Source organism: Ovis aries, chromosome 21 (assembly GCF_016772045.2).
Source record: "Ovis aries strain OAR_USU_Benz2616 breed Rambouillet chromosome 21, ARS-UI_Ramb_v3.0, whole genome shotgun sequence".
Taxonomy (NCBI): Eukaryota; Metazoa; Chordata; class Mammalia; order Artiodactyla; family Bovidae; genus Ovis; species Ovis aries.
The window spans coordinates 36214798-36336693 of record NC_056074.1 but is presented as its reverse complement, the minus strand read 5'-3'; the positions used below and the strand labels follow the sequence as shown (position 1 = coordinate 36336693).

At 46.4% G+C, this 121896-nt stretch overlaps 3 protein-coding genes, 1 long non-coding RNA gene and 1 pseudogene across 4 annotated transcripts; 1 reads left to right on the top strand and 4 right to left on the bottom strand.

Annotated features, from left to right (window-relative positions):
• Nucleotides 1-2878: 2878 nt before the first annotated feature.
• Nucleotides 2879-13529, bottom strand: LOC101105864 (pepsin A). The gene is made up of 9 exons (XM_004019580.5): nucleotides 13425-13529; nucleotides 12859-13015; nucleotides 10334-10451; nucleotides 9184-9302; nucleotides 8249-8448; nucleotides 6138-6254; nucleotides 4634-4778; nucleotides 4442-4540; nucleotides 2879-3197 (listed from the first exon to the last, which is right to left on the bottom strand). The coding sequence occupies exons 1-9, from the start codon at nucleotides 13478-13480 to the stop codon at nucleotides 3048-3050; spliced, it is 1161 nt and encodes a 386-aa protein (XP_004019629.2). The 5' UTR covers nucleotides 13481-13529; the 3' UTR covers nucleotides 2879-3047.
• A 12533-nt stretch (nucleotides 13530-26062) lies between these two features.
• Nucleotides 26063-43746, top strand: LOC121817507 (uncharacterized). Its single transcript, XR_006057456.2, has 4 exons — nucleotides 26063-26353; nucleotides 30602-30679; nucleotides 36212-36466; nucleotides 41861-43746. It is a non-coding gene; the product is annotated as an uncharacterized LOC121817507 (long non-coding RNA).
• On the bottom strand, nucleotides 37219-46915 carry LOC101105611 (pregnancy-associated glycoprotein 2-like). The gene is made up of 9 exons (XM_004019579.5): nucleotides 46522-46915; nucleotides 45283-45433; nucleotides 44329-44446; nucleotides 44120-44238; nucleotides 42669-42868; nucleotides 41645-41761; nucleotides 40028-40172; nucleotides 39842-39940; nucleotides 37219-37522 (listed from the first exon to the last, which is right to left on the bottom strand). Exons 1-9 carry the CDS (start codon nucleotides 46572-46574, stop codon nucleotides 37364-37366), a joined length of 1161 nt encoding a protein of 386 aa, XP_004019628.3. The 5' UTR covers nucleotides 46575-46915; the 3' UTR covers nucleotides 37219-37363.
• A 23573-nt stretch (nucleotides 46916-70488) lies between these two features.
• LOC101108872 (pepsin A-like) lies at nucleotides 70489-79806 on the bottom strand. The gene is given in 9 exon segments (XM_042237961.2): nucleotides 70489-72096; nucleotides 73992-74090; nucleotides 74176-74320; nucleotides 75777-75893; nucleotides 76824-77023; nucleotides 78447-78519; nucleotides 78521-78566; nucleotides 78654-78771; nucleotides 79798-79806. Coding segments are annotated over 9 exon segments (960 nt in total). The 3' UTR covers nucleotides 70489-71943.
• A 21816-nt stretch (nucleotides 79807-101622) lies between these two features.
• On the bottom strand, nucleotides 101623-111073 carry LOC101105369 (pregnancy-associated glycoprotein 2-like; annotated as a pseudogene).
• Nucleotides 111074-121896: the final 10823 nt, after the last annotated feature.

Genomic DNA, 121896 nt, shown 5'->3' with positions numbered 1-121896 from the left:
AAACATTATCTCAAATTCATCGCTCAGTCAATAAATATTTATTGAGCACGTCCAGTGTGCCTGGCCCTGCTCTGGCTGCTGGTGCTTCAACGGTTAAATATTTGATCACAGTCTCTGCCTTGGTAGATCTGAAACAAGTACTCCTACCAAGATATCATCACCAGCTGCGCCCAGTGCCATGAAGTAAAGGAGGGCCACCTTGTGAGAGGGTGGCCAGGGAGGGCTTTGCCGAGAAGTGGTGTGTAAGCTGATACCTGCAGGATGCTAGGAGGGAACAGTGTATCTGTATAAAGGCCTGAAGTGGGGAGATCTTGTGCAGGTGGTGGGCAAAGGCTAGGGCAGTGGGAGCTAATGGTATGAGGGATCAAAGTGAGACAGGGTAAGTCCAGGGGCACCAGAGCCTGCAGGGCTTGGAAACCACGCCAGAGATTTATTGTCTTATTCCAAAAACAATTGCAGAGCATTGATGAAAGAGTTGAAGCAAGGGAGGAATGTGATCAAATTTATGTTTTAAAAATATTGGGACATCCCTGGTGGTCCAGTGGCTAAGACTCTGCCCTTCCAATGCAAGGGGTCTGGGTTCGATCCCTGGTCAGGGAGCTAGATCCCACATGCCTCAACTGAAAGGTCCTGCATTCCATAAATAAAGACCCTGCAACAAAGATCGAAGATCCTGGTGCTGTAACTGAGACCTGGCACTGCTAAAGGAAAAAAAGAATAGGTTTCATGAAAGGCTTGTATAAAATTAAAAAAAAAAAAGATCGTGCAGCTCTGGAAAATAGTCTAGAATGGGTATAAATGACGCTGGGGAGACCTGGGACATTGCCTGGGAGAGTTCACCCCACCCCTTTGTTGATTCCAATATCTTACATTTATGTGATAAATTACAAATTGGGGAATGATATGACAAGAGCGCCCAAAGCCATTTTGTTCTGAGCACCCCAAAGTCAGTCCCCCTCAGCAGAGAGGCTGGGCTCAAGCCCTCAGGCCGGTGTCTCCAGCAGACCGCCTTCAGCACAGCAGAAGCAGGCGCTGTGTGCAAGGAGAGACTGTGATAAGTTCACCAGCAGGAGAGGAACTGGGATCAAGCTGGGCTGAGTCCAAGTGAAACAGATCACTTTGCAGTAGGAGTTCTCAGAGGCTTTGATTGGGGTCTGTGCCCCGTGAGCCTCGAAGAAGGGCCTAGAATCTAGCCCATCCCATACTTAATTTGACACTTTAAAAAAATAATTTTATTTGTTTATCGTTGGCTGCGCTGGGTCTTCATCGCCACACAGGCTTTTTTCTAGCTGTGGCGAGCAGGGACTGCTCTCCAGTTGTGGTGTGGGCTTCTTGCTGAGGTGGCTTCCCCTGTTGCGGAGCACAGGCTCTAGGGTGCACGGGCTTCAGTAGTTGTGGCCCTTGGGCTCATTAGTTGTGGCTCCTGGGCTCTAGAGCACAGGCTCAATAGTTGTGGTGGACCAGCTTAGTGGAATTTTTTGTTTATTAGATAAACAGGCTTGCGGACAAGCCACAGCAGGGCTTCCTTGATAGCTCAGTTGGTAAAGAATCCACCTGCAATGCAGGAGACCCTGGTTTGATTCCTGGGTTGGGAAGATCCCCTGGAGAAGGGATAGGCTACCCGCTCCAGTATTCTTGGGCTTCCCTTGTGGCTCAGCTGGTAAAGTCTGCCAGTGATGTGGGAGACCTAGGTTGGATCCCTGCATTGGGAAGATCCCTTGGAGGAGGGCATGGCAACTCACTCCAGTGTTCTTGCCTGGAGAATAGTGAGGTGTTTCCCCTAACCGCATCTCCCCTCATCCCACGCCACCCCTTTTGTGGTATCTGGTTCTTGGGGACCCTTTTTCTGTTTATGTATGTGCAAGCAAATCTTATTCTCTTTATAATCCAAAGATAGAATTGTCTAGGCTCCATTATCACGTGTTGTTCCTCTCCTTGGGGAATGGAAAACCACCCTCTTTCAATCACCAATGGGGAAACGGATCAGCTCGTTGTCTTGCACCCAGAGTGTTGAGAAGCTCCCGAGGGTTAGTCTGCATCAACCAGCTCATCACAGAACAGCCTGGTAGATTTGGGGATGTCAGCTTCTCTTACCATTCTGGCCCATGTCTCAAGGTCATTTCTGCCTTGCCTGGCATACTTAGGGGTGTCACCATCAGTGGGAACCTCTCCTTATTTCTTTTCCTTTTCTCATCATCTCTTCTTGGCTTTGGGAAAAATAAGTTACTCCCTCAATCAAGAATTCAGGTGCTGGGACTTCCCTGGTGGTCCAGGGGCTAAGACTCTGCATTCCCAATGCAGGGGTCCCGGGTTCCATCCCTGGTTGCGGAACTAGATCCCACATGCCGCAACTAAGTTGAGTTCAATTGCAAGCCACAGCTAAAGATCCTGAGTGCTGAAACTAAGACCCAGCACAGCCAAATCAATCAATAAATATAAAAAAAGAGAGAGAGAGAGAATTCAGGTGCTCTGTTCTATAAGAACTTCGATCCCTGGGTCAGGAAGATCCCCTGGAGGAGGGCATAGCCACCCACTCCAGTATTCTTACCTGAAGAATCCCCATGGACAGAGGAGACTGGTGGGCTACAGTGCATAGGGTCGCAAAGAGGCGGATACGACTGAAGTGACTGAGCAGGTGCGTGCGAATTCTGCGAGAATGCAGCAGCCCTGGCATTTCTGGTCCCCAGGTCTTTATATGACGCTCCCAGCTGGTGCAGCAGAGGCCCGTTCATCTTCCGAGCTCTATTACAAAGCATGTGCTGCCACTGTGTTTGGCGCTGTCCAAATGGCAGTGGTCCATTCTGTCCCCCTGCCCCGGTATTCCGACCCCAGTGATGCAAAGGGGAACTCCGACAAACAGAAGCAACCACACAAGGCATTTTCCAGGAGGTTATGATTTATTCTACATTATTGATGTGACAGGGAACAGGGCCAAGTTTCCACCTCCAGGATCCCAGAGGGGGGACAACCAGGAGAATTATCTATATCAAAGATCAGGGGCAGAATCAGGGAGGGATCTTCCTGGAAGTGGCTGGAAACACACGGGCTCAGGCCACGGGAGCCAGGCCGATCTGGTTGTTGGCCCTATCGAAGACGGTGAAATACTGGCGGATGAAGACATCACCCAGGATCCAGAGGTCCCCGGAGGAGGTGGGGATGTCCATGCCCTCGAACCCGCTGGAGCAGACGTCGTCGCTCTGGAGGAAAGGAGAATAAAACCCTAGCTGGGATGCAGACCCTTTGGGGACAGGCGCTGGGGCCTGAGCATCCAGGACCACGGTGCGCTGCCAGCCACGCGCAAGGAGGAGCTTCCTGGCTCATGCCTGGGGACTTGGCTCTTCCTGGCCTGGGGTCTGCCTCTGTAAGCAACTCGCTGCTGTCTTGGTTTCCAGGGATTACCAGACATTATCCAGTGTTTCTGGCAGATGTACACACCCTGACGTCAGCATCGGAGCTAAGGGGTTTAGGGAGAACTCAGCTGCCGGGAAGGATTCTGGAAGCACTGGTGACACAGCCTTTTCTCATTATTCTGATCCCCACCAGTGGCAAACTGGATCAGCTGCTAGTCCTTTTCATTCACTAAGTCTCTGACTTTGTGACTTTGGCTGCATATTACAATCCTCTCTGGAACTTCAAGCCCTCTGCACCCCATCCCCGACCATGGCTAAGGCTCCACCCCCTCCTAATTAGCATTGCTGGGGGAGGGGCCTAGTTAGTTCTTGCTGAATGACATCCACCCACTGGGCAAAACTAGTTTCCCATCCAGCATTGTACTAGAAGGCAGGGTTTTCCTGGGTGCATCGGCACGACTGAGCGACTTCACTTTAACTTTTCACTTTCATGCATTGGAGAAGGAAATGGCAACCCACTCCAGTATTCTTGCCTGGAGAATCCCAGGGACAGAGGAGCCTAGTGGGCTGCCGTCTATGGGGTCGCACAGAGTCGGACACGACTGAAGCAACTTAGCAGCAGCAGCAGCAGCAGCGAAACCATAGGAGTGTCATAAGCCCTGACCCTATGGGAGGTGTGGTTTCCATTTGCCCAACATTTTGTAACTTTGATGTGGGCAATCCCGTGTGATTACGATAACTGCACCCTGGTGTGGGGAAAGGTCTAGGTTTTAGATAAAGGAGGGATCCAGGGGCTAGTACCTTGCTGAAGAACCTGGGGCTAATCCTTGAGACCCAGAGCTTGGACTCCAGGACCCAACTAGAAATCCTCCTTTCACACCACCAACCTTTGCCTTGCTTTTCCTCCCTGGGGGTGCTGCCTCTCAATTCTCATTCACACACTTATCTGTGATGTATTCTTTTTCTCCGGAGGCTGTCCAGAGCAGATGGCAGCTCCAGCTTGTGGAAGTGCCCTTGCCCTTGTGCTGAGGGGCAGTCTGTGGCCACATTCTGGGTGGGCACATCTAGTGGAAGGCCCAGAGCCCCCTTACCTGCAGGATGTAGGCACTGGGAGGCACAGGGTACTGGACACCGTTGATGGTGAAGACAATGTCAGGCAGGCTATCGATGGAAGAGCAGCTGATCACCTCCTGGAAGGAGCGAGGGTTAGCAGGGCTTTCATTGCTCGTGCGTGGCAGATCCACCACTTGGGTCTAGAACAGGGCAGTCAGGGCTGAACTTACTTCGCCAGAGGAATCCTCGCTGGCTCCAATGTAGCTCTGAATGTTGGAAATGGCAGTGGTTGGGCCGGCCAGCAGAGAGGTACCGGTGTCAACAATGGCCTGGCAGCCATCGCTGCAAGCGATGGACTCTCCATTCATGGTGATGCTGAAGAAAAGAGGCAAGTCAGGGTCCCCTGAGCCCCTAGGCGGTACATCTCTCAAGGAAGAACCAGGTGACCCTGGTTCCTTCCCCATCCATTGGCCAGTGCATAACATTTCAGCTTCTCTTGTTCACACGCTCATTCTCTGAACTCATGTAGTCTACCAGGAATTACTGAGTGACTGCTCTGTGTTAGGCAGAGGACATGCAAAGCCAAACAAGACGGTGCACGGTTTCTGGCCGCTGGGAGCTCCTACTCTAGCTGGAAAGATAAATTATGATTGAGGAGGAGCAGGATGAGTAGGGGAACAGAACCCAAGCCAGGGTGAGGGTGCTGGTGTGGACCATGCCAGGGAAGGCTTCTCAGGGAGGTGGACACCCAGAGGTTGTTGGGAAGAAGAAGAGCTAGAGGAGGACATCACAGGTAGAGGGGACGGGGGTGGCAATGGTGCTGGACTGATGGCCAAGTAAGTCCAGCCCTGACTGCCCCATTCACCCGAGGGGCAGGAGTTCGAGGAACTGATGGGGTTTTGGCATGGCTGGGGCAGACATAGGGAGATCAGTGTGTCCCAGTTTCCCCGGAACTGTCTTGGTTTAACTACTGAAAGGCTGGCATCCCAGGAAACTGCTCACTCCTGGGCAAACCTGGGCTATGGGTCACCCAAGCAGGCCAACTGCGGGCAGAACAGCTGGAGGTTAAGGCTACCTGGGGGCAGACAGTCTTTGAAGTGGAAAGTGGAGGGAAGTGTGTTTGTGTGTGTGTGTGTGTTTTAGTCTCTCAGTCTGTCTGACTCTCTGTGACCCCATGGACTGTAGCCTGCCAGGCTCCTCTGTCCATGGGATTCTCCAGGCAAGAATACTGGAGTTGTTTGCCATTCCCTTCTTTGGGGGATCTTCCTGACCCTGGGACTGAACCTGTGTCTTCCATACTGAAGGTAGATTCTTTGCCGTCTGAGCCACCAGGGAAACCAATGGGAGGAAATGTTTTGAAACTTCTCCAGCATTTTGTCCTGACCTTAGACCAAAAGTGACAAGCCCCCTAGAAGCCAAGATATATGGACAGGGGACCCCTCACTCTTCATAGAGATTCTGGTAGACTGTCCTGTCTCTTTGGTCAGAAGGGAATTGGCTGTCTCATTCTTGCTGAGTCTCTGGGGCAGGGGTCCCAGACACTGCTTATCCTCCAGTGATGTGCCCTTCCCTGGGTCTCTCTGATTCAGCCAACTTTTACCTTCTCCTTCTGGAGCACATTTCCCTGTGCTGGCTGTTCCAGGGGGATGTTGGAATTCTTAGTTAATTATGAGTGTGTAAAGAAATGGAGTCTGGGGCCCATGCCAGGATATAGCCCATCCACGATGACCTCACCTGTCCACAGTGATCTGCCAATAGCCCTCAACAGAAACAGGCACCCAGTTCAGACTTCCCGAGTAGTAAGAAGAATCGATGCCACCAAACATCACCACGCTGCCGCTTTCTTCGTTGCTATGGACAGTGGAGGGGAAACAGGAATTCATTCATACATTCACAGTTCCAACTGAACATATAAACTCTGTGCATTCTAAGAGTTAGTTTAAAAAAACAAACTTTTTGTTTTGTATTGGAGTATAGCTGATTAACAATGTTGTGATAGTTTCAGATGTACAGCACAGGGACTCAGCTGTACATAAGCATGTATCCATTCTCCCTCAAACTCCCCTCCCAGCCAGGGTGCCACATAACACTGAGCAGAGTTCCATGTGCTATACAGGAGGTCCTTGTTGGTTACCCATTTTAAATATAGCAGTGTGTACATGTCCATCCCAAACTCCCTAACTATCCCTTTCTCCCATCCTTTCCCCAGCAACCGTAAACCAAGAGCTGCTCTTAATTGGGATCTTGCCAGCGTCAAGAGCTGAGCAGTGTGGGTGGTCCATAGGGTTTCTTATAATCCTGACACCAAGACCCATGCCGTGATCACTCTTATTTCTGTTTTACAGCTGAAGTAACTGAGGCTCAGAGAGGTGGTGCAGTGTGCCCAAGGTCACACAGCCCGGGAGCCACAGATCCTGGGTCTTTTTGGTTCCAAAGTATGCGTGGTTTCCACCACATGCTCTCTTTGCTGTGGGGACCTCAAGAGAAATAAATGAACAACAGTGTCTGCCCTTAAAGCCTTGATAATGTAGTTCATGGTTTGCTGGGCTGCTGTCTGTGGGGTCGCACGGAGTCGGACATGACTGCAGTGACTTAGCAGCAGGCGTTTTTCATTGCCACGACTAGGTGGGGGTCAGAGGAGCCGCTGGCCTCTGGTAGGTGGAGGCCAGGGAGGCTGCCAGACATCCCAAAGCAGCCCCCAACAGCAAGGAATCATCTGGTCCAAAAATGTCAATAGTGCTGGGATTGCGAAACTTCAATCTAGTTGGCCCATGTGAATTACCTAACTGCCCATAAAAACAGATTATGTTTAAGAGAGCTGAAACTTGAATATTAAGTGGTCAAGAGAAACAAAGGCTAAAAAGACCCTCCTATTGTACATTGCTGGAGTCCTGATTACTGGAATATTCATTGTCTAAATCTCTGAAGTTTCAGTTTAGACAGGAAAGCAAATGTAGATGACACTAAGAAATTATTCAGCAAACAACTGGTCACAGACAGACCAGTCACAGACAGATGATTCCACTCCCCTAACCCCACACCACCTTCCTTGTAAACATCTGATAGTACCAGTGAGATTATAGGACAGTCAATATCTTAAAAAAAAAAAAAAAAAACCATCAATGATGACAAACTGCTTCAAAAGAAAAGGATGTGAGTGTCAGAGGAAGGTTGAGTGTCTCAAGAAAGTTGATGACACAACCTCAGATATTCTGGCACAAACCTCTACTCAGCCAAAACCAAAGCTTGGTTATTCTTTATTCTTAGAATTAGCTCATAGCCACACCTGGAACCTAAATTTTGTTAACTAATAAAAGAAACTTGCTTTCATCATTTAAAAGTTTCTCTGTTCAAGGTCTAAATCCCAATCAAAGCTTCTTTTCATTTATTGCTGTGAACTTTGGCTCCAATTTTAAGTGGATTCACTCTTTAAATTTTTTTTTTTTTTTAATTTGGCTGCACCGAGTCTTAGTTGGAGCATGTGGGATCTAGCTCCTGACCAAGGATTGAACCCTGGGCCCCTACACTGGGAGTGCAGAATCCTAACCACTGGACCATGAGGGAAGTCCCTAAGTGGACTCATGTTAAATGGTGGTCTTCTGGAGAGCAAATAGCTAATGATATTTGACTTGCATAAAGCAAGGTGACAGAGAATCTTGCTAGTAAAATAAGATGATGAAGACTGTTCATCAGAGAGGAATTTGGTACCATTCTCTCCAAAGATACACCTCTCAAGTCTAATACACTGACCTTGCCAATCCCCCTGCTTGCCGAGATTCCAGCCCATCCAGCCTTTGACAGCCACCTGCTGGACCTGGTGACCGTGACCTCCTTGCTTCACTTACCTGCTCAGGTAGACGGAGAAGAGGTCTTGGGAAACCAGACCCTGGTCCCATATGTTGTCAAAGACAGGGGTGGCCCCGGAGGAAGAGATGCTGGGGTAGGCGAGACCCAGGATGCCGTCGAAGGGAGCGTAGTACAGGAAGGAGCCGGGCTCTGTCTCACTCAGGCCAAAGATCTGGTTGGTGTCGCTGATTCCTCCGACCTGCGTGGGGGAACCAAGACGTTTCTCATTGGCTTGTGCTGAGCACCGCGGGGTGCCCACCCTGGGCTCAGAGCATCCCCTGGTTCATTGCATGTAGGACTTGGCTTCTGGGGCATCAGGGTGGAAGGAGGGGAGAGGGATTAGCCCTGGAATTTCTTGTTATTCTGCTGGAAAGAACAACTGAGGCTGATCCCCAGATGGGCACCGTCTGCGGCTTGGTGTGAGAATGTGCTGCAGGACAGATGGTCACCGTGTGTGTGTGTTTTTGAAGATCAGATGCAAAGCAGACGCTGGGCAAATCAGAACGCTGGACCCCTGGTGCGCCCCGGAAAGGCGGGGGATGCTTGTGGCGGAGCTTTTGTGACTCAGGGGCTGTGGGCTCGGGGAGGAGGAAGAAGAGGAGGTGCTAAAAGAGAACTGAGCCTTTTCCTACCTTCTTCCTACCCCTTCATAGCATTCAGCTTGGGTGCTGACATTGGCTTCTGGCTTCTGGCATTCCCCTCCCTTATTACTTCTGTCCCCCACCCCGCCGCCACCAGCCCCTCCAAAATATCTGTGGTATCTCTGCCACTTTCTGCATGCCCCAGTTAGGTTGCTTTTGTGATACCAAGACTCATATTGAATGAGCTGCCACAGAGGGTGAGGAGGGGATGGGGAGAGGTCTGTGCTGTGGTCTCCAAGGTCCCTGAAGTTGGAAGCTGTGCAGGATGAGGCGGCCGGCCAGAGTGTGCTCACCTCGACGGTGTCGTATCCAAGGATGCCCGTCATGCTGCCGGTTCCGTAGGTGATGGACAGTGTCTCACTGGTGGCCTCATAGGTGGAGGAGTCTTGAGGGTTGAAGCGGTTGTGGTTAGCTGTGAGGACAAGAGGAGACATGGTCAAACTCCAAAAGCTGAGCCAGAGTCATGGGCTGAGGGTGCCTTCATTTTGGGTTGGATTTTGGAAGAGAAAGTTAACTTTTTTCTTTAGACTTTGGTGCCCTAGTGTTCCCAGGTTCCATTCCTGTCTGGTTGGACCAACTGGGATCATCTCACTGTGGATGGAAACTGTGGCTATGAAATGAAAAGACACTTGCTCCTTGGAAGGAAAGCTATGACAAACCTAGACAGCATATTAAAAAGCAGAGACATCACTTTGCTGACAAAGGTCCCTATAGTCAAAGCTATGGTTTTTCCAATAGTCATGTAGAAATGTGAGAGTTGGACCATTAAGCTGGCTGAGTACTGAAGATTTGATGCTTTCTAACTGTGGTGTTGGAGAATACTCTTGAGAGTCCCTTGAACTGCAAGGAGATCAAACCAGTCAATCCTAAAGGAAATCAACCTTGAATATTCATTAGAGAGACTGATGCTGAAGCTGAAGCTCTTAATACTTTGACCACCTGGTGCGAAGAGCTGACTGATTGGAAAAGACTCTGATGCTGGGAAAGATTGAAGGCAGAAGAAGAAGGGGGTGAACAGAGGATGAAATGACTGGATGGCATCACTGACATGATGGACATGAGTTTGAGCAAACTCTGGGAGATGGTGAAGGGCAGGGAAGCCTGGCGTGCTGCAGTTCATGGGGTCGCAAAGGGTTGGACACGACTGAGCGCCTGAACAGCAACAACGCTGATGGAAGGTCCTGCCAGGCTCGTGCTGACTGGAGCAGGCCCACAGCTGCCCATGGTAATGCGCAGCTGCACACTCTGCCCCTGGACTGAACTTCCTGAGGGCTGGGACCTTCATCCTCCAGGGCACCTGAGCCTGGCCCATAATAGGTGCTCAGTGAATGCTTTTGGAGTGGATTCTGGCTTTAGCGGGCTTGAAATCAGACCTATGTGAGGCCCCTGAGCATTCGGGGCTCCCAGGTGACTCAGTGTCAGGAACCTTGGGGGGGCACTCACTGCAGGCTTCGCTGGAGCAGTAGATGGAGGGCACCCACAGGTTGGAGGAGCCGGTGTCAAAGATGACAGTGAAGTCCTGAGCGGGGGTCCCGATGCCAATGGTGCCGAAGTACTCCGTCTGCCAGGGGGACACACAGCTCAGCAAATGGGGACTCCCCAGCCTGGCCTCCCCAGGGACTGTCGCTGGGTCCTCTTGGCCACATCCAGTCTCCCCCTTCACTGGCCCTCTTTCCTTCGTCTCTTGATCCTTCAAGGCCCAGCCAGGTCTCCCTTCCTCCTTGACGTCTTCCCTGATGGCTCTCCTGTCAGCCTCTGGCTATTCTCTTCTAAGCCTCATGAACAATCAACAATAACCTGCTGTCCCCTCTTGCCTTGAATGTCTTAGTCTTGTTATCCTAGAGAATGCACACTCTTGGACAGGGTAGAAACTTATCCAGCAGAGTAAATCTGTTCTTAGCCGCTCAGTCGTGTCCAACCATCTGCAGCCTGATGGACTGTAGCCTGCCAGGCTCCTCTGTCCATGGGGTTTCCGAGGCAAGAATACTGGAGTGGCTTGCCATTTCCTACTCCAGGGGATCTTCCCAACCCAGGGATCGAACCCAGGTCTCTTGTGTCTCCTGCACTGGCAGGCAGATTCTTTACCTCTAGCACCACCTGGGAAGCCCCAGCAGAGTAAATGCTTAAACATTTTTTCTTTAAATTGTTGATGGGGAGATAAATAAGTCACCTAGAAGTGAAGATCCCTTGAGATATCTTATTCCTAAGTCTAGATGACTGCAATGGGTTTAAGAAAGGGTATCCTTGGGACTTTCCTCGCAGTCTAGTGGCTAAGACTGCATGGTACCAATGCAGGGGGCCTGGGTTCCATCCCTGGTCAGGGAATTAGATGCCCTCATGCCACAACTAGGAGTTTGCATGCCACCACTAAGACCAGGTGCAGCCAAATAAATAAATAAAAAAAGAAAGTATCTTCACGAATTTTCTTCTTAGTGGCAGCAGTTTTTCCCTGGCTAGCCCTGCTCCAACCACACTGCTATGGTTCTTTCATGACCAGCTTATTCCCATCCCAGGGCCTTTGCACATGGTATTTCTTGTGCTAAGAAAATGTTTATTCTAGATCTTTCCTTGGCCGACTCCTTCTTATCCATCCTTCAGTGCTGTAGTCAAATATCAGCTCCATCAAGAGGCCCTCCCTGACTACTTTATCTAAATTTACCCCTGCCCCATTCTTTTTCTCCTTACTCTAACTAATTGGCTTTTTTCTCTGTGGCACTTGTGATTACCTGGAATTATCTTACATTCCTATTTATTTGTCTCTTATTTGTCTTTCCATCTAGAATATAAGCTCCAGGATCTTTGCTTAGTCACCGTTGTTTCCCCAGCTCCTCGCATAGTCTCTGATAGAGAGTAGGTGTTTTATAAATATTTGTAAAGTGAACAAATGGGCTAACTTTACAAAGCTTTTCCCAGGCTCTAACCAAAGTCCAGCCCCCATCTAAGCACTCAAAAAAACCCAACAAAACCCCAAATGAAACAACTTCCCCCAAATCAACTCTCCCCTACTACGTTACTGCTTGAATTACTCAAAACAACCCTCTGGTGGTGGATAGTAATAGTTCTGTCTTACAGACAAGGAAGCTGAGTCTCACTCAGACTTGTCCAAGGTCCCATGACTTGGAAACATGACTTCCCTAGGTCTGGCAAATGTCATAGGCCGAGCTCTTAATGACAGGCAAGATTGCTTCACGACCTTGGCTTTCACCCAGGGGACGTATAGTATCCACGGAAGGGCAAGCCCATTGGATCCGAGATGGAAGAGTCAGAATGATCTTCCTGAAACTCCAATCTGATCTTGTCAATCCCCGCCCCTAGTTAAGGTGATCTGGTGGCAATTAATATGCCAGTCTTTATCCCCCCGACCCACTCTGGTCTGGCTCCACCCACCAGCCCCCGTGGACACAGACCTCGCTTTGAAAATGGACTCTGGCTTCCATTCCTCAAATGCACTCTGCTCCCCGCTGTCACAGGGTCTGGTGCAAGTCTTCCCACTCTCTGGGACACTCTCCTGTCCTCTCGGAACTCCCCTCTCTCTTCCTTGCCCCAGGGAGGTGTCCCTGCCCGACATCTGTCTTGCAGTCCGTGTGTCAGGTTCACTGGGTGGCCTTGGCCTGGTTGTGCTTGTCGTGCTTTGTGAGGCTCCCTGATTATCATCTGTCTCTCCTACTAGATTGTGGGACCCTCACATTCGTCCACTGCTGCTTCTCTGGGCCCAGCACAGAGCCTGACACATAGGAGGTGCTCCACCTAGGTAAGCATTGGATGAACGAATGAATAAATGAATTGAGAGCAACATCTCTGACTGTGAGTTTTTCTACTCTCCCTGTGTCTCTGAGATCCAGGGAGCCGACCCTGGGTTACACTTGCCTAGGGGTGTACACTGGCCTGTCTTCCCAGACCCTGGGATCCCCCCTCTCTCCTCTAGGCTGAGTCCTTGGAGCTGGCCCGCTGCCTGCCCACATACTCACATCCAGGTAGTTCTGAAGGGGCTGGTCAGACACCAAGGTGGCGGCCTCCCGGATGTACTTGCTGCCCAGGTTGTATTTGTGTGTCTTCATGAATTCCTTCAGCTTGCCATTCTCGATCAGATTCTGTCTCAAGGACTTCTTTTTGACGAGTGGGATCCTGTGGCGGAGCATTTGCACACAGTTGGTTTGGAGGAAGAAGGGTGATTAGACAAAGGACCTGCTAATGAGGTGCTGTGGAAGACCCAGAAGGAAAAGGAAGCTTGCCCAAGAGCACAAGAAGGAAGTTGAGAAGGCAGATGCTCCCGTCTTTGGGCAGAGTAAGGCAGACAGGAGAAGTGGTTGCCGGAAGTGGCCCGGCCCAGAGCTGGTGTAGAGAACCCTACCCAGCCCGGCCTGGAGGGTCTGTGCTATTAACCACGTCTGCTGTGCTGCGTCCCCCAACGAGCAGAGAAAAGAGGCTCCGGACGGATGCTGAGAGAGGAGTTGTGGGAGGGAAGAGGGAAGGACAGCAAAAGGAAATAACCCCAGGAAAACACCTCTTGGTGCAGAGCGTTCCCCAGACTCACTTGAAGACGCTGCACTCAGAGAGCACCACCAAAGCAAGCAGGAGCAGCCACTTCATGGTTCTTCCTGGCTCCCAAGTCTCCGGAGAAGGGAAGACGGGAAAGTGTACAGTAGCAGGCAGGAGCCGCTCCTTATATACAGCCCGAGTCCTCGGGCATGGCCTTATCAGCCACCAACGTCACCCATTACTCTCACCCCAAGCAGAAAGTTTCCTGATAAGATTGTGCCTGCCCTATGCCATGTTCAGAGTTTCCAGTTGAGTAGCTTTCCATTTGTTATCCAGACCTCAGGCTGGAATGACCCCGCAGAGAGCAAGTGGCCAAGTGGCGGCTTATTTCTTAAATGAAAGAAGGCGTCGAAACTCGATAAGCGGAATATTTTGACAAAATTGATCCAAAGTACACAGAATGTTGGACAGATGTCAGAGGAGCTCCAGGTACCTGAATGGTCCTTGTGGGACAGATGGTGGGACAGAGCGGCTGTCCTTGCAGTGATGGGCCATGTCCCCAGAGCGTCAGTCCTCAAGCACATCCTTGGGCGGGTGGTTTGGGACTCAGGAAACATTTCCCCATGAAAGGATCGTTATATGGGGTTGCTGGGTGTCTAGCTAGCACATGGGCCTTATTTTTCTCTTGCTGCTCATGGCTCTTGGGCCGCGTCTTGGGAAAGTGGTGTGTATAGTACAGGGCAAGGGGATGGAGTGGGTGGAAGAATGCTTCCGACCCTGGAGGAAGCAAACTTGAAACAGGCTGGGTTTGTCTGTGGAATCTGTGTCCCTCATTTTCTGACACCCTTTTCTTCATACTGCTCCTCTCCCACCCTCTTGGTTACTCAAAGCCTTTGAGACCCCATCTGGGTCTGACTCCCAAGCGCTCCATGCTTAAAACTTGACTGAATCAGCTGCAGTGGACCAAAGCAATCCAGGCAAACTCATACTAGGGTGTGAATGACTGAGAAAAGTCCTCTCTCTTCCTCTCTCTCTCTTTTTGGCTATGCCTCGTAACATACTAGGTCTTCGTTCCCTCACCAGGGATCAAACCCATGCCCCCTGCAGTGGAAGCACAGAGTGAAAAGCTCTCTTCTTAATAAGGATGCTTTCTAGCTCAGTGGATTCTGCTTCCCTTTGTGAGGTTTATTCAGTGGACCAAGTGGAGTGAGAAGCTTGATGTAGAAATTTTGGTGAGGGGGTGGGAGGCGGGGAGGTCACAAGTTGGTAGCAAGACGTGTCTGTGGGTCTTATTCTGATAACAGATTCCCTGGGCCACACCTGGTTTTTCCAACAGTGGGAAACACAGATACTATAAAACTCCAATTTCCCTAGGGCCTCTGGATGAGCATGGAGGGGTGGGCAGTGTGAATCAAGTTCTGGGCCAGTGGTGGTGAGCCTAACTACAAAGCACATTTGCATTCAAAACATACCCAGTAAGACACCTCTGTGCCCCAATCATGGATCCTTGATCTGTATTTTGCATTTTCTCATCTTTCAGTGCCTGCTTCCTTTCTGCTCTCTTTTCCTCCCCTTTGAGCATTTCTTCTTTGAGCTATGCCGTCTCCTTTGGGCACATCTCAGTGCTTCTAGGAGGAGCTGGTGGTCCTGAAGATGCCTGCCTAGGTCCTGGGAACAGCAGATGGAAACCCTAGCTCAAGACTCCCCCTGGGGCGGGTGGGGGGAGGGGCATGTTCTGGGGGCTGGCCGGGGTCTTCAGAGGCACTTGGTGTCTCACGCTGGGCAGTGGGTATGTGGGTGTTCATCATGATTTTTCACACTTTATGTGTAGGTTATGCAAATATGAAACTGTTTACGATACTTTCAAAAAATAAAAGGAGGCTCTGCATACTTTTCAGCTTAGAAATGGAGGCAACTGAGGTTGGGTGGAGCAGGGTGAGTCAGGGAACCCTCAGGGTTGAGATGTGGGCAATGAACCATGAAGAACATTACGTGTGTTTTATTCATCTTTCATCTCCCTCTGTGAATTATATGGTGCATCAAGTGTTCAACACTTTAATTAATCCCATGTAAGCTCGGCTTAGTTAAGAGCAGCTTGGGAGTGTACTCAGCAGGATCATGATTTCACAGTTAGCGGTTTCTGCCGTTTGCCAGCCATTGCAGTAACTGACACAAGAAGGGCTTCATTCACGTGTTTCTCTTCCTTGACAGTGAGGGGAGATGCGGGAGTTTAGATTCACTAATCTTAGCTCATTGTGGTAAGCGATATTATTATTCCCATTTTACAGATGAAGAAACTGAGGTCCAGAGAGGCTGTGCCACTTGCCTGAGGTGACACAGGTGAGAAGTGACTGAGCAAGGGCTTGAATCTGGGTCCCTGTCTCTCCCCATGCTTTCTCCCTTATGTACCCACTAACTGGGGTTTACTGGAGGAGCTGTGGAAGAATCTCAGGAAGAGCCCTGGCTTCAAGATCTGGGTTTGAATCCCAGCCCTACCTCTGAATAACTTCCAGACCCGGAGCTACTGATCCAGTCTCTGAGACTGAGTTTTTCCATCTGTAAAAGGGGGATAATAGTATCACCAATTCCATGGGATTTTTGTGAGGATTAAGTACAGAGTCCTCACCAGCCATACACATACCATGGCTGAAATAGAAAGTTCTGATCAGGATGCTGGGTAAGCAGAATGTTCCTCTGTTGCAGGCGGGGAACTTGAGATGTTATGGCCACTTTGGAGAACAGTTTAGTAGTTTCTTATCAAGTCAACACGTACCTACCATTTAGCCCAGAAACCACCCTCCTAGGTATTTACTGAAAAGAAATGAAAAAACATATGTCCCTACAAAGACCTGTTCCCACAAAGACCACTCAAATGTTTATAACAGCTGTTTTCATAATAGCCCCAAACTGGAAACAACTCAGTTAGCAGATCCTTGGGTAAGTGAAGAGTGTACAGCCAACTATGGAAGACCATCAGTGATAGAAAGAGAAGAACTGAATCTCACGGGCGTTATGCAGAGTGAGAGTCCAGATGCAAAGGCTACATTTGTAGGATTCTATTTATATGACATCCTGGAAAAGGCTAAATAATGGGAACAGAAAATGGGCCCATGGTTTCTAGGGGCTGGGGTCAGATAGAAGACTGACTGCAAGGGGCCATGGGGGAGCTATGCGGGGTGATGAAAATAGTCTAGATTCACCTGAAAAGGTGGATTTCACTCAGTGACAATAGACCAGACACCCCCGACTTTACAGCAGGTGGAGTGCTAAGCCAGAGAGTGAAAGAGGTGTAGGAGTGAAGGCAGAACTGGGCACCAGGCACTGCCCAGGGCCATGGAGGCCTTGGCTGGGACACACTGGGTTCATTTCACATAAAATGATGCAATCCCACAAAAGAAAAGGACAACCGATCATCATCTCTGCTTCTATTTTGGTCCTTTGAATCATGAGTAAAATATGTCCATACTCCATGTCTGTGGCAGGGGTGACAAGGTTGGCAGGTGGCGGCAAAACTCCAAGGAGCTGGGTGGGGACTGTGAACGTTTCTCAGGCTCCTGGGCGCTGGGCTGTCCAGATGGCCTCTTCCATGTCACCCTGGGGGTAAGTGTGGGATGGCCCGAGTCCATTTAGGAGGGATGCTCCTCTGAGCATCCTGGAGCTGACATATGGTGCTTGGAGCCCAAGATTAGGCATCGGTCTGGGGGAATAGCTTGTCTGTGGGACCCACATAGGAATTTTGGACAGAAGAGAAACCTGTTTGGGAAGCAGGAGGGAGACTCCTCAGGCAGTAACCTGCAGGATCCACGTGCACAGTCATTCAACATGTTTTTATTTTGTACCTACTCTGTGCTGGGTAGGCTGTCCTAGTTGCTGGGCAACATCCATGAAGAAGATGGAGCCAGGGTGTATGCTGAGGAGTTCGTGGTCAGGTCAGGAGAGGGCAGGGGAAGGTCCCTTTCCTTCCCACCCGGAGACGCCTTTGGATCACACGGGAAACCCTTGGATTGGTGAAGAATCTGAAGTCTGGGGAAACCTTCACGGGGGCTGGTGCTGACCTGCTTGGTGGCACCAATTCCCAGTATATGGCAGACTCTATGATGGCCTCCAATTATCCTCACCTCCTGGTGTTCATGCCTCTTGTGGTCCCCTCCCCTCGAATGTATACAGGACCTAGGACTTGCTTCTAACCAATAGCATATGGCAAAGCAGATGGGGAGTCACTTTTGTGATTAGATTATGTGACATTGTCACTTTGGTCTTGCCAGCAGGCTTTTTGTATAGATTTTTCTCCCTGGATGGCTCTGAAGAGGCAAGATGCCCCATGAGGAGGCCCACATGGCAAGGAACGGAGGGTGGCCTCCAGCCCCCAAGGAACTGAGGCCCCTTGTCTGATAACCCACAAGAAACTGAATCCAGGGATTTCCCTGGTAGTCTGTGGCTAAGACTCCATGCTCCCGATGCAGGGGGCCCGAGTTTGACCCCCTGGTCATGAAACCAGATCCCACATGCCACAACTAAAGATCCCACATGCCACAACTAAGACCTGGCACAGCCAAATTAAAAAAAAAAAGAAAGAAACTGGATCCTTCCAGCAACCCTGTGAGCTTGGAGGATGACCTCTATTGGAGCATCAGGTAAGATCACATCCCTGGCTGACACTTTGTCAGAGGCCCTGAAACAGAGAACCCAGCCTAGACTAGGCCTGGATTCCTGACTCACAGAAACACTGAGATAATAAATGTGAGTTGTTTTAAGTTGTTAAATTTGTGTTAATTTGTCACAGTGATGGAAAACTAATACAGGGCTAGACACCTCCTAGAAAACTCCACAAAGATGCACCTGGCTGCCTCCTGCTCTTCGCTATTTGGGGGCCATTTCAGTGTTCTGCGAGGCGGTTTTCTGCTCAGGCAATATGAATGATCTGGGAAGGAGGGGGCTGACATCATTGGTTTGCTTATCTGTAAATCCCCGTCAATATGACAAGGACTGTTTCTGTGGCTCTTCAATGCTTTTACGAGTGCTTTGAGATACATGACCTATTGAAAAAGTATTATTCCTGCATCATCCCCATTGACACAATTCAGAAGAGTTGAGTGATCAGTGCAGGTTCACATAACTCTGTAGTGATGTGGGCAGGAGTAGACCCCTGGGCCTTAGAAGGCTCTGGTCTTGGGAGGCTTTTGTCCTGGGCCAGGCTCTGTGCCCACATACATCCACCTGGTTTCCGTCCATTGGTTAGAGTGTACAGTAAACATTCCGTGAAGTCTGATGTCAGCCAGGACTGATCCATGACTGCCTTCAGGGAAGCCATGTAATCTCATTGTGCCAGACTGGCGTGGCAGAAAGATTAGACAACAATGTTTACTTTGCCATTAGCCTTACTTGGCACTTGGCTTCTGGAGGTTTTCGGAACTGCTTTGCTAATGCATGGCATTTCCTGCCAAGGGCACAGGTGTTCAGAAATGTTCTGCGAACATATCAAATCAAGCAATGGAAGGAAATCTGAAGAACTGAATCATGGCAAGACTGGAATGGAGCACGTTAAGCATGATCAGTGTTATTGAGCTGTTCTGATAGGCCTTGGGGTGGCTGGTCCCCTGGGAGCTTTCAGTCAGGGTCTCATCCCAGGCATGTGGTCATCCAACAACACAGAGAACATATCTCCGCTTCTCAGTCTTGAATCTGTGGAGTTTCTCCAGAGACAGACATAGGTTTTAAAAATTAAAATTATAAGAACATTTTTGGGACCCAATTATTGCAAATAATTTATGTTCATTGTGGCCTTCCCTGGTGGCTCAGTAGTAGAGAATCTTTCTGCAATGCAGGAGACATGGGTTTGATCCCTGGGTCTAGATCCCCTGGAGGAGGGCACAGCAACCCACCCAGTATTCTTCCCTGGAGAATCCCATGGACAGAGGAGCCTGGCAGGCTATGGTCCATAGGGTCGTAAAGAGTTGGACATGACTGAAGTGACTGAGCATGCGCACACACATGTTCATTGTAGATATTTATAGATTTATAAACATTTTTAAATAACTCAACTCCACTACCCAGAACTATCCACCCTTAATGTTATAAATGAATATATTTACTTACAAAAGTGAGGTCATTCAATACAGTATATTTATTTGATATTCAAGTTTTATTGAGACTACAGCACTGTTTTGAAATGATGACCACAATAAGTTTAGTGAACATCCATCTATTCATACAGATTCAAAAATTGAAGAAACAGAAAAATTTTTTTCTTGTGATGAGAACTCTTTGGATTTACTCTCTCCCTTTTAAATTTTGGCTGTGCTGGGTCTTCATTCTGGTGTGCAGGCTTTCTCTAGGTGCGGTGCACGGACTTCTCTCTTGTGGAACACAGACTATGCGAACTCAGTAGTTGCAGTGGGTGGGCTTAGGTGCCCCTCGGCATGTGGGATCTTAGTTCCCTGACCAGGGATTGAACCTGTGTCCACTGCATTGGAAGGTGGACTCTTAACCACTAGACCACTGGGAAAATCCCTGGATTTACTCTAACAGCTTTCATAGATTTTATATATAGCAATGATAATTAATTTATCATGTTGTACATTACATCCTTAGTACTTATTTATCTTATATCTGAAAGTTTGTACCTTTTGACAGCCTTCATTCAATTTTCCCTTCCCCTAATCCCACGTCAGTTCAGTTCAGTTCAGTTCAGTCACTCAGTCATGTCCGACTCTTTGCGACCCCATGAATCACAGCACGCCAGGCCTCCCTGTCCATCACCAACTCCTAGAGTTTACCCAAACTCATGTCCATTGAGTCAGTGATGCCATCCAGCCATCTCATCCTCTGTCGTCCCCTTCTCCTCCTGCCCCCAATTCCTCCCAGCATCAGGGTCTTTTCCAATGAGTCAACTCTTCGCATGAGGTGGCCAAAGTATTGGAGTTTCAGCTTCAGCATCAGTTCTTCCAGTGAACACCCAGGACTGATCTCCTTTAGGATGGACTGGTTGGATCTCCTTGCAGTCCAAGGGACTCTCAAGAGTCTTCTCCAGCACCACAGTTCAAAAGCATCAATTCTTTGGTGCTCAGCTTTCTTACAGTCCAACTCTCACATCCATACATGACCACTGGAAAAACCATAGTCTTGACTAGACGGGCCTTTGTTGGCAAAGGTCATAACTTTCCTTCCAAGGAGTAAGCGTCTTTCAATTTTATGGCTGCAATCACCATCTGCAGTGATTTTGGAGGCCCCCAAATTAAAGTCTGACACTGTTTCCACTGTTTCCCTGTCTATTTCCCATGAAGTGATGGGACCAGATGCCATGATCTTAGTTATAATAGGTCTGATAGGTCACCATAAAAAGATATATAATATTTGACTGTGTTCCCCACACTGTATGTTTCACACCTATGATTCATTTATTTTGTAACTGGAAGTTTGTGCCTTTTAATCCCTCTCACCTATATCTTTCCTTCTCCTACCCTGCTCCTGTTTGTTCTCTGTATCTATGAGTCTATTTCTGCTTTGTTATGTTTGTTCATTTGTTTAATTTTTTTAGATTCCACATATAAATGAAATCATACAGTATTTTTCTTTGTTTCATTTATTTCACTAACATAACACCCTCTAGTTTTGCTCATGTTGTTGCAAATGGCAAGTTTTTACTCATTTTTATAATGGAGTAATATTCCATTGTGTGTGTATACATATACACACACTATATATATATATTCACACACTATATATATATATATATATATATATATATATATATTTATCCATTCATTTATTGATGGGCACTTAAGTTGTCTCCATATATTGGTTATTATAAATAATGCTGATGTGAATGTAAGGGTGCATGTATGCTAATTTCTTAAGTTCAAACGCATTTTAACATTATATTTCCCACCACATGTCTGTGGTTTTTGACATCATATTTTGCATCTTTTTGTTTTGTGTATCCCTTACTTGCTTATTGCAGATACAGATGATTTTGTCACTTTTGTCTTTTCGTCTTCTTCTTGGCTGTGCTGGGTCTTTGTTGCTGTCTGTGGGCTTTCTCTAGTTGCATCGAGTGGGAGTTACTCGTGCTGCAGGGTAAGGGTTTTTCCCCTGCAGTGGTTTCTCGTGTCACAGAGCACAAGCTCTAGGCACGTGGGCTTAGTTGCTCCATGGCAAGTGGGATCTTCCTGGACCGAGGATTGAACCTCATCCCCTGCCTCGGCAGGTGGATTCTTAACCATTGGACCACCAGAGAAGTCCACCTTCATACTAGGTTTAAATGTGGCTGATTTGCTACCTTCCCCGTCAGACGTCCTGTGTGTTGCCCTTACCAGTGAGATTTTCCCTTGTGTAATTTCATGTTTCTAGCTGTGACCTTTTCTTTTTCACTTAGAGGAAGTCCCTGGAACATTTCTCATAAAGCTGGTTTGCTGATGCTAAACTCTCTTAGCTTGTCTGTAAAACTTTTGATCTCTCTATCAAATCTGAATGAAAGCCTTGCCAGCTGGAGTATTCTTGTGGCAGGGCTTCCCCTTTCACCCATTTAAATATACCATGCCACTCCCTTCTGCCTGCAGAGTTTCTGCTGAAATGTTAGCTGATAGCCTTATGGGAGTTCCCTTGTATGTAAGTTGTTGCTTTTCCTTTGCTGCTTTTAATATTAGCTCCTTATCTTCCATCATTGCCATTTTAATTACAGTGTGTATTGGCGTGGTCCTCTTTGGGTTGATTCTGTTTGGGACTCTATGGGCTTCCTGGACTTGGATGACTGTTTCTTTTGCCAGGTAGGGAAATTTTCAGCTATTATATATCTTCAAATATGTTTTCTGCCCCTTTCTCTCTCTCTTCTTCTGGGACCCTTATAACGGGAATATTCATGTGCTTGATGTTGTCCCTTGAACTGTCCTAATTTCTTTCCATTCTTTTTTCTGCTCAGCTTCAGTGATTGCTATACTCTGTCTTCTACCTCGCTGATCTGTTCCTCGGCCCCGTTTACCCTACTGTTGATTCCTTATAGTGTATTTTTCACTTCAGCTATTGTATTCTTCATCTCTGTTTGGTTCTTTATATTCTCTAAGTCTTTGTGATGAAGGTCTAAGTTAGTCTGTTCATCCAATCTTCCCTCAGTTTCTTTGATCATTACTTTGACCTCTTTATTGGGTAGCTTGCCTGTCTCTTCACTTAGTTCTTCTTCTGGGGCTTTATCTTGTTCCTTCGGGACATATTTCTCTGTTTCTTCATTTTGCCTAATTTGTTATTTTTACTTCTATGTGCTTGGTAGGTTGGTTACACTTCCTGACTCTGGAGAAGTGGCCTTTTGTAGGAGGCGTCCTGTGTGTCCCATCAGTGCACTTCCCTGTAGTCACCAGAGCCATATGCTCTGGTGCACGCATTCTCAGTTGCACGGTTGTGTCCAGCTCTGTGACCCCATGGACTGTAAGCCTGCAAGCTCCTCTGTCCATGGAATTTTCCAGGCAAGAGTACTGGAACAGTTGCCATTTCCTTCTCCAGGGAATCTTCCCCACCCCAGGACTGAACCCACATCTCTTGTATCTCATAAACTGGCAGAAGGCTTCTTAACCACTGTGCCACATGCTCTAGGGGTGCCCTCTGTTTGGTCTGCATGGGGCCTCTGTTGTGGTGAGCTGATTACTGTAGGTGGTCTAGTATGCATGGATGGTCCTTAGTCTGGTTGGTTGCCTGGCCTTGCCTTATGCAGAGACTGCTGGCCACCGGTAGGTGGGGCAGCGGCTGGCAGCAGGGCCCTTGGGATCCTAGGACTAGTGCTAGCCTACTAGTAGCCAGGTTTCTTGGTCTCTAGTAGCAGGGACCTGGGAGTCCCAGAGCTGATATCAACCTGCTGGTCCATAGGGCTGGATTTTGGGGCAGCTGGCTGAGGGATGCAAGGTGTCCTAGAGCTATTGTTGGCCTTCTGGTGGATAGGTCATGGCCTAGAGGATCCCAGGGCTGATACTCACCCACTGGTAGGTGAGGCTGGGTCCTGGGGTTAAGGCCAGGCCAGTGGTGGGCCAGTGTCTGGCTGTAGGGTCAGGGGGTTCCAGGGCTGGTGTCAGCCTGCTGGTGGGTGGAGCTGAGGTCCACAGGGTCTAGGGGCTAGTGCTGGCCCACTGGTAGGCAAAGCTGTGTCCTGGGGTCTCTGGCTACAGGGCCCTGGGGATCTCCTGGGACTAGTGCTAGCATACTGGTGAGCAGGGACAGGTTCTGGACCCTCTGATGGGCAGGGCTGTGTCCCTGGGTGGCCATAGGCTCAGGGGGTCTCAAGGCAGCAGGCCTGTTGGTGGGTGGGGCTGTGTCTCCAACCAGCTTGTACAACTTGATTTTTAAAAAAAAAATGTTTTTTTCAAGTGATTTCTTAAAAGTTTACATCATTGCTTTTTACAGTATAATATGTACACAAAACCGTGCAAGTCATAGGGAATAGCTTGACGAATTTTCACAAATATACCCATATAACCTCTATGCAGATCAAGAAACAGAACACTACAAGTAGCCCCTCGCCCTCCCCCAAGCTCTCCCAGGCTTCCTTCCTTCACACCCAGCCTCTAGAACCAAGCGTAATCAGAGCTCTAACTTCAAACAACAAAGATTACTTTGGCCTATTTTTGTAGTTTAGATAAAGGGCACTGTATAACAAGCATGCTTCTGTATCTAGCTTCTTTGCTGAAAATCATGTCAGTGGGATTCACAGCAGTGTAGTATACAGCTGCAAATAGGTTATTTTCATTGCTGTGCATATTTTTCCATTGTGTTTATTTATCTCGTTTCTGGTCAGTGGGCATCTGGGTAGCTTTCAGTGTAGGGTTCTTAGGAAAAGAGCTGCCATGAACATTTTAGTACATACCCTATTGTGAGCATATGCTTGCATTTCAGTAAGACCCAGGAGTGGAACGGCTGGAGCACAAGGTAGCCAGATGTTTTAGCTTCAGCAGAAACTGCTAAACAGTTTTCCAAAGTGGTTCTATCATTTTGCATTCCCGCCAGCAGCATGTGAGTTCCTTTGGGGATCAAAGGAACACAGGAAGAGAGAATGCTTTCCTCAGTACAGTCCATATCCCTGGGGTGGGTGGTACAACACCCCTTCCACCTAGATAAGTCACCAGGACAAGGAGGCAGCTGAGAGCCAGTGGCAGTAAGGCACAGGTACCCATGAGCATGACAATGGCTAACATGGATAAAGCCACATGTGTTATACAATGAAGAGGTCTCATTTTGACAACCTTATCCAGTAGGTACTCCTATTCTACTGATGGGGTGCAGAGATGTTCCTAAGTTGTTGAAGGGTTGCACAGTTTACAGAAGGCAAAGGTGGGTTTCAAACCCAGGCTGTCTGGTTCCTGAGTCCACACCTGTAAGCATTCACTGCCTTTTAGAATGTGGTGAAAACTCAGGGCTCCCTTCCCAGGAAGACACACACACAGACATAGTTTCAGAGCTAGTTTCAGAGCTCTAGCTCTAACTCTGAAACTCAGCATCCAAAGCTTCAGAGCTCCCAAAGCCCTTCCCTGGGGTCCAGCCTTGAGCAAATTGAGTTATTTACCGTGGATAAGGTAACCTACAGGTAATGAGCTCTGCTCCATGGGAAGTATGTAAGAAGAAGCTGAGATGCCATCTGGCAGTTGATGCAGAAAAGATATTCCATACAGATTAAGTTACCTACCTGATGGCTCAGATGGTAAAGGAAAGTGCAGTCAGGAAGATCCCCTGGAGAAGGGAATGGCTACCCTCTCCAGTTTTCTTGCCTAGAGAATCCCATGGACAGAGGAGCCTGGTGGGCTACAGTCCATGGGGTTGCAAAGAGCTGGATTCGACTGAGCAACTAACAATTTCACTTTCACAGATTAAGTGAATGAATGAATGAATGACTTTTCCCTTGACGATAGGGGCAAGGGGAGTGAGAAACTTGGCCCCTGATAGCCCCCCTGGTGTGGTCCTTTGAACAGGAAGGGCGTGGGCACTGTAGTCCAAGCTCCCGAGGACACTTGGAAAGCACTGATTAGGCAGTGGTTCCTGGGGGCAGAAATGTAGCCATGTAGAGTCCCGGGAAGGGACAGGCGAAGCTAGGAACCTCAACCCTAGCCTCCCGCGACCAGTCTGGCCAGCTTTCGGAAAGCGTTCTGATACTTGCTTTTGGGTAAAATGTGAGAGAAGGGCTTGGGGGAGGCAGAAATTCAAAACTGGGCCAAGCAAGAGTTAACTGGAAGCAGAAAAGGAAATGTTTGGAACCTGGGAGGGGGCTGGCGGGGGATGGAGATATTAACCAGGGTATGGAAAATTCCTGAGAACTGGAGCATAACAAGGAATTGGCTTGAAGTCCCACAGCAGGGACAAAGGGGCTCTCAGAAAGCCCCCACTGCCCTTGCAGCCCCCGCTCCTCCTCATGGTGCCTCCTCTGAGTCGGTCCTTCCCTGGGCTGCAGAGCAAACCTACTGGAGATGGTGGCCTGGGTGAACCCCACTTGAGGACAGAGGTCAAGGGTCCTTCTGCTGATAATGGGTCCCACCCTGGCGGCCCCCATCTCCTTTGTTCTCCTTATCTCTAACTCCACATCCCTCTGGTGAGCACAGCTCTGGACCCAATCCTCTATGCCTTTTCTGATCCAATCTCATTCGATGTAGGTAGGCCCTGTTCTTTGTTTCAGTGACCTGGGTCCTGGCTTCTGACTGGTGTCTTTATCATGTTTGGTTACAGTGGAGGGAGCTGGGATGTGACTGGAGGGTATTTATTACCCTCCTGCTCCAGATGGACAAATCCATTCTTAAGGCAGCCAGGCCCTCCTGGCCTAAAAAGCCTGCGGCAGCAGCAGCTTCAGGCAACTTCGTGCCTTGGCGGAGGTGAGGAATGAGGCTGCAGTCTACATGGAAGGCTTTACCATCTTCTTACGCCCTGCTGCCTGCCTCGCACCACTCACCGTGGCTGTGTTCCCGAGCACCCATCACTTCATTTGCCTTATTCATCTCGTCATCCATTCATTCTACATTCCAGGTAGTAAGCTCAACAGAGATGAACTGGCTGTGAATTTTTCTCTTAACAGGTTCACATCTGAATGGGAGGGATACGACCCAATTTAAAATCCCTATAAGACAGAAAGGGCTTCCCTGGTGGCTCAGATGGTAAAGAATCCGCCTGCAATGCAGGAGACCCGGGTTCAATCCCTGGGTCAGGAAGATCCCCTGGAGAAGGAAATAGCAACCCACTCCAGTATTCTTTGAGAATAACTATGGACAGAGGAGCCTGGTGGGCTACGGTCCATGGGGTCACAAAGAGTCGGACACAATTGAGCAACTAACACACACGTGCATAAGACAGAAATGACAGTGCTAGTTAACGAGCGCAGGATACTGAGAAGAGATGCCATGGGTCATTTAGAAAAAGGAGCTCACTTCCAGAGTGCCTCTAGGAGGTTGCCATGGGCGAGGAGGCATTCAAGCTGTCTTAATAATATTCGGATTGGAAGTTAAAACCCCTCGGGGGAAATCACATTTTCATAGGGATCTGCACTTGGCACCCATTGGACTAAGTGTTGAGCGGTAGACACCCGAGCTGACCCTGTGGAATGAGCTTTGGATGGCTGAGTTAGGGAGAGGAGGGTTCTAAGGCCAGCTGGAGGCACTGAAATCACGCTGCTGGTATACAGGCAACACCAGCCACTCACGTTATCATTCTCAGCAGGAGGCGGGCCTGGTGTTATGGGGAGTGGAGCCCTAGGCCTGCCTTCTCTGGCTTCTCTGCCCCAGGTTGCAGACCCCATGGATGGCCCAGGGAAGGCTGCAGGCAGACCCCTAGAGATGGGTCATATGGGCGGCCACAGTGAATGGAGGGAAGGAGGTGTACAGTTTTCAGTCCAAGGCTGAGAGCTGGGACTTGGGCTGAAACAGCTTGCCTTCCAATCTTCCGGCAGGTCAGCCGGGGCTGTCTGAGTTCTCCCAGTGGGCCAGCCTTCTCTGCCTCTGGGACTTGGCACATGCTATTCCCTTTGAATGTGCTTCTTTCTCCTCACCGGGTGTAGGGGTCAGAGTCCTTGCAGAAAACAGGTGACCAGCCAGAGGTTTCACCAAAGAGACTCAGGGAGGGGCTGTGTACAGAGGAGTGGGCAGGGTGACCCTAAAGAGGGATGTGGAGGGGCACAGGAGCCAAAGGTGGTGGTGGGGGGCAGGGAGGGGGCAGCAACCAAAACCTGGGGCTCTGAAGGCAGAGGGATGCAGCGGCCAGGAGCACAGGGAGTATCGGCCCCCTCCCTGCCTTCCGATCTCCACTAGGGCTTCTAGGACCACCCTAGGGACCTGTGGGCAGCTTCCTGGGCTCTGAGCAGGGCAGATCCCCGAGAAAGAATTTGGAGATGGAGGGAAAAAAGGGCCCCTGCGCCATCCCCTCTGTTGTCCTGTGACTCTCTCGTCCCTCTGGCATCAAGCTCATGGGGCCTGACCACCAGCAGTGGACTGTGAGCCTAGGATGGGAGCAGGGTCATCCCAGGCTTTCACCACAGCGCCTGCCTCCGCCTGGCCGAGAGCCTGGAGTACACAGTATGCAAAGACGGAGCCTATGAACACACGTCAGACCCTGCTTCTGCCCCTGCCTCCATGTTAGTGACCTTGAGTGACCTTTCTGTGAGCCTCCCTGCCCTCATTTATAAAAAGGGGCGTTAACATCCAATCTGTTGGGTCACAGATAGAGTGAAATAGGTCCACAGTTGGCAGCAGACAAATGGAGAGCTCTTCTCTTCTCACTTCTGCTGTGGGAAGGAGAGACATGTGATCGTGTTTGTGGCCAAAGTTCCAGAACAATGTTGTTGTTGTTAGTCACCAAGTCACGTCCAAGTCCTTTTCGACCACCAGGGAAGGTCTGGAACAACAGTAAGAGAGATGAAATCACTCATAACTTCCTTTTCCTAAAAAAGACAATTCTTTTCTTTGTTTTTAAATTTCTTATTGAAGAATAGTTGGTTTCAGTTCAGTCGCTCAGTCGTGCGACTCTCTGTGACCCCGTGGACTGCAGCACGCCGGGCCTCCCTGTCCATCACCAACTCCTGGAGCATGCTCAGACTCATGTCCACTGAGTCAGTGATGCCATCCAACCGTCTCATCCTCTGTCATCCCCTTCTCCTCCTGCCTTCAATCTTTCCCAGCATCAGGGTCTTTTCCAGTGAGTCAGTTCTTCATATCAGGTGGCCAAAGTATTGGAGCTTTAGTTTCAGCATCAGTCCTTCCAATGAATATTCAGGACTGATTTCCTTTAGTTGGTTTACAATGCAACTAACTGCATTAATTTCTGCTGTAATTGTAGTAAAGTGATTGAGTTATGCACAGATATATTTTCTTTCTTCATAATGGTTTATCACAGGATACTGAATACAGCTTCTGTGCCATACAGTCCATGCATGCTCAGTCTCCCAGTCATGTCCGACTCTTTGCAAACCCCTGGACTATAGCCAGGGGGTCTCCCCGACCCAGGGGTTGAACCTGCGTCTTCTGCATTGGCAGGCGGATTCTTCGCCACTGAGACACCTGGGAAGCCCCATGCTATACAGTAGGATCTTGTTTATCCATCCTCGTTATAATAGCTTGAATCTGCTAATCCCAAACTCCCAATCCATCCACCCCCCACTTCCCGAACCCCTGGCAACCACAAATCCGTTCTCTATGCTTGTGCTTCTGTTTCTGCTTGCTAGATAGGGTTTGTTTCTATCATAGTTTAGATTCCACATATAAGTGATAGCATATGTTATTTGTCTTTCTATTTCTGCTAAGGTAAACCTTTTCTTTTGAAAGATATTCCCCCTCCCTTTTCTATTGGTTCAGTTCAGTTCAGTTCAGTCGCTCAGTCGTGTCCAACTCTTTGCGACCCCATGAACCGCAGCACGCCAGGCCTCCCTGTCCATCGCCAACTCCCGGAGTTCACCCAGACCCATGTCTATCGAGTCAGCGGTGCCATCCAATGATCTCATCCTCTGTCGTCCCCTTCTCCTCCTGCCCCCAATTCCTCCCAGCATCAGGGTCTTTTCAAATGAGTCGGCTCTTTGCATCAGGTGGCCAAAGTATTGGAGTTTCAGCTTCAACATCAGTCCTTTCAATGAACACCCAGGACTGATCTCCTTCAGAATGGACTGGTTGGATCTCCTTGCAGTCCAAGGGACTCTCAAGAGTCTTGTACAACACCACAGTTCAAAAGCATCAATTCTTTGGTGCTCAGCTTTCTTTATAGTCCAATTCTCACATTCGTACATGAACATTTAAAATTTTAAAAGACTACTTTTAATTTTTTTAGTTCGTTGACTATGCCATGTGGCATGCAGGATCCTGATGCCCTGACCAATAATGGAACCCGTGCTCCCTTGCCGTGTGAGCTCAGAGTTTTAGCCACTGGACCACCAAGGAAGACCCTAAAAAACTTTTTATTTTGAAAAATTTCAAATCTACAGAAAAATTACAACTACAGGGCCACAAACTCCCATATATACTTTACCCAGATTCACCTACTATTGATGTTTTACCATATTTATTGTTTCTATACACACACACACACACACACACACACACACACACTGTTATTTATTATCATTTTGCTGTGATAATTTGAATCAATTGCAGGCACTGTGATCTTTACTCCTAAATCTTTATTGATATTCTCCAAAGAACAAAGATATTTACTTATAGAACCATAGCGCAAAAATGAACAGATTCAGAAAATGTAACATTGATGCAATACTATTATCAAATTGTTGTTGTTTAGTCACTAAGCTTTGTCCAACTCTTTGCAACCCCGCAGACTGTAACCCTCCAATCTCCTCTGTCAATGGGATTCTCCAGGCAAGAATACTCGAGTGGGTTGCCATTCCTTTTCCCACCCTTCTTGACCCAGGGATTGAGCCTGCATCTTCTATGTTGCAGGCAAATTCTTTACCACTGAGCTACCGGGGATGCCCTATTGTCTAATACATGGCACACATTCAGTTTTCATCAGTTGTCCTAAAACTGTCCCTTTTAGTGATTTTTCTTCTGCAGGATTTCATCCAGGGTCATATATTGTTTTGGGTTGCCTGGTCACTTCACTCCCCTTCAGTCTGAATGGCTCTTCAGCCTGCCTTTGTTGCTCCTGATGATAACAGTTTCGAAAAGTGTAGGCCACTTTTGCAGAACGTTGTTCAGTTTGGGTTTGTTTGATGTTTTCTTACGGTTCAGTTCAGATTATGTTTCTATTTTTTTTGTCCACGCTGCATGGTGTGTGGGATCTCAGTTCCCTGGCCAGGGATGGGACGTGTCCCCTGCATTGGAAAGTGGAGTCTTCACCCCTGGACCATCAGGGAAGTCCCAGGTAACTTGTTTTTTAGCAGGAATATTATAGAAGCAATGCTGTGTCCTTCTCAGGGCATCATATTGGGAGGTACATAATTGCTGATTCGTCCCTTTATTGGTGACATTAACCTTGATTATTTAGTGAAGGTGGTGTCTCCCACCAAGCTTCTCCACTGTAGTTACTGGGTTGTGATCATGGAGGTATTTGGCAGGGAGATACTTTGCAACTGTGTAAGTAACCTGTGGTCCATCCACTCTTCACCCAAAGTTTAAGCAACCATTGAGGATTTCTGCCTGAATCAGTGACTGAAATGATGGTTATAGAGTTGTAATTTTTAAACTCTGTTGTTTCTTCTACATTTTAAGAATTATTGGACTTCCTGGTGGTACAGAGGATAAGAATCCACTTGCCAATGCAGGGGACACGGGTTCAATCCCTGGTCCGGGAAGATTTCACATGCTGCAAAGTAGGCCATTGCGCCTTAACTACTGAGCCCACGCTTTAGGGACGTGAGCCACAACTGCTGAAGCCTGGGCTTGCAGAGCCTGTGCTCCAAGATAAGAGAAGCCGCCACAGTTAGAAGCCTCTGCACCGCAAGGAAAAGTAACCCGCTTGCCACAACCAGAGAAAAGCCCTTGAGCAGCAACAAAGGCCCAGTGCAGCTGTAAATAAATACTGAAGAAATAGATGTTCTTCAGTAAGGAAGAGATTTCCTTGTTTGTTTATACTTGTATTTATTGATCAGTGTGAGCTCATAGTTTCTGACTTCAGTCAGTCAGTGATAATCCATTATTATCATAATTTTCATGCTGAAATTGTCCCACGTTTGGCCCACTGGAGTTCTTTATGCTGACTCCTGTATTTTTTTGACATGTCTCAAGGTTGTTTTTGTGTTTATGGTGTTATGGGCTGAATTGTGTGTCCCTACCCACCCCCCACTTCCCCCCTGAAAATCTGTATATTGAAGTCCTACCCCCAGTACTTCCGAATGACTGTATTTGGAAGTAGAGATGATTAAGATTAAATGAGGTCACCAGGGTGGGCCCTAATCTAATCTGACGTGTAAGAAGAGGAGATTAGGATATAGACGTGCTCAGAGGAAACACCCCGTGAAAACACAGAGAGATGGCCATCTATACATCGAGGAGAAGAAGCAGCCTTGCAGATACCCTACTCTCAGGCTGCCAGCCTCCAGAATCGTGAGAAAGTAAATGCCTGTTGTGTAAGGTGCCCAGTCTGTGGCATCTGCTATTGGCCTGAACAGACTGGTACAGTTGGCAATGTTCATGTATGTGCTTGGCGCTCAGTCATGTCTGACTCTTGTGACTACATGGACTGTAGCCCATCAGCCTCCTGTGTCCATGGAATTCTCCAGGCAAGAATACTAAAGCGCGTAGCCATTCCCTTCTCCAGGGGATTTTCCCAACCCAGGTATTGAACCCGAGTCTCCGGCACTGCACGCAGATTCTTTACTGTTTGAGCCACCAGGGAAGCAGCAACATTCATGCCTCTCAATTTCACAGAGTTGTACGCAGCATGTACCTATGACACGGTGTTCTCTTAGCCTTGATTGCACTAATACTCATAACCAAGATATTTATTGAGCATCTATGATGTCCTAGATTCTAGCGGAAGCACTGGAGATTCATCAAGGATCGAGACAAACCCAAATCACTGCCCTTGTGTCTCCAGGGAAGGAGACAGATAATTAAAGATAGAGAAAGGATATAGTGTGTGAAGTGGTGCTGCTGGAGGAAAGTGAAAGCAAGGGAGAGGGCAGGGAGGGTTAAGCATTTTAAGTAGAGGAGGGGTCATTTCTCTATTGATTTGAAGGAGGAGAAGAAGGGAGAGTGAGTGTGTTTGTGACCTGAGATTCAGGCTGTAAATTTCTTTATTCGGGCATAGTCCCCTAGAGAGCTAGGAGCTGATTCCTTCCTGGTGATAATTTCCTTGATGTTAGACTCTAAGGTGGTTTCTAACTTTTTACTGCTGCTGCTAAGTCGCTTCAGTTGTGTCCAACTCTGTGCGACCCCGTAGACGGCAGCCTACCAGGCTCCCCCGTCCCTTGGATTCTCCAGGCAAGAACACTGGAGTGGGTTTCCATTTCCTTCTCCAATGCATGAAAGTGAAAAGTGAGAGTGAAGTCGCTCAGTCGTGTCCAACTCTTCACGACCCCATGGACTGCAGCCTACCAGGCTCCTCCATCCATGGGATTTTCCAGGCAAGAGTACTGGAGTGGGGTGCCATCGCGTTCTCCGAACTTTTTACTAGTATATATCAAATCTTTGGGACAATATTTATAGTTAATAAATCATTTATAGATAAATATATATACTTGGAATCCATTTGTCAAAGTGTGATTATCAGGTCTAAAAGTGGGAGAGCTGATGGGAATGGCTTCATATTGCTAAACAGCCTTCCAAGTAGATGAAATCAACTGGCAGGTTCCCCAGCAGAGAGGTCACAGCGGGTGAAATGTGCCTGCAATATCCACTGTGGCCACTAGATGTCAGTCCTTCACCATCTGATGCAGGATGGCTTTTTCTATGGGACTCAATATCGTCTATGGGGTGGCACAGAGTCAGACACGACTGAGGCGGCCTAGCAGCAGCAGCAGCAGCAGCAGCAGCAGCAGCAGCAGCAGCAGCAGCAGCAGCAGCAGCAGCAATATGCTCCAGCAGCCAACTCCACCAAAGAAACGGTCCCTTCTTTGTCGGAAGGCTCTGTATTTTATAGAATAATGCTTAACTTTCTTCTGATCATACATGCCATTCCTGAAAGAACTAAGAAAAGCATAAGGGGAAATATTTTCCAAATTGCTACCACCTTGATAGAAACCATTGTTATACACGTTCGGTCTTCGGCTGGTGTAACAGTGAAATATAGTAACAGCTCATGCTGCTGTGTTTCAGGCGCTGTCCTAAAGGCTTTCCGTAGATTAATTAACTTCATCCTCACTATCGCTCTAGAAGTTTGGGGATTATTCTTTCCTGTTTGTATATATATATGTGAGTATATTATATATGTATGCATATAACTATCTGATTGAGATGCATTTCAAATGTCATAACTTCTATCATTTACAGTGTACAGCTTAGTGATTTTTCATATATTCATGGAGTTATGTAGCCATCATCATGGCTTAAATTTAGAACATTTTCAACACCCCAGAAAGAAGTAATGTACAAATTAGCAGTCAGCCTCTGCTCCCTTCCCTCCAATTAGAAAGGACTACTCATTTTTACTTGGTTTAATTGGAGTATCATTGCTTTACAATGTCGTGTTAGTTTCTGCTGTACAACAACGTGCGTCAGCCTGTATGTATACATAAGACTTTTCATTTTTAAAAAGGTATTTGTTTCTTTATTTATTGTAGCAGTAGGAGAAGAAAGGGGCTACCGAGAATGAAATGATTGGATGGCATCACTGAATCAATGGACATGAGTTTGAGTAAACTCCGGGAGGTAGTGAAGGACAGGGAAGCCTGGCGTGCTGCAGTCCATGGGGTCACAGAGTTGGACACGACTTAATGACTTAACAACAATAACAAACTTTTGACACGAGACCCTTTGCCTTAACAGAAAGTTAAGTGCACAATACAGTATTGTTAATGATAGGCATTAGGCTGTATATCAGATCTCTAGAACTTACTTATCTTGTGTAGCTGAAACTTCATACCATTTGAATAGCAGCTCCTCGTTTTCTCTTCTCCTTAACCCCTGACAACCACCATTTTACTCTCTGCTGCTGTGAATTTGACTATTTTAGAAAACTTTTATGGGTGGAATCATACTGTGTTCATCCTTCTGTGACTGGCTTCTCTCACTTCCCATAACATCCTCCAGGTTCATTCAAATTGTTGAAAATGGCAGGATTTCCTCCTTTTAAAAAGGCTGAATAATATCCATTGTTTGTCTCTACCACGTTTTCTTTATTCATCCAACTGTTGATGGATCCAAGCTGTTTCTGCATCTCGGCTATTGTGGGAAACACTGCCGTGTACATGGCAGGACAAATGTCCCTTTGAGATCATGATTATAATTTTTTTTTTTTTTGGAATAAATACCCAAGCATGGCATTGCTGGACCAAATAGTGATTTTTTAAAAGACTTCTTTTTGGAAAAACCTCAATTCTGTTTGGCAGCAGTTGCACCATTTCACACACCCACCATTGGTGCACAGGGTCCCACATCCTCATTGTACTTGCTACCTTTCGAGTTTTGATAATGACCATCCTCATAGATGTGAGATAGTACTTTATGGTCATTTGACTTGGGTTTTCCTGATGATTAGTGAGGAAGGAACAATCCCTACCCCCAAATATACAGAATAGGAAACTGATTTCCAGGGATGAATTTATTAAGGTCACAACTGGTAGATCTCAGAGGTGGGATCTGAGCCCAGGCAGAACAGCCCCAGGATGCACATGCCTCTGACGATGCTGCACTGTCTTCCACGTGCTCTGCAAGCCTGGGATCATGCTGCTTTGTATTCTGTTCTTTTCTCGCAGTGTCCTACTGGAAGAATTTCTCTTAACATTGATGCTATTTTCAGGCAGTTGGTTGCATGATGGCCTGTCTATGCTATGGATACTATGTTGAATGGACCTTGGAATGTCCCAGTGTTTCCCTTTCGTAAGAGACTCTGAGGAATTCTTTCTTGCTTCCTTATGTTTGTGGGTGCTTCTGATCATAGAAGTGAAAGTCGCTCAGTTGTGTCTGACTCTTGCAATCCCATGGACTATACCGTCCATCTAATCCTCCAGGCCAGAGTACTGGAGCTGCTTTTCTCTTCTCCAGGGGATCTTCCAGCCCAGGGATCAAACTCACGTCTCCCACATAGAAGGCGGATTCTTTATCAGCTGAGCCACAAGGGAAGCCCAATAGCTTCACATAAATATTAGAAGCAAAATTTCATGGACATAAGGCCACAGGTATATTTAGGACAAATCATCTCCAAAAAGATTGAACAAATTTACACTCTTAGAAGAAGTGTTCATGACCTACCTTTTTCTTGTTTTTTTTTTTTTTTTTTTGACCTTTTCTCTCACCAAAGTCTAATAATCTATGGTCTACAATTTGTAAAGGATAAAAGTGGAGGTTGGGGGAAGATAGTTGCTTTGAAGATCAGAATTCATCCTCAAGCTGGTGGCGCAGGCTGCAAATACAGAACCTCAGGACCAGGGGGCTCATTAACAGACTCCAGCTCCAGCCCTGGTCTTAGGCTGCTCTAGGGGAGCAAAGCCTGACCTTCTCCAGTTGATACTATGCAGTAGCCGTGCTGAGACCACGTATGTGTTCTGACATGGATGAAGCAATGTGTCCCTGAGAAGTATCTACTAATTCACCCATTCATTTACTCAATGTGCGTTACTTGAGGGCCTGCTATGTGCCTCACCAGTGCTGGAGCCAGAAGACTGAAGAAGGCTTCTTTCCATCGGTACAATGGGGGTTATGCCTTGCCAGGACTCCTTGGGGGTCAGTAAGATTTAGCGTCTGTAATTAACCTGAGTTATCATTCTAACTTTTGTTGGTGGTTTCTCATCGACAGAATTGTTGCTTATGGTTCCATGAAGACTACCTGGAAAATGAGTTGGAGAGACTGTTCACTCGAGTCTTCATTTAGCTCACTTCACAGTATTTACTGTTAAAACAAAGAACCACCAGTTCCACGCTCACCTCTTCCCCATTTATCAGCTTTGCACCCAGTCTGCTCTCACTCCCTCAAACCAGTCATAATCCAGCATCACCTCAGAGGAGCCAGACACAAGTACCGGTGGATGTATGGCCGATCTGCACACAGATGGTACCTGCAGGGTTTACGGGTGTGTTTCAGGGTTGGGGGGACAAGCCAGAAGGCAGTGCCCCTCCCCTTGTCCCATGCCAGCCATTTCCTGTCTCCCTGAAGAGGAAGTTCTTTATTCCTGCGGTCTCCCGCCTACACCTCTGTTGTTTCTCCATCTGTGAGATGGTCTAGAACATCCCCCTGTCACTTCTTTGGGCTGCCTTTCCCCAGTTTCAACCACGTGCTTCTGCAGAAATCTGTCAATCATGTTTGCTGTGGGGGCAGGGCCACATGATCAACTGAGCCAGGCACAGGGCCCCATGCCCCTGCCAGGATGGTTGGTCCGGTGCTGGACACATGCTCTGATGTGGCCTATTCAGAGCCCTCCCTGGAACCCTGATGTCTTCTGGGCTTCTTTCTTTACTGATTAGTTGTCTTAGAGAGATAAAATCCTGGGGCAGGCAGCTTCAGACTCCCTCACTAGGTGTAGAGGCCTGAGAGAAGAAAGCTGTCAGGTAAGAGAATCAATGATGAGAGAAGAGAAACAGCCAGGGAGAGAAAGAGTGAGCTGACGACTTTGGATTTCTTGGGTCCAGTCTCTGAGATCTTTACATCTCTGGTTCCTGCATCCCAGACCCTCAATGTCCTTCCAATAAGTCTCCCCTTTTCTTGAAGCCTGTTGGAGCTGGGCTCCTCTCACTTGATTCTAGATCCTGCCGGGTTATGATGCATATCCCAGACCCAAAGAGAGGCATCCATTCATATCAGCACCATTGAGATGAATCTTTTATTCTTTACTGAGAATAGGGCTTTGCAGAGCATCAAGCATGGTTCACCAGCATCCCTGGGTGGGATGGCCCTGCATATGAGTGAGTGTGTGTTTGTCTGGCCCTGATTGATTCCTGTAGTAGCCCAATTTCACGCTGCAGGAGCCAGGCCAATCCTGTTATTTCCTCGGTCATAAACTGAAAAATACAGCCTCAGGAAGACATCACCCAGGATCCAGTTCTCCGAGGTTCCGAAATGGTTCGTCTCTGTGCCCCCTTGAAAGCTGAGAAAGCAGATCTCCTGAGAAAGCTGGGAAAGACAGAAATACACACCAGTCAGCCTGAGCCCTTACCTGTCACCCCCCTCAATATCCAGAGCAGACAGGTTTTCCATTTTCCTTTGGGAGGAATCAAGCGTTTCTCTCAGCAACTGCAGAAGTGGGGGTACAGGAACAAGAAGGGCCGAAACACGTGGCTGTCAGGACAGGGGGGTGGGGAGGGGAGGATTGGGAGTTTTGGATTATCAGATGCTAACTAATATATGTGTGCTTAGTCGCTCAATTGTGTCCAACTCTTGTGACCCCATAGAGTGTAGCCCGCCAGACTCCTCTGTCCATGGGATTCTCCAGGCAAGAATCCTGGAGTGGGTTGCCATTTCCTTCTTCAGGGGATCTTCCTGACCCAGGAATCAAACCCAGGTCTCCTGCACTGCAGGTAGACGCTTTATTGATTGAACTACGAGGGAGGCCCACAGTTAAACAACAAAGTCCTACTGTATGACACAGGAAACTGTATTCAGTAACCTGTGATAAACTGTAACAGAAAAGAATATGAAGAAGAGTATGGATATACTTGTATATATAAAACTGAGCGACTTTGATGTATAGCAGAAATTAACACAACGTCGTAAACCAGCTGTATTTCAATGCATGTGTGTTAGTTGCGCAGCTGTGTATGACTCTGCGACCCCACAGACTGTAGCCCTCCAGGCTCCTCTGTCCTTGTGATTCTCCAGGCAAGGATACTGCAGTGGGTAGCCATTCCCTTCTCCAGGGGATCTTCCCGACCCAGGGATCAAACCTGGGTCTCCTGCATTGCAAACAGCTTCCTTACTATCTGAGCCACCAGGGAAGCCCAATATTTCAATAAGTTTTATTTAAAAGCTACAAGAATGGCCTGTAGTTCCCCTCACACTCTAAGTTTCCTTCATTATGACCCCAATCGCTGTTTTCTCTGCGGAGAATGGCTGTTCTTCTCTCCATTCCCCACAACCCATTCTTTTTCTAAAAATTTTAAAATTTTGAATTGGAGTATAGGTAATTAACACTATTGTGATAGTTGCAGATGGACTGCAAAGGGACTCAGCCATACACATACATATATCCATTCTCCTCCAAACTCCCCTCCCATCCAGGCTGCCACATAGTACCCAGCAGAGTTCCCTGTGCTACACAGTAAGTTGTTTTTGGTTATCCATTTTAAATATAGCAGTGCCCACAACTGGCTATACTGCGCTAAGACCTTCTAGGGCTTCCCTGGTGGCTCAGCGGTAAAGAATCAGCTTGCAATGCCAGAGACTTAAGAGACATTGGTTCGATCTCTGGGTTGCAAAGATCTCCTGGAGGAGATCATGGCAACCTATTCCAGTATTCTTGCCTGGAGAATCCCCATGGACAGAGGAGCCTGCCGGGCTATGGTCTATAGAGTGGCAGAGTTGGACACAATTGAAGCGACATAGCATGCACACAGACCCTCTAGGGAGCCTTCCTGACCCACTCTCCTGCTCCTGGGATGCTCCAGGCTGGCTTCGGTGACTTACCCTGGTGCTCCTCTGTCTGCAGCTGCCCTTAGCACAGCCCCCGGGGTTCCATTTGCACAGAATCCAGTGTAGATTCTACTTGACCAAGCAGACCTCCTCATGCCTCTGTGAGGCTGGGGGTTTAGAATCACTGCAATTCCCTGTCTTCCTCAAAGCCTTCTTTGAGCCCATCAGCTTGCTCTGAACTCCCATAGGGAGCTGACATAAAGTCTTAACCCTGTGCTGGGGCTGTGCAGTCACTGTGCTTCCTTTATGCACCTTAGCATCCAGCCTTCCCCACAGAGGGGTCTGGTGCCCCAACTCACTGTGAGGGCAAGGCGAAGCTGCAGCCAAGGACAAGGGTGACCTTGTAATTTATCATCCCAACCCGCACACTTTCGAGAAGGGAAGAGAGACTGTTAGTCACTATACGGGGACAGGACATGGGGACTGTTTCCAGCCAAACCTTCCCTTGTCACTTGGCTTATTTCAGGGATTACTAGAATTGACTTTCCGTGTTCGTGCATCTGAGGGCTCTGGTTGAACTGAGGCTTTGTGAGGCAGAGGCCCTTAGTGTTCCCCTCTCCTTGTGCCAGGCATGATGCCAGGAAGGGGTGTTGTCTCCACGTTTATTTCAGGAGGATGAATGTCCCAGACTGCCCTTTACTCTCACGTGGTTGGTTTTGTGGGAGGCACTGGCCCAGCCACAGGGGCTCAGTAGCATCTGCAATGGCGTGACCTGGCCTGCAGAGGGCGCCCTCCTCCTAGCAGCAGCCCAAGGGTTCCTGCAAGTCCCAGTTTGAGAGCCAGCCCCCAGCGTTGCCCTCTCACCCTCTGGACGTAGTAGTCAGGGGGCACAGGGTAGACGATGCCGTTGATGGTGAGGAGGAGCGTAGGCAGACTATTGACGACATCACATGAAAGCACTTGCTGTAAGACAGAGAGGAAGACAGGTGGGCCCCGGTGATCCTAGGTGTGGAGAGAGCCCAGGAGGGAGGCTGTGGCGTGACCCTTCACCTGGTCATCCAGAATAGGCTTGGGGTTGATGAGCTTCAAGATGTCAGTGACCAGGTGAGTTGGCCCAACCAGCAACGAGGTCCCAGTATCCACAATGGCCTGACATCCGTGGGAACAACCAACCACTTTCCCATTTATGGTCATGCTGAGAGAAAGTGGGACAAAGCAGGCACCAGGTCACTCCGAAGTCTCCCCCACGACTGCCCCTCCCTGACTGTCCCTGAACAGCCCTTCAGCTCTTGCCCGGACTCTGCTGTCCTTTGTTCTGGTCACATCCCCCTTTTGACTTCCTTTCAGTTCTTGAATGTACCAGGTTCTTTCATGTCTCAGGGCCTGGGAACATGCTGGTCACCTTCTTAGACAATCCCCTCTGTCTAGCGAATTTCTGTTCATCTTCCAGGTTCCAGTTTAATTGTCACTTTGTCAGGGAGGCCTTCCCCCCAGACTAGATCGGGCTCCTGTCTTGGCTGCTCTCTGTAGACACTTCTTCGTGTCTAGCATGTACCAAAGTAGTAATTCGTTACGTGTGTGAGTTGTTTCACGTCCAGCTGCCTTATTAGGTGCATAGGCAAGCTGTATCCTTAGTGCCTCCCTAGATGCCCAGCATATGGCAGATGCGTAACGTGTGTTTGTGGGATGAATGAATGAAAAAATGAAAGAGGAGCACCCAGAGACCCGTGTCTGTCATGTGACCAATAGTAGGTCAACCCACACAGTGAGGTGGGAGGCTCCCCGGGGCAGCAGGTGCTTACAGTGGGGATGGGGGAGATGCAGGCTGCCCTGGGAGAGGGTGTGTCCCATCACCGCCCCCTGCCCCGGCTCAGACATTGAGGCCCAGGTCAGAAGAGCATAGCCAATCCAGGGGGCCTCCGAAGGACAGTAAAGCTTTTGTCTGAGGATATCATAGAGAATCCCATTAATTATTGCCCCTTGTTCTCAGCTTCCTGATTTGGTCACAGCCCCTGCCCAACTGTGCCCCCAGTTTGGGCAGTAAGTAGCACTGTTCACGTGGGGTGTCTCTTTCTATAAGTTGCTCTCAGGTCTCAAGATTTCAGCCACCCTCTCTCCACCGCTGGGAAACTTTTCCCTGAGGAGACCAGATTTTCCGGGTTGTCCTGGACTTTTTCTCTATTTCAGCTGACAATTCTGTATACTGAGGACCCCCTTGTTCCTGGGTGGCCCTGCTCAGTAGGTCATCTTAATACAATCCTGTTCAGGTTGGTGAAATTCCCCCGATCCTCTTTTCACCACACTCTAGGGTCCTCTAACCAGGCTCCCCACCTCACAGCACAGGGGTGCAGCCCTCCCCCTGCTGCCCAGGCCTCTCTGGACCCTTTTAGGACCCTGGTGAGAGGGCTGGTCAGGAGCCCTGGGGCACCTGTGAACCCATAGGTGATGTTTGTATCTGTGTTTGTGTGTCTGTGTGTGTGCTTGTGTGTGTCTGTGTGCCCGTGTGTGTTTATACGTGTCTCTGTATGTGTTTTTATGTGTGTCTTTGTGGGTGGAGTGTATGTCTCTGAGGGACAGTATCTGTGCGTGCATTTGTGTGTGTCTGCTAGTGTTCCTGTTCACGTGTGGGAGCATCACTTGGGGTGACTCTTGGAGGGGGAGACTTACCTGCTCATGGCTACCTGCCAGAAGCTGGCTTGGGTCACTGGTACCCACTGGAGTTTTCCCTTGTGGTAGGTGTGGTCCACACCACCAAACATCACCGTGCTGATGTTTCCTGGCCGGCTGAGGAGAGAAGGATGAGGGGGGCTCATTGGAGGAGAGAAACGCCAGGCACTGTCTTCTGCATCCATCAGAGGCACTATTATGGCCCCCATTTTACAGATGCAAAGACTGAGGCTCGGAGGGACTGAGTACCCGACCAAGGTCAGTCACCATCTGATGAGTGTCAGAGAAGAGGTTTGAAGCTGGGCAACCTGGACTGCATCCGACCACCCATCCTTCTGAAGAGGACCTGGTCCCCTCCAGCTACCTGAGTGCCCAGATATACCATCAGAGGACTTCATGCTGGAAGGGTCTGGCTTCCTTATTTCTAGCCTTTCAGTTTTCATAAAAGTCAAGGCTTGAGGGTGTTATGGCATAGGTTCAGGGTCACCCAGGGTTGGTTTCACTGGCCTGTCCCCTGTGCCATCCATGGGACTCCAGATTCAGCAGGCCCCCCCACCTCTTCTCTCCCTGTCTTAAAATTCCTAGTATATTTTGAACACAGGGCCCCATGTTTTCATTTTGCACTGGCTCCTGCAAACTGTGTAGCTGGTCCTGTGTTCCCAGTAAATTGTTAGTCAGGAAGGAGCATTCCTGCTATCTCTCTCCTTCCTTCCATATAAAATTTGTCAGCAAATCCTGTTGCTTCTTCCTTCAATCCATTTCCTGACATCTTCCATTGCTCTCCCTCTTATCTCCACTGCCTTAGACCAAGCCACTGCTCTTGAGCCCAAGAGCACGGTTATGTTCCAGCGAAACTTAATTTAGAAAAACCAGTGATGGGGCCAGATGTGACCCTGAGGCTGTAGTTCTCCTGAGTTAGACTATCTATCATGAAATTTCTGGATCAGGTAGTCTATAATTTTTCATGCAGCTGCAAGCATTGTACAGCTAATTTGAAGAGAGATCTGGTCTACCTCAGACTTACGAGCTCAAGTAGAAGGCAAAGACTGGCTCAGAAATGATTTTGTGGTTCTTCAGGTTGTCGAAGACTGGGGTGGTGCCTCGGACGGCGAGGTTGGGGTAGGCCAAGCCCAGGATGCCATCATAAGGTACTTGTTCCAGGACCCCACTTGACTGATTCTGGCTCAAGCCAAAAATCTGGTTCGTGATGACAAGGTCCCCGATCTGTGGGAGAGGAGAGTGTTCCAATATAATGTTTTGGGAAATGGGGCTGGTATTGGGCTGGGGAGGACATAGCATTGCAGAGAAGTGAGACCTGGCTATGCCCTGGGTTAATATCAGATGGTTAGATCAAGCTGGGACAGGAACTTGGTTTCCATTGGTGTGGGGCTGTGTATTTTAATTACATCTACTTCTCAGAACTGCAAACACCATCTGAGTCAAATTGCTTCATGCCTTCTGTACAGGTGGGGCAACAGGACAGGACTGAATGGTGCCCCCTTGTGGACAAAGCGAGTAGGGAGCCGAGTAGCCTTCCCTTTGGCATCACTATGATCTAATGACAGAAATGGGCTGAATTCATTGTAATGTACTGTGGATTATGCATCTGCCCAGAAAGACAGAAGCCCCTTACACAATATCGCTGGCAGGGCTCTTATGAAAGCTCTGCCTGGAAAACAGGCTTTTTTGTGAGCACTTGTGTGTGAGTGCCTGTGTGTGTGAGAGACAGAGAGAGAGAGCCAAGGGCGAGCACACTCAGGCACTTGGGGGAGGTGAGAGGTAGTTTCTATTAGACTCTCAAAGGCCCCCTAGAGTGAGAATCCATTTATCAGGCCCCTCCCACATCTGTGACTTCTGCTTTACCTGCCTGGATACCTGAAATCCTGGGCTGCCCCCAGGGACCCCAGATCAGTTTTAACCTCTTCCCAAATGCCCATGCCTGCTTGAGTCCTGACTGGCCAGCCCAGCTCCACCGTTTACCACATGTGTGACCTTGGCCATGCCCTTGCTCTCTGCACCTCAGGTCCCTCACCTGTATCACGAGCTGATCATAGTACCTGCTGCATGGGTCGCTACCCGATTAAACAAGTTATTACTGTGAACGTGCCTGGTAGAGTTTCTGAGAATATAAAAGTCAATGGTTTATCCCCCCCCCCCCCCCCCCACCACCTCCCTACTCCCAGCAAAATGAACCTTGGGCTGCTCACAGGCAAAGGGGCTGCAAATCCACCCCCCAAGCCACTGTCTGGGTTAGCCACTGTGGGATCTTGTGTGTCTGCAGGGATGCTGTCTCCCCAGGCAAAGGTCCTACACAGCAGGTGACCAGCCACTAGGGGACTTTGGGAAGTGGTCGTGTTTGATGGGGCCACAAGAGAAAACTCCAGTGGGTACCTTCCCAGCTGGTCCTGCATCTGTTTTGTAAGCAGTGGTGACTCCCAGGGCCAGCTCTGACTCAGCCCCTGGTTTCCACGTTACCTGAATGGTGTCACGGCCAAGAACCCCTTTCATGCTCCCAGAGCCGTAGATGAGTTCGATTTTCTGGTCCAAACGCTGGAAGGTGGTGGACTTCTGAGGGTTGAATCTCTTATGTGTAGCTGCCGACACAAGAGATGGGTATCTGTCAGGTGCCAAGATGGAGAAGGGGGGAGGGGGAGGACAGGATGGGTGGGGGGCTGGGCACTCACAGCAGGAGGGACTTCGGCAGTCTACAGAGGGCACCCACAAGTCAGAAGAACCGGTGTCAAAGTTGACCTGGAACTCTTGAGGAGGTGTTCCAATGGTGATATTACCAAAGTAGACAATCTACAGGGGCCGGGGAGAGGAGTTAAGGGCAGACCTGGCTGCCTGGATACCCCCCGATTCCTGGAGTACTGCCTCCCTCTGGGCATCCCAGGTCTCCAGAAATCACTTTCCAACTGCCCCCACCCCCAGCCTCTGCTCAGACCAGTCCCTTCATTTGAGGAGCTCTGCAGCTCTCCTCTTTAAGGCCCAGTCTTGGTGCCTCCTCCTCCAGGTGGCCTTCCTAGGTCACCCCAGGCCACTCCCTCTAAACTCAGACCATGTACTGTCAACAGCACACAGGTGGCCCTTTCGTTTGACATGTATTTAATCTTTGCCTCTCTCTCAGCCTAGCCTGTGCATTGTTGAAGAAGATAAAGCTCTTTTTTTTTTTCTTTTAATCACTGTAGTGTTAATTTTTTATGATCTCACATGCCGTAGGGGCTCAGTAACTTTTTACTGGCGTCATTCCCGGATCTTTAGAGGGTGAACTTTCTCTGCCTGGGTTTCACATTTGATGCAGTTGGCTTTACATTTTGATCAGTCATGGCTCACGCTTCATCTGTAACTGAGTGGCTCGCTTTGTTCAGAAAGAACAGTTTCTCTCAAATTACTGCCACATCTTTAACACAGAAATGGATGTTTACCTGCCCCCTGGTCATGCTGGACCCAGTCACCACAGACCAAGAGCTGAAGGTGAGAGTGACTTCTCCTCTGGGAACGGGGTCCCTTTCCCCCCGTGTTTCCGCCTCTTGCAGAAGCCCCACCCCAATCTCCCACCTCACCCCTCCAGATGAACCCCAGTGCTAGGCCAGACCAGCAGGAGGCGCTGTGGAACACCATCCTCCCAACACACTCACATTCTGGAAATTCCTCAGTCGGTGAGAAGAGAATTTTTTGTCAGGATCAGAATTCTGGGACACGCTGTGAGACTGTTCATCCAAGAATTTTCCCAGCAATTGTTTTTCCCTGATAGCTCCTTGCGTGGTCTTTATCTTCGTTAGAGGGATTCTTTCACCGCGCGTGGGGAAAAGGAAGCAAGAAAGGGGAAGTCAGCTGTCCCTGTTATAGTATGACTGTCATGCTTGACATTGTCATGGCACTTTGTAATTTTTAAGCCTTTTTATGTGTCATCTTTATTATTAGAATGCTATGCAGAGACTACGGCAAAGACCTAGGTCTGACTACCAGCTCTGTCGTGCAATCTTGGGTGAGCTGTATGACCATTTGGAGTCTCAATTTCTCTATTGGTAAAAAGGTGAAATGTAATAATCCTCACCCCCACCCCCCATACCCAATGTTTTAGGTATTAAGTGAGATGATGGATATAATGTTTCTAATATACAGGAAGTCTCAACAGTGACAGCCATTGCTGTTGCCATCCCACTGTATCTTTTTTCAAAGAATCCCAGGGAGTGACGTAGAAGGGGATCATCATCCTGTTTTTACAGGGGAAGAAAGGAAGTGCAGGGAGTTTGTGACTTGTTTGTGGTCATACAGCTTTGTTAGAGATAAAACAGTATAGAATTAGCCCTCCTTGTCTTCCTCCAGGGCTCTAGCAGAAAAGATGGATGAGAGAAAATGTCAGGGGATGGAGAATAAATTAGAGAAATTAAGAGTCTAGAGAAGTAAGGAAGAATCAAAATAGAAAAAAAACAGAGACTTCCGCATGCACAGAGATATCAAGAGATGGTGAGAAAAAAAAGAGAGATACACAAATGAAGACACTGACACATACACTCAGAAATGGAGAGAGAGCAGAGAGAAGACCTAGAAGCAAATGCAAGAGAAATGCTGTTTCAGAGGACCACACATACAATTGCACAGGTTGTGCACTGAACAATTCCAAGAAGTGCCATTTTTACATAGGTCATGAGGTGATTGGCATCCGCAGAGTTGTGCAACCCTGGAGGTGTACCCCAAGACGCCTGGGCCCCACAGTGCCCATGACAAGAGTCTCATCAATACGTGAGAATTGATCTTTAAGGCTGCCAGAGAATAACTACTTTCTCTTCTTACCCTGGTGGGTGGAAGAATAAGAGGATGACAAGAGAAATCCCAAAAAGAGAGATGATGCCACTAATAGTCCCTGTACTTACTTGACTATGCACTCTGAGAGGGCCACCAGCCCGAGAATCACAAGCCACTTCATGCTTCTTTCCTGATTTCAAGTACTCAGGGAATATCGAGTTCTGAGCTTGCAGTGGTGAACAGGAGCTCCTAGTTATATATACTCTGACCTGCCCTAATTGTCCCCTTTAGGCTAATGGTAGATCTGATAAGAAACATGAACCTTTCCATAAAATCTTTACTTCTATCAGTCTCTGTGTGTATTCGACTTGGAAAATTCTCAAAATACAGAGAGACTTCTGTAATTTCTTCCTTGAGGCTTGGATGGAAGATTAAAGTAAGCTAAGAGTGGCAAAACTCTTGCCAATTGGGACACAAAACACTGCGAATAATGTGATAAAAGTAAATGCTGGCGGCCATGCTAGACATTCGTGATCTCATGTGGTCTCTCTCGACACTTCACGAGATGTGCATGGCTGTGCTCAGTTGGGGAGGAGATTGCTGGGAGGAAAAAAAGGTCAAATGGCAAAGTGAAGACTTTAGGGGCAGCCCAGTGACATTTGAGTGACTAGGTAGAGGAACATTGGCACAGATCAGGGGCACCTTTGATGCCAGTCTGTGTCAAAGATCTCGACTAGAGCAGTATTACAACTACACGGTTTCAGTATTGGAAGAAATGTGATGCAGGCATCCACAAGATACTATATCATCCAGTAAACATACAAGGAGAGCCCTGTGTGCTGGGGTCTGGCTAGGATGCTGAAGCGTCAGTCATATAAGACACAGGTGGTCCGTATCCTCAGGGGCTAGCAGTCTAGGGCAGTTCTCACAAACTCGTGGCCCAGGAGGCAAGATAAAGGATGGAAGGGTGGGTGGGCATCCTGGACACGGGCCATCATGGGCCCTCCCACTGGGCTAGCCTCTCCTCAGCTCCAACCAGAGGCTGCCATGCTGGAAAGCCGGCCAAGTTTTCAAGAGAAGTTAGAAGTCTGGATATTTATGTACAATCTCTTTATTTTAAATGTTGGCAACTTATCTTTCTTTTTTTTCCAAAAAACAATTCCCCAACAAATATGTTCTGGATTCAGCCTGGGGGCTGTGCAGTTTTTTATGTCTGGCTTAGAGGTGGGAGTAGAGAGGGAGGGGGTTAAATTGAAGCTGGTTGATTGCATATGGGAATGAATGCATATTAAACATGTTAATTTTCCTTCTACTTGTAAAAATGAATAGCACGGTCATATAAACCATGAATTTAATAATGTCCATTTGTTGAGGAGAAGTGGGTTGAATTCTGATGTAATTCACCAATAGTGTCCGTGCCTGGAAACATTTTGTCTGCTGAACCAAACATTTGTTATTGTTGTTCAGGGGTTCAGTATTTGCGACGCCGTGGACTGCCCCATGCCAGGCCTCCCTGTCCGTCATCATCTCTTGAAGCTTGGTCAAACTCATGTCCATTGAGTCAGTGATGCCGTCCGACCATCTCATCCTCTGTAGTTCTCTTCTCATCCTGCCTTCAAATCTTTCCCAGCAACAGGGTCTTTCTTAATGAGTCCATTCTTCACATCAGGTGGCCAAAGTACTGGAGCTTCAGCTTCAGCATCAGTCCTTCCATAAATATTCAGGATTGATTTCTTTTAAGATTGACTGGTTTGATCTCCTTGCAGTCCAAAGGAAGCTCAAGAATCTTCTCTAACACCACAGTTCAAAAACATCAATTCTTCGGTGCTCAGCCTTCTTTATGGCTCAACTCTCACATCCATACATGACCACTGGAGAAACCATAGAGATAACTATACAGACCTTTGTCAGCAAAGTAATGTCTCTGCTTTTTAATATGCTATGCCAAACATACATACAACCAAACATATGAAGAGATAATTTTGAAGTGTTTTATCTGTCAAAGAAGACAAAAAAACCCAAAAAACAAAAAAACACCACTCACTCAGGGCTCTTGCTCAGCCTGAGATGAACAGTTCAGCTCATTTGCTCGGTCATGTTCGGCTCTTTGTGACCCCGTTCACTTTCACTTTTCTCTTTCATGCATTGGAGAAGGAAATGGCACCCCACTCCAGTGTTCTTGCCTGGAGAATCCCAGGGACGGGGGAGCCTGGTGGGCTGCCGTCTGTGGGGTCGCACAGAGTTGGACACGATTGAAGTGACTTAGCAGCAGCAGCAGCAGCAGCAGCAGCAGCAGCAGCAGCAGCAGAGAGATGAACAGGGCGACCTGTTAAAATGTTACTCCAGCTGAAGTAAAGACAGTGTTGTTTTACGGCTCCTTCCGGGACTCCCAAGGGCCCTGGTGTTCCTTTGTGAGATCTATGCAAGCCGGTGTCTTGGGTAGAACATTGGGGGGCTCCCTTGTCACCAGGTGTGTAAAGATGGGGTGCTGCGTCTTAACCCTCATTTTTGCACATGTTAAACATTCAGTGGTTCAGTCTATAGAGGGGGTTTGATAGCATCTAACAAATGACACACACATATGCCCTTTAACTCAGCAATTCTACTTCTAGGGATCGATCTCAAAGATATACTGACAAAAATACAAAGCATCATATGCACAAGCTATTCACTACAACACTGCTTGTAAACGCAAAAGATAAGAAACGCCTAAAGTGACCATCCACAGGAAGTGAAGTGAAGCCGCTCAGTCGTTTCCGACTCTTTGCAACGCCATGGACTGTCGCTTACTAGGCTCCTCCATCCATGGGATTTTCCAGGCAATAGTCCTGGAGTGGGTTGCCATTTCCTTCTCCAGGGGATCTTCCCAACGCAGGGACTGAACCTGGGTCTCCTGCTTTGTAGACAGACGCTTTACCGTCTGAACCACCAGGGAATCCACAGGGGACTGTGGAATACGGCACAGGGCATCCCAACACCTCGGTGTGATGCGGGTGGAGGGAAGAGTGGGATGGGTGAGATCTTCAGGGTGCACTATTTAGTTTTTTAAAAGAGGGACCAAAAAAGTGCTTTTAGTTTGTTGCTTTTACAAACATATATAAGTCTATTTTCATAAGAAAAAGTGGACGAGTACACCATAAACTACTAAAAATGTAATTTATGGATGAGGAGCAGAAACAGAAGTGATTTTTCTTGTTTTACATTAACTGTTTGACTTTGCAACCATGTAAATGTGTAACAGAATTAAAAAAAAATAAACATATCCCTAGAACTGAGAATAAACTAAGACAAATGAGCCCAATTGTATCAAGTTGGTAACAGAGCTGTTCCAGAAAAAAATATTAAGTAACCTTAAACTTCAGAATTTTGACTCTGCATTCAGAGTGGGATATTTTCAAAGGACAAAGAAACGAAAATAAGCCCCCACATCCAAAACAAAACCAAAAGAAAACAAACAAAAAGGTAAAGAAATCTGAGACTCTGTTCAACACCTTATTGTTGGTTATAGCGCTTTTGTAACTGTGAGAGTGTCATATGTATGCTAACTGGTTAAAGCAGTGTAGCGTGAAAGTTGCTCAGTTGTGTCCGACTCTTTGTGACCCCATGGACTGTGCAGGGAATTCTCCAGGCAGAGTACTGGAGTGGGTAGCCTTTTCCTTCTCCAGGGGATCTTCCCAATCCAGGGATTGAACCCAGGTCTCCCGCATTGCAGGCAGATTCTTTACCAGCTGAGGTACAAGGGAAGCCCAAAAGCAAGTCAGTAATTAACGCTAGTGCTGTTCTGAAACAAGACTTTCAGTGGATAGGGAAACCATTTATTATTGATTATTTTCCTTGTTTTATTTTTTTAAAGAGAATCTGTACTTTCTGGCTTGGATGCCAGAGAAGCCTAGAAGCAATGGCAGCTTGATAGCAGTGATTATCCTGAGGGGTAGCGTGTGAGCTCTAAACACCATCTCCTACTGGAGGATCAAGAGATTCCTGAAGAGATGGCTGATTTCAGGCCTGGGCCAAGAAATGCACAAGATAAGCCTGGGAATCTTGAAGGACCGGAATGTTGAGGGCCTACAAAGACCGCTAAGAACTGGACAAAAAGTTTCAGAATCCACATGAAGAGGTCAGAAACGGGACAATTTTAGCATCATATCAAACTAATGAAACAAGTTAAATATATAAATAGCCAGAAGCTCCAAAAACTGGTAGACAACACTTAATTAGTCACTGTGACTAGTTGCTGGGGCACCAGCTCACCTTTCTGGCCACTGAGAAAGGGAAATAATCAATATTTATGCCATTTTTTGTTTGTATGAGGCATGTTTCATTAACTACAAACAGTTGAAGTAATTTCTTTTTAAATTGGAACATTCCAGAAATTAAACTCAGGAGTGATAGAATTAAGAAATCACTAGTTTGCAACTTTCTCATAAAACAATGGAACTAGGCCAGATCACCAGTGGATGCTAGAATCAGGTGACGAATGATCAAAGGGGAAGTTTATAATGGATGCGTGAAGTTGCCAACATCAGGACCCGCCACATCTCAGCATCTATCAAATTGGGGCAACTAGAAATTATGGCACCTATTGAAGTGATGCCACAGGGAATATATGGAACTACACAGAAGTATTCCAGTGCAATTTGTTGATCTCAAGTCTAGATCGAATGACTAGTGTTGAGTTTTTCCTGTAGTCATGTACGGATGTGAGAGTCGGACCATAAAGAAGACTGAGTGCCAAAGAATTGATGCTTTCTAACTGTGGTGCTAGAGAAGACTCATGAACGTCCCTTGGACAGCAAGGAGATCAAACCTGTCAATCCTGAAGGAAACCAACTGTGAATATTCATTGGAAGGACTGATGCTGAAGCTGAAGCTCTAATACTTTGGCCACCTAATGTGAAGAGCTGACTCATTAGAAAAGACCCTGGTGCTGGGAAAGATTGAGGGTGGGAAGAGAAGGGAGCAACGGAGGATGAGATGGTTGGATGGCATCACTGACTCAATGGACATGAGTGTGAGCAAACTCTGGAAGATAGTGAAGAACAGGGAAGCCTGATGTGCTCTTGTCCATGGGCTACAGTCCGTGGGCTGTACATAGTCCATGTTCGCACATAGTCAGACATGACTTAGGCACAGAACAAGAACAACTACCAGTTTTCAGGGAAATACATGGATAAAGGTCCAGAGAAGCTATTCTCTAAATTAGTGGTCCCCAGCTTTTTGGGCACTAGGGACTGGTGTCCTGGAAGACAATTTTTCTATAGATAGGGGTTGTGGATGTGGTTACTGGATGATTCAAGGGTATTATATTTATTGTGCATGTATTTCTATCATTATTACATTGTGATGTGTAATGAAATAATTATACAAGTCAACATGATGCAGAATCATTGAAGCCCTGAACTTGTTTTCCTGGAACTAGGCTGTCCCATCCCTGGGTGATGGCAGAACGATGGGAGCAGCTGTAAAGACAGATGAAGCCTCGCTCACTGGCCTGCTGCTCACCTCCTGCTGTGCGGCCTGGGTCCTAATGGGCTAAGACTGGTACCCATCCATGGTCTGGGTGCTGTGGACCCCTGCTCTAAACCCAATACATTCTATAAGAAAAATGATCCCATCTCCTTCCACTTTTTAAGAAGTGAATGGCATAAAAAGGAGACCACTTTATCTATAGTTTTAGAACAGCCGGATGCGACATATGTGCACATCCTCCACATCTTGGTATGACTGCTTAAGGACATTTTTGAGAGGATTAGGGAAATTTGAACGTGGATGAAATATTAGACGTTAGTTTTATTTGGAACAGATAGCATTTGTGGTTATGTATACTTTGTGAAATAGTCATCTCTTGCTTGAGCTTCCAAGGTGACTCAGTGGTGAAGATGTGCCTGCAATGCAGGAGACGTTGGTTTGAACCCTGGGTGGAAAAGTTGTCCTGGGGAAGGAAATGGCAACCCTCTCCAGTATTGTCACCTGGGAAATCCCATGGACAGAGGAGCCTGGTGAGCTATAGTCCATGTCATCACAAAAGAGTCAGACCAGACAACAACAACAACAACAACAATAATCTCTTCCTTAAAATACTTCAGCAAAAGTGAATACATAGTTAAAAAAAAATTAAATGAGGGCTATGGGAAATGGATGGGGAAACAGTGGAAACAGTGTCACACTTTATTTTGGGGGCTCCAAAATCGCTGCAGATGGTGATTGCAGCCATGAAATTGAAAGACGCTTACTCCTTGGAAGGAAAGTTATGACCAACCTAGATAGTACATTCAAAAGCAGAGACATTACTTTGCCGACTAAGGTCCGTCTAGTCAAGGCTATGGTTTTTCCAGTGGTCATGTATGGATATGAGAGTTGGACTGTGAAGAAAGCTGAGTGCCAAAGAATTGATGCTTTTGAACTGTGGTGTTGGAGAAGACTCTTGAGAGTCCCTTGGACTGGAAGGAGATCCAACCAGTCCATCCTAAAGGAGATCAGTTCTGGGTGTTCATTGGAAGGACTGATGCTGAAGCTGAAACTGAAACTCCAATACTTTGGCCACCTCATGTGAAGAGTTGACTCACTGGAAAAGACCCTGATGCTGGGAGGGATTGGGGGCAGGAGAAGAAGGGGATGACAGAGGATGAGATGGCTGGATGGCATCACCGACTTAATGGACATGAGTTTGCGTAAACTCTGGGAGTTGGTGATGGACAGGGAGGCCTGGCATGCTATGATTCATGGGGTCGCAAAGAGTCGGACATGACTGAGCAACTGAACTGAACTGAACTGATTTTGATTCAAAAAAACAAGACAAGAAAAAAGAAGCCAGATCTGTGTAATTGCTATAGATTGAATTGTATCCACTCCTAAATTCAAATGTTAAGTCCTTAACTCCCAATGTGATGGTATTATGAGGCAGGGCTTTTTAGTGCAGTTCAGGTGGCCAAAGTATTGGAGTTTTAGCTTCAACATCAGTCCTTCCATGAACATTCAGGACTGATTTCCTTTAGGATGGTCTGGTTGGATCTCCTTCCAGTCCAATGGACTCTCAAGAGTCAAAAGCATTGATTCTTTGGTGCTCAGCTTTCTTTATAAGCTGAGGCAGGGCCTTTGGGAGGTGACTATCTTGAGATGGGATCTTGATGGTTGGGCTGTTATGATGGGATTAGCACCTTTATAAGAGAGCTTCCTCTCCTCTCTCTTTCTCTGTCTCTCTCATTCTCCCTCTCCCTTCCTCATTTCTTCCCCCCCTTTCACTCCCTCCCTGTTCCCCATCATATGTGAGGACAGAGCAAGAAGAGAAATGCCTGGGAGCCTAAAAAGTGTCCCTACCAGCGACCCAGCTGGCCTGCACCTTGATCTTGGACTTCTAGTTTTGGTCTATGAAACCTGCTCCGACTAAGAAAGTAATGTAGTTCTTGATGCTGTGTGGTGAAATACAGGTTTCGTGACACTATGCATTTTCATTTTTGAGAGGTTTAAAATATTTTTGTAATGAGAAGTTTTAAAAATATTCATTTTGAAATTCCTGTCTTTAGGGACCAGGAAAGCAGAGTCAAGTAGGTCCCTAGTGGCTCAGTGGTTGGAGACCCACCGGCTCATTATTCCAGCTCTTTTCCTGTCATCTGATCACCATCCCCTATGTTCATCAACACCCCTCACACCTGCACCCCACTCCCCTGCTAAGCTGCTTGGCCATCCAGGTGGAGACTGATGAGCCAGGTCAGGGCCCGGAGGTAGAAGCAATAAGGACATTTATAAAAGAATTAACTGGGCCTCCCCCTCCCTGGTTCTTTCTTCTCTGCGCCATCTGCAGGTGAGGGATAAGGCCTGGGTAGGCAGGGAGCCAAGAAGGTCTCTAGCCATGTTTGAGGGGGAAGGGAAGAGGAATTCACACCCCAATAACCAAGAGGTGGGCAGCTTGCTCAGGGCCCAGGAGGGAAGGAAGAAGCGCTGGGCAAAGAATGGTACCTACCGGAGGGCTAGACCCACGTGAGTCTTCTTGTTAATTTTGCTGGAGGTCATCTCCTTAGTGCTGGAATTCCTGCTCTGCATGTGGAGGGGATAGAGCCATCAGTTCAGTTCAGTCACTCAGTCATATCCGACTCTTTGCAACCCCATGAATCACAGCACGCCAGGCCTCCCTGTCCATCACCATCTCCTGGAGTTCACTCAAACTTATGTCCATTGAGTCAGTGATGCCATCTAGCCGTCTCATCCCTCTGTCGTCTCCTTTTCCTCCTGCCCCTAATCCCTCCTAGCATCAGAGTCTTTTCCAATGAGTCAACTCTTCACATGAGGTGGCCAAAGTACTGGAGTTTCAGCTTTAGCATCATTCCTTCCAAAAAACACCCAGGGCTTATCTCCTTTAGAATGGACTGGTTGGATCTCCTTGCAGTGCAAGGGACTCTCAAGAGTCTTCTCCAACACCACAGCTCAAACGCATCAATTCTTCGGCGCTCAGCTTTCTTCACAGTCCAACTCTCACATCCATACATGACCACTGGAAAACCATAGCCTTGACTAGACGGACCTTAGTCGGCAAAGTAATGTCTCTGCTTTTCAATATGCTATCTAGGTTGGTCATAACTTTCCTTCCAAGGAGTAAGCGTCTTTCAATTTCATGGCTGCAATCACCATCTGCAGTGATTTTGGAGCCCCCCAAAATAAAGTCTGACACTGTTTTCACTGTTTCCCCATCTATTTCCCACGAAGTGATGGGACCAGATGCCATAATCTTCATTTTCTGAATGCTGAGCTTTAAGCCAACTCTTTCACTCTCCTCTACTTACTGCTAATGATTCACAGGGAGAGGGACAGCCTCACCCAGGGACACTTTGAGTCCACTCTTGGTATGTTTGCATCATTCCAAGCTGGACAGCAAAGCAGCAAGTCATCCAAAGCATTTAAAATACTACCTAATTTATCCAGTTATCCTGGTTATAAAAGTTACAGTAAAGCCAAAAGCCTATATGATCCATTATAGTTATATAAATTATCAGCCCAAATTTTTGAGACAGATGTGTTTTGCAAACAAATTAGTCTTAATTTGGATATATTTGGTATAAATGAGTATAATTTATTATACTAATTTATTATACTAGATATGCTGCTGCTGCTCCTGCTGAGTCGCTTCAGTCGTGTCCGACTCTGTGCGACCCCATAGACGGCAGCCCACTAGGCTCCGCTGTCCCTGGGATTCTCCAGGCAAGAACACTGGAGTGGGTTGCCATTTCCTTCTCCACTGCATAAACGTGAAAAGGGAAAGTGAAGTCGCTCAGTTGTGTCCAACTCTTCGAGACCCCATGGACTGCAGCCTACCAGACTCCTCCATCCATGGGATTCTCCAGGCAAGAGTACTGGAGTGGGTTGCCACTGCCTTCTCCATACTAGATATATTTTATTGTAATATGTTACATTATATTTTAATGAATTTTATTAGAAAAAGATTATATTTTAATGAATGTTAAATCCAAAGTTTGTAAATAGAGATTTGTATTTAGTGACTCACTTCCTAGATAGTTCCTTGCTGTTACCCTCTATTAAGGTAAAGTTCATTGAATTATTAAAAGGAAATTGTAAGTGTTTTTCTGAAGCTTATGTCAGTAATCTTTGGATGAAATGTAGATATTCCTTGACCTGCAATCAAGGGATGATGTGTACTAGAAGATGTAATTTACAGGACCGTCTCTAACCTGGATGGAAGGAGGTTTATAGGGTACTCTTCACTAGCTCATGCACAGTGAAACGGAAGGGAAACTGACTCTTGGATTAATTCCTACTTCCAAAGGCCATACACCAGACAGGAATACAGAGAGGACTGCTGACCTGAAACTCACCTTAAAATGATGCTTAAACAAAAAAACCACACCAAGACTAGATGAAGATGACATCAAGATGCTGGACCTGATTTGTGTGATTATATATAAAGTTTTTGTGACTTCTTGGACCTTTGCATACAAATCAAATGTTTCCTATCATGGACATGACCATATGCTATTCTGGGTTCAGAGAAGGCAATGGCACCCCACTCCAGTACTCTTGCCTGGAAAATCCCATGGACGGAGGAGCCTGGTAGGCTGCAGTCCATGGGGTCACTAAGAGTCAGACACTACTGAGTGACTTCACTTTCCCTTTTCACTTTCATGCACTGGAGAAGGAAATGGCAACCTACTCCAGTGTTCTTGCCTGGAGAATCCCAGGGACAGTGGAGCCCGGTGGGCTGCCGTCTATGGGGTCACACAGAGTCAGACACGACTGAAGTGGCTTAGCAGCAGCAGCAGCAACAGTATGTTTAGATTACTTTGGTGGGTTTCCTCACTCCAAGATTCTTATTAGATGATCCTTAGAAAATTTATTTTGGCAGAAAGAAAGTTTAGTCCATTGATATTACTGGGTGGGATCCTCTCACCTGTCCAACTAATAATACCTGTTCTGACCCTGTGCTCAATATGAATTTTCCTCTAAGTTGCTCAAGCTCAATCAGAGCAACAAGCACAAATTAGGAAAGGAATAAAACATCTCACAATTATGGGATGGATTAATGTGGCTAACACCAGGCTATGGTCATTTAAATTTTAAGGGCCCTCTTCATCTGGGGAACAATTAAATTCTACTAAGGTAGCTAGCTTAGTAATACTACGAAACTGGGCTGGAGCCTTATGGGTAGTCCCAATATACAATTTCCTGAAAGATAAAGATTGGTACAGAACAGCCTAAGTCAGACGCCCCGAGCATATACTGGGCTAGTGCAAGTTCTTGTCTTAACTCTTGCTTATTACTTTAATAATACTGTCAAATGTGTTATTTGTACTTTGGCTGTTTTATGAAATTGTTGTTTCTTGCATTACCAAATATGTGACTGAACCTGCAAAGAAAATGATAACTATGCTACTTGAAGCAGTCGATAGAAGATACAGTGGTATATGTGATTAGTGATCATAATAGGGTAACTCTAGATATGGGAAGATACAGCAAGAAGGGATTTTTTTTCCTGGACTGTAACAGATTACGTAAGAGAGATGATCTAGAGTCCCGTGGTTACTGTTGGTAGACTTAATTCAGGAACCACACATCGAACAGCCTATCAGCTAAATCACTGCAAGACCGGTTGAAGCTTCCTAGCACATGCAACAAAATGGTCATGAGATGCCTCCTAATGTAGGGTCGAATTTATTACCCTGAGCTGATCTTTCAACTACAAATTGGCCCTTACCATCTACTTCCGTAAGGATTAAATCATGTGCTGCTGATTTTCAACACCCCCTAAAAGGACTTCAGGGTGGAGAGCAGAAATGAGGCACTTTGTGCTTGGGGAAAAACTGGCAGGACAGGTCTTCAAATTGATATTTTCAGGAACTGATTTTATGAGCCAAATTCCTGTATCTCCTCTTATCTAGAAAAATACAACAATTCTCCACAGTGAGGACTGTTCCTTGTGAGTAGAAGAGCTTCCCAAGCCTAGTGGAAACCTACAGGAAAAATATGTTCCCGATTGCATGTATTCCCCCTTCACCAAAGTCTCATACATACTGACCTTCCCTCCTGCTTCTTTGGAGCAGTTTCTCAGAGCTATCTGAGGTGCTGTCTCTCAGGCTGCATTTCTCATTTTGCCCCAAATAAAACTTCAGTTGTAACACTCATATTGTGCTTTTTTTTTTAAGTTGACATCAGTGACCTTTGGCTGGGGTCCAAGTGTGGAAGGAAGATTGGAGGTGGAAAAGTAGCCATTTATTAAGCTTGGTTACCTTGATTTTTGCAATGGCTATTTTCCCATCTGGAAAGTTCTTCTCCCAGCTCTTGGCATGCCTGGTTCCTTCTCAACTTTTAGCATCATCTCAAATGTCTCCCCCTCGGAGGCCTTCCCTGGCGACTCCAGTCTCTCAGCACAGAGCCTGATTCATTCAGAGACCATAGGCAGTGACTGCATTTGCCTATGTGCTTTTCATGGTCAGCTTGAGAGCTTGAGATTGTGCCAAGACGACATTTGGCACCAGCTTCCCAGCATGCCAGGAGCATGTGTACATTATAGTGTGGCCACATTTCTTTTCTGAAGTTTTGATTACTGGACTAAAAGTTCCTGCTAGCCCGTACATGAAAAGCAGGCCAGACAAGTGGGCAAGCTCTGGATGGTTTGGCTCATGGAAAAAGATCATGAACTAGGATTCAGGCCACCGTCCCCCTGTGCCCAGCATTTGTTTCTTGGGACAGTCACATGGTGTTCCTGCCTTCTAGACTCCATCTGTGCAGGGAGCATTTTCACACTAGGCTTTAGCACCTTGAGGAAGTGTTCACTGAAAGAATGAATATTACCTAATAGATGAGATCCTTTTCCAGTTTTCCCCTCCATCTCTCACCCCCTTGTCTCCTCTACATCACCCAAGCCCAGTAAGGATAGGCTGGAATTAGCAGTCGAACAGACCTGGATTCAAATCTTGCCTCTATCACTCACAGGCCCTATGTCCTTCAGTGAGACGCTTAATTCTTCTCAGGCTCAGTGTCCTCATCTGTGAACTGGGGACATTCTCTTGCATGTGCCGATGCATGTACTGAGTATTGTGAATGAAAAGTGTTGCCTGCCATATAGTAGGAAAACATTGTTGCAGCCATACAATTGTCACGTTACAGCTGCCCACAGTGGTGAGACCAGAAGGAATCCAGGATGGCAAATGAATGTCCTCCATTAAGCCGTCATCTGTAAAAGCCACCCCACACCCACCAACTGTGTACCTAGGGGGAACGCAGGATGAGAAGAATGTGGATAATTGCCCTAGATAGCTACGGTGCACATCAAAGGAAAGCTTCCAGTGTGTCCAGGCTCTCGCATCTTCCCTTACATTGAAAAACATTTAAATTCCTTGACTTGAGATATTTGACTTCTTTTAATAAACAGTAATCTTTTGATGTTCTGATTTGTTGTTGTTGTTGCTGTTGTAGCAAAAAACCCTGTATATCCTGGCTCCTCCTTTACCCCTTCAGAGCAGTCCCTTAGAGCTAGCTGAGAGGCTGCCCCCAGGCTTGAAGTCCTCAGAAAGCCTGCAATTGTCAATTTTTAGGCTGTGCCTTTTTTTTTCCGCATTGACACTATCAAAGCATTTGCCAATAGTATGCTGTGTCACTGCTCCCTGCCTTGATTATGATTTAGTTGCTAAGTTGTGTCTGACTCTTTGAAATGCCATGGACTGTAGCCCGCCAAGCTCCTCTGTCCAGGGAATTCTCCAGGCAAGAATACTGGAGTGGTTGTCATTTCCTTCTCCAGAGGATCTTGCCGACCCCAGGATCAAACACAGGTCACCTGCACTGTGGCTAGTCTCCTTACAGACTGAGCCAGCAGGGAAGCCCCTACCTGCGTTATGTTGGTGTAAACAAGCCATAGGACCACAGTGAATATCAGGGAGTATGGAAGTGTAAGCCAGCGTACATTTACAATGAAGACTTGACAATCTGTATAACAGTACTAATGATACACAGTACAATAAAGAAAAGGGGAACCAAAGACCATGTCCCAGGGTGGAATGGAGGGGGCTTGATGTTCAAGGTCACATTTAAGAGTGTGAGATTTACTTAGGGTGATGGGGATCTTTGAGCAGGTGAGTGAGATGTTAGACTGGGAGAATGGAGAATAAAGAAAAGTGAGGCTAAAATTTAAGACGAACACAACAGATTCAAGCCCTGAATTGGAAGGAAGTACATTAAAAGAACCTGCAAACTGTACAGAGGGGCCAGAGAAGATGCTTTGACAGTGAGTGAAGCTTCCAATCCTTTGTTTCATTGGGAAGCGGGTGGGTGGACAGAAGTGTTGGAGCGTTTGCATTGGAAAATCAAGACCTTGGTACGGGCAGGAGAACCAACCTCAAATCTCTCCCAGTTTTTCACAAAAAAGACTACCTTTACTCTATGGTGAATTTTCAGAGTAGAATGAGGACAAAGGTTAAGTGGAAGGAAGGCAGATTTAACTTTAATTTGAGAACAACTACTGTAATTAACTTACCATTGTTATTTGAACTGTTTTCCAGCACCTTACATAAACTGGGCTGTGTGTGATATTCAAGAATAATTTCCTTACAGTTCTCAGGGCCTAGGGAAGAAGGAATGAAAAGGTAATACCTTAGGCTACGAAGGCTGCTGCTGCTAAGTCGCTTCAGTCGTGTCTGACTCTGGGCGACCCCATGGACAGCAGCCCACCAGGCTCCTCTGGCTACAGGATTTTCCAGGCAAGAATACTGGAGTGGGTTGCCATTTCCTTCTCCAAGGCTAGGAAGCGGTGGTAGTCAAAAACTTTGTGGTGTTCTAGAACAACCTGAATAAAGCTTCCACTCTGGCCTGTGCTTTGAAGGCAAAGTTAAATGAATTTAAAAGGGGAGGCGGGCAAAAGAGCAAGTACGTGGATGGAAAGGAGTAAACTCTCTCCAGGGAAAGAGGGGGTGGTCCACGCTGAGGCTGGTTCTTCTCCTGTCACGTCTGCAGGAAGGGGTAGAACTTCTGACTGGAGGTCTGTGGGTACTGTAATCAGATCCCAGAGCATACAGCCTTCAGAGCAATTGATGTGATTCCTCAGGCCTGGCCCTCGCTCCACCTGGACCTTTAGGGGGCACCTCGTGACCTGCCCAAAGGCAGAGAGCACTGGAATATCACCTTGCGGCCGGGGGAGATGGAAATTGATGGTGACACAACAGCGTGTCTGTGTGAACACCTCCCCCTCTTAATTTTCCTTGGACACTGCAGTAGTCTGGAAATCTCCAAGGATTCTATGGAGGATGGAGAAGAGTGAGGAATATTCTGGTCTGAGGAGTGAGAAGATTGAACTTGAGTTATAGATAAAGGTATGTTGTTGTTCAGTCGCTCAGTCATGTCCGACTCTTTGCAACCCCATGGGCATATATCTTTACCCCATGGATAAAGATATCAGTTCAGTTCAATTGCTCAGCTGTGTCCGACTCTTTGCGACCCCGTGGACTGCAGCACTCCAGGCTTCCCTGTCCATCACCAGCTCCTGGAGCTTGCTCAGACTCATGTCCATAGAGTCGATGATGCCATCCAACCACCTCATCCTCTGTTGTCTCCTTCTCCTCCTGCCTTCAATCTTTCCCAGCATCAGGGTCTTTTCAAGTGAGTCAGTTTTTCGCATCAGGTGGCCAAAGTATTGAAGTTTCAGCTTCAGCATCTGTCCTTCCAACAAATATTCAGGACTAATTTCCTTTAGGGTTGACTGGTTGGATCTCCTTGTAGTCCACCAGACTCTCAAGAGTCTTCTCCAACACCACAGTTCAAAAGCATCAATTCTTCAGCGCTCAGCTTTCTTTACAGTCCAACTCTCACATCCATACACGACTACTGGAAAAACCATAGCTTTGACTAGATGGACCTTCGTTATGTCTCTGCTTTTTAATATGATGTCTAGATTGGTCATAGCTTTTCTTTCAAGGAGCAAGCATCTTTTAACTTCATGGCTGCAGTCACCATCTGCAGTGATTTTGGAGCCCAAGAAAATAAAGTCTCTCACTGTTTCCATTGTTTCCCGATCCATTTGCCATGAAGTGATGGGACCGGATGTCGTGATCTTAGTTTTCTGAATGCTGAAAACTCTCCTCTTTCACTTTCATCAAGAGGCTCTTTAGTTTTTCTTCACTTTCTGCCATAAAGGTGATGTCATCTGCATATCTGAAGTTAATGATATTTTTCCTGGCAAACCTGATTCCAGCTTGTGCTTCTTCCAGCCCAGTGTTTCTCCTGATGTACTCTGCATCTAAGTTAAATAAGCAGGGTGACAATATACAGCCTTGAAGTACTCCTTTCCCTATTTGGAACCCGTCTGTTGTTTCATGTCCAGTTTTAACTATTGCTTCTTGACCTGCATACAGATTTCTCAGGAGGCAGGTAAGATGGTTTGATAATGCCTTTCTTTGGATTGGAATGAAAACTGACCTTTTCCAGTCCCGTGGCCACTGCTGAGTTTTCCAAATTTGCTGGCATATTGAATGCAGCACTTTCATAGAATCATCCTTTAGGATTTGAAGTAACTCAACTGGAATTCCATCACCTCCACTAGCTTTGTTCATAGTGATGCTTCCTAAGGCCCACTTGACTTCACCTTCCAGGATGTCTGGCTCTAGGTGAGTGATCATACCATCGTGGTTATGTGGGTCATGAAGATCTGTTTTGTACAGTTCTTCTGTGTATTCTTGCCACCTCTTCTTAATATCTTCTACTTCTGTTAGGTCCACATCATTTCTGTCCTTTATTGAGCCCATCTTTGCATGAAATGTTCCCTTGGTATCTCTAATTTTCTTGAAGAAATCTCTAGTCTTTCCCATTCTATTGTTCTCCTCTATTTCTTTGCACTGATTCCTGAGGAAAGCTTTCTTATCTCTCTTTGCTATTTTTTGAAACTCTGCATCCAAATGGGTATATCTTTCCTTTTCTCCTTTGCATTTTGCTTCTCTTCTTTTCACAGCTATGTGTAAGACCTTCTCAGACAGCCATTTTGCCTTTTTGCATTTCTTTTTCTTGGGGATGATCTTGATCCCTGTCTTCTGTACAATGTCATGAACCTCTGTCCATAGTTCATCAAACACTCTATCTATCAGATCTAATCCCTTGAATCTATTTCTCACTTCCACTGTATAACAGTAAGGGATTTGATTTAGGTCATACCTGAATGGTCTAGTGGTTTTCTCTACTTTCTTCAATTTCAGTCTGAATTTTGCAATAAGGAGCTCATGATCTGAGCCACAGTCAGCTCCCGGTCTTGTTTTTGCTGACTGTATAGAGTTTCTCCATCTTTGGCTGCAAAGAATATAATCAATCTAATTTCGGTGTTGACTATCAGGTGATGTCCATGTGTAGAGTCTTCTCTTGTGTTGTTGGAAGAGGGTGTTTGCTATGACCAGTTTGTTCTCTTGGCAAAACTCTATTAGCCTTTGCCCCGCTTCATTCTGTACTCCAAGGCCAAGTTTGCCTACTACTCCAGGTGTTTCTTGACTTCCTACTTTTGCATTCCAGTCCACTATAATGAAAAGGACATCTTTTTTGGGTGTTAATTCTAGAAGGTCTTATAGGTCTTCATAGAACCGTTCTACTTCAGCTTCTTCAGCATTACTGATTGGAGCATAGACCTGGATTACCTGATATTGAATGGTTTGCCTTGGAAACAAACAGATCATTCTGTCATTTTTGAGATTGCATCCAAGTACTGCATTTCAGACTCTTTTGTTGACTATGATGGCTACTCCATTTCTTCTAAGGGATTCCTGCCCACAGTAGTAGATATAATGGTCATCTGTGTTAAATTCACCCATCCCAGTCCATTTTAGTTCACTGATTCCTAAAATGTTGATGTTCATCCTTGCCATCTCCTGTTTGACCACTTCCAATTTGCCTTGATTCATGGACCTAACATTCTGGGTTCCTATGCAATATTGCTCTTTACAGCATTGGACTTTGCTTCTATCACCAGTCACATCCACAACTGGGTGTTGTTTTTGCTTTGGCTCTGTCTCTTCATTCTTTCTGGAGTTATTTCTCCACTGATCTCCAGCAACATATTGGGCACCTACTGACCTCGGGAGTTCATCTTTCAGTGTCGTATCTTTTTGCCTTTTCATACTGTTTGTGGGGTTCTCAAGGCAAGAATACTGACATGGTTTGCCATTCCCTTCTCCAGTGGACCACGTTTTGTCAGAACTCTCCACCGTGACCCGTCTGCCTTGGGTGACCCTACGTGGCATGGCTCATAGTTTCATTGTGTTAGACAAGGCTGTGGTCCATGTGATAAGATTGGTTAGTTTTCTGTGATTGTGGTTTTCAGTCTATCTGCCCTCTGATGGAGAAGGATAAGAGGCTTATGGAAGCTTCCTGATGGGTGAGACTGACTGAGGGGGAAACTGGGTCTTGTTCTGATGGGTGGGGCCATGCTCAGTAAATCTTTAATCCAGTTTTCTGTTGATGAGCGGGGCTGTGTTCCCTCCCTGCTGTTTGACCTGAGGCCAAACTATGGTGGAGGTAATGCAAATAATGGTGACCTCCTTCAAAAGGCCCCATACAGGCACTGCTACACTCAGTGTCCCCAACCCTGAAGCAGGCCACCATTGACCCATGCCTCTGCTGGAGACTCCTGGATGCTCACAGGGAAGTCTGGGTCAGTCTCTTGTGGGGTCACTGCTCCTTTCTCCTGGGTCCTGGTGCACACAAGTTTCTGTTTGTGCCCTCCAAGAGTCTGTTTCCCCAGTCCTGTGTAAGTTCTGGAGGCTTCATGGTGGGGTTAATGGTGATCTCCTCCAAGAGGGCTTATGCTATACCCAGGTCTGCTGCACCCAGAGCCCCTGCCCCTGCGGCAGGCCACTGCTGACCCACACCTTCACAGGAGACACTCAAACACAGTTCTGGCTCAGTCTCTGTAGGGGCTCTGGGTCCTGGTGCACACAAGGTTTGTTTGAGCCTTCTGAGCATTTCTGGCAGGTAAGGGGTTTGATTCCAAATGTGATTTCACCCCTCCTATAGTCTTGCTCCATCACCCTTGGTGAAGGGCTTCTCCTTTAGTATGAAGCTCTGTCATCACTCTAATTGGCTGGGACTCTGGGCTGCAATTCATAAATCCTGGACTTTTCCTTTTCCTTTGTGATTCATTTCACTTGTTCATAGGGGGCCACACACAGAGGCCTCACATCCAGCCCTTCAGACCAGACTTCCCAGGCCCACAGAATGCAACTAACACAACCAAACGACTGCCAAGGACCAGGAACAGCGTCCAGTTCAAGATGGCAGTGGCAGGGCGTTTGCAGAGACACTGTGCCTGCACTGTGATCTAGAGCCTGAGGAGAACGCCTGCCCCAGACCCTGGAGCGTTCTGCCCTCTTCCTGATGCCTGCAGAGAACCCAGCTGAGTAGCCCCACCCTGGGCCTATGGGAAGAGCATGCCCTCTAGAGCCCAAATTTAGGCCTCTCCATTGGATAAAGGTATATGACATCCTTGAAAAATGAGAGTGAGGAGAGCATAGGTCTTCAGAACACAGTGCTGGAGCCAGATGTCCTGGGTTCAAATCCCAGCTTGGCCATCTACTAGCTGTGTGTTCTTGGACAAGTTACTTATTCTGTCTGTGCCTCAGGTTTCCCATGTTTAAATTGTGGATAATAACAGAACTGAATAAGTTAATATGTGTAGGGTACTTTGAATCCTGGTAAGTGCTATATGAGTTTTGTATGAAGTTGTCAAAAAAAAAAAAAAAAAAAAAGAAAAAAGAAAAAAAGCACAATGTGAAAGTTGTGGGTTAAGTTTTGTTTTGGGCAAAGTGAGGACTATAGCCGGTGACACAGCCTCTCATGTAGCTCTGAAGAACTTCACTGAAGAGGTGCGTGTGGGGTGGAGGTCAGTGTATATGTGATCTGCTGAATGGGGATGTGCAGTCAAGCACACATTTCAGCAGAGCCTTGCTGCTAGTCATGAGGTGCAGATGTGTCTTAGTGATTTTAGTGCTTTGCTAGGTATGAGAAGATGCAAGAAAATGGGCTCATGAAATCTTTGAAAATATTTCTTTGAAGTCTTGTTCTGCCAGATTTCCCAGAGCACAGAGGGCCTCATTCCTGACCTCCACTTTGACCTCCTGGCAGGGTGTGTTGAAAGTCAGTGAGATCAGCGGCTCCATCCTTGCAGTATCAGATGGCAAGGGACATTGTCTAGTTGGCTTAGGACTCAAATTCACACCTGTTCCACCTGCTGTATGTGAGGAGCTTGTTTGGGCCTTGGGAGCTGCCTCAGGGTCATGTCATGATTTGGGGGACCATCTGGTCTCATCTCTGCTTTTGCAGATGAGGAATCAAGGCCAAGAGAGCAGGCAAGACTTGATCAAAGTTGCTCTAGACCCAGGGAGTTTAGTGACAAAACAGCGACTGGAATTTGGGCAAGTTGCAGTCATGAGTCAGCCTCTCAGAAACTGTGTGATTGCTGTATGAGGCTGTCCAGCTGTGGAATGAAGGTGCTGCTTTGTGGGACTCCAGGCCTGAGTGGGGTAACTGGAGATTATCTGACTGGGCACTTCTTTGTGGGCCGCCTTTCGACTGCTGCCTGGAGGGAAGACGGTTTGTTCTTTTTGAAATCTAGCTGGCCTGAGGGCTTGGGGAGCTTTGTTTGCTCTCCTGGAGTCTTATGACAGCAGATGCCATGGTCAATGGAGACGATAGTGTGAGGGACTGCAGTGTGATACCAAAGAGGGCTCAGGCTAGAAACTGAGCCTGGCCTGTCTTGGTTGAGCAGTTTATCAACAATCACACCAGTCCCTTCATTTTGTTCTTAAAAAGTGTGTGTGTGTTTGTGTGTGTGTGTGTGTGTGTGTGTGTGTGTGTGTGTGTGTTTGCACAGAGAGGATTAGATGCTAGGGTGAAAGGATCTCCACTGGGGTGAAATGTACTCCTGCACTGGAGGAGGGCATCACAAACCACTCCAGTATTCTTGCCTGGAGAACTCAAGAACAGAGGAAGCTGGAGGGCTACAGTCCATAGGGTCGCAAAGAGCTGGACGTGACTGAAGCAACTTAGCACACATGCTCTCCAGCTGGCTCATCAGAAATGGTTTCTTGTTTTCAAGAAATGGTTTCCTGAAAGCCGAGAACTCATCTCAATTCATCAGAAACGGTTTCTTGAAAACAGAAATAGATTCACTGTCTTCCAAAACAATCTATAGTTACCAAAGTGAAAAGGTGGGAGAGGGATAAATTGAGAGTTTAGAACTAACATACACACCCAACTATATAAAAAATAAATAATCAACTAGGACCTACTGTATAGCACAGGGAACTCCCCTCAGTATTCTGTATGGAAAAAGAATCTAAAAAAGAATGGATATAGGCTGAGCACCGAAGAATTGATGCTTTTGAACTGTGGTGTTGGAGAAGACTCTTGAGAGTCCCTTGGACTGCAAGGAGATCCAACCAGTCCATTCTGAAGGAGATCAACCCTGGGATTTCTTTGGAAGGAATGATGCTAAAGCTGAAACTCCAGTACTTTGGCCATCTCATGCAAAGAGTTGACTCACTGGAAAAGACTTTGATGCTGGGAGGGATTGGGGGCAGGAGAAGAAGAGGACGACAGAGGACGAGATGGCTAAATGGCATCACTGACTTGATGGACGTGAGTCTGAGTGAACTCGGGAGTTGGTGATGGACAGGGAGGCCTGGTGTGCTGCAATTCATGGGGTCGCAAAGAGTCGGACACGACTGAGCGACTGAACTGAACGGAACTGATGTATATGTATAATGGGATCACTTTCCAGTGCAGCTAAAACTAACACAATCAACTATAGTATAGTATAGTAGCTGCTCAGTTGTGTCTGACTCTTTGTGACCCCATAGACCATAGCCCACCAGGCTCCTCTGTCCATGGAATTCTCCAGGCAAAAATACTGGAGTGGGTTGCCATTCCCTGCTCTAGGGGATCTTCCCAACTCAGGGATCGAACTCTGGTCCTCTGCATTTCAGGTGGATTCTTTACCACTGAGCCCCTTGGGAAGCCCCACAATCAACTATACTCCAACATAAAATAAAAATTAAATTAACAAAAGTCACCTCTAGACACCTGTGGGGCTCTTTAGACTTGCAGGATTCTCAATATGATGCTGGAGAGGGCAGAGCAGGTACAGAATACCTCCATATAATCTGATGTTACATTTCCCCTGGTTTTGGTGTACTTTGGCTTCTAGTGGCACCTTTGACTTGTCTTTGTAAGATCTAATACAAAGGCCCTTAGACACTGAGTTAGTTGAAGGCTCAGAGAACAAAACCATCGTCCATCGAGCTTGCTTGCTGAACTGCTGGGCATAGTGTGAGACCTAGGAGAAAGGACCAGGACTGAAAAAAAAAAAAAGACAAAGTCTTCATAGAGATCTGAAGACTGAACTGGGGATTATGCATACCACATGGTCTAACTTCTTTTGAAAGGTGCTTTTCCGACTCAGGTCCCAAGTCTCTCTCAATACCTTAGCTTCTTAAATATCATGTCTTTGTTACCTCGCATTCTGACCTCCCTTCCTAACTTCTGTTCATATCACTTCACCATCCAGTCTACCAAAGTAACAAGATCCAGTACTGAGGAGCTAAACAGTTTTTAGAAGTGGCTGAAAACAGGATGGGGCTTCCCTGGTAGCCCAGCTGGTACAGAATCCACCTGCAATGCAGGAGACCCCAGTTTGATTCCTGGTTTGGGGAGATCCCCTGGAGAAGGGATAGGCTACCCACTCCAGTATTCTTGGGCTTCCCTGGTGGTACAGAAGGTAAATAATGTGCCTGCAATGTGGGAGACCTGGGTTTGATCCCGGATTTGGGAAGATCCCCTGGAAGAGGGCATGGCAACCCACTCTTGTATTCTTGCCTGGAGAATCCCCATGGGGAGAGGAGCCAGGCAGGCTACAGTGGAATCACAGAGTCAGACATGACTGAGCAACTTAGCACAGCACAGCAACAGGATGCCTATTTCTACTTTAATAATTTTTGTTCCTGATCAAAGTCATCTAAAAGACTGAGATGGCTAGAATAAGAAGATCTCTTGTTTCCTCTGAAATCCCAAGCAAGAAGGTGACTTCCTTGAACCTGGGGGTGGTGTGTTCACTTTTGCATCCACAAGTCTTAACAGCACAGGTCTTCAGTGAATGTATGTGGAGTGAACGAACAAGAGGAGAGTAAGGAGCTACCTTCTGTTTCTCTCACTTTCACTTTTTGCCTGTGTCAGGGCCCTCTGAATAGGAAAACTGGGGAAATGGAGGCCTGGTATTAGGGACATAGGTGCCAGCGATAAGGAACCAGGGTCATAGTGGGTGGGGAGGCTGAAAAGAGCCAGAAGTGGAAAGCTGGAGGAAATAACAGAGGAGGAGCACTCTTTTCTAAGGCTATCTGCCTCAGAATAGTGACGTGGGCCCCAGCCTGAACATTGGAGGGAGGTCCCATCTGGTGAGGGGGATGTTTGTGGTCCTCGGAAGTGTGGGCTTGGGCTGCGATTTAACCAGTGGTAACCATGGCTGTGGTGGCCAGGGGTAGGTGAGCTGGACCTGGGGAGGGGCAAGGATGGGGTTGTGGGCAGCGCCGGCAGACGCTCCCCACGCGCCTCACTTGGCAGAGGCTGGGATTGGGCACGATGGGCATGTGACCCGCTAAAGGACTGCCACCTGTGCTCTTTGCAGTTAAACCAGTAGAAGGAGGCAGTGCCCAAGCTCCCTGGGCCAGTCGGGCCTCCAGTCCCGTGCCACTCCTCATCACCACCTTTCACCCACCTCCCTGTGCTTGAGCATCTTACTTGCCACACTTCTGATGAGCTAAGAGCCAATTTGCCCATCGTACAGGTGGGGAGAGAAGAGTAAGAGTGGGATCTGACTTGCCAGGGGTATTCTTTGGCAGAGTGGGGTCCAAGGGATGCTCTGATCTGTAACCCTTTGAGCTGTGCACTCCCTCTCTGCCCCGCCCCTCCAGGCAGTGAGGATATGGCTTCTCAGCCTTGGGTCTGCTCCTGGCCCCTATCCTTTTCCCAGCATCACTGGCCAGTCCCTAGTTCTGGGCCTGCTGGGTACAAAGGTCATTGGTGTTTGTGTATCCCCAAGGTATGTCTAGTTCCTCCTGGGTTCCAAGAGCAGTGGTGTGTGTTTGTGTGTTACTGGCAAAGTTGACTCTACACCTCAGTGTTTCTGCCCCTGAGAGAAGTCAGTGCTTTCTCAGCTGCCCAATGTCTGGGTTCACTCACCCTGGTGATATCCACCCTTAACTCTGGAAACTTCACAGACTCACTTCCTTTCACTCCAGCTGTATCCCAGTAATACTGTTGCTGGCTAGGGGCTTTTCTACCCTCTTCATCGGCTGCCTGCCTCTTACCCAGGAGTCCCATTTCCTACTGGTGCCCCCAAGATGCTAAACCTGTGAGGTCTGTGACTGTCAGCCCTAGAGCTGCTAGTAGTGATGACAGAGGGACTTGGGAAAGAAGACTTTTCTTTGGCTGACTTTCCAGGCCCTGCACAGGCCTGGGAGTTAGGACTTGGGGAGAAAGACTGGACCCTGAAACAAGAACTCGTGACAGTCATATGCCCAGAAAAGCTTTCTTCCCCCTAGATTATCTCAGAAATCTGGCTTGGTGCCTTTGTATTTTCCATTATGCAGAAAAATTTCTTTGTAGATTTCATCTGGGAAGCTTCTGTTTTTTTTTTTTTTCCCCCACCCCCCCTTAGGGTAGCAGTAGCTCTTACTCTTTTTGTCTTGCTGCCATGTGGTGTTGGCAGGGTTCTGGGGCTTTGTAAACATATGAAATTCTGGGTACACTTCAAGTTAGGTGATGAGCCTATTTTGCAGATGAAGTGAATCCTAGAAGCGAGTCCTAGTTAGGTAGGGCGCTGCGCAGTAAGTGACCACGTTGGGGTTTTTACCCCCATTGTCTTATTTCCAATGTATTTCTAATGTGTTTGCTAGCTTCTCATTGCAGTGGCTTCTCTTGTCGTGGAGCATGGGCTGGAGGGCATGTGGGTCTCAGTAGTGACTGCACGTGAGCTCAGCAGTGTGGTTTCTGGACTCTAGAGCACAGGCTCAATAGTTGTGGTCCACGGGCTTAATTGATCCTCGGCATGTGCGTTCTTACTGGATCAGGGATCGAACCTATGTCTCCTGCATTGGCAGGTGGATTCTTGACTGAGCCATGAAGGGAGCACGAAGCTGAATTCTATTGATCTGAGTTCCATCCAGACCTCTTGAGTTTGTTGTTCTCTTGACTGATGTGGTCCCTGGAGGAATCTGAAGTTTTCTCACACGTAGTTTTGTGAGCTCTGTGGAGGTGAATGCTCAGAGGAGACAAAACAAAGAAAGGAATTAAAGGAGGAGAGAAGGAAGAAAGAAAGAAGGAAAGGATCAGGAAAGAAGAAAACGATTCTTTCTCAGGGTCTGTTAATTGAGGAACCGGTCGATCACATGCTGTGGGGGCAGGGCCAGGTGACGAATTAAGCCAATTATAGGACGCCATGCCCCTGCCAGGATGCTTGGTCCAGGACTGGACACACGATCTGAGACGGTCCATTCAGAGCCCTCCCTTGCACCCTGATGTCTTCTGAGCTTCTTTCCTTACTGGTTAGTTGCCTTAGAGAGATCAAGGCGTGAGGCAGGCAGCTTGAAACTCTCTCACTAGGTGTGGAAACCTGCGGGAAGAAAGCTGCCAGGCAGAGAATCAAAGAAGAGAGAAGGGGAAGTGTGAGGAAAGAGTGAACTGATGGCTTCTGATTTCTTGAGTCCAGTCCCTGAGATCTTCGGATCTGTTCTTTTTCCTGTGTCCTGGATACCTGTATCCTTCCAATAAGTCTCCCTTTTCTTGAAGCCAGTTGGAGCTGGGCTCCTCTCGTTTGTGCTTCAGACTTGATTCTAGATCCTGCCCGGTTGTGATGTACCTTCCTGACTCAGAGAGGCAGTCATTCGTGTGAGCTCCATTGAGATGAAATCCTTTATTCTTTGCTGAGCACAGGGCTTGCAGAGCGCCAAACGCAGTGCCTCAGCATCCCTGGGAGGGAGTGCCCTCTGTGTGAGTGTGTCTTTGGAGTGATTCCTGAAGCAGCCCAGCATTTACACTGAGGGAGCCAGGCCAATCTTGTTTTTACTCCGATCGAAAACTGTGAAATATGCTCTCAGGAAGATGTCACTCAGGACCCAGGTCTCTGAGGGGCTCATGTCTTCCATGCCCCCATGACAGCTAATAAAGCAGATGTCTTTAGAAACCTGGGGGAGACAGAAATACACACCAGGCAGCGTGAGCACTTACCTGCCATCCCCCTCAATATCCAGAGCAGAGAGCTTTCCCATTTTTTCCCCTTCTTTGGGAAGAATCAAGTGGCTCTCATAGCAGCTGCAGTAGTGAGGGTATAGGAAAAAGAAGGGCCAAAACATGTGAGAGGGGTGTGGGGAGGGGAGGATTGGGAGTTTGGGATTATCAGATGTGAACTAATATTTGCTATTTAAATAACAAAGCCCTACTGTATAGCACAGGTAACTGTATTCAGTATCCCATGATAAACTGTAATGGGAAAGAATATAAAAAAGAGCTGGTATATATTTGTGGGCTTCCCTGGTGGCTCAGTGGTAAAGATTCTGCCCGCAATGCAGGAGATCGATTCCTGGGTTGGGAAGATCCCCTGGAGGAGGACATGGCCTCCCACTCCAGTATTCTTGCCTGGAGAATCCCCTGGATGGAGGAGCCTGGCGGGTTGCAGTCCATGGGGTCTCACAGAGTTAGGCAAGCTGAAGCGCCTAAGCAGCAGCCGCATTATGTATTTGAATATATATAAAACTGAGTGGCTTAGGTGCAGAGCAGAAATTAACACAACATTGTAAATCAGTTCTACTTCAATGTATTTTTTAAATAAAGAACAAGAATGGCCCATAGTTCCCCTCACATACTGCTGTTTCTTTCCTTCTGACTCCTGCTCTCTTTTTTCTAAGAATGCCTGTTTAGCTCTCCATTGGCCACAACCCATTATTTTTTCTAAAAAAATGTTTAACTTTTTAATGGAGGGTAGCCAATTAACAGTATTGTGATAGTTTCAGGTGGACAGCAATGGGACTCAGCCATGCGTATACATGTATCCATTCTCCCCCAAACTCCCCTCCCATCCAGGCTGCCGCATAACACTGAACAGGGCTCCCTGAGCTACACAGTAGGTTGTTGTTGGTTACCCATTGTAAATGGCATTGTCACAATGCATTCTTTATACTGCTCTCAGGCCATCCAGGAAACTTTTCTGGTCTCACACTCACATTATTTGGCCACTCCAGACTGGGTTGGGTAACTTATCCTGAAGCTCCCCTAATCTGTATCCCTTATCACCTGTCATCTGCCCCTGGACCCCTTTGTACAGCACCCGGGGCTACCATTTGTAAGGAATCCAATACAGATTAACTCAACCCAAGCAGGCTTCCTCGTTCCTCTATGAGGCTGGGGTGTTTAGAATTTCTGCAATTCTGTCTCTTCTTCCAAGCCTCCTTTGAGCCCATTGGCCTGCTCTGAACAGGGAGCTGAGATGAAGCCTCCACCCTGTGCTGGGGCTGAGCAGTCACAGTGCATCCTTTATTTACCTTAGCGTCCAACCTCCCCACAGAGGGGTCAGAACCCCAACTCACAGAGTGTGGAGTTGCAGTGAAGTTCTAGGGTCAGCATGTAATTTATGATCTCAACCTGGAGTCTTTTGAGTTGGGAAGGGGAGACTGTTGACCCCTACGGTGGGACAGCACAATGAGACTGTCCCAGACATCCTTCTTGTCACCTGTTCTATTTCAGGGGTTGCTAGAGCTGACTTTCCATGTTTCTGCATCTGAGGTCTCTGGTTGAACGGAAGCTCTGTGAGGACTGAGGCCCTCAGTGTTCCCCTCTCCTTGTGACTCCCACCATGCCTGCATGGGGTGGTGTCTCCACATTTAGCTCAGGAGAATGGATGTCCCAGACTGCCCTTTACTCTCACGTGGTTGGTTTTGTGGGAGGCGCTGGCCCAGCCACAGGGGCTCAGCAGCATCTGCCATGGTGTGGCTTGGCCTGTAGAGGGTCCCTTCCCCCCAACGGCAGCCCAAGAGTTCTTGCAAATCCCAAACTTGGGAACCAGACCCCAAAGTTGTCCTCTCACCTTCTGGATGTAGTATTTAGGGGACACAGGGAAGTCCATGCCATTGATAGTGAAGATAATAGGAGGCAGGGTCTTGGCACTGTTGCATGAAATCAAGCTGTGAAAGAAAGCAGGAGGGAGGTTGGCCCAGGTGATCCTTGGTGTGTGCAGAGCCCAGGAATGATCCTGTGGCATGACCCTTCACCTGGTTTTTCTCCTTGGGATTGGGGTTGATGTGTTTGAAGATGCTGTGGCCCACTTGAATTGGGCCAGCCAGCACTGAGCTCCCGCTGTCCACAATAGCCTGACATCCGCCAGAACAAGCAGCCACCATTTTGTTTATGGAGACGCTGAGAGACAGAGGGACAAAGCAGGCACCAGGATCACTCTGAAGCCTCTTCAGCGACTGCCCCCTGGCTGACTGTCTCCTGAAAAGCTTCAGCTCTTGCTCTGACTCTGTTTTCCTTTTCTCTTGTCACATCATCTTTTTGACTTCCTTTCAGTTCTTGCAGGCACCAGGCTCTTTCATGTCTCAGGGCCTGGACTTGTGCTGGTGACCTTCCTAGAAGACCCCATCCGCTTGGCCTAGCTAATTTTTCTTCATCTTCCAGGTTAATTGCCACTATGTCAGGAAAGTCTTCCCCCCAGACTAGATCAGGCTCCTGTCCTAGATCAGAGTCTCTGTAGACTCTTCCCCAGGTCTAGCATGTACCAAGGTGGTAATTCACTGTGTGTGAACTTCATTTCATGTCATTTCATGCACGTCTGCCTCACTAGATGTGAGGGCAAGTTGGATCCTCAGTGCCTCCCTCAAGTGCCCAGCATACCAGGCGATACACAATGTATGTCTGTTGAATGAATGAATGAGGAACACCCAGAGACCTGTATCTGTGTCTCACCAAAGATGGGTCGGCCCATACAGTGAAGATGCAGGTCTCTAGGACAGCAGATGGTCAGAGTTGGGGTGGGGGAGACATAGGCTGCCCTGGGAGAGTTTGTCTCCCAGCACCGCCCCCTCACCCAGCTCAGACCCTGAGGCCCCTGCCAGGGGAGCGTGAGCAGACCCAGGGGCCTCCAAAGAGCAGGGAAGCTGTGGCCTGAGGGCATCACAGAGAACCCCATCAATTATTGCCCCTTGTTCTCAGGCCACTCCTGCACCCCAGCTTCCTGACTCAGTCACAGCCCCTGCCCCACTGTGTGCTCAGTTTGGGTGGTCAGTAGCCCTGGTCAGGAGGGGTGTCTCTTTTTAAGGGTTGCTCTCAGGTCTCAAGACTGCAGCCAAACTCTCTTCGTGCTGGGTAACTTCTCTCTGAGGAGACCAGTTTTCCCGGTGCTTCAGCTGGCAATTCTGTGTACTGAGAACACTGTAGGTCCTGTGTGGCCCTGCTCAGTAGGTCATCTTCACACAATCCTGTTCAGGTTGGTGAAATGCCTCCTGATCCTCTTTTCACCACACTATAGGGTCCTCTAGCCGGGCTCCCCACCTCACAGCACAGGGGTGCAGCCCTCCCCCTGCTGCCCAGGCCTCTCTGGACCCTTTCAGGATCCTGGTGAGAGGCCCGATCAGCAGCCCTGAGGCAAATGAACCCGTGGGTGGTGTGTGTTCCTGTGTGTGTTTGTGTGCATCTCTCTGTGTTTATATGTTTGCCTGTGTATGTGTTTATATGTGTCTCTGTATGTTTTTATGTGTGCATGCGTGTGGAGCACGTCTTTATGTGACTGTGAGTGCATTTGTGTGTGTCTGTATGTGTCCATGTGCATGTGTGGGAGGATCATTTGGGGTGGCCCTCAGAGGGGGAGGCTTACCAGTTCATGGTTATCTGCCATAAGCGGGCTTGGGTCACTGGTACCCACTTGAGAGCCCCGTTATGGTAGGCGTGGTCCACCCCACCAAGCATCAGCAAGCTGCTCTTCAGTGGCTCTCTGAAGAGAGAAGGAAGGAGGGGCTCGTTGGAGGAGAGTAACACCAGGCGCTGTCTGAGGACTGTGCTTCTTCACCCATCAGAGGCACTACTACCGTCTCCATTTTACACATGCGGAAACGGATGCTTGGAGAGCTTGAGTACCTGACCAGGGTCAGTCCCCATCTAATGAGTGTCACAGAAGAGGTTCAAAGCTGGTCAGTCTGGCTCCAACCAGGCCTAGCTCCGACTACCCATCCTTCTGAAGAGGGTATGGACCTTTCCAGCCACCTGAATGCTCAGATACACCCTCAGAGGACTCTCTGCTGGAGGGGTTTGGCTTCCTCCTTGTCTAGCCTGTCAGTTTTCAGGAAATCTGATGTCTGAGGGAGCTAAGAACATAGGTTCAGGCTCACCCAGGGTTGGCTTCTCTTGCCTGTGACCTGTGCTGTCTATGGGACTTCAAGCTGAGCACGCTGCCCACCTCCACTCTCCCTGTCTTGAAATTCCTAATATGTTTTGAACAAGGGGTTCCACATTTTCATTTTGCATAGGCTCCTGCAAATTCTGTAGCTTGTCCTGGGTTCCCGGTGAAATGTTAATGAGGAAGGAAACATTCCCACCATCCCTCTCCTTCTGCATCAAATTCATCAGCAAATCCTGTTACTTTTTCCTCCAGCCATATCCTGGACCATTTCTCTCCCTCCTTCTCCATCCCACTGGACCAAACTGCACCCTTGAATCCATGAGAATGGTTGTGTTCCGATGAAACACAACCTTTTTTTATTGACAAAAACCCAGTGATGGAGCCATTTGTGATCCTGGGGCCGTAGTTCTCCTCAACTAGACTATCCCTCAGGAATCTTCTGGATGAGGTGGCCTACGCTTTTTCATGCAACTGAAAGCATCTTAGAGCTAGTTTGGAGGAAGGGCTTGTCCAGCTCAGACTTACCTGCTCAGGAACAAGGCAAAGACAGGTTGAGAAATGACTCCTTGTCTCTTCAGGTTGTCAAAGAGAGGGGTGGCTTCATGCCTGGCGAGGTTGGGGTAGGCCAAGCCCAGGATGCCATCATAAGGTGAATTTTCCAGGAACCCACCAATCTGATTCTTGGTCAGGCCAATTGTCTGGTTCCTGGCAGCAGCTGTCCCAACCTGTGAGACAGGAGAGTGTTCCCACATAAAGCGCTGGGAAGCGAGGCTGGGCTGTTTGGTGCAAATCCCATTAGCACTGCAGAGAAGAACTGAGGCCTCAGTTGACCTCAGATGGGTAGGACAAGCTGGGATAGGAATTGGGCTTCCATTTGTGTGGGGCTGTGGATTTTAACAACACCTGCTTCTCCTGCAAACACCATCTGAGTGAGCCAAATTGATCTCATGTCTTCTGTACGGGTGGGGCAACCAGACTCAGGACAGGACTGAATGGTCCCCCTCTAAGGATACAACGAATAGAGAGCAGACTAGTCTTCTCTTTGGCAACACTATGATCTGATGGGCTTCCCTTGTGGCTCAGACAGTAAAGAATCTGCCTGTTAATGCAGGAGACCCAGGTTCATTCCCTGGGTTGGAAGGTTCCCCTGGTGAAGGAAATGGCAACCCACTCCAGTATTTTGCCTGGAGAATTCCACGGACAGACAAGCCTGGCGAGCTAAGTCCATGGGGTTGCAAGACTGAGTACTAACATTTTCACTTTCGTGATCTGATGACAAACATGACCTGAATTCATTGCAATGCATTGTGGATTCTACATGTGCCCAGGCAGGCAGAAGCCATTATGCAATGTCACTGGCTGGGTTCTAATGAAAATTCTGCCTGGATATCAGGCTTTTGGGGACGTGCACACGTGTGTGTGTGTGTGTGTGTGTGTGTGTGTGTGACAGAGAGAGAGAGACCGAGACAGAGAAACACAGGGAGGGCATACTCAGGCACTTTGTGTGTGTGTGTGGGGCAGGCCATAGTTTTTATTAGTCTCAAAGGCCCCCTAGAGTGAGAACCCTTTTATCAGACCCATCTTACATCTGTGACACCTGATTCCCCTGCCTGGATATCTGAAGCTCTGTGCTGCCCCAGGGGCCCCAGATCAGTTTTATCCTCTCCCCAAACCCACACCTACTTGAGTCCTGAAGGTCAGCGAAGCTCCACTGAAAAAATATGTGACCTTGGCAAGGCCCTTGCTCTGTGCACCTCATGTCCCTCGTCTTTATCCTGAGCTGATAATAGTACCTCCTGCCTGGGGATGTTGCAGGATGAAACAAGTTATTACCACGAAAGTGCCCTGTAGAGCCTGTGAATATAAAAGGGGGTGCTTTATTGCCCCTTCTTCCTGCTCCAGCAAAATGAACGTTGGGTAATGGAGATGCAAGTCCACATCCCAAGCCCCTCTCTGGGGTTCATTGTTTTGGGAGTTTGTGTGTCAGCAGAGGAGCTGTCTCCCCAGGGACAGGGCCCTGCTGGGCAGGTGGCCAGCCACTAGGGGACTTTCAGAAAGACAGTCCCTCCCAGCTGGTCATGCATCTGTTTTGCAGGCAGTGGTTGCTCCCAGGGCCAGCCCGGACTCAGCCCCTGGTTCCCCCATTACCCAGATAGTTTCACTGGCAAGGACTCTTGTTATCTTTCCAAAGCCATAGTGGAGGTCGAATTTCCTCCACTTGCACTTGGAAGGTGGTGGACATCTTGGGGTCATATGTCTGGTATGCAACTGCCAACGCAAGAGATCCATATCTGTCAGATGCCAAGGATGGAGAGGGGGGAGGGGAGGACAAATGGGTGAGGGGCAGGCACTCACAGCAGGAGGGGCTTTGACAGTAGACAGAGGTCACCCACAAGTCAGAAGAGCTGTTGTCAATGATGACCCGGAACTCTTGAGGTGGTGTTCCAATGGTGATGTTGCCAACATAAGCCATCTACAGGGGCCAGGGACGGAGGTTAGGGCAGACTTGGCAGTCTGGCCACCCTTGATTCCCACTATCCTCCCTCCCTCTGGATATCCTAGGGCCTGAAATCACTTCCAACTGCTCCTCCTCACAAGCTCTGCTCAGAGGTCCCTTCGTCTGAGAAGCTCTCTAGTTTCCTCTTTAAGGCCCAGTCTAGCGTCTCCTTTTTATATATAAAAATTGGAATTCCCTGGAGACTTAGATGGTAAAGTGCCTACCCACAATGTGGGAGACCTGGGTTAGATCCCGGGGTTGGGAAGATCCCCTGGAGAAGGAAATGGTAACCCACTACAGTACTCTTGCCTAGAAAATGCCAGGGATGGAGGAGCCTGGTGGGCTACAGTCCATGGTGTTGCAAAGAGTTGGACATGACTGAGCAACTTCACTTTCTTTCCCTTTCTGGCGCCTCCATCTCCAGGTGGCCATAGGGAAAAGGAAACAAAGAAATGGCAGTAACCAGGTATGACTGTTGTATCTGGCATTGTAATGGCACTGTGTATCCTCCAAGCATTTTTATGAGTGTCACCTTTTATCAGAATGCCATGCAAAGACATGTCAAAGACCTAGGTCTGCATACAGGTTCTGTTGTGTAATCTTGGGTAAACCAGATGACCATTTGGAGCCTACGCAGATGAAGACACTGACACATACACACAGAAGAGGAGAGAGAGCAGAGAGAAGACCTAAAGCAAATGCAGGAGAAATGCTTTTCTGTAGCACCACACCTATAGCTGCACAGGTCATGCACTGAACAGTTCCAAGGAGTGCCATCTTTATATAGGTCATGATGTGACTGGTACTCCCAGAGTTATGCAACCCTGCAGTCCTGACCCGTGAACCTTGCCCTCCATGGTGCCCATGACAAGAATCTCATCAATCAGTGACAGCTGAAGTTTAAGACTTCCGGGAAGTGATTATTTTCTCTTCTAAACCTGATGGGTGGAAGAATAAGAGGATGAAAAGAGAAAGCCCAGAAAGAGAGATGATGCTACTTACAGTCCGCATACTTCCATGACTATGCACTTTGACAGGGCCACCAGCCTGAGGAGCACAAGCCACTTCATGCTTCTTCCTGGGGCCAAGTACTCAGGGAAGATCAAGTTCTGAGCATGCAGTGGTGACCAAGAGTAGCTAATACATATGCTTTGATCTGCCCTAATTGTCCCCTTTAGGCTAATGGTGGATCTGATAAGAAACATGAACATCTCTGTAAAACCTTTACCTCTATCAGTCTCTGTGTGTATTTGACTTGGATAATTCTCAGAATACAGAGAGACTACTGTAATCTCTGGAATGGGTGAATTTAACTCAGATGACCATTCTACTACTATGGGCAAAACTCCCTTAGAAGAAATGGAGTAGCCATCATAGTCAACAAAAGAGTCTGAAATGCAGTACTTGGATGCAGTCTCAAAGATGAGAATGATCTCTGTTCGTTTCTAAGGTAAACCATTCAATATCATGGTAAACCAAGTCTATGCCCCGACCAGTAATGCTGAAGAAGCTGAATGGTTCTATGAAGACCTATAAGACCTTCTGGAACTAACACCCAAAAAAGATGTCCTTTTCATTATAGAGGACTGGAATGCAAAAGTAGGAAGTCAAGAAACACCTGGAGTAACAGGAAAATTTGGCCTTGGAGTATAGAATGAAGCAGGGCAAAGGCTAATAGTGTTTTTCCAAGAGAACGCACTGGTCATAGCAACACCCTCTTTCAACAGCAAAGACTCTACACATGGCCATCACCAGATAGTCAACACCAAAATCAGATTGATTATATTCTTTGCAGCCAAAGATGGAGAAGCTCTACACAGTTGGCAAAAACAAGACCGGGAGCTGACTGTGGCTCAGATCATGAACTCCTTATTGCCAAATTCAGACTTAAATTGAAAAAGTAGGGAAAACCACTAGACCATGCAGGTATGACCTAAATAAAATCCCTTATGATTATACAGTGGAAGTGAGAAATAGATTCAAGGGATTAGATCTAATAGAGTGCCTGATGAACTATGGACAGAGGTTCGTGACATTGTACAGGAGACAGGAATCAAGACCATCCCCAAGAAAAAGAAATGCAAAGGCTGTCTGAGGAGGCCTTACAAATAGCTGTGAAAAGAAGAGAAGCAAAATGCAAAAGAGAAAAGGAAAGAAATACCCATTTGAATGCAGAGTTCCAAAGAACAGCAAGAAGAGATAAGAAAGCCTTCCTCAGTGATCAGTGCAAAGAAATAGAGGAAAATGATAGAATGGGAAAGACTAGAGATCTCTTCAAGAAAATTAGAGATACCAAGGGAATATTTCATGCAAAGATGGGCTCGATAAAGGACAGAAATTGTATGGACCTAACAGAGGCAGAAGATATTAAGAAGAGGTGGCAAGAATACACAGAAGAACTGTACAAAAAAGATCTTCATGACCCAGATAATCACAATGGTGTGATCACTCATCTAGAGCCAGACATCCTGGAATGTGAAGTCAAGTGGGCCTTAGGAAGCATCACTACCAACAAAGCTAGTGGAGGTGATGGAACTCCAGTTGAGCTATTTCAAATCCTAAAAGATGATACTGTGAAAGTGCTGCACTCAATATGCCAGCAAATTTGGAAAACTCAGCAGTGGTCACAGGACTGGAAAAGGTCAGGTTTCATTCCAACCCCTAGGAAAGGCAATGCCAAAGAATGCTCAAACTACTGCACAGTTGCACTCATCTCACATGCTAGTGAAGTAATGCTCAAAATTCTCCAAGCCAGGCTTCAGCAGTACGTGAACTGTGAAATTCCAGATCATGCGGCCTCTAAATTCCACTCCCACCCTAAGGTCCATGGGTTGTGGAAGAGATGACTGATTTCAGGACTGGGCCAAGGAATGAACAAGATAAGCCTGAGAATTTTGAAGGACCAGGAATCTGAGGGCCTTCAAAGATTAGCAAGAGCTGAACAAAAAGTTTAGGAATCCATTTGATGAGGTTGAAAGTGAGATAATTTTAGCATCAGATCAAATCCACTGAAACAAATTAAATATATAAAAATTCAGGAGTTCCAAATGTTAATCGATAACGTGTAATTTGTCACTGTGGCAGATTGCTAGGGCACAAAGTCACCGCCATGGACACTGAGAAAGGGAAATAATCACCAATATTTATGCTATTTTTGTTTGTATGAAGCATATTTCATGTAACTATAAACATTTGAAAGAATGCTCTTATTAATTGAAGATTTCCAGGAGTTAAATTCAGCAGTGGTAGAAAGAAGAAACCATTGTTTCGCAACATTCTCATGAATTAGTGGATCTTGGTCAAGATCATCCATGGATGATAAAACCATAAGATGAAAGGTCAAAGGTGAAGTTTATAATGCATGCATGAGGTTGCCAACATCAGGACCTGCTGCATCTCAGCATACATTAAAGTGAGGCAACTAGCGATTATGTCTCTTAAGAGATGCCATAAGAAATATATGTAACTACAAATTAAATGTTTCAATAAAATTTGTTGAACACAAGTCTAGATCTAACTACCAGTTTTCAGGGAAATACATAGATAAAGGAAGAGAGAAGCAATCCTCTAAATCAGCAGTGTCCAGCTTTTTTTGGAACTAGGAACTGGTTTCCTGGAAGACAAATTTTCTAGAGACGTGGTAGAGGGGGTGATTTCTGGATGATTCAAGGGTATTACATTTATTGTGGACTTTATTTCTGTTATTATTATGTTGTGATATATAATGAAATAGTTATACAACTCACTAGAATACAGACTCTGTGGGCGCCCTGAGCTTGTTTTCCTGGAATGAGACTATCCCATCTGGGGGTGATGGGAGAGCGATGGGGAGTGGCTGAAAATACAGATGAAGCCTCACTTGCTTGTGCCCCACTCACCTTCCGCTGTGTGTCTGGTTCCTAACAGACCAAAGACTGGTACTGGTCCTGGCATCGGTGTTGTGGACTCCTGCTCTCAACACAAGACGTGGGACTTTCTATGAGGTAAATCACCTACCTCCTCTCACATTTTAAACAAATAAATGGTATAAAAAGAAAGGGGGAGAATTTTATTTATTGAAAGTCTTAGAACAACCCAATGCAACATCCAAATATTCATCCTCTAGACCTAGATTTGAATAAGTAAACTATAAAGGACTTTTTTTTTTTTTTTAGAGGATTAGGGAAATTTGAACATGGGCTAGATATCAGATGTTAATTTTATTTGGAAGAAAATAGCATTTGTGGTTATGTACATTTTATGAAATGGTACTCTCTTCCTTGGGGTTCCCAGGAGGCTGAGTGGTAGAGAATCTGCCTGCAATGCAAGAGGCATTATTTTGATCCCTGGGTTGAGAAGAGCCCCTGGAGGAAAAATGTTGCAACCCATTGCAGTAGTTTTCCCTGGGAAATTCCATGGACAGAGGAGCCCGTAGACTACAGTTCATAGGGCCACAAAAGAGTCGGACTAAACAACAACAACAGCAACAACAACAATAGCAACAATAACAGTCTCTTCCTTAAAATACTTTAGCAAACATGAATACATAGCAAAAACCAACATTTAAATGAGGGTGTGCTTTGATCTAAAGAAATAGATCTGAGTATTTACTATGGATTGAACTGTGTCCACCCTAGAGTTGAAATGTTGAACCCTTAACTCCTGATGTGATGATTTTAGGAGGCAGGGCCTTTGGGAGATCATTAGGTTGAGATGAGGTCTTAATGGTAGGGCCCTCATGATGGGATCAGGGCCTTTATAAGAAGCACCTGAGAACTTCCTCTCTTTCTCTCTCTCCCGCCTTCCCCTCCTTCCTCCTCCTCTCCTCCCTCAATATCCCTCCCAATCACATGTGAGGACACAGCAACGAGAGAACTGTCTGGGAGCCAAGAAGAGGGTTCTGTGCTCCCAGGAGCACAGTTGACCAGCACCTTGATCTTGGACATGTAGCCTCAGGTCTACAACACCCTGGGTGGACTAAGAGAGTAGTGCTGTAGTTCTGATTTCAGTGAGGCGGCTGTGCGATGTGGTGTGAAGCAAGATCTTCATTCCCTGCCAAGGAATTGAGCCTGGTAGCCAGGATGAGAACCAGGAATCCTAGCCACCAGACCAGCAAGGGCTAGAGGCTAGAAGCTATTTTTCCTTGGATATTTGTCCCCCAGTGAAAAATGCCTTTATCACGGAGGCAGAAACTGTAAATGAAGGTACAAAGTTTGTTATGAAAGACATAGAACAAGTGGGAGAGCACACAGAGAAATGGTTTGTACAGATGAGATGAGAGCAAGGCAGAGAGGCATACCCGGAGAGAAAGAGGATGGGCCTAGTGAGTAGGAGTTCACTAAAGAGGCGATTAAGTCATTTATATAGGTCAGTTCTTCAGGGTCTTTGTCTTCCTTCAGGCCAATTATCTGATCTCTTTTTTCTTACCTGACTCACCCTGGGAACCTCCCCGGGGTGTGCGTGCACCCCTCAGCCAAGACGGATCTGGAAGTGAAGGCTTCTGGGAGGAGCAAGACTCAGTACTTTCGTTGTTGGTCAGTGTCCAACAATGCTAGTTCGTGTCCAACTCTTTGTGACCCCATGGACTGCAGAACACCAGGCTTCCCTGTCCTTCACTATCTCCCGGATTTTGACAGGAAGATGTTGGAACCCACCAAAATAAAAAAAAAGATACCCCATGTCACAGGACAAGGGAGAAGCCACAAAGAGATTGTAGGAGGGGCGCAATCACGTTGAAGTCAAATCCCATACCCAGCCGGTGGATGACCCATAATGGAGAATAATAATGCCAGAGAAGCTCTCACACTTTTGTGAAGGCTCTAGGCCCCACATCAGACTTCCCGACCTGGGGATCTGACAAAGGGACTGGGAATCCCTAGGGAATCTGACTTTGAAGGTCAGTGGGATTCGATTATAAAACTTCCACAGGATTGGGTGAATCAGAGACTCTTGGAGGACACAAACAAACCCTTGCATGCACCAGGACCCAGGGGGAAGGAGCCGTGACCCCCAAGAGACTGAGCCAGACCTGCATGTGAATTTGGAGGGTCTCCTGTGGCAGCATGTGGCAGCTGTGGCCTGCTGTGTGGACAGGGGCACTGGTAGCAGCAGTCCTGGGGGTGTGTGTTGGCTTAAGTCCTTTTGGACTTCACCTTTCACCCTACCATAGAGCCTATAGACTCCAGGACTGGGCTGTCTCAGGTCAAACAACTAACAGGAGGGGAGCACAGCTCCTCTAGAAATCTTGCCTGGAAAATTCCATGGACAGGGGAGCCTGGCGGGCTACAGCCCATGGGGTTACAAAGAGTCCCAGCACATCCCAGTGGTGCTCAGACACGACTGGGCCACTGAGCACACAGTGCAGTTTGCAAATGATAATAATACAGCCAGTGGTTTCTGTTGTAAATTCCCCAGGCCAGTTACTTTTCACACTGTGCTTTCATTAATTTCAATGTTAACTCTTATGTGTTAAGATTTCCATTAAATTTCAACGTATGTAAATATTAGAAATAAGCAAATCCAACTCGAAGCATATATATAGTTTCCAATTAGGGATCAAACCTAGGCCCCCTATGTGGAAGCGCAGAGTCCTAACCCACGGGCCTCCAGGGAATTCCTTTCCATCATTCAATTTAAATCACAGTAGCTAGGACATGGAAGCAACCTAGATGTCCATCAGCTGATGAATGGATAAGAAAGCTGTGGTACATATACACAGTGGAATATTGCTCAGCTATTTAAAAAGAATACATTAGAATAAGTTTTAATGAGGTGGATGAAACTGGAGCCTATAATACAGAGTGAAGTAAGTCAGAAAAACACCAATGCAGTATATTAATGCATATATATGAAATTTAGAAAGATCGTAATGATGACCCTATGTGGGAGACAGCAAAAGAGACACAGATACAAAGAACAGACTTTTGGACTCTGTGGGAGAAGGTGAGCGTTGGATGACTTGATAGAATAGCATTGAAACATGTATATTACCGTATGTGAAATAGATCACCAGTCCAAATTCAATGCATGAAGCAGGGCACTCAAAGCCTGTGTACTGGGACAACCCTCAGGGATGCGATGGGGAGGGAGGTGGGAGGGGGTTCAGGATGGGGGCACATGTACACCCATGGCGATTCATGTCAGTGTATGGCCAAAACCACTACAATATTGTAAAATTAGCCTCCAATTAAAATAAATAAATCAATTAAAAAAAAAAAACAACAACAAACCTCAGTTCCCAAAACTCCTAAGTGAAGCAGCTCTCTCAGCGTGGAAGAATGCGCCACCTGCTGGAGACGTCAGAGGACTCCGCTTTGCCACAAGTCATCAGGGAAATCTGGGTGTGTCGCCTTTATGAGGACGACGTCTAGCACACGACGGAGATCAGCCCTGGGATTTCTTTGGAGGGAATGATGCTAAAGTTGAAACTCCAGTACTTTGGCCATCTCATGCGAAGGGTTGACTCATTGGAAAAGACTCTGATGCTGGGAGGGATTGGGGACAGGAGGAGAAGGGGACGACAGAGGATGAGATGGCTGGATGGCATCACTGACTCGATGGACGTGAATCTGAGTGAACTCTGGGAATTGGTGATGGACAGGGAGGCCTGGCGTGCTGCGATTCATGGGGTTGCAAACAGTCGGACACGACTGAGCGACTGAACTGAACTGAGCACTTTCTGGATGGCTCAGATGGCAATGCAGGAAACCTGGGTTCAATCCTTGGGTCAGGAAGATCCCCTGGAGGAGGGAATGGCAACCCACTCCAGTATTCTTGCCTGGAGAATTCCATGGACAGAGGAACCTAGGGGCTGCAGAGTCAGACAGGACTGAGCTACTAACACCGGACAGCCTCACCAATGAGCAGAAAATTGGATTAAAGATAGTAAATCTTTAATGGCCCTGCCCACCAGAGCAAGACCCAGCTTTTCCCAAGTCAGTCACTCCCATTAGAAAGTTCACACAAGCTTCTTATCCTCATCCATCAGAGGGCAGACAGAAGCAAGAACTAAAATCCACATCCTTCAGAATGAAAAGCACAGTTACAGAAACCCAACCAAAGTGATCACATGGATTACAGCCTTGTGTAAGTCAGTGAAGCTATGAGCTATGCTGTGCAGGGCCACCCAGGATGGATGGGTCATAGTGGAGTGTTATGACAAAACCTGGTCCACTAGAGAAGAGAATGGCAAACCACTTCAGTATTCTTGCCTTGAGAAGCCCATTAACAGTATGAAAAGGCCCCCCCCCCCCAAAAAAAGACTCATTATGGCCTGACATTATCCTATGTCTTTTTATCTACAAGGAGCCTTTCTGTACATGTGTAGTGTCTCCCTTGTCCCAAAAGAGCAGGGAGTGGTGATCCTGAAAACTTTAACCAAACAGAGTTTTGCTCCTCTTTGTCCTTGCCATGACTATTATCTTAAGGTGTTTGCAAGAGGTAAACACTGGCTGTCTACCCTGTTTCTGTTGTTACTCCCATTTTGGAGGGCAAAGAGGAGGCTGATTGTAAATGCCCTAACTGGATCCCACCTATCTCTTGTCTCAGAAAATGCTAACAGTTGTGAGTATGCTGGCTGAAGCCCACTTCTTTGTGCCCCATGAACTGCAAACAGGAGGCCAGTTGTAAATGTCTAGCCTGGAGTCCATCTATCTCCTGCAGTTTTTGATGCTGTGTGATGAAATACAGGGCTCACCATAGCATGCTTTTTAATTTTTGTTGTGTTTGAAATCTTTTTGTAATAAGAAGTTTACAAAATATCCATTTTGAAGTTTTTGTCTTTTTAGTGATGCCCTGAGGGTCCCAGAAAAGCAGTTTTGTGCAGGCCCAGCGGTTGGAGACCCACCTGCTCATTTGTTACTCCAGCTCTTCTCCTGTTATCTGATCACCTCACCCCACTCCAGACAGCCACCCTCCACATCCCCACCCCACTGCTAACTGCTTGGTCATTCAGCCGAGGCAGGTTAGGGCCTGGAGGTAGAAGGAATGAGGAGTATTTAGAAAGAATGAACCACGATGCATGAGACAGGGTGCTCGGGGCTGGTGCACTGGGATGACCCAGAGGGATGGGATGGGGAGGGGGGTGGGGGGGGTTCAGGATGGGGAATACATGTACACCCGTGGCAGATTTGTGTCAATGTATGGCAAAACCACTACAATATTTTAAAGTAATTAGCCTCCAATTAAAATAAATTTATATTAAAAAAAGAAAGAATGAACCATATATTAAGGAAGAGGTAATTGAATAGTAACAGATCCTCTCAATTTGTTTCTGAAGCTTGTCTCAGTAATCTTCGGATTGAGACTGCATGACCTGCAATCAGGGGATGATGTGTACTGGAAGACATAATTTAAAGGGCTGTCTCTGATCTGAATGTAAGGGGCTTTTCAGGTACTGTTAATTAGCACATGCATAGTAACACTGAAGGGAAACTGACTCTTGGATTAATTCCCACTTACAAAGACCCTACACTGGACTGGTCTATAGAGAGGACTGCTGACCTCCAACTCATCTTAAAATGCTCAAACAGAAGAAGCCACACTTACGCCAGGATGAGAAGAAGATGACACCAGAAGTGGACAGCTTACCCAAGATGATAGACCTAATTCTTGTGATCATTTATAATGTTTTGTTGACTTTTTGGCCCTTTGCCTATAAATCAAATGTTTTCTTTCATGGACGTGGCTGAATGCTAGTTTTAAAAACTGATTCAAAAGAAAAAAGCAATTCAGCTGTTGGGTTGTGGCTAGTTACCTGTGTCTAGTAAGTCTAGATTACCTTGGTGAATTTCTTGCTATAAGATTCTAATTAGCTGATTGTTACAAAATTAATTTTAGCAGAAAGAAAGTTCAGTCCTGTTCAGGCTACTCTTTTTTTTTCAAGTGTAATTTTATTTTATTTATTTTTAAAATTTATTTATTTTAGTTGGAGGCTATTATACAGAGTGAAGTAAGCCAGAAAGAAAAACACCAATACAGTATTCAGGCTGCTCTTGATATTACTAAGTGGGATCCCCTCACCTGTCCAATTAATAATACCTGCTCTGACCCTGGACATAATATGAATTTTCCTCTAAGTTACTCAAATTCAATCAGAACAACAAGCAAAAATTAGGAATAAAACCTCTAACATTTATAGGATGGATTTATATGGTTAACACTAGGCTATGGTCATTTAAGTTTTCAGGTCACCCTTTATCTGGGGAAAAATTAAATTATACTAAGGGTAACTGGGTTAGTGACACTAGGAAACTAGGCTGGGAGCCTTATGGACAGTGCCAGTATATAATTTCCCTGAAAGATAGAGATTGGTATAGAATAGACTAAGTCAAATGATGTGAGAATATACTGGGCTACACCTAATGCAAGGTCTTGGTTTAATTCTTACTTATGACTTTAATAATACCACTAGCTCTGTTATTTGTATTTTGTCTTATTTTGCAAGATTGCTGTTTCTTGCATTACCAAATGTGTGACTGGAACTGCAATGAAAATGAAGACTAAGTGACTTGAAGCAGCTGATTTAATATATAGTTGCATATGCCATTGTTGTTCAGGCACTCAGTCCCGCCTGACTCTTTGCGACGCTATGGACTGCAGCATGTCAGGCTTCCCTGTCTTTCCCCATCTCCCGGAGATTGCTCAAACGCGTGTCTGTTGAGTCGGTGATGCCATCCAACCATCTCGTCCTCTGTCGTCCCCTTCTCCTCCTGTCTTCAATCTTTCCCAGCATTAGTGCTGTGCTGTGCTTAGTCACTCAGTGGTGTTCAACTCTTTGTGACCCCATGGACAGCAGCATGCCACGCTCCTCTGTCCATGAGGATTCTCCAGGCAAGAACGCTGGAGTGGGTTACCGTGCCCTCCTCCAGGGGATCTTCCCAACCCAGGGATCAAACCCAGGTCTCTGGTATTGCAGGCAGATTCTTTAACATCTCAGCCACCAGGGAAGCCCTCCCAGCATCAGGGTCTTTTCTATTGAGTCTGCTCTTCTTATCAGGTATCCGGAGTATTAGAGCTTCAGCTTCAGCATCACTCCTTCCAATAAATATTCAGGGTTGATTTCCTTTAGGATTGACTGGTTTGATTTCCTTACAGTCCAAGGGAATCTCAAGAGTCTTCTACAACACCACAGTTCAAAAGCTTCAGTTCTTTGATGCTCAGCCTTCTTTATGGTCCAATTCTCACATCTATACATGACTACTGGAAAAACCATACCTTTGACTATATGGATCTTTATTGGCAGAGTAATGTCTCTGCTTTTCAATATGCTGTCTAGTTTTATCATAGCTTTTCTTCCAAGGAGCAAGAGTCTTTTAATTTCATGACCACAGTCCCCATCTGCAGTGATTTTGGAGCCCAAGAAAATAAAGTCTGTCACTGTTCCCATCGTTTCCCCATCTATTTGCCATGATGTGATAGGCCCGGATGCCAAGATCTTAGTTTTTTGAATGTTGAACTTTAAGCCAACTTTGTCACACTTCTCTTTCACCTTCTTCAAGAGGCTGTTTAGCTCCTCTTTGCTTTCTGCCATAAGGTGGTGTTATTGCATATCTGAGGTTATTGATATTTGTCCCGGCAATCTTGATTCCGGTTTGTGCTTCATCCAGCCCAGCATTTTGCATGATGTACTCTGCATACTGAAGGCGAAATTGAAGTCAGGAAGAGAAGGGGAAGACAGAGGGTGAGATGGTTGGATGGCATCACCAATTTGATGGACGTTAGTTTGAGAAGGCTCTGGGAGTTGGTGATGGACAGGGAAGCTTGGCATGCTGCAGTCCATGGGGTCACAAAGAGTTGGACATGACTGAGCAACTGAACTGAATTGAACTGAACTCTACATATAAGTTAAATAAGCAGGGTGACAATATACAGCCTTGACGTACTCCTTTCCCAATTTTGAACCAGATATCTCTGAGAAACTGCTTCAAATAAGCAGCAGGGAAAGTCAGTACATAGAAGATTTTGTTGAAGGAGGAATACATGCAATCAAGCAAATATTTTTCCAAAAGGTTTCTGGAAAATCTAGTCTCATGAAACTTTTGCTACTCACAAGGAATCCTCATCACTTGAAGGGTTTTAGTGTTTCTCTAGATATGAGGAGACACAGGAATTGGGCTCATAAAATTGTCTCCTGAAAATATCTATTTGAAGATTTGTCCTGTCAATTTTTCCTTGAGTATCAGTTCAGTTCAGTTCAGTCGCTCAGTTGTGTCCGACTCTTTGCGACCCCATGAATCGCAGCACGCCATCGCAGCACGCCAGGCCTCCCTGTCCATCACCAACTCCCGGAGTTCACTCAGACTCACGTCCATCAAGTCAGTGATGCCATCCAGCCATCTCATCCTGGGTCGTCCCCTTCTCCTCCTGCTCCCAATCCCTCCCAGCATCAGAGTCTTTTCCAATGAGTCAACTCTTCACATGAGGTGGCCAAAATACTGGAGTTTCAGCTTTAGCATCATTCCTTCCAAAGAAATCCCAGGGCTGATCTCCTTCAGAATGGACTGGTTGGATCTCCTTGCAGTCCAACGGACTCTCAAGAGTCTTCTCCAACACCACAGTTCAAAAGCATTAATTCTTCGGTGCTCAGCTTTCTTCACAGTCCAACTCTCACATCCAAACATGACCACAGGAAAAACCATAGCCTTGACTAGATGGACCTTTGTTGGCAAAGTAATGTCTTTGCTTTTCAATATGCTGTCTAGGTTGTTCATAAGTTTTCTTCCAAGGAGCAAGCGTCTTTTAATTTCATGGCTGCAGTCACCATCTGCAGTGATTTTGGAGCCCAAAATAATAAAGTCTGACACTGTTTGCACTGTTTCCCCATTCATTTCCCATGAAGTGATGGGACCAGATGCCATGATCTTAGTTTTCTGAATGTTGAGCTTTAAGTCAACTTTATCACTCTCCACCTTCACTTTCATCAAGAGGATTTTTAGTTCCTCTTCACTTCCTTGAGTATACACTGCCTCATATCTGCTCTCCACCGTGAATTCCCTTCAGGGGGAGTCAAAAATCAGTACCTGCTGCAACACAGGGTTTAATCCTTTTATAGGTAGATGGCTAGTGCCTATGGCAAGTGAGTATGCCATTAGTGATTGTAACAGTGTCACTCTAGATATGGGAAGATCCAACAAGAGGGAATTTTTTCCTGGACCAGTACAGATCCCAAGTGGTCTAGAGCCCCTTGGTTACCGTTGATAGACTTAGTCCAGTAACAGCACATTAAGTGGCCTGCTAGCAAAATCTTTGCCTGACCTCGAAATGAAACTTCTGAGCACCATGGGATGAAATGGTCATGAAATGCCTCCCAACGTATGGTTGAATTCATGACCATGTGGAGCTTCCCTGGTAGCTCAGCTGGTGAAGAATCAACCTGCAAAGTGGAAGACCTGGGTTTGGTCCCTGGTTTGGGAAGATCCCCTGGAGGAGAGCATGGCAACCCACTCAGTAGTCTTGCCTAGAGAATCCCCATGGACAGAGAGGCCTGGCATGCTGCAGTCCATGGGGTAGCAAAGAGTAAGACACAACTGAGCGGCTAGGCACACACGCATGGGGCTCTGTCAGATACAAATTGGCAGTTTCCACAGCGCTTGCCATATACCTCTTCCAGGAATAAACCCTGCTGCAGCTGTTGGTGATTTTCAACCTCCCCTGAAAGGAGTTGAGGGTGGAGAGCAGAAATGAGGCACTCTGGGCTCAGGAAAAAGCTGGCAGGACAGATCTTCAAATAGATATCCTCAGGAGGCAGTTTTATGAGCCCAATTCATAGAGATAGAATGAAAAATAGTGGTTGGCAAGGACTTGGGGAAGGGAGGAATGGGAGTTAATGTTTAATGGGTACAATGTTTCAGTTGGACAATGAAAGAATTCTGGAGGTTGATGGTGATGATGCTTGTACAACAGTGTGAATGTATTTAATGTCATAAAATTATACACTTTAAATGTTTAAAATGGTAAATGGTAGCTCAGTCAGTAAAGAATTCCCCTGCAATGCAGGAAACGGGGATTTGATCCCTGGGTTAGGAATCACCTGGAGAAGGAAATGGCAAACCACTCCAGTATTCTTGCCTGAAAAAATCCCGTGGATAGAGGAGCCTGGTGGGCTCTAGTCCATGGGTTTGCAAGAGCTGGACATGACTTAGTGACTAAACCACCACCACAGTGTTTTACCATAATTAAAGGTAAAATACATATTTTAAAGGTAAACTACATGTTTTTACTTTTGAAGTATTTGTGTCTGTATATTTAAAGTGGATCTTCTTGGCAGCAGTAGATGAGTTTTGTATTTTCTAAAATCCAATTTTAAAATTTCTGCCTTTTAAGGGATACTTAGACCACATACTTTTCATGTGATTGTTACTGCAGTTGGGTTTAATTCTCAAGGTTCTTCTAGTCCACTTTCATGCTTCCCCAGTGGCTCAGATGGTAAAGAATCTGCTTGCAATGCAGGAGAACTGGGTTTGATTCCTGGGTCCCTCTGATCCCCTGGAGAAGGGAATGGTAACTCACTCCAGTATTGTTGCCTGGAGATTTCCATGGGCAGAAGTGCCTGCTGGGCTATAGTCCATAGGGTGAGAAAGAGCTGGACATGACTGAGTGACTAACACATACATGTATCCCATTTTCACCCTCCAGATCACAGATTTTAATTTAACCCGAGGATGTCAGCTAGGGCATTATCCTTGCAATTCCCTCTGACAGGTATGCTGTGACTCAAGGTTGTGCTCTGCGTCTACATGTTGGGCAGATATCTTGCCTGCACCTGCTTGCTGGGGTGCAGTTACAGTTGCCTGAGGGTCATGCCTAGAGTCTGAGGCTCATGGGACACTGGGTGATGGGGGCTGGTGGGCAATATGTCTTTTTTCCTTCTGGCAATTTTTATTATTACTTGTTTGAATCAATGTATTTATGATGTGCCTTGTGTAGTTTTCATATTTCTTGTGTTTGGGTTAATTGATTTTTTGTATTTGTGGTCTTAAAGGTTCCATCACATTTGGAAATTTTACACCGAGTTATTCTTCAGGAATTTCCTTTGTCTCTTATCTCTTGCTTCTTTGGAACTCCAGTTATATATTTTAGGTTTTTTTTTTTTTTTTTTTTTTGCCACATAGCAGTGTAATTTAATCCTTGTTCAGAATCTCTCTTAAGAATTCAGTTTTTACTTTTTTAAAATTAAATTAAATTAATTTTTTTTACTTTATTTTATTTTACAATATTGTATTGGTTTTGCCATACAATTCTTAAAGTTGTTTCAAAGCTCCCTGTTGCTCAATTAATTTTTTTGCCTGTACTTTAAAACTTTGTGGTTCCTTTTGTATAGTTTCTGCTGCTGTTTCTTCAAGTTTACTGACCATTTCTTCTGTTGTGTCTAATTGGCTGTAATTTTCATTCTGTATACTTCATTCTTAGACTTTTGATTTGGATCTTTTTAATATTTTCCATGTCTCTGCTTAAAATGTTCAATCTTCTTTAGCTTCTTAAATGTATGAAATATGATTGTAGTAACCATCTTAATGTCCTTCCCTGCCAATTCCGTTATCTATATTTTTTGGTGTGTTTCTACTGATTAATTTTCCCCCTCATTATGGATCATATTTCTCACTTCATTGTATGTATATAAATTTTTGATTGGACATTGGATGTTAGGAATTTTATGCTTTGGGGTGTTGGATTTTTTATTTTTAAAAATATTTCTGGCACTGTTTGGGGACACTGTTCAGTTCAGTTCAGTTCAGTTGCTCAGTTGTGTCCGACTCTTTGTGACCCCATGAATCACAGCACGCCAGGCCTCCCTGTCCATCACCAACTCCCAGAGTTCACCCAAACCCATGTCCATCGAGTCGGTGATGCCATCCAACCATCTCATCCTCTGTCGTTCCCTTCTCCTCCTGTCCCCAATCCCTCCCAGCATCAGAGTCTTTTCCAATGAGTCAACTCTTCGCATGAGGTGGCCAAAGTATAGGACACTGTTAATTTCCTGTAAATAGTTTATTATTTTTTACAGGCATGCTGTTCAGCTTTGTTAACTGAGAGGAGACCAGCCTTTAGACCAGGGTTACTTTTCCCCACTCAAGGTAATATCGTCTTCAGCACCCTCTTGATGTCCTGTGAATTATGAAATATTTCCACTCTGTTAGGTGGTGACACAGATTAGTCTTGGCTCAAGTTGAGGCTCAAGGATTGTTTCCTCTACTCCTGACCAGTACAATGAATGCTCAGCTGAAAACAGGAGTGGCATCTCGATAGATTTCCAGAGTTCTCTGTGTGTAGCTCTCTCCTGTGAACTCTGGCTACCTAGAGCCCCAAATCTCTCTTCCCACTTGACACTGTAGGGCTTTGCCTGAATATATGTTTCTTGTTCCAGGCTTGGAAACAGTGTCTAGACTTGGAAACACTTGGAACACTGTCTAGAGTTGATTCCGTGTAGAGCTCATTTCCTTTGCTTCTCCCTCTGAGGAATCTATCCTCTGCTGCCCGATGTCCAATGTTTGAAAACTGTTGTTTTGTTTAATAAGTCTGCTTGGGTGTTGTTTGAGGTATGAGAGTAAATCTGGTGCCTGCTCCTGTTTTTTCTTTTTTTTTATTCTGTTGCTAAATCATGTCCAACTCTTTATGACCCCATGGACTGTAGCACACCAGGCTTGCCTGTCCTGCACCATCTCTCAGAATTTGCTCCTGTTCATGTTCGTTGAGTTAGTGATGCTATCTAGCCATCTCATCCTCTGCTGTCCTCATCTCCTGTTCTCAATCTTTTCCCATATCAGGGTCTTTTCCAAAGAGTTGGCTCTTCAAATCAGGAGGCCAAAGTTTTGGAGCTTCAGCTTCAGCATCAGTTCTTCCAATGAATATTCAGAGTTGACTTCCTTTAGGATTGCTTGATTTGATCTCCTTGCAGTCCAAGGAACTCTCAAGAGTCTTTTCAAGCACCATGATTCAAATGCATCAATTCTTTTGTGCTCAATCTTCTTTATGGTCCAACTCTCACAGTCATACATGACTACTGGAAAAACAATAGCTATAACTATACAGACTTCTGATGGCAATGTGTTGTCTCTGCTTCGTAATATGCTGTCTAGGTTTGTCATAACTTTTATTCCAAGAAGCAAGAGTCTTTTAATTTCATGGCTACAATCACTGTCTTCAGTGATTTTGGAGCCCAAGAAAATAAAGTCTCTCACTGTTTCCATTTTTTTCACTTCTGTTTTTCTTGAAGTGACGGGACTGGATGCCTAACAGAAGCAGAAGAGGCAGAATAATTAATATTTGTTCCAGACTCAGGAGTTCACAAAGCCCTCTCAGGGACCCTCACTCATCCCAGACACACATCTCACGATCCCCATGGTGGGATTATCATCTTGCTACCTGTTTTGCTGGTAAGGAAACTGAAGTTATGAGACTTGATCAAGGTCACACAGGTAAAGTGCTGAGGAGCCAAAGTGCAAACCCAAGACATCAGTCCCCATGTTGTGTATTTCTGCTCTGTACCCAGAGTTTGGGGGAAGTGGAGAGCTGGCACTAATTTATGCTAAAGGAAGAGGGGAAGGGGCACCGCCCCCTATCTCTAGGTCTGCATACCTTACTTTAATCTGAGTGTCCTCATGCTTAGAAAATGCTTTGCTTTGCATTCAGTCTTTCCTTCTTCTCCTGTGAGTTTATGGTTACAGGATCTGATATCAGGTGAAACTATTTTTTCTTGAGCTGAACAGTCCCAGGGTAGATCGTTATTGAGCAAGAGCCGTTAGTACTTTGCGTTTTTACTCCATTGACATCAGATCTGGAGAGTTATCCTGATCTGAACCCTCATCAGCATCTCTTCCCCAATGGGACATTCTGCAGCCTCTCCTTTGCAGATAGTGATCAAAGGCATCACACTGGCCTCCATCCACTGGGTATTGTGTAGTCGCATGTGGGCCTTACTCTCATCCAATAGGTCGAGTTCCCAGTGTTTGAGGTATGTGAGCTAGATTTTGTAAAGATAGAAAGTAGCAGGAAGAAGTTGAAGGCAAGATTGCAAGCAGCAGGGCCAGTATCTGAGGCTTCATGACCCCTCCCCATGGTGTGAGGGTTAGCAAGGCCCACAGTGTGTACAGAAAAGCATCTACTTCTGCTTCATTGACTATGCCAAAGCCTTGACTGTCTGGATCACAACACATCACAGAAAATTCTTCAAGAGATAGGAATACCAGACCATCTTACCTGCCTCCTGAAAAATCTGTATGCAGGTGAAGAAGCAATAGTTAGATTGGACATGGAAAACAGTTCAAAACTGCATCAAGGTTGTATATTGTCACCCTGTTTATTTAAGTTATACGCAGAGTACATCATGAGAAATGCTGGGCTGGATGAAGCACAAGCTGGAATCAAGATAGCCAGGAGAAATATCAATAACCTCAGATGCGCAGATGACGCCACCCTTATGGCAGAAAGTGAAGAGAACCTAAACAGCCTCTTTTTGAAAGTGAAAGATGAGCGTGAAAAAGCTGGCTTAAAACTCAACATTCAGAAAACAAAGATCATGGCATCTGGTCCCATCACTTCATGGCAAATAGATGGGGAAACAGTGGCAACAGTGAGCTCTGTGGGGGTGAAAGCGCAGAGGAAACAAAAGAAGGAAAGGAAGGAAGGAAGGAAGGAAAGAAGGAGGAGAGAAGGTAAAGAGGAAGTTTCTTTCTCAGGGTTTGTTAGTGAGGAAACAGTTACATATTTTCTCTTCTCAGTGGAGCGAACGCAGATCAGCACCTGTTCCCTTCCTGCTTGGGTCCCAGTCCTGTCTCCTTGGAGGGGGAGGTATCATCCCCTAAAGGCCATTGTCTCTGCTCCTGTGGATGCTGCGTGGCTTCCTACCCACTTCCCAGCTGTCCCCACCCTGTCTGGGGCCTCACGCATCTGCAGTGGCTCCCACGGTGGCCTTGCTGTCACCTCTGCCTGTCCAACCCTCTGACTCCTGCCCTGGGATTTGAAGCCAGGCAGACTGTCCATGCCTGGCAAGGAGGCTGCACTGTGTTCCAACTGCTCTGCAAACCCAGGATCATGCTGTTTAGTATTCTGTTCTTTTCTTTCAATGTCCTATTGGAATGACTTTCCATAACATTAAAACCAATTTTCAGGCAGTTGCTTGTGTGATGGTCTGTCTATGCTGTGGACTCTATGTTGAATTGACCTTAGGATGTCCCAGATATTCTCTTTTGTAGGAGACTCTGAGGACTTCATTCTTGCTTATTTATGTTGGAGGCTGCTTTTGACCATCGCTTTAGCATAACCGTTAGTAGCAAAATTGCTGGGACAAAGGCCATATGTATATTCAGGACAAAACATCTCCAGAAAGATTGAGCAAAATCACACTCTTAAAGAAGTGTTCCAGACCTATCTTTTTGCTATTTTTTTCCTACTGTTTCTCTCACCTAAGGTATACATCTCTTTGATCTACAATTTGTAAACGATAAAAGTGGAAGTTGGGGTAAGATTATTGCTTCGAAGATCAGAATTTATCCTCATGTTGGTGGCACAGTCTACAAAAATAGAGCCTCAAGAACAGGAGAGGCTTCCCTGGTAGCTCAGCTGGTAAAGAATCCGCCTGCAACGCGGTAGACCTAGCTTCAATCCCTGGGTTGGGAAGATCCCCTGCAGAATGGAACAGCTGCCCACTCCAGTATTCTGGGCCAGAGAATTCCATGTGTGTGTAGTCCATGGGCTTGCAAAGAGTCGAATGCAACTGAACGACTTTTTCACTTTTCAGGAACAGGAGGCTCGTTAACAGACACCAGCTCCAGCCCCAGCTTTAGGAGAGCCCCAGCCGATCAGCCCCAGCTTATCTAGGGGGGCAAAGCCTGACCTTTTCCAGTTCATATTATGGCAGTAGTCGTGCTGAGACCATGCGTGTCTCCCAACGTGGATGCATCAATGCGTTCTATTGGAAGGATCTATAAATGCACCCATTTGTTTAGTCAACATGTATTACTTGTGGGATTATTATGTGCCTGTCTCCAGTATGTATGAAGAAGATCGGAGGAGACTTCTTCCATCTGTACAATGGGGGACATGCCTCGCCAGGCTTGTGTGGAGACAGCAAGATAGCATATATAATTGACCAGAGCTGTGCTTCTTACACTTATTGGTGATTTCTTACCAACAGAATCATGGCTTATGGTTCTATGAACACTACTTGGAAAATGAGTTTTGAGAGACTGTTCACTTGAGTCTCCATTTAGCTCAGTTCATGATACTTACTGTCAAGGTGATCATAATCCAGTGTCATCTACAGGGACCAGGCACAGGCAACCTTGGACACGTGGCCGTTTTGCACACAGATGGCAACTGCAAGGTAGACAGGCGTGTTCAGGGTTAGGTGACAAGCCTGAAGTCAGTGACCCTCCACTTACCCTATGCCAGCCTTTCCATGTCTCCCTGAAAAGAAGCTCTTCACTCCTTGGCCTCTTACCCACAACTCTGCCGTTTTCTCCATCTGGCCCTCCCCAGGGAGGGCTGTCTCTTTATCTGTCTCCATGACTCGGTGGTGGGTTCCAACCCATCCCTCTCCCCTGGGGTCCACCACAGCACCTGGCACATAGTAGCTGCCCAGTAAATTTGTAGTGAATGAAAGATGCGGAAGGAATGAGGAATACATCTCTCTTGCTGATGCTTGTCTTGTAGAGTAAAGGCACATACTGAGAGGGTAACAGGTGGGAAGGCCAGGGGACCCCAAGCGACACACAGAAGGAAATAATCAACTGCAAGGGGCAGATGTTTTTCCTTCTCCACACAAAATTCAGAGTCTTCTTTAAATTCTGTGTGGATGACACATGGTTCTGCCTTGAGCCAACCAATGTGTTTTTCTTATGGAAATGTTTTTTTCCTAAGCTACGTTAATGAAACTATGTATTTGCTTTGGAATCTGTCTTTCTTCAAAATGGTTCCACCTAAGACTAATTTTCTTTTTCTTTTTTCAAACCTTGGGCTGTAAATGGCTCAACCAACTAGTATTCCTGTTAATTGTTTTATGGCCAGGGGATGACACACCTCATGCCATCCTATCTCAAAAATGCGTATTGTGGGAGAAGGGCCTGTGAAACTCCCTCAGCACCGAGGTGTCTGTTATCTGATTAATAGCTTTCGAACGGACATAAAACACCTTGTTAAATACTAGCAAGAAGGCACTCTTTCTGTCCCCTTCTGATGTCTATGTCAGAAGCTTTCCATATCTCTATTATGCTTTAATAAAACTTTGCTACACAAAAAGCTCCAAGTAACCAAGCCATGTCTCTGACCCCAGATCAAAATCCTCTCCTCACAGGTCACAAATCCCCGTGTAACACACAGCTCACAGCAGCAACCTTTCAATACCATGCATGGAGTTGTGTCTGTTTTCCACGTTACTTATTCTTTTATTTCTCATATCTTTTTCTCTGCCTCTGACCCTGGTGTCCCCATCAGGGCCTCTGCCTCAGGTCTCCAGGTGAGAGAAAGTGATGCTCACTCTCACAGTGTCAACCCATGGCAACTCGAACCAAATGGTTTAGCACTCTACCCCTGAAGGAAGTCAGAAAGGCGGACGGTCCCCCATTATATGAGTGGCATCCTCCCCAGCAGCACTGGAGGCCAATGGAAGGGTCCTGCTGGACCCCAGAGGAGGGGAGTGGCTCAGGGATCCACACAGGCCTGACACTTGGGAAGTGGGACTGGAAAGGAAACTGCAGGTATGGGGTGCAAAGAGCTGGTGACTGGGGTAGGAGGAGGAAAGGAAACCATCTCAACTTGAAGGACTTCACCGAGATCCCCCTGGAGCAGAAAGTTACTGCCAATGTTCCTCTGAGATGGGGAGAATAGAAGCTATTTTTTTACCCCTTACTATCCCTCTGAAAGGGGCCTTCCCAGATGGCTCAGAGTTAAGAATCTTGCTTCCAGTGCAAGAGGCGTGAGTTCGATCCCTGGGTTGGGAAGTTCCCCTGATAAGGAAGTGGCTACCCACTCCAGTATTCTTGCCTGAAAATCCTATGGACTGAGGAGCCTGGGGGGCTACAGTTCATGGGGTCGTATAGAGTCAGATATGACTGAGTGTGCAGGCACTGTAACCCTATCCATCTGGATGGGAAGTGGTGGAGTTGGTGGTGCAGTCATAAACTCTTCACTTCTTTGGGGCTGCCTCTCCCCAGTTTCAGCTATGTGGTTCTGGAGGAACCGGTCAAGCACACACAACCATCACAGGCAGGGCCAGGTGATGAATTAAACCAGCTATAGGACTCCATGCCCCTGCCAGGATGCTTGGTCTGGGACTGGACACATGATCAGAGGTGGTCCCTTCAGAGCCCTCCCTTGAACGCTGATGTCTTCTGAGCTTCTTTCCCTACTGGTTAGTTGCCTTAAAGAGATAAAAACGCGAGGCAGGCAGCTTGAAACTCTCACTAGGTGTAGAAACCTGCGGGAAGAAAGCTGTCAGGCTAAGAGAATCAAAGAAGAGAGACGGGGAAGTGTGAGGGTGTTGAAGTGGGAGCCGATGGCTTCTGAGTTCTTGGGTCCAGTCCCTGAGATCTTTGGATCTGCTCCAGTTCCTGCATCCCAGATCCCCAGTGTCTTTTCAATAAGTCTCTCCTTTCTTGAAGCCAATTGGAGTTGGGATCCTTTTACTTGTGGTTCAGACTTGATTCTAGATCCTTCCAATTATGATGCACCTCCCCAACCCAAACAGAAGCAACCATTTCTATCAGCTCTATTGAGATGAAATCCTTTATTCTTTTCTGAGGACAGGGCTTGCATAGCACCAAACACAGTTCACGAGCATCTCTGGGCGGGAGTGCCCTACGTGTGAGAGTGTCTTTGGAGTGGGCCTGAGTGATTCCTGAAGCAGCCCAGCATTTACATTGAGGGAGCCAGGCCAATCTTGTTTTTACTCCGATCGAAAACTGTGAAATATGCTCTCAGGAAGATGTCACCCAGGACCCAGGTCTCTGAGGGGCTCATGTCTTCTGTGCCCCCATGACAGCTGATAAAGCAGATGTCTTTAGAAACCTGGGGGAGACAGAAATACACAGCAGGCAGCGTGAGCACTTACCTGCCATCCCCCTCAATATCCAGAGCAGAGAGCTTTCCCATTTTTTCCCCTTCTTTGGGAAGAATCAAGTGGCTCTCATAATAGCTGCAGAAGTGAGGGTATAGGAACAGAAGGGCCAAAACCTGCGGTTGCCATGAGAGATGGGTGCGGGGAGGGGAGGATTGGGAGTTTGGGATTATCAAATGGGAACTAATATTTGATATTTAAATAACAAAGTCCTACTGTATAGCACAGGTAACTATATTCAGTATCCCATGATAAACTAATGGAAAAGAATATGAAAAAGAGTAGGTATATATTTATATATATATATAAAACCGAGTGACAGGTTTAGAGCAGAAATGAACACAACATCGTAAATCAGTGCTACTTCAAAGTATTTTTTTAAAAAAAATACCTGTGGCAGATTCATGTTGATGTATGGCAAAACCAATACAATATTGTAAAGTAATTAACCTCCAATTAAAATAAGTAAATTTATATTAAAAAAAGAAAAAGAATGGCCTATAGCTCCCCATCACACTCCACTGTTTCTTTCCTTCTGACTCCTGCTCCCTTGTTTCTCCACAGGGAATACCCATTCTTCTCCCCATTGCCCACAACCCATTCTTTTTCTAAAAAAATTTTAATTTTGTATTGGAGGATAGTCAGTTAACAGTATTGTGACAGTTTCAGGTGGACAGCAATGGGACTCAGCCATATGTATACATGTATCCATTCTCCCCCAAACTCCCCTCCCATCCAGGCTGCCGCATAACACTGAGCAGAGCTCCCTGAGCTACATAGCAGGTGGTTGTTGGTTACCCATTGTAAATAGCATTGTCACAATGTGTTTTTTATACTGCTCTCAGGCTGTCTAGGAAAACTTTCTGGTCCTACACTCACATTATTTGGCTACTCCAGGCTGGGTTGGGTGACTTACCCTGGCACTCCCTTGGTCTGTAGCCCTCCTCACCCCTAATCTGCCCCCAGACACCTTTGCACAGCCCCCGTGGGTACCATAGAATCCATTATAGACTTGCCTCAACCCGAGCAGGCTTCCTCTTCCTTCCGTGAGGCTGGGGGTTTAGAATAACTGCAATTCCCTCTTCCTCAAAGTCTCGTTTGAGCCCATCAGCCTGCTCTGAACTCCCACACGGAGCTGACATGAAGCCTCCACCCTGTGCGGGGGCTGAGCAGTCACTGTGCTCCTTTATCACCGTAGCATCCAACCTCCCCATGGAGGGGTTGGTACCCCAACTCACAGGGTGCAACATTGCAGCAAAGTTCTAGCATAAGCACGTAATTTATGATCTCAATCTGGACGCTTTCGTGTTGGGAAGAGGAGATTGTTAATCACTATGGTATCCTTCTTGTCACTTGTTCTATTTCAGGGGTTGCTACAGCTGACTTTCCGTTGAGGTCTGAGGTCTCTGGTTGAACTGAAGCTCTGGGAAACCTGAGGCCCTTAGTGTTCCCCTCTCCCTGTGACTCCCACCATGCCAGCACGGAGTGGTGTCTCCACATTTAGTTCAGGAAGATGGATGTCCCAGACTGCCCCTGACTGCCCCTTACTCTCACGTGGCTCGTTTTGTGGGAGGCGCTGGCCCAGCCACAGGGACTCAGCTGCATCTGAGGTGCAGCAATGAGGTGACCAGGCCCGAAGAGGGTGCCCTCCTCCTAGCAGGAGCCCAAGGGTTCTTGTAAGTCTGAGATTTGGGAACCAGCCCCCTGGGTTGTCCCTTCACCTTCTGGATGTAGTATTTATGGGACATTGGGAAGTCCATGCCATTGATGGTGAAGATACCAGGAGGCAGGATCGTGGTGCTATTACACAAAATCAATCACTGTAAAAGAAAGCAGGAGATAGGTTGACCCAGGTGATTCTTGGTGTGTAGGGTGCACAAGAATGAGTCTGCGGCATGACCCTTCACCTGCTCATTTTGGAGTGGGCTGGGGTTGATGCTCTTCTGGATGCTTCTGACTATGTCAGTTGGGCCAAACAAAAATGTGCTCCCAAGATCCAAAATGGCCTGCCATCTGCCAGAACAAGCAATCACTTTTTTGTTCATGGAGATGCGGAGAGACAGAGGGACAAAGCAGGCACTAGGGTCACTCTGGAGATCCCCCATCACCATCCCTTCCTTGACTCTCTCCTGAACAGCTCTTCAGCCTCTTGCCCTGACTCTGTTTTCCTTTTCTTTGGTCACATCATCTTTTTAACTTCCTTTCAGTTCTTGAAGGCACCAGGCTCAGGGCCTGGGCTTGTGCTGGTGACCTTCCTAGAAGAACCACATCACCTTTGTTTAGCAAATTTCTCCTTATCTACCAGGTTAATTGTCACTTTGTCAGGAAAGTCTTCCCCCTAGACTAGATCAGGCTCCTGTCCTAGATCAGAGTCTCTGTAGACTCTTCCCCAGGTCTAGCATGTACCAAGGTGGTAATTCACTGTGTGTGAACTTCATTTCATGTTGTTTCATGCACGTCTGCCTCACTAGATGTGACGGCAAGTTGGATCCTCAGTGCCTCCCTCAAGTGCCCAGCACACCAGGCAACGCACAATGTATGTCTGTTGAATGAATGAATGAATGAGGAACACCCAGAGACCTGTATCTATGTCTCACCAACGATGGGTCGGCCCATACAGTGAAGATGCAGGTCTCTAGGACAGCAGATGGTCAGAGTGTGGGTGGGGGAGACACAGGCTCCCCTGGGAGAGTTTGTTTCCCAGCACCGCCCCGTCACCCGGCTCAGACCCTGAGGCCCCTGCCAGGGGAGCGTGAGCAGACCCAGGGGCCTCCAAAGAGCAGGGAAGCTGTGGCCTGAGGGCATCACAGAGAACCCCCATCAATTATTGCCCCTTGTTCTCAGGCCACTCCTGGACCCCCGCTTCCTGACTCAGTCACAGCCCCCACCCCACTGTGTGCCCGGTTTGGGTGGTCAGTAGCCCTGGTCAGGAAGGGTGTCTCTTTTTATGGGTTGCTGTTAGGTCTCAAGACTGCAGCCAAATTCTCTTCACTGATGGGTAACTTCTCTCTGAGGAGACCAGTTTTCCCAGGTTTTCAGGACTTTCTCAGTTTTTCAACTGGCAATTCTGCATACTGAGAACACTCTAGGTCCTGGGTGGCCCTGCTCACACAATCACAGGTCATCTTCACACAATCCTGTTCAGGTTGGTGAAATGCCCCCTGATCCTCTTTTCACTACACTATAGGGTCCTCTAACCAGGCTCCCCACCTCACAGCTCAGGGGTGCAGCCCTCCCCCAGCTGCCCAGGCCTCTCTGGACCCTTTCAGGATCCTGGTGACGGGCCTGATCAGGAGCTCTGGGGTAAATGAACCCGTCGGTGTTGTGTGTTCCTTTGTGTATGTTTGCATGCATTTGTGTGTCTGTGTGTGTTTATCTGTTTGGCTATGTATGTGTTTATATGTGTCTCTGTATCTGTTTTTATGTGTGTATGTGGAGCATATGTCTGTATGTGGCTGTGAGTACATTTGTTTGTGTAAGAAAAGGAGTACGTCAAGGCTGTATATTGTCACCCTGCTTATTTAAGTTATATGCAGAGTACATCACACGAAATGCCAGGCTGGATGAAGCACAAGCTGGAATCAAGATTGCCCGGAGAAATATCAATAACCTCAGATATGCAGATGACACCATCCTCATGGCAGAAAGTGAAGAACTAAAGAGCTTCTTGATGAAAGTGAAAGAGGAGAGTGAAAAAGTTGGCTTAAAACTCAACATTCAGAAAACGAAGATCATGGCATCTGGTTCCATCACTTCATGGGAAATAGATGGGAAACATTGGAAACAGTGACAGACTTTATTTTCTTGGGCTCCAAAATCATCACAGATGGTGACTGCAGCCATGAAATTAAGAGATGCTTACTCCTTGGAAGAAAAGTTATGACCAACCTAGACAACATATTAAAGAGCAGAGACATTACTTTTCCGACAAGTTCCGTCTAGTCAAGGCTATGGTTTTTCCAGTAGTCATATATGGATGTGAGAGTTGGACTATAAAGAAAGCTGAGCACTGAAGTATTGATGCTTTTGAACTGTGGTGTTGGAGAAGACTCTTGAGAGTCCCCTGCACTTCAAGGAGATCCAACTAGTATATCTTAAAGGAGATCAGTCCTGGGGGTTCATTGGAAGGAGTGATGTTGAAGCTGAAACTCCAATACTTTGGCCACCTGAAGGGAAGAGCTGACTCATTTGAAAAGACTCTGATGCTGGGAAAGATTGAGGGCAGGAGGAGAAGGGGATGACAGAGGATGAGATGGTGGATGGCATCACAAACTCAATGGACATTAGTTTGGGTAAACTCTGGGAGTTGGTGATGGACAGGGAGGTCTGGCGTGCTGCAGTCCATGGGGCTGCAAAGAGTCAGACACGACTGAGTGACTGAACTGAACTGAACTGTATGTATCCATGTGCATGTGTGGGAGGATCATTTGGGGTGGCCCTCAGAAGGAGAGGCTTACCGGTCCATGGTTATCTGCCATAAGCGGGCTTGGGTCACTGGTACCCACTTGAGAGCTCCCTTGTGGTAGGCGTGGTCCACCCTACCAAGCATCAGCAAGCTGCTCTTCTGCGGACAGCTGAAGAGAGAAGGAAGAAGGGGCTCACTGGAGGAGAGTAACACCAGGCACTGTCTGAGGACTGTGCTTCTTCACCCATCAGAGGCACTACTACCATCTCCATTTTACATGTGCGGAAACGGATGCTTGGAGAGCTTGAGTACCTGACCAGGTTCGGTCCCCATCTAATGAGTGTCACAGAAGAGGTTCGAAGCTGGGCAACCTGGTTCCAACCAGGCCTGGTTCTGACCACCCATCCTTCTGAAGAGGGCCTGGACCTTTCCAGACACCTGAATGCTCAGATATACCCTCAGACTTTATGCTGGAGGGGTCGGCCTTCCTCCTTGTCTAGGCTGTCATTTTTCAGGAAAGCTGATGTCTGAGGGAGCTAAGAATATGGGTTCAGGCTCAGCCAGGGTTGGCTTCTCTTGCTTGTGACCTGTGCTGTCTATGGGACTTCAAGCTGTGCAGGCCACCCACCTCCACTATCCCTGTCTTGAAATTGCTAATGTGTTTCGAACAAGGGGTTTCACATTTTCATTTTGCGCTGGCTCTTGTAAATTCTGTAGCTCGTCCTGGGTTCCCAGTGAATTGTTAGTGAGGAAGGAAACATTCCCAGCATCCCTCTCCTTCCATCCATATCAAATTCATCAGCAAATCCTGTTGCTTTTTCCTTCAATATCCTGACATCTTCTATTGCTTTCCCTATTACCTCCACCTCCCTGGACAAAACTGCATCCTTGGACCCATGAGCATGGTTGTGCTCCAATGAAACCATATTGATAAAAACCCAGTGATGGGGCCAGATGTGATCCTGGGGCAGTAGTTCTCCTAGGCTAGACCATCTGACAGGAATATTCTGGATGAGGTAGTCTTTAATTTTTCATGCAATTGAAAGCATCTTACAGTTAATTTGGAGAGAGGACTTGTCCAGCTCAGACTTACCTGCTTATGAAAAAGGCAAAGACAGGCTCAGAAATGATTCTGTTTTTATTCAGGTTGTCGAAGATGAGGGTGGTCCTATGGATGGCGAGGCTGGGGTAGCTAAGCCCATGATGCCATCATAAGATGCATGTTCCAAGGTTCCATTGAGGTGATTCATGCTGAGGACAAATGTCTGCGACTTGGCAATAAGTCACCCGATCGGTGAGAGAGGAGAGTGTGCCCACATAAAGTTTGGGAAGTGGGACTAGAACTGGGCTGTGGGACTGTAGATGCCATTAGCACTCTAGAGAACTGAATTGTCAGTTGCGCTCAGATGGGGACATCAAGCTGGGACAGAAATTTGGGTTCCATTTGTGTGGGGCCATGTGTCTTAGTAATACCTGCTTATCCTGCAAACAGCATGTGAGTGAGTCAAATCGGTCTCATGTCTTCTGTACAGGTGGGGCAACCAAACTCAGGACAGGACTGAACGGTTCCCCTCTGAGGATACTATGAATAGAGAGCAGACTAGTTTTCTCTTTGGGAACACTATGATCTGATGACAAACAGGAACTGAATTCATTGCACTGGAATGTGGATCCTGCATCTGCCCAGGCAGACAGAAGCCCATTATACAATGTCTATGGCTGGGTTGTATGGCAAAACCAATACAATATTGTAAAGTAATTAACTTCCAATTAAAATAAATAAATTTATATTTATAAAACAAAAAAATAAAATTCTTCCTGGATATCAGGCTTTTGGGGACGTGCATGCTTGTGTGTGAGTGCCTGCGTGTGTGAGAGAGAGAGACAGAGACCCAGACAGAGAAACACAGGGAGGGCATACTCAGGCACTTTGTGTGTGTGTGTGGGGGGGCAGGCCATAGTTTTTATTAGTCTCAAAGGCCCCCTAGAGTGAGAACCCTTTTTATCAGGCCCATATTACATCTGTGACACCTGATTCCCCTGCCTGGATATCTGAAGCCCTGTGCTGCCCAGGGGGCCCCAGATCAGTTTTATCCTCTCCCCAAACCCACACCTACTTGAGTCCTGAAGGTCAGCGAAGCTCCACTGAAAAAATATGTGACCTTGGCAAGGCCCTTGCTCTGTGCACCTCATGTCCCTCGTCTTTATCCTGAGCTGATAATAGTATCTCCTGCCTGGGGATGTTGCAGGGTGAAACAAGTTATTACCACGAAAGTGCCCTGTAGAGCCTGTGAATATAAAAGGGGGTGCTTTATTGCCCCTTCTTCCTGCTCCAGCAAAATGAACGTTGGGTAATGGAGATGCAAGTCCACATCCCAAGCCCCTCTCTGGGGTTCATTGTTTTGGGAGTTTGTGTGTCAGCAGGGGAGCTGTCACCCTAGGGACAGGGCCCTGCTGGGCAGGTGGCCAGCCACTAGGGGATTTTCAGAAAGTCCCTCCCAGGTGCATCTATTTTGCAGCCATTGGTTGCTCCCAGGACCAGACCTGACTGAGCCCCTGGTTCCCACATTATCCGAACAGTGTCAGTGGCAAGAACTCCCACTATCCTTCCACATCCATAACAGAGGTTGATGTGTTTCCCATGACCAGACTGGAAGATGCTGTATGCCTTAGGGTTGTATCTCAAGTGTTTACCTGCCAACACAAGAGGTGGGTATCTGTCAGGTGCCAGGGATGGAGTGGGGGTAGAGGGAGGACAAGATGGGTGGGGGGCTGGTACTCACAGCAGGAGGGACTTTAGCAGTAGGTGGAGGAAACCCACAAGTCAGACGAGCTGGTGTCAATGATGACTTGGAACTCTTGAGAGGGTGTTCCAATGGTGATGTTGATGACGTTGGCCATCTACAGGGGTCGGGGAGGGAGGTTAGGGCAGACTTGGCTGCCTGGCTACCCTCCGTTCATAGTGTCCTGCCTCCCTCTGGGCATCCCAAAGCCTGAAATCACTTTCCAATCGCCCTTCCTCACAACCTCTGCTCAGAGGTCCCTTCATCTGAGAAGCTCTCCAGTCTCCTCTTTAAGGCCAACCTTATCACCTTCTTCTCCAGGTGGCCCTCCTAGTTCACCCGAGGCCACTCCTGCTAATCTCAGAGCATGCTCTGTCAACAACACGGAGATGGCCAATTTCTTGATATGTATTCAATTTTTGACTCTTTCTGGCTTGCCTATGCATTCTTGAACAAGAGATAAGCATCTCCCCCTCCTTTAAAAATGAAACAAAATAAACTTTCTGCTAGTGTAATTTAGGGAAAGTTACTCTACTTCTTAAACCTCAGTTTCCCTGTCATTATCATGAACTTGTTTTGTTACTGATTCCATGGAGTAACTGTGAGGCTTAAGACAATCTGCATACAGCACTCAGTATAGTATTGGGGGCACAGAGTAGGACAAATGTTTGTCTAAAAACTCAGCAGCTGGAGGAGACTTTTAAGAGAAGGCTTACACCATTAGTATCCTTCACAGTTGTGAGACATCATCACTCACTGTCGCCTAGAAAATTAGAGACTTACAGAAATTTTAGCAAAAAAAAAAAAAAAAAAAAAAAAAAGTAGCTATGGTGTTAGACCTTTATGGAGTCACATGCATTAGGGGCTCAGTAAATGGGTGCCTTTTCTGGATCTGTGGGGGGTGAACTTTCTCTGCCTTGGGATTCACTCTTGATTTGCAGTTGACGTTATCGTTTGTTTGGCACATCTCACCATTCATCTTATATCAGTGGCTCACTTAGTTCAGAAAGAATAATCTCCCTGAAACTAATGCCACATTTTTGACCCAGAAATGGATGTTTACCTGCCAACTGGTCATTGCTGGGCCCAGTCATCACAGACCAAGATTTGAGGATGAGACTGCCTTCTCCTCTGGAAATGGGTTACTGTTCCCCACTGTTTCTTCCTCCTGCAGGAGCCCCAGCCCCAGCATCCCACCTGGCACCTCCAGATGAGCCCCAGTGCTAGGCCAGAGCCTCAGGGGGTGCTGTGGAGCACCATCCTCCCAACATGCTCACGTTCAAGATTTTCCTTAGGGGATGAGATGAGACCTTGTGGTCAAGAGTAAGTTTCCTGGGACAGGCTATAAGATTGTTCCTCCAGGAAATATTTTGGCTTGATTTCTTCCAAGACCACTTCTTGAAGTGTCTTCATCTTCGTCACAGGGATTCTTTTACCAAGCATGGGGAAAAGGAAGAGCCAATAACCAAGTATGAGTGTCATATCTGGCATTGTAATGGCACTGTGCATCTTCCAAGCCTTTTTATGAGTGTCATCTTTTATCAGAATGCCATGCAAAGACATGTCAAAGACCTAGGTCTGCATACAGGTTCTGTTGTGTAATCTTGGGTAAACCAGATGACCATTTGGAACCTACACAGATGAAGACACTGACACATACACACAGAAGAGAAGAGAGAGCAGAGAGAAGACCTAAAGCAAATGCAGGAGAAGTGCTTTTCTCTAGCACCACACTTATAGCTGCACAGGTCATGCACTGAACAATTCCAAGGAGTGCCATCTTTATATAGGTCATGATGTGACTGGTACTCCCAGAGTTATGCAACCCTGTAAGCCTGCCCCATGAATGATGCCCATGACAAGATTCTCATCAATCAGTGAAAGCAGAAGTTTAAGACTGCCAGGGAATGATTACATTCTCTTCTAATCTTGATGGATGGAAGAATAAGAGGACGAAAAGAGAAATCCCAGAAAGAGAGATGATACCACTTATAGTCCCTGTACTTACACGACTATGCACTCTGAGAGGGCCACCAGCCTGAGGAGCACAAGCCACTTCATGCTTCTTTCCTGGGTCCAAGGATTCAGGCAAGTTCGGGTTCTTAGCATACAGTGGTGGCCAAGAGCTCCTATATATGTTCTGACCTGACATGATTGTCTCCTTTAGGCTACTAATGGATCTGATAAAGAATACCAAACTCTTGATAAAATCGTTATCTCTATCAGTTTCTGTGGACATTGGATTAGACAATTCTCAGAATACAGAGATTTCTACTGTAACTTGTTCTTTGAGGCTTGAATGAAATTTAAACTAAACAAAGAATGGGGAGACTCTTGCCAGCTTGGAGACAAAACACTGCTAATAATATGATAAAAGTATATGCTGGGGCCATGCTAGACATATGTGATCTCACATGGTATTCCTAGACATGTCATAAGATGTATATGGCTGTCCTCAGTTGGAGAGGGGATTGCTAGAAGGAAAAGAAATTACTAGCAAAGTGAAGACTTTAGGGGCAACCCAGTGACATATGAGTGGCTTTAGGTAGTGGGACATTGGCACAGATCAGGGACACCTTTGATAACAGTCTGTATTAAAGATCTAGGCTGGAGAAGTACGGCAATTGCATGGTTTCAGTATTGGAAGAAATGTGATGCAAGCATCCACCAGATTCTTTGCATCATCCAACAAACATTTAAGGGGAACCCTGTGTGCTCACAACCAAGATAATCATGATGGTGGGATCACTCAACTACAGTCAGACATTCTGGAATGTGAAGTCAAGTGGGCCTTAGAAAGCATTAGTATGAACAATGCTAGTGGAGGTGATGGAATTCCAGTTGAGCTATTTCAAATCCTGGAAGATGATGCTGTGAAAGTGCTGCACTCAGTATGCCAGCAAATTTGGAAAACTCAGCAGTGGCCACAAGACTGGAAAAGGTCAGTTTTCATTCCAATCCCAAAGAAAGGCAATGCCAAAGAATGCTCAAACTACCACACAATTGCACTCATCTCACATGCTAGTGAAGTAATGCTCAAAATTCTCCAAGCCAGGCTTCAGCAATACGTGAACTGTGAACTTCCAGATCAAGCTGGTTTTAGAAAAGGCAGAAAAACCAGAGATCAAATTGCCAACATCCGCTGGATCATGGAAAAAGCAAGAGAGTTCCAGAAAAACACTATTTCTGCTTTATTGACTATGCCAAAGCCTTTAACTGTGTGGATCACAATAAACTGTGGAAAATTCTGAAAGAGATGGGAATACCAGACCACCTAACCTGCCTCTTTAAAAACCTATATGCAGGTCAGGAAGCAACAGTTAGAACTGGACATGGAACAACAGACTGGTTCCAAATAGGAAAAGGAGTACATCAAGGCTGTATACTGTTACCCTGCTCACTTAACTTCTATGCAGAGTACATCATGAGAAACGCTGGGCTGGAAGAAGCACAAGCTGGAATCAAGACTGCCCAGAGAAATATCAATAACCTCAGATATGCAGATGACACCACTCTTTTGGCACAAAGTGAAGAGGAACTAAAAAGCCTCTTGATGAAAGTGAAAGTGGAGAGTGGAAAAGTTGGCTTAAAGCTCAATATTCAGAAAACGAAGATCATGGCATCCCGTCCCATCACTTCATGGGAAATAGATGGGGAAACAGTGGAAACAATGTCAGACTTTTTTTTTTAAGCTCCAAAATCACTGCAGATGGTGATTGCAGCCATGAAATTAAAAGACACTTACTCCTTGGAAGGAAAGTTATGATGAACCTAGACGGCATATTGAAAAGCAGAGACATTACTTTGCTAACAAAGGTCCGTCTCATCAAGGCTATGGTTTTTCCAGTGGTCTTGTATGCATGTGAGAATTGGACTGTGAAGAAAGCTGAGTGCCGAAGAATTGATGCTTTTGAACTGTGGTGTAGGAGAAGACTCTTGAGAATCCCTTGGACTGCAAGGAGATCCAACCAGTCCATTCTAAAGGACATCAGTCCTGGGTGTCCTTTGGGAGGACTGATGCTAAACCTGAAACTCTAATACTCTGGCCACCTCATGCGAAGAGTTGACTCATTGGAAAAGATTCTGATGCTGGGAGGGATTGGGGGCAGGAGGAGAAGGGGACAACAGAGAATGAGATGGCTGGATGGCATCACGGACTAGATGGACATGAGTCTGAGTGAACTCTGGGAGTTGGTAATGGACAGGGAGGCCTGGCGTGCTGCGATTCATGGGGTCACAAAGAGTCAGACATGACTGAGCGACTGAACTGAACTGTGTGCTGGGGTCTGGGTAGGGTGCTGGAAAGTCAGTCGAGTAACACACGTGTGTTCCTTATCCTAAGGAGCTAGCGGTCTAAGTCATTACTCAGGGGTAAGAGCCAGGACCACATTGCTTCTAACCTCTGGCCCAAGAGAAATGAATGATAGTGTTTGGTGGGCATCCTGGATACCTGGCATAACAGGACCTTCCACTGGAAGCTGCCTCTCCTCAGCTCCAGCCAGCAGCTTCCAGGCTGGAAAGCACAGTGATTGGCTCCGTGTAGATTGGCTCCATTTAGATTGGCTCCGTTTAGATTGGCTCTGTTTAGATTGGCTCTGTTTAGAGAAGTCTAGATATTTGTGTACTATCTCCTGATTCAAATGTGAACAACTTATCTCTATCTCTTTTTTATTTTGGTTTTTGAAAACAAAATGAGGTAGCGGACAGTTGGCCTCTGGGCTAGATACGTGGTAGTTGACAAGCGAAGTATGTTTTCACCCAGACTGTCCGAGGACAAAGCTAGTGGTAAAACCGAGCTCTACTAAAACAAGGAGGTAAGGTGCCCACTCCTGAGGTCAAGGAAGATTTACCTGTGAGCACGTGTGCAAGAAGGCTTCTTGGGGTGGAAAAGGGAGGGGACCTCACCCCATAATAAGTGTGGACATGCACCCATAGGCCTGTACAGTGGGATCCATCTTAGCAAAAAGTTGTGATTGCATCCTGGGGAGGATCCATGGACCAGTCAGGTGTGAAGAAAGAAAGAAGATAATTGGCCAAGGGTAAACAAAGACCCAGAAGGACTGTCCTATATAAATGATTTGCTTCACCTCCATACTGCACTCCTTCTCACTCAGGACACCCACACTCCTCTTTGGGTATCGTCTCTGCCTAGTTTTTGACTTACTGTCCTCTTTGTTAGAGAAGATGCCCATACCCTTTCTCTCTGTGTGTTTCTCTGCCCTGCTTCTGAGGTGCATGGGGCAATTGTTTTCCCATATGCCCTCCCATACATCATGTCATGTCTGTAATAATAAAATTTGTACCTGATTTTTACAGTTTTTGCCTCTTTGAAACATTCTTGCTTTCAAGCAGGGGTAAGAGACAGGACCACATTTCTTCTAACCTCTAGCTCATGGTGGTCTAGGGGCTAGGACTCTTGGTTTTCTTCCAAGTCACCCAGGTTTAATTCTTGGGCAGGAAGCAAAGATCTCTCTTTGGACTGCTCACTACTCTCCCTCTGAGATCGATAGTGGGAGCCAAATGTCAAAAAACTTTGTGCTGAATTCAGATTGCGTGCTGTGCAGGTTTTTATTTCTGTCCTAGAGGTGGGAGTAGTGAGGGGACAGAGAGGGGATTCAGTTCAAGTTGGCTGATTGAATAAGAGACTGGATGCATATTACCTTTGTTAATTTTCCTTCCATCTGTAAAGAAGGATGAGCAAGGTCATGTAAACCAATAAATTTAATAATATCCATTTGTTGAGGCCAAATGGATAGAATTCTACTTCCCTAATAGGTTCCATGAGAAATGAGCACAATTGTGCAGTAGTTTGAACATTCTTTGGCATTGCCCTTCTTTGGCATTGCAGTGAAAACTGACTTTTTCCAGTCCTGTGGTCACTGCTGAGTTTTCCTAATTTGCTGGCATATTGAGTGCAGCACTTTCACAGCGCCATGTTTTAGGATCTGAAATAGCTCAGCTGGAATTCCATCACTTTCACTAGCTTTGTTCATAGTGATGGTTCTAAGGCCCACTTGACTTCACACTACAGCATGTCTGGCTCTACTTGAGTGATCACACTATAGAGGTTATCTGGGTCATTAAGATTTTTTAAAATAGTTCTTCTGTGTATTCTTGCCACCTCTTCTTAATATCTTCTGCTTCTGTTAGGTCCTTGACATTTCTGTCCTTTATTGTGCCCATCTTTGCATGAAATGTTCCCTTGGTATCTCTCATTTTATTGAAAAGATCTCTAATTTTTCCCATCCTATTGTTTTCTTCTATTTCTTTGAATTGTTCACTTAAGGCCGCTTTCTTATTTCTCCTGGCTGTTCTTTGGAACTCTGCATTCAGATGGGTATATCTTTCCTTTTCTCCTTTGCCTTTCACTTCTCTTCTTTTCTCAGCTATTTGTACAGCCTCCTCAGACAATCAATTTGCCTTGTTGCATTTCCTTTTTCCTAGGGACAGTTTTGGTCACCACCTCCTGTACAATGTTACAAACCTTTGTCTGTGTCTTCAGGCACTCTGTCTATAACATCTAATCCCTGGAATCTACTAGTCACTTAAACTGTATAATCATAAGGGATTTGATTTAAGTCACATCTGAATGGCCTAATTGATTTCCCTTCTTTCTTCAATTTAAGTCTGAATTTGCCAATAAAGAGCTCATGATCTGAGCCAAGTCAGCTCCTGGTCTTGTTTTCGCTGACTGCATAGAGCCTCTCCACCTTTGTTTATAGTGCTTCCTTGGTGGCTCAGAGATTAAAGTATCTGCCTGCAATGTGGGAGACCAGGGTTTGATCCCTGGGTCAGGAAGATTCCCCTGGAGAAGGAAATGGCAACCCACTCCAATATTTTTGCCTGGAGAATCCCATGGACAGAGGAGCCTGGTGGGCTATAGTCCATGCGGTCGCAAAGAGTCAGACATGACTGAGCGACTTCACTTTCAGTTTCACCTTGGTAAAAAAAAAATAAAATAAAATAAAATAAAATAAAATGGGCTTCCCCAGTGGCTCAGATGGTAAAGCGTCTGCCTGCAATGCGGGAGACCCAGGTTCGATCCCTGGGTCAGGAAGATTCCTTTGCAGAAGGAAATGGCAACCCACTCCGGTATTCTTGCCTGGAAAATCCCATGGATGGATCCTGGTAGGCTACAGTCCATGGGGTCACAAAGAGTCGGACACGACTGAGCCACTTCACTTCACTTCACTTCATGCAAAAAGTATAATCAATCTGATTTTGATATTGACTACACAGTTGTCCTCATTTGACATACTAGCAAGGTAATGCTCAAAATTTTTAAATTAGGCTTCAAAAATATGTGAACCAAAACAAACAAACAAACAAACATGTGAACCAAGAAATTCCAGATGTACAAGCTGGATTTAGAAATGGCAGAGGAACCAGAGATCAAATTGCCAACATCCACTGGATCATAGAAAAAGCAAGAGAATTCTGGAAAAACATCTATTTCTGCTTTATTGACTTGCTAAAGTTCCACAACAAACTGGAAAATTCATAAAGAGTTGGGAATACTAGATCACCTTACTTACCTACTGAGAAACCCGTATGCAGGTCAAGAAACAACAGTTAGAACTGGACATGGAACAATGGATTGGTTGAAATTGGGAAAGGAGTACATCAAGGCTGTATAATGTCACCCTGCTTATTTAACTTATATGTAGACTACATCAAGGGAAATGCTGGACTGGATAAAGCACAAACTGGTGTTAAGATTGCCAGAAGAAATATCAATAAACTCAGATATGCATATGACACTACCTTAATGGCAAAAAGCACAGATGAACTAAAGAGCCTCTTGATGAATGTCAAAGAAGAGAGTGAAAACCTGGCTTGAAATTCAACATTCAACAAGCTAAGATCATGGCATCTGGTCCCATCACTTCAGGGCACATAGATGGAGAAATAATGGAAACAGTGACAGATTTAATTTTCTTGGTCTCCAAAATCATTGTGGACAGTGACTGCAGCTATGAAATTAAAAGACTTGCTCCTTGGAAGAAAAGCGATAACAACCCTAAACAGTGTATTACAAAGCAGAGACGTCACTTTGCCAACAAAGGTCCATATAGTCAGAGCTATAGTTTTTCCAGTAGGCAAGTACACATGGGAGAGGTGGACCATAAAGAAGGCTGAGTGCTGGGGAATTAATGCTTTTGAATTGTGGTGCTGGGGAAGACTCTTGAGAGTCCTTTATATAGCAAGGAGATCAAACCAGTCAATTCTGAAGGAAATCTTTGAATATTCATTGGAAGGACTGATGCTGAAGCTGAAGTTCCAATAATTTGCCCATCTGATGTGAAGAACTAACTCATTGGAAAAGACCTGATGCTGGGAAAAATTGAGGGCAGGAGGAAAAGAGGGCTAAAGAGGATGAAATGGTTGGATGCCATCATTGACTCCATGGACACGAGTTTGAGCAGACTTCAGGAGACAGTGGAGGACAGGGAAGCCTGGTGTGCTGTAGTTCATGGGGTTACGAAGAGTCATACATGACTGAGTGACTGGACAATAGCAATAGGATCCAGGCCTTGCAACTTTTTGTCTGCCAAACCAAACACAGAAAGAGATAATTGCAAAGTGTCTAATCAATCAAAGAACACACAAACAAAATACTAACCACTCAGAGCTCCTGCTCAGCCCGAGATGAACAGGGCTACCTCTTAGATTGTTATTCCATGCAAAGTAAAGGTGATGGTGCTTCCTGGTTCCTTCTACGACTCCCAGGGCCTGGGTGTTTCTGTGTGAGGTCTATCCAAGCCTGTCCCTGCATACAATTTTGGGAGGCTCTGAGATCACCAGGTGTGTACAGATGGGGTGCTGGGTCTTATTCCTCATTTTCTCACATTGTTAACACCGAGTTTTTGTGGTTCAGTTCCTACAGAGGGGATTTGACAGCATCTAACACGTGACACACACATATGCCCTTTAACTTAGCAATTCTACTTCTGGGGATCTATCCCCAAAATACACCGGCAAAAACACAAGTACCATATGCACAAACTGTTCACCACAACACTGTTTGTAAAAGCAAAATATTATAAATATACCCAAAGTGACCTTCCATGGGGGAATGTGGAATAAGGCACAGGGCATCCAAGAACCTGCGTATGATGTGGATGGAGGGAGGAGTGGGATGTGTGAGACCCTCAGGGTGCACTGTTTTTAGTTTTTTGAAGAAGAGGGACCAGAAAAGTGCTTACAGTTGTTGCTTTTACATACACATATATGTCTATTTTCAATAAGAAAGAGGGGAAGAATAAGCCTAAACCTACTGAAAATATAATATATGGATGAGGGCCAGGGACAGAAGTGATTTTTCTTGTTTTATAGTTTGACTGTGCAACCAAGAAAACGTGTTACAGGATCAAAAATAAATAAATACATCTGTAGAAGTTGAGAACAATTGACAGCAAATTAGCCTTAGTGTATCAAGTTGGTGACATGACTGCACAGAACAAAACATTATTTAAGTGGCTCTAAAACACAGAATTTGACTACACTCACAGTGGAATGTCTTCTAATGACAAACACAATTAAAAAAATACTCTCCCACATCCAAAAGAAAACCAAAAACAAAAAAGCAAAATATTTGAGACTATCCATCCCCTTATTGTTGGTGATATTGCTTTTGTTATTGTGAAAGTATCATATACATGTTATTGGTTAAAGCAAGTCAGTAATTAGTGCTAATGTTCTAAAGCAAGATTTTCAGTGGCTAGAAAAAAGTTTCAAGTCCAAAACACAAAACGTTAAGTAAAGTCCTATAGCCTAAAACTTGATAGCATAAGTTTGTACCATTTAATTATTTTCCTTATTTTCTTTCTTTTTTTTCTTTTATAAGAAATCTGTACTTCCTGGCTCTGACAACTGAAAAGTCTAAGAAGGGATGGCAACTTGGTTACAGTGACTATCCAGAGGTCTATCATGTGGCCTCTAAATTCCATTTCCCACCTGAGGGTCCATGGATTCTTGAAGAGATGACTGATTTCAGGACTGGGCCAGGAAATGAATAAGATAAGCCTGAGAATCTTGAAGGACCAGAAATTTGAGGGCCTTCAAAGATTAGCCAGAGCTGAACAAAAAGTTTAGGAATCCATCTGATGAGGTGAAAAATGAGACAATTTTAGCATCAGATCAAATCGATGCTAAAAATATTAGATTAAATACTAATTTAAACAAATTAAATATATTAAACAAGTTAAATTAAATGTATAAAATTAAATATATTAAATATATAAAAACTAAAATATAAACCAAATTAAATATATAAAAATCCAACAGTTCCAAATGTTAACAGATAATATCTAATTTGTCACTGTGTCAGATTGCTAAGAGTACCAACTCACTATTTCGGGCACTGGCTTTCCAGTGCTATCTTTGTTTGTGTGAAGCATATTTCATGTAACTATAAAGATTTGAAAGAATGTTCTTATTCATTGAAGTATTCCAGGAATTAAATTCTGGACTGGTAGAAAAAAGAAACCACTGTTTTGCAATGTCCTCATGAATCAATGGATCTTGGCCAAGATCATCCATGGATGATAAAACCATAAGTGAAAGTGAAAGTTGTTTCTGACTCTGTGACCCCATAAAGTCCATGAAGTTCTCCAGGCCAGAATATTAGAGTGGGTAGCCTTCCCTTCTCCAGGGGATCTACTGAACCCAGGGATCAAACCCAGGTTTCCCACATTGCAGACAAATTCTTTATCAGATGAGTTATCAGGCAAGCCACAGAATACTGGAGTGGGTAGCCTATCCCTTCTCCAGGGGATCTTCCCAAACCAGGAGTCAAACCAAGATCCCTTGAATTGCAGGCAGATTCTTTACCAGCTGAGCTACCAGGGAAGCCCATAAGACCATAAGACAAAAATCTTAAGATGAAAGGTCAAAGGGGAAGTTTATAATGCATGCATGAGGTTGGCAACATCAGGACCCTCTGATCTCAGCATACATCAAAGTTAGGCAACTAGCAATTATGTCTCTTGAAGTGATGCCATAAGTAATATATGGAACTACGAATCTTCCAATACAAATATTCCAACTGGAACTACAAATATTCCAATAAAATTTGATGAACTCAAGTCTGCATCTAACTACCAGTTTTTAAGAATTACAACTGGAGAAGGCAATGGCACCCCACTCCAGTACTCTTGCCCGGAAAATCCTATGGACAGAGGAACCTGGTAGGCTACTGTCCATGGGGTCGCTAAGAGTCAGACACAACTGAGCGACTTCACTTTCACTTTTCACTTTCATGCATTGGAGAAGGATATGGCAACCCACTCCAGTGTTCTCACCTGGAGAATCCCACGGACTGGAGAGCCTGGTGGGCTGCCATCTATGGGGTCTCACAGAGTCAGACACGACTGAAGCAACTTAGCAGCAGCAGCAGCAGATAAAGGAACGGAGAAGCAGTCCACTAAATCAGCAGTCCCCAGCTCTTTCAACATTAGGGACCGGTTTCCTGGAAGACAATTTTTCTAGAGACCTGGGTGGAAGCGGTAATTTCTGGATGATTCAAGGTTATTACATTTCCTTTGAATTTTATTTCTATTTTTGTTATGTTGTGATATATAATGAAATAATTATTGAACTCATCATAATGCAGAATCAGTGGGAGCCATGAGCTTGTTATCCTGGAACAAGACTGCCCCATCTTGGGGTGATGGGAGAGCGATGGGAGCAGCTGTAAATACAGATGAAGCCTCACTCACTGGCCTACTGCTCACCACCTGCTGTGTGGCCTGGGTCCTAATAGACCAAGGACTGGTACTGGTCCTGGTGTTGGTGTTGTGGACTCCTGCTCTCAACACAAGACATGGGACTTTCTATGAGACAAACCACCTAACTCCTCCCACATTTTAAACAAATAAATGGTTTAAAAAGGAAGGAGACTTTCATTTATTGAAAGTCCTAGAACAACCAAATGTAACATACAAATGTTCATCCTCTAGATCTAGATTCGAATAAATAAACTGCTAAAGGTTTTTTGTAGTAGATTGGAGAAATTTGTGGTTTTCATTCTGTCTGCCTTCTGATGGATAAGGATAAGAGGAAGCATCACTGTGAACAAAGCTAGTGGAGGTGATGGAATTCCAACTGAGCTATTTCAAATCCTAAAAGATGATGCTGTGAAAGTGCTGCACTCACTATGCCAGCAAATTTGGAAAACTCAGCAGTGTCCACAGGACCTGAAAAGGTCAGTTTTCATTCCAGTCACAAAGAAGGGCAATGCCAAAGAATGTTCAAACTATTGCACAATTGCACTCATCTCACATGCTAGCAAAGTAATGCTCAAACTTCTCCAAGTTAGGCTTCAACAGTATGTGACTGAGAACTTCCAGATGTTCAAGCTAGATTTAGGAAAGTCAGAGGAACCAGAGTTCAAATTGCCAACATTCACTGGGTCATAGAAAAAGGAAGAGAATTCCAGAAAAACATCTACTTCTGCTTCATTGACTAAGGGAAAGCCTTGGCTGTGTGGTCACAATAAACTGTGGAAAATTCTTCAAGAGACAGGAATACCAAACAACATCATCTGCCTCTTGAAAAATCTGTATGCAAGTCAAGAAGCAACAGTTAGAACTGAACATGGAACAACAGACTGGTTCCAAATTGGGAAGGAGTACATCAAGGCTGTATATTGTCACCCTGCTTATTTAACTTCTATGCAGAGTACATCATGCAAAATGCCAGGCTGGATGAAGCACATGCTGGAATCAAGATTGCTGGGAGAAATATCAATAACCTCAGATATGCAGATGACACCACCCTTATGACAGAAAGTGAAGAGGAACTAAAGAGTCTCTTAATGAAAGTGAAAGAAGAGTGTGAAAAAGCTGGCTTAAAACTCAACATTCAAAAAAACTAAGATCATG

What these genes read in the sequence shown, in the direction of transcription:
- LOC101105864 (XM_004019580.5), bottom strand. Translation starts at nt 13,480, where the DNA reads ATGAAGTGGCTGCTCCTGCTTGCTTTGGTGGTGCTCTCTGAGTGCAGC. An exon ending in TCTGAGTGCAGCGTCTTCAA is followed by an intron (nt 13,016 to 13,424) that starts GTGAGTCTGGGG and finishes GCTCCGCCACAG; the next exon opens with GATCCCACTCGTCAAAAAGA. An exon ending in TGGCAGATCACTGTGGACAG is followed by an intron (nt 4,779 to 6,137) that starts GTGAGGTCATCG and finishes TCTTTTCTTCAG; the next exon opens with CATCACCATGAATGGAGAGT.
- LOC101105611 (XM_004019579.5), bottom strand. Translation starts at nt 46,574, where the DNA reads ATGAAGTGGCTTGTGATTCTCGGGCTGGTGGCCCTCTCAGAGTGCATA. An exon ending in GACTGAGGAATTTCCAGAAT is followed by an intron (nt 44,447 to 45,282) that starts GTGAGTGTGTTG and finishes CGGCCCCTGTAG; the next exon opens with ATTGTCTACTTTGGTAATAT. An exon ending in TTGGCCGTGACACCATTCAG is followed by an intron (nt 42,869 to 44,119) that starts GTAACGTGGAAA and finishes CCTCTCCCACAG; the next exon opens with ATCGGGGACCTTGTCATCAC.